Below are 133,274 nucleotides of genomic sequence, written 5' to 3'. Positions count from 1 at the left end.
CAGCAATTTGATTGGTTGCCATGAGTTACTGCCCATGGGCAAATTTGCCCAGTGTTGATAAATGACCCCCAGTGACTGTTAGTGATGGCCGAATAAATTAGACAAGAATGAATTCGCTGTGAGTTTCTGCATTTCACCGCCGGTGAATAAATTAGCAAAACTGCAGCGAAAGTTCACTTGCAAAAAATCTGCCACGTCGGAAAAATGTGGGCGCGCGTCAGAATAGTCACGTGCATGCACGTCAAAATTGACACGCTTCAAAATAATTTTGACACCCATTGACTTCAGTTCGTTTCGCTAATTTTTCAGGGGCAAATCCGACCATCAGTAGTGACGCATCTTACAGCAGCCCCTGTGGCATTTGCCTGTATCTACAGATTGCCAGTCCGGGCCTCCAGTGAGTGCTGAGGGCTAAGTGTTAATGGGGTGCTTAACTTTTAATATATCATATAATAGCTAATTCTAAAGCAACTTTTCAATTGGCCTTCATTTTTCTTTTTTTTTTTATAGTTTTTGAGTTCTTCTGACCTTTTCCGGCTTTCACTTACCCCATCTTAAAAAAAACAAATGCTCTGTAAGGCTACAAATGTATTATTAAAGCTACTTTATATTACTCATCTTTCTATTCAGGCCCTCGCCTAGTCATATTCCAGTCTCTTATTTAAATCAGTCCATGGTTGCTAGGGTCATTTAGACCCTGGCTACCAGATTGTTGAAATTGGAGAGCTGCTGAATAAAAAGTGAAATAACTTACAAAACCACAAATAATAAAAAAAGAAAACCAATTGCAAATGGTCTCAGAATCTCACTCTCTACATCAAACTAAGAGTTATCTGAAAGGTGAACGTCCCCTTTAAGCAGGCTCTGTGTTTCTTAATGAAAACCTGGTTTATTAATGTTTAAATTTTTAAAATGATTTTTCTAACATTTATGCAATTGGTGAGACAGTGATAAAGCATTAGGGGTGCAGTAAGGAAACAGCAGAGAAGGTGGGCTGGGGGGACGCTATTAGATAAGCAGCTGTAAGTAACTAATGCTGAGCCCTGGGCAGTCAGTAACCCCCCTGCTTCTTGCTCAATGGTAGCGTCTGTTTCGCAGCAGCAGCAGATTGACAGAGACAGTAGAAGCCTGTTGTGTGGCCCAAGTGTGAGACGTGTCCGAGCAGCCCCTCGTGACTCTGTAGTGTCCGATCTCTATGTCTCTGTCCCGGTACCGAGTTGTGCGGAAACTCCCTCTGGTGAATAAAGATCGAGCCGCCGCCGGCATCTTCCACGTGGGACCGGCAGGGGGAGCTCGCAGTTTGTGTGTATGGGAAGAGGTGAGAGGCCGCTTGTGAGCGACAGACAAGAGCTGGGGGACATCCCCGCTACTAAACTCCTTCCTCATAGCGACGGCTCGTTTTATCTAAGGGCTCCATTTAGTTGCTGGCGGGATGTGTGAGGAGCCGCTACCATGTGGGTTTGTAGGTGACACGGGAGGGGGACACACACTGAGCGCTAAATGAGCGCAATGCAAAGAAACTTGTGCGCTGCCCAAGTGACAGTTTGGAAGATTTCACCACGTGATGTAACCTGTTCCATGTCAGGCAGCTGGGGCCCCGCTGTGATTGGACGTGATATATGGGGCCTGGGAGTCAGTGCGGTGCAGCGGCAGCTACTACTGATTACTGTCCTCTCTACTACTGTCTCTACTACTGTCTCTCTCTTCTACTGTTCTTACTACTGTCCTTACTACTGTCTCTACTACTGTCCCTACTACTGTCCTTACTACTGTCTCTCTCTTCTACTGTCCTCACTACTGTCTCTACTACTGTCCTTACTACTGTCTCTACTACTGTCCCTACTACTGTCCTTACTACTGTCTCTACTACTGTCCTTACTACTGTCTCTACTACTGTCCCTACAACTGTCCTTACTACTGTCTCTCTCTTCTACTGTCCTTACTACTGTCTCTACTACTGTCCCTACTACTGTCTCTACTACTGTCCTTACTACTGTCTCTACTACTGTCCTTACTACTGTCTCTCTCTTCTACTGTCCTTACTACTGTCTCTACTACTGTCTCTACTACTGTCCCTACTTCTGTCCTTACTACTGTCTCTCTCTTCTACTGTCTTTACTACTGTCCCTACTACTGTCTCTACTACTGTCATTACTACTGTCTCTCTCTTCTACTGTCCTTACTACTGTCTCTACTACTGTCCTTACTACTGTCCCTACTACTGTCCTTACTACTGTCTCTACTACTGTCCTTACTACTGTCTCTACTACTGTCCTTACTACTGTCCCTACTACTGTCCTTACTACTGTCCCTACTACTGTCCCTACTACTGTCTTAAATCTGTCTCTCTCTTCTACTGTTCTTACTACTGTCTCTACTACTGTCCCTACTACTGTCTCTACTACTGTCCTTACTACTGTCTCTCTCTTCTTCTGTCCTTACTACTGTCTCTACTACTGTCCCTACTACTGTCCTTACTACTGTCCGTACTGTCCTTACTACTGTCCGTACTGTCTCTACTACTGTCCTTGCTACTGTCTCTACTACTGTCTCTACTACTGTCCTTACTACTGTCTCTACTGCTGTCCTTACTACTGTCTCTACTACTGTCTCTCTCTTCTACTGTTCTTACTACTGTCCCTACTACTGTCCTTACTACTGTCTCTACTACTGTCCTTACTACTGTCCTTACTACTGTCTCTACTACTGTCCTTACTACTGTCCCTACTACTGTCCTTACTACTGTCTCTCTCTTCTACTGTCCTTACTACTGTCTCTACTACTGTCCCTAATACTGTCTCTACTACTGTCCTTACTACTGTCCTTACTACTGTCTCTCTCTCTTCTACTGTCCTTACTACTGTCTCTACTGCTGTCCCTACTACTGTCATTACTACTGTCTCTCTCTTCTACTGTCCTTACTACTGTCCTTACTACTGTCCCTACTACTGTCCTTGCTACTGTCCTTGCTACTGTCTCTACTACTGTCCTTACTACTGTCTCTACTACTGTCCCTACTACTGTCCTTACTACTGTCCCTACTACTGTCCTTACTACTGTCCCTACTACTGTCCCTACTACTGTCTTAAATCTGTCTCTCTCTTCTACTGTTCTTACTACTGTCTCTACTACTGTCCCTACTACTGTCTCTACTACTGTCTCTCTCTTCTACTGTCCTTACTACTGTCTCTACTACTGTCTCTACTACTGTCCTTACTACTGTCCCTACTACTGTCCCTACTACTGTCCCTACTACTGTCTCTACTACTGTCTCTACTACTGTCCTTGCTACTGTCTCTACTACTGTCCTTACTACTGTCCCTACTACTGTCCCTACTACTGTCTCTACTACTGTCCTTGCTACTGTCTCTACTACTGTCCTTACTACTGTCCCTACTACTGTCCTTACTACTGTCTCTACTACTGTCCCAGCGACTCCCCCTCGTCATTAGTTGCGTCCAGGCTGCGCCGGTGTCCTGTTGTTCTGCTGCTTCAAGGACACAGACAGCTGGCGATTAGGGGGTCACCCTGTGCTGCTGAGCTCTTACATTTACATTGGAAAGGATAGAAATCTGATCTTCTATGTGCTGATTCTCTGCATGTTCTGCTCCTCATCTCAGGACAGGGAATCCCTTCCTCTATATTTACATGGTCTGCCCTACTAACCAATATATCCCTACTAACCAATACCCCTACTAACCAATATATCCCTACTAACCAATACCCCTACTAACCAATATATCCCTACTAACCAATACCCCTACTAACCAATATATCCCTACTAACCAATACCCCTACTAACAATATATCCCTACTAACCAATACCCCTAATAACCAATATATCCCTACTAACCAATACCCTTGCTAACCAATACATCCCTACTAACCAATACCCCTACTAACCAATACATCCCTACTAACCAATACCCCTACTAACCAATATATCCCTACTAACCAAAATATCCCTACTAACCAATACCCCTGCTAACCAATACATCCCTAGTAACCAATACCCCTACTAACCAATACCCCTACTAACCAATATATCCCTACTAACCAATACCCATACTAACCAATATATCCCTACTAACCAATACCCATACTAACCAATATATCCCTACTAACCAATACCCCTACTAACCAATACATCCCTACTAACCAATACCCCTACTAATCCATATATCCCTACTAACCAATACCCCTACTAATCAATACATCCCTACTAACCAATATCCCTACTAATCCATATATCCCTATTAACCAATACCCCTACTAACCAATATCCAGGAGCGATCCACCAATGAGGCGAGTTGGGGCACTCGCCTCAGGCAGCAGCGCCTGCTCCTGGTAACTAGGAGCCAAATTTCCGCTTTTCAACCCAGAAATTCGGCTCTTCTAGTGCAGAGTGTACAATTGCGTTCTCTGCACTAGTGATGTGGACCGCAACCGACCCCCTCCGGCGCTGAAGAGGTGAGTGTCGTGGGGAGGGGTGGAATGACCAGGATTGCCCCTGTCAATATCCCTACTAACCAATACCCCTACTAACCAACACCCCTACTAACCAATACCCCTACTAACCAATATTCCTACTAACCAACACCCCTACTAACCAATATTCCTACTAACCAATACCCCTACTAACCAATATTCCTACTAACCAACACCCCTACTAACCAATATCCCTACTAAACAATACCCCTACTAACCAATACCCCGGTAACAATGTGCTAGAGAGTGTGGTTAGTAGAGAGCGTGGTTAGTAGGTACATGTCTAAGGGAAACGGCACACATCAATCATGCTCCTACTAACCATGCTCACTATTACTAACCTATTACTAATCATGCTCCCTACTAACCATGCTGTCTACCAGCCAACCTCTCTAGATCTAGTTAAAATGCCACATTTGTATCCATCTCTATCTCCATCTCTCTCTCACTATGTGTTAAAGTAACCAAATTACTTGTACTAATAAGGGCAAGTTGTGTTCATGGCAAATCAGTGGCGCCTTTCTGGCAGGATTTTGAGCTGCCACCAGGGCCGGATTTACATAGTGGGCGCCCCTAGGCCCACTGCCGTTTGTTGCCCCTGTCCCCTCCCCTTTCATCATCTGGACTGGAGTAATGGGGATTGGCGCACGGAAAAATTAAAAAATGATTGTATCTCCAGTGCATCCCCAGTGTTTTTGAACCAATGTGGGTGTGGTTTAGCAGCATGCCGCCCCCCCCTAAAATCCTGCCACCCTAGGCCCGGGCCTAGGTGGCCTTTCCACAAATCCAGGCCTGCCTGCCACTGATTTTTCACCTGCTCTGGCGGGTTATACAAGTTACATGACCCTGCCTCTGAACGGGCAAGTGATAGTCTGGAATGAAAACTGTATTGAGCTACACTTTTTTGATACATGAAAGAAAATGAAAATCTAAGCAACTTTCCAATATATATTTTTGGTAGATTTCCTTTGTTTTATAGTTATTTTTTTTTTCAACTGGACCCATAGGTGATTTATCATCTTCTGACTCCTGGAACAATATAGCAAAAACCAGTCCTAACAGACCTCGTACAGAATTGACTTTTTTCCCCCAGTTGTGTTTGGTTAAGACCAGGGGTCCCCACCCTTGTTTTACCCCTGAGCCACTTTCAGATGTGAAAAGAGTTATGGAGCAACACAAGCATGGGAGGTGCCAAATAAGGGCTGTGATTGGCTATTGGTAGCCCCTATGTGGACTGGCAGCCTATAGGAGGTTCTGTTTGGCAGTACATCTGGTTTTTATACAACTAAAACTTTCCTCCAAGCCTGGAATTCAAAAATAAGCTCCTGCTTTGAGGCCACTGGGAGCAACATCCAAGGGTTTGGGGAGCAACATGTTACAGCTACTGGTTGGGGATCACTGGTTTAGTTCTTAGCGAATTGAGGGTGCCGGTAAATTTGTAATACTGGCCCCGGCCTTGGCAGGTGTTTTCCCGGGCAGGTGGCAACCCTATACGTGGCACGGGGGAGCGCAAGGCCAGCGCTGTTACCCATTTCCCAGCATGCTCCGTGTGGCTAGCTATTGCTGCCTGTAACTAAGACTGTAGCCGGTATGTAAATATGAGGCCTTTGTGAGTAATTGGAAAGCGCGGCTGCTGATTAGATGCGAGAGGGGGAGCGCGGGGATGTGTCAGTCAGTGCAAGCGCAGCATTACTGGAGTGTCAGCCAATCGGCTCTAATTCACAGAGGCAATCGGCCAGAAAAAGCCCTCGCCATGAGCCTGATACTGATTCATCAGAGAGGCCGCCAGTGGGGCCGGAGTTTGCCCCTCATCTGCAGCATCAGCCATTAATCCACTATTAACCGGGGACACTCTTCTACTGCCGCAAATGTGAGGGGTGGGAACGTTCACTCTTTAGCTTTTAATTACACTTTCAACTCTGCACTTTAGTGACACACACACTCTTAGTATTGGGGAGCCCTGAGTCTGCTGCTCTGGGGAGCAATGCATTTGCCTTATGTGTCTCTGTATAGAGAATATCTGTATTACAGCTGAGTGCTGAAGAGACAGACAGACGTGTGTGATCTAACTTATCTATTTATCTGTCTGTCTGTCTATATATCTGTCTAACTGTCTGTCTGTCTGACTATATCTGTCTATCTATCTATCTATCATCTATCTATCTATCTATCTATCTATCTATCTATCTATCTATCTATCTATCTATCTATCATCTATCTATCTATCTATCTATCTGTCTATCTATCTATCTATCTATCTATCTATCATCTATCTATCTATCTATCTATCTATCTATCTATCTATCTATCTATCTATCTATCTGTCTGTTTATCTATTTGTATATCTATCTAGCTATCTGTCTGTCTGTCTGTCTATCTATCTATCTATCTATCTATCTATCTATCTATCTATCTATCTATCTGTCTATATATGTGTATATATATATATATATCTATCATCTATCTATCTATTTATCATCTGTCTGTCTGTCTATCTATCTGTATATCTGTATATCTATCTATCTATTTATCTATCTATCATCTGTCTGTCTGTCTATCTATCTATTTGTATATCTATCTAGCTATCTGTCTGTTTATATATGTCTGTCTATCTATCTATCTATCTATCTATCTATCTATCTATCTATCTATCTATCTATCTATCTATCTATCTTATCTTTCTATATATCTATCATCTGTAGGTCTGTCTGTCTATGTCTTTGAAATCCTGTAATAACGTTGTATTCCCTGTAACTAAAAAAAATGTATATAAAAAATATATATATATATATATAAAATAAAATATTAACAATAAATAACACCATCGTTCCTCTTTCCCATACATTGGTGTAATTAATGTGTTTGATCCATAAAAATAAGGCAATAAGAAGACATTTCGGTGCAAGTGATAAATGGAGTGTAATTCACATAGACAGATATTGATAGAGCAGGTGACAGTATATAGGAATAAGTAGAAGGATATTAAGATAGCGATGGCTGCTTTTATTTTCTGGAGAATCTAATGGCAAGTTTTCTTTTTAATTTGACTAAAAATGCAAATGTGTCACCGTTTCATTGTACTGAGAATTAAATTAAAATAATTTGCAAACTCTGGATTTTTTCCTGTGTGTTGTGTGACATATTCAGCCTGTAATTGGTGTTCGGTGTGACTGTTGGGGCACATATTATATACTAGCGAGGCAGATATTCCCGTGCAATTTCTCTGCGTGTTTTTTATTCCAAGCTTTAAAAACAACGGCTCTGATATTGCCGATTTCTGTGGATTTCTCGCAGGATTCAACAAACAAAACCCAGAGGACTGACACTTTGCTGTTTAGCTGGAACGCACGAAAATGGCCCATTGTTATTATATCAATAAAGGACACTAATAATAATAATAATAATATTCCCTGATCAGTGCGAGTAAAACCCACCGGCGGCTCTGGCCCTGCAGCTCTGGAATGACTGGGGGAGATGGAGCACAACCTGGGAGGTTTCCTACAAGGAGACACTGCTGATCCACTACAACCAATAATAGTAATAATAAAGTGTTACTTGTATCTAGAGCCTTACACGAATGACATTGTAGCGAATATCCCTGTAATAATACATTTTATTTCCAACCACAGTGAATCCAACCTTCTAACATCTATGTTATTGTTTGGGGATTTAATACAATTACACACACACCCTGGAATGAAACCAGTTGGTTCTGAAATTGCTCTGGTGCCGGTTCTGCAAATAATTCTGACACCAATGAGAAATCTGCCGGTTCTGGAAATATTCTGGCACCAATGAAAAAACTGCCGGTTCTGGAAATATTTTGGTACTAGTGAGAAACCTGTCAGTTCTGGAAATATTCTGGCATTTTGTGAGAAAACTGCCAGTTCTGGAAATATTCTGGTACCAATGAGAAAACTGCCGGTTCTGGAAATATTCTGGCACAAATGAGAAAACTGCCGGTTCTGGAAATATTTTGGTACTAATGAGAAACCTGTCAGTTCTGGAAATATTCTGGCATTTTGTGAGAAAACTGCCGGTTCTGGAAATATTATATCACCAGCGAGAAAACTGCCGGTTCTGGAAATATTCTATCACCAGCGAGAAAACTGCCGGTTCTGGAGTTTTAGTCGGACACCAGTGAAAAAGCTGATGCTCTGGAGTAACTCTGGAATCTAATAATAATAATATTAATTCGGGTTACAGCCCTATAGAGTTGAACATAAAAAATAGTACCGGTTCTAGTGTTATTCTGGAGTAACGCAAAGTGCACATTGCGCCGGTTGTGGAGTTTAACTAAAGCAACTAGTTTAGGTTACAGTCTGAACCGATAGTGCATCACAGGGGTGTCTGTTGTGATTAAATCATATGAAGATGTGGGGGCGACTTCTATTGTATCTGGCCCTGCAAAAAGAAACTGATGGGAATAGAAGTTGTAGGATGCAGAAGTCTTATATATATATATATATATATATATATATATATATATATATATATATATATATATATATATATATATATATATATATATATATATATATATATATATATATATATATAATATATATATATATGTATTAAATACACAGGCTGAGATGTGCTTTTGTATCCCCCCCCCCTTGCACATTTGGGGAGCGGGGGCTGAAGAGAGAAAGACAGGAGGAAGTTTTGTTGAGTGGGGATTTCTGATTGATCAGTGAGGGTGAGCTAATGTAATTATCGCCATCAATAGAAAGCTGCAGAGAGGATCATTATGTGGGTGACGTTGATAAATGATCTCGGCTGAGCGCTTTTCTCTGGGGGAGCCCAGCACTGACCCTCCCACACACCCAGGGTGACCATAGAAACAAACTGCCCCTAAACAGGGACCTCATTAACCCCTGCGCGCCCGGCGCCGCTACCCCCTCGCTGCCAACTTCCAGGAGCAGCGGAACATTGCCGGCAAGTCTGACCCGCAGCAGCAGCTCGCACAGCTCGCCGGGAATGCACAGGCCATTAGTTCCAAATAGACAAGGATTCCTGGTATGTGCCGTTACCTATAGCTCCAGGAATGGGCTCAAGGTTACAGCTCAGAACATGAGGAAGATGAGGAGGAGGAGGAGGAGGAAGAAGAAGGGATAAATAATAGAAACCGGCGGATTTCCAGTAAGAAGAGTCTCGGCTCAGCCCTTTCCATCCTCTGAATATTTTATTTAAGCAAAATAAGAAATATTGAGAGCAGTAATTGATTCCTAATGATTTAGAAATCGATGCGTGGAGGCCAAAGGGTGTTTGTTTATTTTGCAGTCTTGCTCTGAAGCTGCAGCCCCCAGTGAGCCGGGGGGAGAGGGAGAGAGAGGGGGAGAGAAAGGGGCTGTGGGGCTGGGAAATGAGAAGCGAGCGCGATCATCCATCATTCCTGTCAGGGGATCTGCTGGGGGAGCAGCGCGCACACTCCTTTCTCCTCTACACCCAAACTATTAATATGAAAATCGCCTTTCACAGCCTGGACCGGCGCAGCCCTCTCTCACACTCTTTCTATAGGAGCTCGGCTTTCCCACATCCTCGCCTTTACCCCCAACAGCTTCTCTTCACAAAAACGGTGCATGGGGCACCAAACTACTCCAGTGTGTGTGTGTGTGTGTGTTTGTATATATGTGTGTGTATATATGTGTGTGTGTGAGTGTTTGTGTGTGTGTGTGTATATGTGTGTGTGTGTATATGTGTGTGTGTGTATGTGTGTGTGTGGTGGGGGGGGCTCAAGCAGTCCCCATATCCACAACTGCACTGCCCAGAGTTCCACAGCACATCAACAAATCGCACTGTTTTTAGTTAATGTGCCATCAATTATACAATAACACCAACACTCACACCCATAGTAACATAGTAAATTAGGATGAAAAAAGACACACATTCATCAAGTTCAACTTTTCTGTCTATACATAACCTGCCTAACTGCTAGTTCATCCAGGGGAAGGCAAAAAAAAAAAATCCACCTTAAGCCTCTCTAATTTGCCTCAGAGGAAACATATAGTGAACAAAGTAACCCCTCTTGTAAATGATAAGGATATTATAAGTTGCAATGACCGTGTGTTTATACAGGTCATGGAACTCCGAGGTAACTTCTAATATCCTCATATTTTGCAACTGGGGGTACTTTATTTATTATAATACACAAATCTCAGTGAGTCATGTGACAGAAATGACATCACTACTCACCGTTTATAACTGATGACATCAGAACTCACCGTTTATAAGGATATAATTTACAAGATATTCATGGCTTTTGTGTATTATATATATATATATATATGTTATACGGATATGTTGTGCATATCCTCACAATATACTAAATACAGCAATAAATTGCAGTTAAACTAGTATTTAACAGACACATTTCCATGCTGGTACAAGATCCCTGCGCCCAGTCCCTTCTATATGCCCAACAGCAACCTGCCTCTCATTACTGAATACAGGAACACGGCGCTATACCGGTGACTTGCGACTAAAGCGGAGCGTGCGATTGTTGGCTCCACGGATATCTGCTGCTGCCGGCCACACACTACTGACATGATCCCTGCAGATACGAGGAGGGGAGCAACTGTTCCCCAGTTTATTGTGGCACTTCTTTTCGTTCCGCTGCGCCTTCCCTCAGGCCCTGCTCCAAGCGACTTTCTTCCCGGGCGCATCTCCCGAATGATTTCGTTTGCTGTTAAATAAAACACAACAAGACACACACACACAGAGCGATCTTTATAAAATCCTCCTTGCCATGGCTACAGAATGTGGTGTGTCACTTATAGCCGGACTCAGAGAACTGAAAGGAAACAAACAGAACGCACCATTTGTCACTTGGATTCTACTCCATGTTGTGCCATAAATAAGGCAATTGCGCACTCAGAGCTGTAACTGTACAGGTTTCAGGGCCAGTCCTATAGAAAAAGAGAAATAAAAGGCATGTGCTGTGTGCAGAGGGAGCCAGCAGTGCTCTTATATATTCGCTTTATTTCCAGGGTCATTCAGGGCTTTAGTAGGTGCAACACAAGCTGTAAATATTTGCACTATGGCGCCGTTCTCTCCGCTGGAGCAAACCCGTCCTCCAAATCAGAGAGAACTAACGCACCGCAGCGACAGTCGCAGACACGCAGTTCTGCCCCCCCCCAGTAAATAACGCGCAACCCCTACGAAATCCAAAATGAAATATTTATTACCGAATTTTTAACACTTTTTTTTTTTCTTTTTTTTTCTTTAAACATAAACTCACAGTCCTCATACAAGTATTGAATGTAAATGTGACAAAGCTTAAGGGAACAGCATTTTTTTTTCTCTAATGAGGAACACGTGCTGAGAAAGAAATTATCCATGGACATACAATACCAATCCCACAGCAGGTTGTACTAGGAGAACATTCTCGGTTTTTTTGTTTTTTTTTTTGTTTTTCAATTGAGGTAACACATAGAAATATCTAACATGAAACATTAATAGAACGAACTCTGAACGAATCTTTGTTACAGTATTCTCTGTCGCACTCTGTCGCACTCTGTCGCACTCACACGTGTCAGTCGCTTCCGTTCTCCAATCTTTGAGTTTACAATAAAGTCATTTGGTGCAAAGACCAGATTGCAGGAGAGGCAGTGTCTCTGGTAGAGTCCCAGTGGCATGTCCTGTAGTGCTGGAGACTGGGGGTTACACTCAAGGACCCCATGTTTCAAGCTGGACTCTCCCTGGTTGCACTGGTCACTAGTGGAAATAGTCAGTTCCACTGGGGAAAGGAGGGGGGGTTCGGCTGAGCCAAGACAGTCATTCTTTTGGAAACAACACACATAGTGTGGAAAAAACAAAGATATCTTTTTTTTTTTTCGTTTGTTTCTTCTAAAACTATTTCAATCAACAGAAATGTACAAGTTAACTTAGTTCCTATGATTTATCCTACAGTAGTTATTATATCTCTGAGTCTTTCTGATTTCCACAGGGGGGGAGGGGCTTGTTGGGGGGGGTTGGTGGTCTGGTTTCAAATGGGCTTTAAAGGGGAACCCACAACTTCACATTTTGTGTTCTTGGTCCTTTGTTGAGGATGAAAAAATGACTTTTTGTTTTTTGTTTTAAAAAAAAAAAAATCACAGCTGTCTGGAATTTAATTTTCTTGTAAAACTGGTCAAGGTTCCGAAGTCATAAATAACATTTTTTTTCCCCCCCTCGAGGTTCCTTTTAACAGGGCGGAATCCTTGTCCTGGATATGATGCCAAGGGCTTGGGCCAATAGGATTGGTGCTTGTGCTGACATGGCCATCCTGCTGGAGCAAATCCTCTCTGGGTACAAATGGCTAGTGACAGGGTGACTTGGCATATGGAGGGCACTGGTGGTCCATGTCTTGAGGAGGGGGTTGACGGCAACTGGGGAGATGTGTGTGTACCAATCAGATACCCATAGGACCACCCTGAGAAAGACAGTCCCCTGGCACGCCCCGTAGATCTGAAAAACAAGACACAGCACATGATTAGATTTTCTATCGCCTTGATGGTGCAGGGGAATGCTTGATATGGATACACACAAATAACTATAAATCAAAAACTCTCTGTTTCTTACTTGCTGCCTAGTTGCTAGGGTAAATAAGCCATAGCAACCAGGCAACTGTGTGACAGCTGCCCAACAAAACAATTCAAAATAGTGCAAATCTATCTAAAACATAGTACAGGCATGGGATCCGTTATCTGGAAACCCGATATCCAGAATGCTCTGAATTACCGAAAAGTTGTCTCCCATAGACTCCACTTTTTTATCCAAATTTTTAAAAAAGATAAAAAAAAAATAAAAAAAAAACCAGTAGCTTGTACTTGATCCCAACTAAGATTAATAATTAATCCTTATTGGAGGCAAAACCAGCCTATTGGGTTTATTTAATGTTTACATGATTTGCTAGTTTCTAGTTGTTCACCTTTGAGTTAACTAAGAGAGAGATATTTGGAGTAGGGATGCACTGAATCCAGGATGTGGTTCGGGATTCGGCCAGGATTTCGGCTGAATCCTTCTGCCAGGCCAAACGGAATCCTAATTTGCATATGCAAACTAGGGGCGGGGAAGGAAATTGCGTGACTTTTTGTCACAAAACAAGGAAGTAAAAAATGTTTTTCCCTTCCCACCCCTAATTTGCATATGCAAATTAGGATTCAGATTCGTTCAAGAAGGATTTGGGGATTCGGTCGAATCCAAAATAGTGGATTCGGTGCATCCCTAATTTGGAGTTAATTTGCAATTGATCTTAATTTACTATTATTTGTGGTTTTTGAGTTATTTAACTTTTTATTCAGAAGCTTTCCAGTTTGCAATTGAAGCAGTCTGGTTGCTAGGGTCCGAGTTATCCTAGCAACCATACAATGATGTAAACAAGAGACTGGAATAGGAGAGGCCTGAATACAAATATGAACAATAAAAAGTTGCAATAACAATACATTTGAAGCCTTACAGAACATTTGTTTTAAGATGGGGTCAGTGACCCCCATTTGAAAGATGGAAAGAGTCAGAAGAAGGCAAATACTTCAAATACTAAAAACATTAAATAATGAAGACCAATTGAAATGTTTGCTTATAACTGGGCATTCTATAACATACTAAAAGTTAACTTAAACGTGAACCACCTCTTTAAGGTGTAAAAAAATCAAATTATGGAAAGATCTGTTATTCGGAAGACCCCAAGTTCTGAGCATTCTGGATAACAGGTCCCATACCTGTAATTAAACACTGTGTTTTCGACACCAACTGAGACGGCAATGGCAGGGAGCTGATGTGCTGGTGGGACCAGAGGGCATGTGTGCATTTAATGGTAGTGCTACATAACAATAAAGATGATTATATTTGCTTGAGAAAGCCAAGCATCGGTTGTGCAATTTTTCATGACAATTTGGCCATTTAGTCAGTTGCTCAGTGGAGTGTATGAATGATGCTTTATTGGAGCTAGAACAGTGAGCATTAGGGCCGCTAAACTGGTGAATGTATAAACAAGGCTCTCTCTGCAGCATTGCTTGCCTCTATATATTCTTTAGCACATTAAGAGGAACACTGAAGGAAATGAATTTCCCTTTAAAGAGAAAACGGCCCTAAATGTAGTCATCAAAGCAGAGTTAGAGTAATATTTGCCCCCTCGCTCACTATTCACACTCCTCCAGTGCTTCCATGGGCCAAGCGGGCAGATACCGTATGACTAGTCATGCACGTGAATGGACATGTATTAACATATCTTGGTATGTATGTAACCGTGGGGATCACTGTCAGATCACATTTGATTTCATGTCATGGCATAGCGTTGTCCATGATGAACGTATAGTAGCCTATACAGCTAAATGGTCTGGCTTTCCCTACACCGACTCTACTTTTCTCTCAACCCTATTTAATTTATGTCATGATTTTTATGATGTCGTTTTTATTTCTATATTAAACCGTTTACAATATAAAATTTAATTCCTGAACCAACTAGTGTATTTTTTTTAGGGATGCACCGAATCCAGGATTCGGTTCAGGATTCGGCCTTTTTCAGCAGGATTCGGATTCGGCCGAATCCTTCTGCCTGGCTGAACCAAATCCGAATTTGCATATGTAAATTAGGGGTGGGGAGAGAAATCACGTGACTTTTTGTCACAAAACAAGGAAGTAAAAAATGTTTTCCCACCCCTAATTTGCATATGCAAATTAGGGTTTGGATTCGGTTCGGTATTCGGCTGAATCTTTCGCAAAGGGTTCGGGGGTTTGGCCGAATCCAAAAAATTGGATTCGATGCATCCCTAATTTTTTTTACTTGTAATTATAGTGTGTAGGCGCCATCTCAGGTCATTTTGCCTGGTCATGTGCTTTTAAAAAAGAGCCAGCACTTTAGGATGGAACTGCTTTCTGTCAGGCTGTTTTTTTTCCTACTCAATGTAACTGAATGTGGCGCAGTGGGACCTGGTTTAAAAACCGGAAATTCGGCTTTACTAATGCGAGAGAGCGCAATTGCGCTCTCCGCATTAGAGTTCCTGCCTCCCCTCCTGGTAAACCGGGGAGGGGGGCGGCATTGCAGGAGCCGCCTCAGGCGGCGTTTTCTCCTGAATCGGCGCTGCAGGCAGCTGTTATCTTGTGTTAGGGAACTTCTCTCTGGTTACCTTCCCATTGTTAGGCTGCTGGGGGGAAAGGGAGGGGGTGATATCACTCCAACTTGCAGTACAGCAGTAAAGAGTGACAGAAGTTTATCAGCACACAAATCACATGACTGGGGGCAGCTGGGAAACTGACAATATTTCTAGCCCCGAGTCAGATTTCAAAATTAAATAAAAAAAAAAATCTGTTTTAAGAAACTGATTTCAGTGCAGAATTCTGCTGGAGAAGCCCTATTAAAGGATCAGTAGCATCAATTTTTTTTATTAAAAAATTTGTTGGTGAAGAACGGAAAAAAACCAACAAAGACATATTAAACTTTTAAATTGCTAAGTCTTTATTAAGAAACAACTTACCAAAACTCCGCTTGCGCTCCTCTTCAAAAAAGGCAACATGGCGACGATCCATCATGCGGCGCTCGATTTCTCCTCCCTGGCTATCTCCTATAAGGAAAGCAGGGGGGAGAAATCGAGCGCCACACAATGGATAGCCGGATCACCTTTTCTGAAGAGGAGCGCAAGCAGAGTTTCAGTAAGTTATTTTCTTAATAAAGACTTAGCAATTTAAAAGTTTCATTTGTGTTTGTTTTCGTTCTACGCTAATAAAAAAAATTGATGTTACTGGTCCTTAAACTGATGCATTTTGAAAAAAACATATTTTTTCCGATGATGTATCCCTTTTAGAAAAGTTCTGCATGTACCTAGACTTTCCCATAATGTAGGAGAATGCACAATGTAGCATGAGTCGCTGGCTACATTCCACAGTGACAGGCAACGCTATTATAGAGGTGCATTGCTGTTATGGTTATGTACACACAGGTGCTTGCAGACTCCTAATGTCACTCAAAAGAAGGCATTGAAAACACATGTAAAAATAGTTTGGTTAATGCGCTCGGAATACATTCAGTATTATATTTAGAAATGCCCAGTATTGAGCATGTAAATGCTTTTAGATGTCATGGACAATTCAATTGCAGTCACACTTATTTCCCACGCACCCCAACGAGGCTGATGGAAAAGGCTACTGTGCAAGTGGCAATACCATACACTATGGGGCCCATTTACTTAGTTTGAGTGAAGGAATAGAGGAAAAAAAGTTCGAATGGTCGAATATGGCTACTTCGACCATCGAATGGGCTACTTCGACCTTCGACTTAGAATCGAACGATTCAAACTAAAAATCGTTTGAGTATTCGATAGTCGAAGTACTGTCTCTTTAAAAAATTCTTTGACCCCCTAGTTCGCCACCTAAAACTTACCGAGGCCAATGGTAGCCTATGGGGGAGGTCCCCATAGGCTTCCTAACAATTTTCTGATCGAAGGAATATCCTTCGATCGATGAATTAAAATCCTTGGAACCATTAGATTGAAGGATTTAATCGTTCGATCGAACGATTATTCCTTCGATCGTTCGATCGTAGGAATAGCGCAAAATCCTTCGACTTCGATATTCGAAGTCGAAGGATTTTACTTCGACGGTCGAATATCGAGGGTTAATTAACCCTCGATATTCGACCCTAGGTAAATGTGCCCCATTATATGTGCTGCAATAAAGAGCAATATGTAGAGAGCAAAAGCCCAACAACTACAAAAGAAAATTCAATGCTACATTATGTTCCATGGGGTTCAACAACAATGAAGGAGCTACATTTGTTTTTAAAATTCACTCATTGGCCCAACTGGGGGGGGGGGGTATAATAAGGGTAAGACAGGTTGCCTAATGTGTAATTGTAGGCCACAGTGTCCCTGGTGAAAGGGTTAAAGGAAAACTTTACCTCCAAAATGAATATTTAAACAACAGATGGTTTATATCATATTAAGTGGCATATTAAAGAATTTTACCAAACTGGAATATATATTTAAGTAAATATTGTCCTTCTACATCTCTTGCCTTGAACCACCATTTTGTGATGGTCTGACCTAACATGTATGGTTTGTTTGTGTGCACTGTGAATCCTACGATCCCAGGGGGCAGCCCTTATTTTTTTTTAAATGGCAGTTTTCTATTTATGATCACCCAATGGCACATACTCCTAAAAAAGTATACTATTATGAAAATGGTTTATTTACATGAAGCAGGTTTTTACACACGAGCTGTTAAATGCAATATATTTTTTTAAAAGGCTTACATTGTTCGGGGGGTATAGCTGTCCTTTAATAAGCTGAGCTTACCATAAACAACACTTTCTGAACAGGGGCTTATTGTTTATGTGGTTACGTTAGTAAATGCTACATGCATTGCAAATTAGAATTCCATGCAGATGCAGGCTGGAGACTGTTTTGGAGCCCATAGGATGCACTGAGATTGAGTGATTACAGATTGGTCGTGCAGAATCTTCCGGTTTGAATGGATGACCTGGGAACTATATCCTTCCAAAACCAAATAGCTTCTTTTTTCAGAACTGCACAACTGCATAGAGCCCAGTGTAGTCTTCAGAATGTTCTAAAAACAAGTGATCAGCCCAGCCCCATGGAGGCTTAATAGGTGTTCCCATCATCATTGTTATGCTTCCCACCTCTGAGCTGGTACAAGAAGCCCTGTGCGTCACATACATTATTTCTAGACTAATCTCCTTTGTGGGGCTTTACTTTTAATTTAAAACTCTTTCTTAAAATACAATATGAGAGGAACCAAGGGTTGATAAAAGATAAGGTTGGTGGAGCAAGGGCAATATATGTGCAAAGCAATACATCTCTATATAGCTAGATCAGTTATCCACAACCAATGGCTCATGAGTAACATGTTACTCACCAACCCCTTTTATGTTGCTCTCAGTGGTCTCGAAGCAGGTGCTTATTTTTGAATTCCAGTTTTAGTTGCATAAAAACCAGGTTTACTGCCAAACAGAGCCTTCAGTAGGCTGCCATAGGCTGCCAGTCTGAATAGGGGCTACCAACAGGTGCGCTCCGCCAATGAGGCGAGCTGAGGAGCTCGCCTCAGACGGCAGCGCCAGATAAGTTTCCAGGGGCGGCAAAAAGCCGCTCCTGTCACTTTAAAGAGCCGAATTTCCGGTTTTGAAACCGGAAATTCGGCTTTACTAGTGCGAGAGAGCGCAGTTGCGCTCTCCGCACTAGTGTTTCTGCGAGGCGAGGGGCGGCATTTAAGGAGCCGCCTCAGGTGGCGTCTTCATTAGAATCGGCGCTGGCTACCAAATAACCAATCACAGCCCTTATTTGGCACCCCCATGACTTCTTTCATGCTGGTGTTACTTCTCAACTCCTTTTACATTTGAATGTGACTCACAGGTAAAAAGGGTTAGGGACTCCTCATCTAGAAAGTATCAACTTCCAAGATGGACCTTTTGTTCCAACCAAAGTTATAGCAAAATAACATGGGGTAGCAAAAGTCTCCCATGACATGATGTATGTAGTAATGGCAGATAAAGCTGTAGCTTTGCAGAAAAAGGACGTTAATGAATGTGGCAAAAATGGCCGGCCTACAGTGATTACTCAAGAGATGGCGTCAGAGAACACCATCTATTAGAGTGGAGCAATGTTGCTCTAAATTTATGACACAAAAAGTAGCACACGGCTTCTAAAAATAAGCATGCTGCAGGAAAATACTAGCAATTGGGACATCTGCCTCTCAGACATGCTAATGAGCTATGGGGGAGTGAAACGTGGGTGTGTATCTCTTCCATGCATACAATGGCGCAGAGAAGGGAATAAATGGAGGGCAAGTTGTGCAAGTGCAAAACGTCAGTGCAAGGATATTTAGACTTTGATAAAAATAAAATGAGGGAAGTCAGAAGCAGATGGGTCATTGGAGAAGAATAAGATGCTATGCTGGGATAGTAACTACTCCACCAGTGATCTTCTAATGGGAGTGGGAGTATTATTATACCACATGAATTTAACTCACAACCTTCACACCATTCTACCTCCCTCTTATCTGCAGTTGAAATAATTGTTTCATATAAGCATATCCGCCTGCTGCCCTGGAGCCCTCTATAAGTCTTCATCCTGCAAGGCATGGCCGGCCCTTTCTGTTTGTTCTCTCCCGCCAGTCGACTCAAGGATGACGATAATTAAGTACCAAATATACCATATTGTGTGGCTGCATAATCAAATCAAGAGAGGATAATATTCTTCTGTATTAAGCTATTAATGTAATTGGTCATGAAGCATAAAATATGTTATGTAATTAAATAGCCTAGAAATTATATGGCCTATATTAAGAATTATCCAAGCTGAGAAAATGTTTTCTCTATGGCCGTTATAGGGAACATTGCTTCCCGTATCCTAACTGCATTTGTAAAAAAAAAAAAGGAAGAAATAGGAAAATTGGCTGAATGACACCGACAGCCCCATGAGATTAGCTCTGAAATGCTGGCCTCTATTTACATACAAGGAATGATTTAATCAAGGTACGCCTTCCTATATTCGGCCCCATTAAACAAAGAAGTTTCAATGTGATATGCAATTCTGTCTGCTCCGGTGCCTCCAGCCAAGGGAATGAAACTGGCAGCTAGCACTTTTTTTTTCTTTTTTTTATAAAAAAAAAAATAATACATCAAAAGTATTCCAAGCTCTAAAATTAAATGGTTTTCTTAATCCAAGCGCAGTCATGCAACACCCCAGTGAAATGCATATGGCTTCATATTGTCTTGATCCTAAATGTCTGTCTCTTTAAATTTATTAACTGTCCTTCTTTCCACTATTGTCTGCCGCAAACATGTAAAAGAAAGGGAGAGCGGAAACAATGTAAACACAGCCGTGCCATTACCCTGGGCTGATGTCATATGCTCTCGATGTAATGGAGAAACTCTGAATGCAAATACATACAAGCTGATCGGTCAGTTAAAGTAAGTGAACTGTGTCTAAGATAAATTTTTCTTCCAAGGCATTCGATTGCAAGCAACAGGTTATGAAATAGGCTCCATCTAAAAACGTACAGAAACCCATGTCATGGATAGGGAATTATTTCTGATGTCAAACGCTAGCCGGACGTGCACGTTAAAGGGAAAAATGTAGCCAGAGCTGGTTTTGCTGTTAGAGAGAGAAACAACCCTCTTTGGTGTATATATTAATTTATTGTTCAGTACAAATGTAAAAAATAAAGCATCTAATTCAATAACCAATAGGCCCTCCATTCTTCTTGCTAGGAGGACTGGTGGTACCATGGTTTACTGAGCAGAGCAGCAGTGTATTGGAATGTGTATACCTACTGAATTCCCATTGGTTGCAGCCTGCTCAGTAAACTTTGACAGTAATTGACACCATTAAATTCATTAGAACAATCTGAATTTACTTACTTCCCCGTGATTGCGCAGCAAAACAAGTGTTACATATAGTGCCACTGCCCGTCCATGCCCATGTTCATGCCCATTCCACTCATAGGGCCTGGAAGGAAGAGAAAGCCCAGTCAGTGAAACAGGATAAATTACACTAAATCATAAAACATTAATACGCTTAATGCAAAAGACAATGCTCCTTAAACTGCAGCTGTTCATGGCTGGGAATGATTCTGCTCCTCTACACCACCCTGCACTTAAAGAACAACTAAACCCTAAAAATGGATATGGCTAAAATTTGCCATATTTTATATACTGAACTTATTGCACCAGCCTAAAGTTTCCGCTTGTCAATAGCAGCAATGATCCAAACGTGTCACAGGGGGTCACCATCTTGGAAAGTGTCTGCGACACTCACATGCTCAGTGGGCTCTGAGCAGCTGTTGAGAAGCTAAGCTTAGGGGTCGTCACAAATTATCAAGCAGAAAATGAGGTTGGCCCATAATATAAGCTTATGCAACTGGGCTGTTTATTAAATTCTTATGCTCGTTGCACTGGTTTGTGTGCTGCCATGTAGTAATTATCTGTAATAATTACTAATGAGCCTTGTATTGTGACATTTCTATTTTATGTGTACTGTATATTGTGAGTTGGTCCCTAAGCTCAGTAAATGACAGCAGCACAGAGCATGTGCAGTGAATCAGCAGAAAAGAAGATGGGGAGCTACTGGGGCATCTTTGGAGACACAGATCTTCCCTGCTGAAGGGCTGTGGTTGCCTTGGGCTGGTACAAAAGCCCGAAGCAATAAGTACAACATTTCTAGCTACTTCTTTAGTTAAGCTTTATTTCTCCTTTTACTTTGTTGCGCTTGTACAGGGGTGAGGAAGGGACATATCATTATTGTACTCATGTGCAGTTCTACTTTCTGCACTAGACGAGTTGATTTTCTGGTTTAAAAAAACAAGAGCTTGGGTTCTTTTTATCAGGAATGTTTTTTTTTTTTTGTTGCTGCCCCTGGTTCCCTGAGGACCTCTGCTGTCTGAGACAAGGTTCTCATTTTGCCTTATGGCAGGATCACCCCTGTTCAGGGTCCTATTATGTCTTATGCCCTGGGCGCTGACCCATGGCCAGGTTCCATGACAATAAGGTGAGCACAAAAAAGTATTTCCTCATATCATTCTAGATTTTTGCAGGCGGTACATTATCCAGTGTAGTTTGTTGTTAAATATTAACAGGGAAGTATTACTTTCTTATTGCAAAACACATACACAGTCGGTAGCTCTTCCTCTGCTGATTAAAAGAAGGGACTTGCCTGGGTAATTCTACATTTGGATTTCAGTCTGAATACCAGAATGTATTTCAACTCACCTGCTGGCCTGATTCCCATGTGTTGCTGCCCGTCCAAAACAAAGCTTCCCATTGGCTGGCCCTCTGGACTATATGCTGCTCCTTGGCTCACTGAAGGATCAAGAAGAAAACCTGATTGTGGTCAAACGTGGACACAGAGAAGGAAAAAAGAAGAAGAGACATACCAGAAAATCAGCAAAGGTTCCAGTTTCAGGACTGAAACACATATTTTCAGCCCCTAAAAATATACCTCGCAGACATGTAGTGATGTTTAACCAAATCGGATCTGCAGGAAATTTAAAGGGGCAGATACACACTAATTGAGTTGAATAATGCAGTGACCGGTTATAAAGTACAGAAGTGAATGCTTCATTAAGGAAGCAAACATTCACATTGTAGACTCAGAGGGCAGTGTTGAGCTTTAGACTTGGAGGATGGCGTGTGGAGGTTTTCATCCCTTCAAAAAAATCTCCTGAAACATTAATACAGGTATGGGATCTATTATTTTGAAATCCATTATCCAGAAAGCTCCCATGCCATTTCCCATAGTGTCCATCTGAAGCAAATAATTTTATTTTATTTGTATGATTTCCCCGTTTTTCTGTAATAATAAGTACCTTGTGCTTAATGGTAACTAAACTGCATGGAACCATATTAGTGGCAAAATAATTCAAAAGTTTTTTTTTTTTTTTAAGTAGTCCTCATCCAAAACATATTTATTAGGGCTTTAATGCATATATATATATATATATATCAGAACAAGCAGCGATCATGTATAGCAGGCTCTGATTTAAGCATAATTAGAGACAGGCAGAATTAGAATGTGTACACTGATGGTAATTATAGTGCAGTGAATCATTTGCTCTATCAGATTTAAAGCAACCTATTTTCTTTTCTATTAAACCCCTGTCCATGTGATAGGAAACATTTTTTTGGAAAGGGGTAATGGCAAATGAGCAGGTTATGCTCTTGCTGAAGTGGGTGAGTTTTCCAGCACTAAAACAGAAATACCGCAGCTAGTATTTTAATGGTAGTTTGGATGTATTACGCATTGGCAAGACAAAAAGAAAAATAATCCTCATGATAATCTTCATTAGAGCTGAAGTCATTAAATACGATTTTTAATGGGAAGTTTCTTCTAAAGAACTTTAGAATCTTTCTCCCCCGCCCTCTGTTTTCCCCACACACATTCTCACCATACACCTAAAAAAGCCTGCATTATAATGCAAGCCTAGCCAGCTTCGTGTGAATAGGCAATTAAAGAATACATACAATGGACCACATATGAGAACAGCCTCCTTACACTGCCGGGAGCTGCTGTGTGGGATTGGGGAAGCAATGAGAAGTTTAACCCATCCCGGTAAAAGCGCCCAAAGCACCCATTCTGGCATGATGAGGGTTAATATGCTTCCTTGTGGCCTAGTACTTTGCGCCAATTAGTGGTTTGTGAAGAGGAGAGGTTGCAGTTGTACCAAGAGCATTCTGGAAATCTCCAATTAGCACCAATTAGCTGCTCCCTATGGTGGGATGCTGGGATTTAAGGGGGTGAGATTGCCCCCTCTTCTTGTCCCTACTGTCTCCCAGAATGTCTTGCTGAGGCATTTTATTTACTGCCTATTGAGTGCCTCTCTGTTTCTTAAACCTTTGGCTTATTGAAAGTAATGGCAGAAACCCCAACATTTAACCCATTAAAAGGAAAGTCAGGTTCTCACCTGCTCGATTTGACTGGTCGATCATAGGTTGTACTATTCGCCTTCTGGCATTGATAAACCTGCAACACAAAAACAAAACACATGATGTAGGGAACAACAGTGCCAATGTGACACACAAAATGCTGCAACAGTGATACAAATAAAATGCCTTTTTTGTTGCAATAAGATACCAAGTTGAATACTTTACACCTGTTATCCAAAAAAAAAGTCTGAAAACATTACAATGCACTTTCTCCATATTGTTTTTGGCTTTCATTGTCCTTTAAACAAACCGTTTAGCATTTTTGACTGACAATTAAGCCAGCATAATGGCAAACGATTATTATTGTTTGTTTATATTGAAATGCGATTTAGATATTATTACGGATGGTGTTCCGTATTGCATAAAGAACCCTGGGTCCCAATCACGTTGCTGCTGTAGCAAAGTCCTCTTAAGAAACTCAATATTTCCAACAAGGGTGAAATGCCTTTTCAAACTAATACTAATAATCATTTTCTTAAGTAGCGTTAGAGGTGAAGCATTGTAATGGTGGCTCTGTACACTATTACTGTTATATTAAAGGTGTTCAGTTAACTTTTAGCATTATCTAGAGGGTGATATTCTATGACAATTTGCTGTTGGTTTTTGAGTTATTTAGCTTTTTATTCAGCAGCTCTCCAATTTGCAATTTCAGCAATCTGGTTGCTATTGTCAAAATTACCCTAGCAATCATTCATTATTTTGAACAAGAGACTGGAATATAAATAGGATAGGCCTGAATTAAAACAAAGTAGCAATAACAATAAATATGTAGGCTTATAAAGCATTTATTTTTTAGATGGGGGTAAGTGACCCCCATTTGAAAGCTGGAAAGAGTCAGAAGAAGAAGGCAAATAGTTGGAAATAAAAACCTATAAAAAATAAACAATGAAGACCATTTGCAAAGTTGCTTAGCATTGGCAGTTCTATAACATATTAAAAGTTAACTTAAAGATGAACAATCCCTTTAACATTGTATAGACTACTACTATGCATCAGGGGCGTAACTACAGAGGAAGCAGACCCTGTGGCTGCAGGGGGGGGGGGGCAGAAGTTATAGGGAAGCCCAAAATAATGGTCGATTCCAACAGATATTGGTAAAACAGGACAATCTCTGGATATGTTAGGGGTCCCAAAATTAGTTTGCTGTGGGGCCCAGTAACATCTAGTTACTCCACTGCTGAGCATCCAAGATTTATGAAGGCCAGCCCTGCTATTTGTCCTTCAGACGTCCCTCCCAGACACCACTTAAATCCATATTGTCTTTAAGCATCCTATTGGTTTAATTTGTAACCCTTGTTTGTTACTTTATTGTTAGACCCGTTTGCTATAAAATTGAGCTACACACAAACAATATATATATATATATATATATATATATATATATATATATATATATATATATATATATATATATATATATATATATATATATATATAGTATATTTTAATAAAGATGACAAAAAAGGAAAAAACACACGCTCTATCCTTCATCATGCTGTCTCCAAGGAATAAAGCTGCCCTTGTATGTACTGTGAAATGTGTGTCAAGTCCATGTTTATTTTGACATTGCAAGGATGAGGTCATGGAAGAAGCTTATACAGCCAGACTACTTGTGACATCATAAGCACTAAGCTTACCCTGTAGGGCAAAGACCTCTGGGAGTTAGCAGAAATGAAAATTGTTGGCCGTGAAGACTAAAAAATACACCACCACGTTGAACGTAAATAACTAGGGCTTGTCATACGCCACTACACAAACACAACTTAATGTTGGAACCTATTAATTATAACATGAGTTACTAAATGTTTCCCTTCCGTTGTTTGCATTCACATACCAATAATATACTATCTATGTGACTGCTTTCTAGAGTTTAGTTTTTCTCCCTCTGATCTTTCGGCATAGCTGCACTCCCCATTCAGACCTAAATGAAGTCCAGGCTTTTGTTTTCACATGGCTTCCCTGGGTCAGCAGAGACATCCATTAAACTGTCTCAAGTTTTATTGCCAGCCTTACAGAGACTATAGAGTCGACTTCAGGACTGGGGCCCCCACTCTTCCCATCTAATCCACGCCACCTCCTGCTGACCCAAACTTTAAAACTAGGGGTCACCGAGAGGTCGGTGCCAACTAGGGTTGACCTCCGGTGCCAAATGTGAGCCCCCAGAAATTGCCGTTATTGTGACCTTGCCACAACTTTCCATCACTGATGCATAATAATAATAATAATAATAATAATAAAAAGCATGGCACAAAAAAAAGTCCTTGAAAGGAAGCTAGAAAGTAAGGCTTCATTTGGGCCTAAAGTATGGTGCTTCTCTTGATCACTGAGGAATGTGTGGGCACCAGCTGCTGACAGCAGGAAAATCCATCAGAGGGTCATGGGTGACTATGCAGTCATGTTAAGGGAATCATTCTGCAGTTACCTATACTTTCTACAGCTGTTGCACAGATAAATGCACATTATCTATGGAGAGAATGGTTATCATTAATGCTTAATGAATACTGCACTTAATAGATGTGGATTAAATAAAACAAATAATCAATGAATCCCTGCCAGTGGCCGTGGGTGCACCTGCCTAATGTTCACAATGCTGATATATTGCAGTTTATAATGTGACTGCTGCAGAGATCAAAAAAAATCTCTTTCTATCCACTAAAAGGTTCAAATGCAAAAATAAATGCTTGGAATAGTGAACAAGGCAGCCTGAATCAAAGAAGATTCATGAATAGGAAGAGACCAACTAGTAGTAAAGCAGTAGACTTTCTAAGGCTTCTGTATGTCCTAATAAAGTCTTTTTAACTTTATAAATCCTTGGTCTACTGCTTTACTAGTAGGTGGTCTTTTACTATTCTTGAATTTTCCGCATACTGCAAAAAAACGATTGGGTTTCCCTGGTAAGAGACCACTTTATAACTTATAACCTTCTTTTTCTCTCTTTTCTTTATTTTTGATTTATGATTTTTTGCTCAAAGAACAGAGCCACACACCATATATGTTACTACTATACTACTATATGTTTATTTGTAGCCTGAACCAAGGTCTACACCAAAATGCAACCCCGGCTGCTAAATACAACATTCATCATTTGCCACTGAAGGTGCGGCTACACTCCTAAATCTAATGGCTGTTCAATGATGGCCTGAGCCTAAATTACAAGTCTAGGAGGGTACAAGAGTCACACAAAGACGTGTATAAGGAATGTGGGAATTGGGGTGGGAATGACAGATTTATCAGCTGTTAGACAGTGAAGGGTTAAAGGCGCCCACAGCACTGCATTAACCTGAACCCAAGGGAACTGGCATGCACCATTTCTATTTACCAGTAGGGGTGTGAAGGGAACAGGGTGTGCATACTTTACACACACATGTGTTTGGCATTAGCCACAGAGGGAACTTTCCCTCCACCCCCCTCCCTAAAAGCAGGTAGTAATGGTCCCCTATTTGACAAGGACATGCAGAGCCATAAGTCACTGGGCCGTTAAGGCTGGATTTAATTTAGATGGTAATCCCAGAATGAGTGCCTGCAATTTTTCATGTTACCTTAACTGGTAATTGTTGCCATTAATCCTCCATGTTTCGAGTTAAACAAATAAAAGGTACCAGTATAAAGCAGACCCCCATAGACCTACACCTCCTGTGGATTAAACATGACTATTGCTGCAAGTACACATAGTAAATGCTACTGAAACTATGAATCTATGCCTACCTCCGTGATAACAAATATAGAAACCCGTATTTTCACCCATATGGGCCAGAAGATCTGTTGACATGCGGCACTTACAACTTTTCAATATAAAACCATGCAACAAACAACCCTTAGTCTTCGCGTGTTTTAGTCAGTGCATACAGTTTTTAAATAATTCAGTGTAATGCACCGCTATAGTGACATTTATGATTGGTAGCATAGCCCACCAGTAGAACAGAAGTAGGTTCAAATCCCCAAGTCTAATTTGGGTTATGACTCAATGTTGCTTTAAATCACATGTAATACTTAAAAATATTGATTTTTATTGGCTTAAAATTCACAATACCCATTATATAGCATCCAGAATCAATACTAAGATATCCTTCCTGGACCAGGACCACTGTATACGAGGATACGCAGCAAGCTACTCCCCCAACAAAGACCCTCTGAGGCCTGGAAACCATTAGCAATCCCCCACCCCCAACACACCTCCAACCCAGGACTCCAGGCTGTCTTCAAACAAGTCATTAAATGGAGGGTTGAAGGTTCAAACAAGGGTCATTTCTTTGGATACTACACAGAAATGTTTAGTAAACTGGGAGCCCTCTGTTGATTGCTCTCCATCACCAGAGCGCTCTTGCCTCTAAGCTGGGGTTACAGCAAATGATCATGTATCATATATAATAAATATATAGTGAATAAAGTACCCCCTCTTGTACATGATAAGGCTATTATAAATCACTGAGGAGTTTCATGACCGTTTTTATACAGGTCATGGAACTCCGAGGTAACTTCTAATATCCTCATATTTTGCAACTGTGGTACTCTATTCATTATAATACACAAGTTTCAGTGAGTCATGTGACAGAAATGACATCAAAACTCACCGTTTATAACTGATGACATCAGAACTCACCGTTTATAAGGATATAATTTACAAGATATTCATAGCTTTTGTGTATTATATATATATATATATATACACACACACAGTATATATAACTCTAAGAAACTTCCAATACACATTAATTAAAAAAAAAAGTTTAATAGTTGTATTAATAAACACTGTTGCAATTGAAAGCAGCATTTGTTAATCCCTTTCTAGTTTCAGGTTCTGACTCTTGAACAATGTAGCAGGTCCGCTCTCCTACATAATTTGTGCAGCTTTCAATTTCTTTGGATTTCTACATCCTCCCAAGCCGCTTTCAACAGCACAGTTCCACTGAGTATATCATCAAATGCTTTATCAGTTTCGATTTCACTCTATGCCCAACAAAGCGACTCCTTGAAGAACATTTTTGACTGCTTATTAAGAAGGCTTAGATAAAATCGACATAGTTTCCACCTCTTTAATATAGAGGCTCCAGTATCTTTAGGTTGCATGAAAACTGTTGCTTGAGAGGCGCAGGTAGGATACACATTGTAGGTATTCATGCAGCAGCGCTTATTGATGAATCTGTAGCAGAGGTGGGATTTTTATATTGACCAATCCACTGCAAGGTATCCAGGTATCACTTGTTTTAGGATCTATCAAGGAGCAGGTGGATCTGTTGGTGCCGGTCATACTTTTTAGACTTTTGTGGGCACCTACAAATATCTGCAGCATGGAACCCTAGATATTTATTTTGTTAACTTTTGACCATAATACCCTAAAAATGGTTCATTTCATTTGTGCTCTTGAGTGTCACTGGGATTCACCATAACAACATGTACATAGTATTGTATTGTACTGGAATAGCACATTACATGTGTGTCAGGAAAATGAATATGTTTCTTCAGTTCCTCTTCTCAATTCCATGTGGCAGTTTCATCAAACTGAATATGGTTCAGTATATATGCTAGGGATGTACCAAATGCAACATTTCTGAACTCAGCTGAATAGCAAACCTTGTATAAAAAATTCAGACATGCATCAACAGGTCCTAATTTTCATTCCAATTTAAACATTATCTACCCCCTAAAATTCAATGGGGAATATTTATCATTGAGTAAAGTTAGAGATCACCACAGTCCACTAGTGTGAAATTCCGCCACTCTCCATTCATTTCTATGAGATTTTTAAAAGAGTATTTATTAATGGGTGAAAGTATGCCTTTGAAAATAATATCTATTTTTTTTTCTAATGTGACTAAGATTTAAAGAAAGCTTTGAATAGGGCAAGTTCTAAAAAGTATGTCTACTGCAACTGTAATGACAGGTAATAGTATCACTTTAAAAAAACTGCCAGAAAATAACTAAATGTGGTTGTGTCATTCGCTCAGGTACTTCCTTAATTACCACAAATCCCAAGAACAAATTGCTGTATGCAGTGTTACAATCAGCAGCAGCAGCTTACATGGGTGGAAGGCTTTAAGAACAGAGGCACACCTGGAGCATGATAACTAGGCAGAATGGTACAAGTTAGTTTACATAATGATGAATGATGATGATGATGGGTGACCATTGCCCAGGTGAAAGCAGGGAGGCAGATGGCAGTTTCCTGTATTTGATGTGGATTTTGCATATGTTGTGTGCCCACTGGGAAGGAGAGATAGCAAGTTTGGGCCCCCACAAGCATGAGCACTTTGCATATCAGTCTGATTTGCATACAACTGTCCCTCGTGATGGAACCTTCCCTTTGCTAAATGGGGCTGAGCTGCAAAGCAGGATGAGTTGTTTAATACAGTATTAATGAATGGTTTGCAGATTATATCACTAGAACTAAAACTCCCAGAAACATCTTAGAGCCAAAGTATGCAGTATGAACACTTGGAAGCCATGGGTTGGCTGTTTCAACAATGTAAGCACCCTTGATTGTGAATGTAGCTCAATAGTTTGAATGGTGTGATGATAAAAGCAGAATTTCAGCAACAAAAAGGTATTTTTCATAGAATTTGGCCATACTGCATTCCATTCTCTCACATACGTCAGTACAATCATTTCCAAAATGTAGACCATTTCAGACACATAATGACATGGGAGTCCTCACATGTACTAGTGGGAAATGAGCCCACACTTTCCACGAGGCAGCTATGAGCCAGCTTCTTTAAATGGACACAAAACAAAAACAAAAAGAGTGCCCCTGGAAATGGAGCAATTACAGAGAGGGAGCTTTGAAGAGATGAAGGTGTGAGTGTGTAGGTCCTCAGCCTTTCTACCCCTGATTAGCTCTGAGGAAGATATTTTCTAGGTCTCAGGGAGAGATCCCTGGTCCAGATGTTACCTGTCCATCAAGCAGCTGAAGTGGACAAGTAGGCTGGAAGGGAGCATGTCAGCGCTTTGATCTGGGATAGAGGAACGGCTGATTTATGGAGTGGAACTCTGTTCATCCGTTCTGTTTTACTTTCTGTCCTAAGGCAGAACCACATATTGCAGAGAGAAGGGAAGAGAGGCAGGGAAAATGCACCGTTCTTTACAACATCAACAAGCTCTGACAACTGAAACAGGGTTTTTCTTGGCCTTAACAAAGCTCGCAGGCATTTGCTTTGATGCTCCTGTTTTCCCCCTTGTGCTTGCTCTCTCTCGCTCTCTCTTCAACATATTACTTGCTGTTTAATTCAGCTGCGGTAAATGGAATGGACTGTGGCCAGGATGCCTGGGGCACAAACACACCTGTGTATGCAGGATGGCACTACAGATGGGAGTGTGCTCAGTGCAGGCACATAGTTCTACCTTGACCGACTGGCTGGATCATGATCTTTTTCAGCCTGCCTAGCTATACAGTAAACCTGAAAAAAACACAGTAATCGCCCCCTTTAGCCTTTGGGTGCTTTCATATGAATTCAATTTCATTGCAGCGGCTTTTTTCTCAAGTGTCTTCACTACCTCATGTTTTGTATTTCTATTTTTCTTTAGTTTGATTTCAAAAACTGTCTGAAAACAACTGGTTAGCCACAGTCGTTTGCTATTAACCCTTTATGTGCCACTGATAATTGAATCTATGGCATTGGCACTGAAACGTGTCAACTTTGCAGGCCGAGAATAATGAAGATTTAGGTCAGCTTAGCCTTCACAAAAAAAGCAATCATTTACAATATATTCATATGCAGGTATGGGGTCTGTTATCCGGAAATCTGCTATCCAGAAAGCAACAAACTACAGAAAGGCCATCTCCCATAAATAGAAGTAATACCACCCTATTGGGCTTATTTAATGTGTAAATGATTTTCCAGTAGATTAAAGCTGGCCATACATATGGAGAGCCACTTATTTGGCGAGGTCACTCCCGAAGGGCGATGCGATGGGCGATATTGGGCTCATCTGTTCGCGGGCCCTAGGGCCCAACGATTGAATCATAACGAGGAGTAAACGAGAAGTCGGACCAAGGACCACATCAATGAACCGATGAGGTCCTTGATCCAATGGGATTTTTAAGCCCGGACAATTGACAAAATTGGCCAGATATCTATCGGGGAAGCCCGTCTGAGGGCCCCATACACTGAGCAATAAGATGTGACTTAATCTGTGGCCATCTTATATCTGGCCGTATATGGCCTTTAAGGTATGAAATAAATTACGCAAAGATCCGTTATCCCAAGTCCCGAGCATTCTAGATAACAGGTCCATACCTGTATATGTTCTCCAGTGGTCTTCTCTTGGTATCCCTTCCCTACAAAAACATTCAGCCTTATCCCCTGGATTCTATGATTGTTGATGATGTTGTCAAGCACTTATGGGGGAAACTGCAGATTAAATTTATACAAAAGGAATACATTGAACCTCATATAACCAAATTTGCTGGGGCTCTATTTTTTTCTGGCAGGTAAAGGCTGGGTTAGGGTATCAAACATCTCTAAAACTTTGCAGAGCAAAGAGTAATTTTTCCTCTTTGTCTTTCTAAACAAAGATAGCAGAGGTGTGTTTCTATCTTGTGAAGCCCATTCTAAGAAGGTTCGTCCAGGTTCTTCACTATACGGTGAGTTTCGCATCTCCCTGCAGTCTTGTGATATTTTGACTTGTAGATTATGGAAATGTATTGCAATACAAAGGCTATAAAGCAGCGAACTGTGAATCAAGTGCCACAACTGAAAAAATGAGGCTAAAGGCAACAGCTAAGTGATTCCTGAAAATGCAGTGTGCTCTGAATGATTCACTGCAGAACTGTCTTCAGAAGAATGTATCCTGGAGCATTGTAACAATGAAGAATAATAAATAATGATGAAAGTATTCAAATGAATCGATCTGTCTTGCTCTTTACCAGCTGTAGAGTGATGCCAGGCCCTTAGGGATGTGCTTCTACTACTGCCTTACCCTCTCTAACAGAGGGAAGTGTTTGTTGCACAGGGATCAAGTCTGTTGTACTTTTATAAACTGTAAGAAAACACTGGCATTTTGATTATGCTGATCAGTGCAGTGCTGGCAATTCAACTGTTTTTTTGGCAAGGGGGATATAAATACACCTTTTATGGCATATCACTTTTCACACCGTATTTTGTCATAAATCATAATACTCACCTTTATAAATAAGTCTTTTAGGATTTGCCCAGGACTGTGTGTAATAATACACGCCTCCATGGCTTGACCTGATTGCAAAAGCTATACTGCACTTATGGCTAAAATAAACCTTGCAAGAATCGCTTCGGTGTTAATCATTTTTAAAGGAAACTGTGCTAACGATATAATCTAATTAAGGTTATGTTAACCCTGCAGTGCATAACAGAGTCCCTCCGGTAATGAAGGGGTTATATTTTTCTCCACACATAACTAGGTTGGGTAATCCTGAGCTGTACTTTAATTTGGTTTTAATTTTATGGGCTTCGTTTTTAACTGCTTGCCTTACAGACCTTTATTCCTTACAGGAACAGTTACCTCATAAACACAAGATCTGCCGCTTCCTATGCACGTCGCCTTCCACCTCAAACTGCATTTCCCCCCATGCGCTTACTCTCTTTTTCTCTCTCTCCTCCTTTTATTACTATGGCCTTTTCCATTTTTTTTGCTCCAAGCCTGGGACACAAATCTCGCTGCTATTGCAGTGTGTGACATCTCCGCTCGTTTGCCGCTGCTCATTAACAAACAATACTGCTGTGAAATTGGTTTAATGACAAAGTAATAAAATTGCTATTCTGCTCACAGAGAGCCCCAGGCATTCTGAGGCAGGCTCTGGGTGCCAAGATGCATTAAGCTGCTTATTCGTAAAAAGAGAATCATCTGGTTCTAAACTCCCCTCCCTCTATACATTGTGCCTTTCATCTCCTGATAAAAAAGATGTATTTTCATAGGTACCTCTTCAAGCTTGAGTATTAGATTGTTTTGAAGCAGAATGGTATTTGCTAGATCAGCTTCGCACCCCTCAAACACCGTCAGGGTGCTCCTAATGCTCATTTCAATGCACTGTCGAAGAATGCTCTCTTGAAATCTTTCTAGAGCCCTTTAGCTATCCAAGTTGCTGATTCCTTATCTTGAATGATTTCCCTTGAAATAAGACCCCCCACAAGATACTATTTTCATTGTATTTACCCTTTTATTTAACCATAAAAATCATCAGTTATCTTAAAAGTTTAAAAGTCAAAATTAAAAATATCAACCTACCAATGTTCATAAATTTCAGCTACTCCCATATGCATATACCGTCACTGGCTCCCAATTCCTTCTAGAATCAACTTCTCACACTTACATTCAAGGCCCTTTAACAGCGAAGCCCTCCCTAATTATCACTGATCTCCAAATACTCTCCTTCATGCAACCTTCGCTCTGCTTCTGACCTTCGCTTCGCTTCTCCTCACATCACCTCATCTACAATACTTCTCTCGGGCCTCTGCTTTTCTCTGGAACTCTCTGCCTCGAGCTGTCAGACTTTCTCCTTCTTTCCGAACTTTCAAACGTTCTTTAAAGACCCACCTGTGAAGCTTATTCAATGTACCTTAATTATTCAGTCATTGCTGTATTATAAATCACAAAATTGTTTCTATAATCCTAATATATCAATTGTACCCTAACCTTTAGTTTGAAAACTCTCACATTTAGACCCCTCTAATTATATTGTACTCTGTAAACCCTTGTTTGTTATTTACCATTTATTCCCCATTTGTTATACAGTAACGCAAAGTGCGTAACTTGCCGGTGCTATAAATATAAATGATGATGTGCCTCCTTTACATTATTACAACCATGTCTACAATATGCTTTTCTGGCTTTGATAACTTTTATTACATATTATAGTTTTAGAGTCTTTCCAGTTTTCAAATGGGGGGTCACTGACCCCATCTAAAAATCAAATGCTCTGTAAGGCTACATATTCATTTTTATTGCTAATTTTTATTACTCATCTTTCTATTCAGACCCTCTCCTATACATATTCAAGTCTCTTATTCAACTCAGATTGTTGACATTGCAGACTGGAGATTTGCTGAATAAAAAGCTAAATAACCACAAACAATAAAAAATTAACACCAACTGCAAATTGTCTCAGAATATCACTCTACATCATACTAATAGTTAATGCAAAGGTGAACAAAGACATTCTGTTGTCATTGTTTCTGGAGATTACATGGCTCTCAAATGCAACATGGAAGACATTTCAGATGTAGATACTCTATATATGTGTGTTAATTCACAACTATATAAAAGAACTTGTCAAGTGCAAAAAATGAATAGTTACTATATCCACATGTACCTGTGAGTCATTTCTGCCAATTACGTGGAACACAAACAGTTCCCTTTTTGTTTTCTTTTAAATCCAAAGACTCAGCAAGAGTTGCAGATAGTGAAAGTCTTTGATTTCACATGTAATCCTTGTTGTCAGAAGACCAAGAACGTGTTGCAAGGCACAAGCAATCTTGCTGAAAAGCTAATTATTTTAATGCAAAAAAAGTGTTTGTGAGTGTTGAAAGATCCCCTAAAGAAAACAAGAAATAGCTTGTATGTCCTCGCCAGTAGGCGTGTGGCACCAGCCAGCACAGAAATGGTTAAAGCAAGATTGTATGTGTGTTCCATGCAGAATTCAAGTGCAAATGTGGACTTAAGTACAGTGCACAGTTGCATCACTCGGTGCTTACTTGTGTATTTCCATTTCACTGTTAATTGCAAAGCAAATTGTATTACCTACAGCAAAAGAGTAATGTTTAAAGGTAAACAAGGGCGTTCCCTTTTTACCCTTAAGATGCAATAGAGATAAAAAGAAACTCTTATGAAACAGAATGAATTTAGCCATATGCTAAAGATTCCACATATATGAACATTCAGCCCAGTTGTTATTTTTGCATGCAATTATACAGGCCGGCTAGAACTGGGCCTGTGCTTGGTGCACTGGTTTAACTAACCCGTCAATAGGTAAATATATCAACTAAGGTAAGTAGTGTCTTGCCCCTGCTGCTTTATATTGTAACAGCAGATTATAGCCCGAATGAGCAAAAAGGGAGCAGTGCAAAGGAAACACACCCACAGAATGTAAATTCCAAGAGAAGGAGGCCTCCAGCTAACATACCAAATAGAACCCAACAAAAATCGCTACTCTTCTCAGACTGGACCTACGTTTTGCAGTGGGACTCTTCTTCTCTATCAGGCATAAAGGAAAATCAGTGGAACTGTGAAACATGCAATTGGCCCTTTGGCCTCATGTGTTTCATAGAGACGTTGCATTCATTGACTTCTAATAAAGTCATAGGCGGTTATTTCTCAAAGTCCAAATGCCCAAAAACTCGAACAATTTGAGTTTTTTTAACTATAAAATCCAAATTTTTAGTGGAAAAAAACCTCAAATTTTTCAGGATTTATTAAACCCCAAGGCTGTAAAAAGTCTGAATCCGAAAATCCAGCATCTCAGACCTGCCGAGGTTGTATATAAGTCAATGGGATAGGCCCCTATACTATTTGGAAGTTTCTGTGGACTGCGCTGGAAGTAGCCTGAAAATCCAACTATTTTGGGCAAAAATCAAAAAGACTTTGCTTTTCAGGAAAAATGTAACGATTTGGAAAAAAACTTCAAAAGATTTGGATTTTTCTGGAAAAAAAATATGGTCCTTCCTATATATTTATCTTTTTTCCTACTAATAACATTGGGATCAACCATCATTTTTAGCGGCCAGGCCGGTAAACTACCAATCACTTGCAAAATACAAAGTTTCATGAAGCCTGTTCTTGGGAAACATATGAGTGAGTTGACTAGAATATCTGTGTGCCATTCTTTCAGTGTCAGTGACATTTAACAGACATGTCTGTAAATGTAAACATCTTCTGTGTCCCCTCTTGAATGAAAAAAAAGAATATCCTGCTGTTCTCTAACTGTTGTAGAACAACAACACCCATGATTCCCAGCAAGTACATCTGGAAAGCATCACACTGTTCCATGAGATATAGTGAGTTTGGGTGAATGCATATTTCATTTTCAGAAGGGAGCATGCAGGTGATTTATAGGTATAGACTTTATCTAAGTCTACCTGTAACCCTTTTACACTCTTTTCCGGCGTCTAATCACCTGTAATCACCGAGTGATGATTACCTGCCAATCTATTGCACAGGTTCACTTCCTGAGACTGCCACCTTTAACCAGATTGAAACCTTAGTTTGCTCCCTTGCTAATGAGACTGATAGCTTATCACCTCAATTTAGGGAGAGTTTCAAATCTCCTGTTTACCCTCAAAGGTTAAGGAGTGAATAAGACAAACAGACTTTTCCACTGCTTTAGCACACTAAGCACACACATGCGCACGCAGGCATACACGTAAACAAACAGCCGTTTTATGGCAGGCCTGCAAGTGCTAATGACTTGGCTAGGAGATACGGAGAACTATACCTTGGCTTGCAAATAATTTATTAATAGAATATAAAAAAAAATCACACTACCCTTTCCTGTACAACTGTAAAGCAGCTAAAAAGCATTCAAAAGGCCAAGACTTACAGACACAAATACTGATACAGTAGAATCCCATGTCCTTTCTGCTTTCTGTATCATACCAAAAACCTTTGAAAACACAAAGCGTCTTTGCTTATGGGAGTAAATGTTTTCTGCTCCAGTGATTCAGAGCACCAAATAAGATGGGAAACAAGTAAAAATCTTGACTGGCTTCTTTGAGTTACTGTCCAAAATGCAAATGTAAGCATAAATACATCTACTTCTTATAGAAAACTCACCAAAGTAGAGCAGTGGCCTATGTGCTCCGTACAGATAATCCGTACAGAAAGAAATGGAAGGTTTAAGGCACTCTGGAAACCACAAGCAGATCAGACCAAAAATGATTTGTTAAAAAGTAGAAAAAAATCTTTATTTAAGCAATCATCTCAAGCCTTATGCATTTTGTGTCTGTCTGACACTTAGAGGCACATTTATCAAGCGTCGAATTGATGTTTTTTCAAAACTCTCATACATTTAACCATCAAAATGTATTAATAAAATCAAATTTTTTCAACCCGGACAAATTGAAGCGACCCAAAAAACTCCAATCAAATTTGATTCATATTATAAAAACTGGATTAGATTTTAAAATTTTTTAGTTTTTGTCTCCAAATCACCAAATTGATCCCTGGACCTCTCGCATTGAATTATACAGCAATTGGCAGGTTTTAGGTGGCGGATAGTCAAATTTGAGTTCTTACAGGGCCAGAGTGTGATAAATCTCGAAATTCAAATTCGAATTAAAACTCAAATCGAGTTTGGATAATTCAGAGTTTTGACCAAGAAAAAAATACGAATTAGAATTTTCAATTCGACCCTCAATAAATCTGCCCCTTAATCATAGGTACTTTGAGTTACTGAACTCCACTGAGACTAAATAAACATGACCTTCAGGGAGTTTGAACTGATATCATACTAGGGGCCATGCATTGTATTGCCTCTTTTATATTGTTTTGATTCTTTGGCCCAACAGCGCAAACTATCTTAACAGCATTTCCTCACCTGCCATGCAACATGCATTGGTCGTCACTGTACAGCATATGACACTTTCAAACCAGCCCAATCGATTAACCATCTGATATCTGTTGTACATAACAGTCAGGACTGATGAATGTCTAAGAAAATCATATGGAATGTGTATGCTGCAAAAGTCATATGGAGCACAAGGGAACCAAACAGGCCAGAGTCCAGTATATTAATAGTTTAGCACCATTCCATTCTTTGTTCCTAAGCCTCTGGAAACTGGGAAACAGATCTGCAGAGCTTCTAGAGCTAACATACAGAGATAAAAACAAAGCTGAATAGAAGAAGAGGCCAATCTGTTTAGTGAATGGATCAGCTTCCCCTTGTACTGTGCACCAGTCTCATCTCTTTCCCAGGTTAGCAGTTTATTTGTGCATTAATCAAAGTGACAGAAGCAAGGCAACTCAATTTTCTGCCTCCCTAGCTGGGCGCATCACTTTCTGTACTACACTCAGCATGGAAATGGCTGCATGTAAGCTGTGGTTACTGGTTTAATTGAAATGCTATTCACACTATAGGGTGCATTAAACTCTGATAACGGCAGTTCCTGTGGCCAACTTGAGTAGCTTGGGAAAAGAGCAAAGAAAAAAAAAAATTGGCCAACTGATAAGTCAGACAAACTGGCTAATTCTCAGAGCGTGTCTCTCATTGTGATCCGTAAAAAATGGGGGGGAAAAATGAATCAAGGAACCACAAAAATCAATTGACCCGCGGGTGGCTCATCAGGAGCTCAGGCTGATAAAGCTAACAGCTTTGTTGGTGTCTGCCTGCCTGCACGCTACAGATAGAGCACTTTGTAAATGAACCTGCTTTGATAAATATATTAAGGGAAGCTGTGAATAAAAGGCAAAGGCTTCTCATTTGTAAATACAGAGCTGGCTACATGGAATTAGAATGATAAAATAGAGTCCCATGTAATTAAGTTTGTATTAGCCCTGAAATCCGTGCAAATACGCTGGCCGGAATTTTGAAAGAGAACTGTCGTTTCAATTAATCTGAACATCACCCCAGAATGTACGGAACAAAATTAAGCCTGTGATAAAAACCGGGCCCTGTATTTTGATAAGTAAATCCAATATAATTTCTTCCTGGCTCTGATCTTTGTCTACAAATCCTGCTGCTTCTCTTCCCCCCTCCCATCTTTTTTCTCCATGTGCCTCTCTCTCTTATACAGTCAGGGCTAATCCAGACAGAGAGGTATCATTTTAGGACTGGCTGTGAAATATCAAAGCAGGTCCTGTGTTGTCAAGATGGGTCACAGAATCACAGAAGAGACTGCTGCTACTCTCGCTCTCTAACACTCTTACACTCACACCCTTTGTAGATAAATACATAGGCATAATGTCTTTTATTCCTCTCTTATGTCTCAAAGTACTGTTGAAGTTAACCCTAATCTCTCCTCTTCCATGCATTTTCTGCAATACACAGGATAAAGAGATATTTAAGGTATTCTGTCATGATTTTTATCATGCAGTTTTTATTTCTAATTACACTGTTTAAACTGCAAATAATTCAATCTACAATATAAAATTTCATTCCTGAACAAGCAAGTGTATTTTTTTTTGTTGTCATATTGGTGTGTAGGCAGCCATCTCTTTTCATTTTGCCTGGTCATGTGCTTTCAGAAAGAGTCAGCACTTTAAGATGGAACTGCTTTCTGGCAGGCGGTTGTTCTTCCTACTCAATGTAATGAATGTGTTGCAGTGGGACCTGGATTGTACTATTGAGTGCTGTTCTTAGATCTACCAGGCAGCTGTTATTTTGTGTTATTGAGCTGCTATCTGGTTACATTCCCATTGTTCTGTTGTCAGGCTACTGAGGGGGGTATCATTACAGCTTGCAGTAAGGCAGTAAAGAGTGACTGAAGTTTATCAGAACACAAGTCACATGACTGGGGGCAGCAGGTAACTGACAATATGTCTGGCCCCATGTCAGATTTCAAAATTAAATATAAAAAAAATCTGTTTGCTCTTTTGAGAAACAAATTTCAATGTAGAATTCTGCATGAGCAGCACTAATAACTGATGTGTTTTGAATTTTTTTCCATGACAATATTCTTTTAAGATTGTACTTATTCTCGTCTGTTCATGCCCCACTGGAGCTTACAATCTAAGGTCATTCACACATTTACAAGGAGCCAATTAAACTGCCTGCATGTTCTAAGAGCAGGGAAGAAAATCCCCACCAACATGAGGAGAAGATATAAATTTATTGCAAACAGTGCCCTGGTAAGATTTGAACTAAGAACTTCATCACTGCAAGGCAGTAATATTAACCACTGGGCCATGGTTCTGCCATCTAAACACATGTGCTCTGTTCAAATATGACCACAAAAAAACTCAGCACTTTCAGGCTATATTTATACAGGATGCACATAAATTTGAAGTGTGGCAAAGGGGATTCGGGTCATAGATTTGGGAACAGATGGTGCACCCACCATGCAGGATAACAGTGAGACATTTAGACAGAAAGTGAAGAATACTATGCAGTAAATAGCATATATGCCTGTGCCAAATAGCATATTTAGGGCTGCCATTCACAAGAGGTCTCTAGCATGGTTACATTACATAGCTGATAGCACATCTCTGATATATTATTAAATAGGAATAGTGTGAGGACATTTCTCAGCATGTATTTATTTATATACTACTCTTAAAGTTTCCAGGGGCTGCTTTTTTATGGCCCCTGGTAAAGTGCATCATGGCAGAAGTTCCCCTGGTAAATGGGGAATCAGTGCAATCTGAAACAGCCGATCAAAACATATTTGCTGTTTCTTTTTAGCAGTCAGATGCATTTCTCAGATTCCATATTACAGTCTACTTACTGTGTGTAAGGTACATAGTTGTATGTACACACATTAAGTAGACTGTAAAATGGAATCTGAGAAATGCATCTGACTGCTAAAAAGAAACAGCAAATACGTTTTGATTGGCTGTTTCAGACCGTACTGATTTTCCCTTCATTGAGGGTAGAACTCCACGAGCGTTTTTCGTCGGCTCGACGGCCGCCAACAAAATGCACGCGACAAGTCGGATGGAGTCGCACGCATCAAGATATAATTGAACTATTATAAATTGGAGATAACAACTACACTATCCGACTGTCGGATGAAGACACTGTTATCTGCATCCACATCCAACAGTCGTGTCGCGCCCAATGTTTTTACCTTCGACGTTTCATTCAGTCCAATTAGAATCTTGAAACCTGCGTCTCCATCCAACATGTCGCATGGGTCGATCCCAAGAAAAAACGCTTGTGGAGTTCTACCCTAACACTCTCCCATCACCCACACTAATCTGTATACACCTGCTGCAATGTATCAGTGTAGGTGTTTGTGATTTTAAAATCACCTCTCTCCTTATGTGTTCTTACAAAACCAAAAATTGTTATAAGCTGTAAATGTTATATCAGTAACTATTCAAAATATATTGAAAAAAGGAAATCAGCTATTTACAGCAACAGTAATTACAGTCATACAGTCACATGGATGAAATCAGATTCTGAGACCCCCCCTAACAACAAGGATGCTACAGCAATTTGACTAATTCAAACTACTGCTTTGGTGTGACTGACTCTGTCTCTGTTTGCAAAAAAAGTGGAACAGATCAAAAACTAAGGTTTGCAGGCACCTATTGCATATAAATGGCATTCACACTAACTAATATTTCTAGAATAAAATTCCAAGCAGACTTTTATACTGCTGCTTGATCTAAGAATGACATATTGTACCCTTTAAAGTATATTAAAAGCATGCACCCACATATAAGAGGTATCTTTTTGCCAAGCAAATGCAAAGTATTCTATCGATCAAAAAGGTTTTACTTCCAGGGTTTCCTTTGTGTGTTGCTCTTACACATTTAACAGATGTAACTTAATTTTTCTTGAAGAATCAAGGACAATGTGACCTTTTTGATGCCGTGCAATGCTGAACAGTAACAAGATGTACCTGCACAGTCAGCTAGATAACTTCATCCATTACATATTTCTAACTAAAAAAAAACATGTTTTGCTAAACATTTAAACAAGCAAACACTGAAAAGATCCATGCTTTCTTACCAGTTGTTAACTTGCAAAATAGTCAGCCCTGTGTCCTGTGCTAACTGCTTCTTCTGTTCTTCTGAGGGGTATGGATGCTGCAACATATAAAAATGCAATGATCTTAGAATAAAATTTCAACATATTTATACGCTTTCTGCAAGCAGCCGTCATTTTTATCGCTCGACGGGTCCTAAACATAACATCCCACAAAAATGGTTAAGCAATTCAAAGGAAATCAAAGGAGTATTTGGAGCACAATAAAATAAAATGCTTTGAATGACGTGCACCTGAATTCCCTGTGCCTTATTCTCCACACCTTTGTTTAAAGGGGAACTATTGTGAAAAACGAAAATTTAATATAAGCTTCCTCATACTGAAATAATAAGTTTTATAGATACAATCAATTAAAAATTCTGTACTATTTCTGAAATTATCAAGTTTATCTTCACTATTCCTAACTCAGCATCTGTTTCTCTTTATTCTGTCTTCATGCAGGAGTTGGGTGTCAGATAATTATTGACAGATAGATCCAATATATCTTATAGGGGGGCTTCCTTTCCTAGCAGATGTATTAGCGCTCACTCAAATACAAACAAAATAACTGCCTTTTGCACAAATCTTGCATGTAGAGAGACAGGATTTCTGGTGAGTGAGTGCTAATACATCTTCTAGGCAAAAGGAGCCCCCCTATAAGATATATTGGATCTACCGGTCAATGAATATCTGACACCCAACTCCTGCATGAAGACAGAAACAGATGCTGAGAAAGGGATAGTGAAGATAAACTTGATTATTTTAGAAATTGTACAAAATTTTAAATTGATTATATTATTCAGTATGCCAAAGCTTATATTAAATTTTCCCTTTTAAAGAAAAAAAAGAATACTGCATGGGAGAATCTACTGTACTTTAAAATACTTTAAAATAGTAGTGCCAACAAATTGCAAAGCATCTAAGAAACACTCTGCTCCCAGAGTAGAAGAGTATTACTATATCAGAATTGATGATATTAAAGTATTTTTACTATAGTTTGCTCTGTAAAGAGAATACGAGATACAGTATGTGTAAAGAAACACATCTAGTACAAAGACATGAAACAAATATTATCTACTATTGGGCCTTTCATATGGTTTTGTGAAAGAGCACAAGAGTCCCAACCCCTGTGTTTAAACTGCTCTGTTTACAAAGGGTAGAATGCTCCATCGCCAACACGTTTGCCCAAGTTGAAGAACAAATATTATCCATTCAGCGCCAAGTAAACTTTTCCACTTCTATGAAGGAATTAGCAAGGACGGGCCTAGAGAGCAGTGAGCAATGGTTAATGCACTGTTTCCCCCCCCCCTCCCACGGTAACCCAGCCAGAGAGAAACTAAACCAACAGCTCATTGTTTGTGAGCCAAATGCACATATATTGGGGCTTCAAGAAAAGATACTAAGATGCAATTTAGGATGCAGAGAAGAGAGTGTAATAATATGTAATTGGACTAATGATACAGTAGGGTCCTGGATTGCAGGATTTGGAGGCTTCCACTAAGGCATATCATGGTGGCATCACAGGGTTAATTCTGTTTGTATTGATACTCAAGGCTTTTAATATTGGACAAATGTTAACACAGAAAGATGATAATGCCGAGTTAATATGGGTTAAGGCTAAAATGAAAATACATTTTTTCTGATTGCCGGGTGCTGACAAATTTTTGGCTTCCTCAGCAGCCGTGCTATTGAATCCATGTAATTACACCCAGGCTTTTTCCTTGTCTGCCCCCCTTTCTGCTCCTCCTCCCTACTTGCCCACGCTGCTAATGACCTGCTTTCTGTTATCAAAACCACTAATAGTTCTTAGCCCAAGCCTTGGAAGAGATCATCATATATAAGGAGGGACAGGGTGATTTGCATTGGGTGAGCAGAATGCACTCACACCCTACCCTGTCCCACTATTGCTTGACTGTTGTGAACAGCCTGCATGATAAATGCTACCCCTAATAAATGCTACCCCTAACCCACAGACTGTTCTCAACAATACCACTGCCACCTATTCTTCTGGACGTAATGGAGATAATGAATGAGCTCTGACGAGAAATCCTGCTCATCACCATCCCAGGGTGGCTGGGAACAGAGAGCCGCCAACTGCAGGGAGAAAAGGAACTTTAATTGGCTGAAAACATCATTTACAGAAGGGAGGGTATGGTAATTTTACCCACACAGTGCAAAGCTGTTAACTGGTTCTGTGTGCACCGATATGGGCCTCTTGTTGCCTCTTTGTTCAAATGGCAATGAAGGGTAAAGTGTAATCCTTTTATGGCTCCACAGAAACATAAGGCACATATGTGCTCTAATCATTGTTCCCAGCACCTTTTGCAAAGTGATACAATGACCGGCAACTTTCTCTACTTCGAACTGGTTGCACCATTCCCACATTAGCTGCCACAGGGTCAAGATCCGCACAAACTTTGCTCTTATTGGTGCAAATTTGTGTCCTATTACCAGGAAAAACATACTATACATTAAGGGGCAGGTTTATTAAATGTCAAATTAAAAATTCTAATTTAAAAAAAAAAATTTTGGTCAAAACTCACAAATTCAGATTGTGAATTACCCAAACTCGATTAGAGTCTTAATTCAAGGTCGAATCATACTCTTGAATTCAACAGTTTTTCTTTTTGTTCAGCAGGAGATGTCTGTAGCAAGTGCACATAAAATATATACATGTATGGGACCCATTATCAAGAATGCTCGGGACCTGGGGTTTTCAGGATAATGGATTTTTCTGTAATCTGTAATCTAAGGCTGGTTATGCTTCCAATAAGGGTTAATTATATCTTAGTTGGGATCAGGTACAAGGTACTGTTTTATTATTACAGAGTAAAAGGAAATCATTTTAAAAAATAAGGTTTATTAGGATAAAATGTAGTCTATAGGAGACTGCTTTCTGGGTGACAGATCCAATACCTGTTCAATCCTATTCTCATACTCCTTCTTAAGACCTATTTCAGAGCTAACGTTTGTAAGTGATGTGGGGTTGTGAAGCACCAGTGATATGATCCAGAACCAGACCAGAACCTGAACACAAATACAAACAATGAACACAACAGTTTTTCTAATTTCTGGCCTTCGTCTTCGTGACTTTTTCATAACATTAGATGGCAACTAAAGCCCTGATTAAATGTGCCCTGTTTTTAATAGTCTAATGGCACAGTAATCTTTCTCCAGGCCTCATAGTGCATGTGCTCTGATTGATGTGTATGTTCACTAACACAAAATGTGCAGTGTCACATTGAACTGCTAGTTGTGGGTACAGCAGCCCTCTGCCCTTAGATTATTAAAACAGTCAATATTTAATCAGGACTTTATCAGCTTGTAGCATGCAATAAAACGGTTAGCCTGCATAACTACTAAATGTAGAAACAAGTTCAGAGCTGTACTGACCAATAAAATCAACAGTTCTCAGTCAACATTTAAAGGGGAAGTTGAATTGGTCATGATTTATGGTTTTCCTATTCCGATTCATTGTAGCCTGCAACTGAAAATGCTTTCTAGTTGTCAGTCACTAACCTTGGATACTAAAAAAAATAAAATAGGCTTCATATTCACTGTTATTAATATTCTTTATCACTTATCCTTCTATCCAGGCCCGCTACTACTAATCTTCCATTGTGACTTCCAAAGTACTGCCTGGATGCCAGATTACCAAAGTACTGCCTGGATGCCAGAGTAATTAATCCAGATAGCAGTTTCAATTCTAAGTCTGACAGCCGCATAACAGAAATATAAGTAATTCTAAAAATTATTTAGAAATATATATATATAATATATATTTTATAGAAAAATAAAAAAAATAAAGTCAATTGCAAAGTATTTTAGAATAATACAGTGTACATCATACTAAAAATTACTTTTAAGGTTTTACCATAAACATCTTCTTTAGGGAAACCTAGAGTGCAACACCTGCACCAAGGCCTCAAAAATCAATATTCAATACTGTCAAATATGGCAAAGAGGGGCCAAACTGTCATAAGTGTATGAGAACAATTGGGATTTGTTCCTCTTTGCCATATTTAGGCAGGCCTTTCCATTTACTTGAGCCTACAGATAAAAGGGAGACGTAGAAAGAAAGAGAAGGAAAACAGACCCTTGGAATTGCTTTTGGGCATAGAGGCAACAAAATACCTCCATGCAGCTGGACATTTTTTTTTCCAAAAACAGGAACAATCTATTTTATTATGGGATAATGATATTCATCAACTAGTTAACATCAATTCTATGAACATGTTACATAGAGATCAGTTTACAATGCAATGCATATTACAGTGCATAACTATTGTTCTCCAATGGATTAGAATAGCTTCTCTTCTATAGACAACCCTAACTTTACTGCCTCTTATAAAACATACAGTATATACGTTTACATGGTTGACCTGAGCTAAGCAATGAAAAGTTATCTGACCTTGCACTAAATGAAAAGAAACTTTGATTCTAGACTCCTGCAAAGCAGAATTCCCTAAATGTAAAGGAGCACACTCTATACAATTGCTACAGCTTGAATGCAGTGACGGGTAAGTATATGTAAACTGTACTGTGTGCATTATGCAAATGGTTAGAAAGTGGTGAAACTACTCTATCAGAACAATTTCTAATATTTCATGATAAGCCATTGAATATAATGGTAGCTGTAGCTCAATAATATCTAGGGCCCAGTGCTCTTCCCTAGGGATACATCAGGCAGTGATAAACACCACAAATAAGAAAAGAGGAAAGTTTAATCAAAAGTCGCACGTAGATGCTTGGGACAGTTAAACCATCTGGTGTTGAAATGGTTAATCTCTAGTGTACACAGGTGAACACAGAATGTTCTTGCACAAACTAGAAAGGAGGTGGAGTAAGAATGTAGAGATAGCTGGTGTGGGAGGCCCCAGCTCACATTAGAGATTATAATACAAAATATGGGAACACACGATCAGCGTGGGTGTAATTAAATTAATTAGCAATATAAAGCACTCTGATGGAAGTGTCTCCACACACAGAGGTATAAGGATAAAACAGGTTTTAAATATTTAACAGAAAGCCATCTGTCGAATGATGGTTGGTGCTCAAGAAATATAAATAAATAGACGTGCACACACAAACCCTTGTCCAGGTCTCTAGCCTTTGCTTCTATTAAAAAGTCGTAGTCTCAGGCGAAAGAAATGACATCATAAGCTGTGTAGTACAAGGGCTATTGGAAAATAGTTGGGCACATTCTTCCGCATGATCTTGAGAAGCAGTTTGCTATGTTATTTTTGGCCAGGAATATTAAGGCTTTACAAAGTGGAACTCAGTATCCAGAGACATCGAAATATCTAGGACAGCGGCCCCCAACTAGTAGAATGTGAGCAACATGTTGCTCACCAATGGTTGCTTCCAGTCGCCTCAAAGCAGGTGCTTATTTCTGAATTCCTGGCTTGGAGGCAAGTTTTGGTTGCATAAAAACCAGGTGTAGTGCCAAACAGAGTCTCCTGTAGACTGCCAGTCCACATACAGCTATCCAATAGCCAATCGTATGCTTTATTAGGCATTTTTTTCATACTTATGTTGCTCCCCAACTCATTTTACATTTGAATGTGGCTCACAGCTAAAAAGGGTTGGGGAACCCATATCTAGGATAACAAATTCCCAGAAAAAGTGCTTGGTAGAAACTCACCAAAGTAAATGTGGGGGTCAAGTGCACCAGCCTCAACAATCAGAATAGGGAATGGAATTGCCATAACACAAGACCTATGGCCTTTAGGGTTTTTATTTGCTGGTACATATCTGCACTTATAATGTGCATGCATTGACAGGAATAAATGTGGGTTGAGGGATGAATCTTCCTTTTCTCAGATGTTGAAAACGCTATGTGTGCCATACAAGAAACGTTAGGTCCTTAGCAGCAATGGCCACATGAGCCTACTCATAACAACAAAAAGGTTCTTTAATCAAGAATGTGATACCCATAAACAAATCTTGTCTTATGTATGGATAAAAGATGAATACACTAGTTTAATCAGCACAAATAAAAAAAAAAAGGTCAAATAAAGTAGAATCCACATTTAACGTTTTTCAGGGGACCAAGAAAAAATTATGTAAAATCCGGGAAAATGTAAAATCAGGGAAAGTAACTTTTTCTTCAAGTAATGAAAGGATATAAGCACAGGAGTTCATTTCACTTTGAGATACAATATTTATTGTGTTAACACATTGCAGCGTTAATGTTACACTATGGGGGGTGTGCAAGGCCTCTCTGTCAGTCACATACACAACCTAAAGCAATAAGTGATTGGTGCAGGACTGTCTAAGGGGCAGACTAATTGAAATTGACTATTTACAGGCAGAACCATGTAAATATACATCTGGTTAGTATTTTAAACCTCTTTATTTCACAAATAGTAACATTCAGGAAAAAATCAGGGAAAAAAAGAAGTTTTTGGGTAAATCAGGACAAAATTTTGATGCAAAATCTGGGAAAACATTATTTAAAATCAGAGAAATGCACCCACTGAAATGCATTATAAATTGATGGGACCACAAATAAAAAATGTAAATGCGGGAAAACTTAAATTCAGGTAACTTAAAATCGAGGTTTCCCTGTATAAGGATATAGCAACACTCAATATAATCAAGTAACATAAATACAAAGAGAAATAAATATATGAAATATATAAATAATAATGTGAGTTGAGTGCTTCTTAAAAGACCACTGAACAATGTAATGCACTTCCTATAGCCAAAGCTCCGCACTGCACATTATTGTCTAAACATGGTAACAATGTTATGGTAATTGGTACTGAAACCCATTTAAAGAACTAGGTAGTTTCCAATGGATTCATAAATTTACACTTGTTTATATTTGTTAATGAAATAAGAACAGGTTGTATTGACACAATGACACTTGATCTTTGAACTGGGCTCTGATGTAACTTGGTTTGGGAGTTCATTAGTCTCAGTAAAATGGATAAGGGGAAGTGTTAGCAGGAAGCTAGAGAGTCCCTGAGGAGGATTCATTTTAAAATAAGAAACTGAACAGTTATATAGTGCTCTGGGAGTCAAAGCGTGCAAAAAAAAAAAAAAAGACTGTTCAGCACAAACCAGTCAACACAAACATTCTATAGGACACTTTAAGTTTGAATACCTTACAATCGGAGTACTGGTACACGGTGTGAATAAAATATCTTGAGTTACTCTAATTTTACATTTTGTTGGGGCATAAAAGCATCACTAACATGGAACTCAGGGTAAAGCCTCCCCCCAAGCTGTTATTCATGTTCATACTGATAGGATCGAGCACCCAGGCATGCAAAAATATCTTTACTTTGTTTTTCTTATAAGAGCACACTCAGCACATGGACTTCATGTATTCACAAAGGTACAATTTACAGTCATAAAAAATATGAAGATTTTTTTAAGAATGTATTCCAGCTTTTAAGAATTTTAACTCCAAACCAGGATCCCAGGATATTCCATTCAGCATTTCTGCATCTGTGCACGCTACTGCACACACAGTTTATCATAATACAATAAATGGGTATGCATTGGCATCGATGTTTGGTCAAATTTGCATTCAAATTATTCCTTTACAGTTGCACTTGAAACAACAATGAGCACTAAAGAATAGGGTAATGAATTCCATGCAAACCTATGCACTCTAGTGTGTCAGAGATGCATTAACCTTGCTAGTTTTACTATATCGTTGTAATGAGAACAACAATTGTCTCAGCATAATAAATGGAAGTAAGCAAGCTAGTTGTGGTTTTCATTTATATTTAATGTTTACACAGTTAAAAGAAAAGAAAACTTCTTATTATATTGACTTTGTTTGATGTCACTGGCCTATAGAGGATTTATGGCTGCATGTCAAACTAGACACATGCAATGCAAGCACCCAAGAAAGTTTAAATACTTTTAAATTAAATCTCCTGTGTTCATAAGCAAGACAGTGTTTTGTGGAAAATTACCAGTGATATCATCCTATAATATATAATTATTACATCATTAAACAGTAAAGTCCTGTAAAAAAATACATATATATGGTTTCTGTACCACTTTCACACAGGCCATTACCAAAAACCATCGGGCAAAAATAAAGTCAATGTAAGATTGGCTCAAGCTAATGCAGTCCCTGTGTTTTGGTTTTAAAAACACACTAATGACATGGTAAGACCATATGGATCTTTAAAGAACCTAATCTTGAACACCTAAGGGTTTTGGCCTTTAGCTTTTCATAAAGGAAATACAAAAAATCTATAGGGGATACATGAAGAACAAAAGACCGTTAAAGGAACAGACACCAAAGGCAGTGTATTATATCAAATAAAACATTGCTTGTTTAAATTCATATGCAATTTCTGTACATAAAATACACAGCAGACACCCGAACACTAGATTTTGTCACTGGCACTGTAGAAAGAGAAAGTTTCCTGATCTATTAGATGTTGCTTGTGTCTGATCTGTAAGAGAAAACCAAGAGCCCCTAACAAACACATTTCTGTTTCATAAGGTTTTTCCATTTAGTGATGAAACACTAACAAGTTCCCTTGATATAATTTCTGCAGCTGCGGTTAAAGAACAGGGTTCATGATTCATCAAAGGTAGGGTTTTAGGTGTTTGAGAGGTTTTTTCTACCTCGAATGGAAACTTGAATAGGAAGAACTCGAATCAGTGAGTTTGGGGCGAACAACCCAAAACCTCAAATTAATTGAGTTTTAGCTGAAGAAACCCTTTGAATCGCTGAATTAATCTCATTTTCAAGCGAAACCCACCGAAAAAACCCAAACATCATGAAGGTAAAAAACATCTTCAGATGGTTAAAGGGACCTCTGCCATTTTCATCTACATGACTTTGACAGGTTTTAGCTGGAGTATTTTCGGATTTGAGGGTTTTTTTTAAAAAAAATGAAAGATTCTAGTTGACTGAAAAATACCCTCATAAACTCTAATTTTTCAGGTTAAATACAACTCGACCTTTGATAAATCTGCCCCTTAGTGTCATACTACCTTACTTGCATTCTGATCAAACTATGACCAGAAGTTCAGAGAAGGGGGTCATGGTATTATAATGCCATCAATAATGAAAAGGGAACAAAGGAGAAGAAGTCTTTAGAACAGGTACCTCCAGACACACACCAGGGACACAAGACAGTACTAAATGCACAAAGTTAAATAAACTTAGAATGGAATCAGATTAATTATAAGAAGGTATCATCAACCACAATTAGGTTTTTTTCCTTCAGCGTGTCATTCTGTTTTGTCCTGCATGCATCCCTTTTCCATTAAAATCCAGTCTCTGGTCCCAGCATGCTAAGGCAAAGGTTAGAAATGCAGCCAGTGCTTGGGGTGTTTTTAAAAGAAAACACACCCTTCATTTTATTTTTAATTAGCCAAAGAGGGTGGCTGGGATCCAGCTCTAGTTAATCTCAGCCAAGCCATACTCAGGCTTGGGCATGGAGAGTGCAAGGTGACCTCTGATCTTTGTGTGCTGCTCTCTTATTGGACACCTGCTGAAGGTCACACTGGGGTCAAAAATCAGCCTGGAGGAACAGGGCAGTTCTGGCAGCAGTGCAGAAACAAGTAGATCTTTGGCAGCAGTGCAGAAACAAAATGTACATTTTACTCTTCAGACTAATGCATAGAAAGGGTAAGAACAGAACGTAAATGCAACAGGCAGGTTGGTAGCTCTCCAATCATCCTTATGTGCATATGGAGGCACGGTGTCTAACCATAGAGTAGACTGAAAACAGTTCATATTTCCTAAAACACAGAATTCTGAAAAAGCTCCTGTTATAAGCAGTAACTATAGCGGAAGCAGACCCTGCGGCTGCAGGAAGGCCCAGGATACATAGGGGCCCCATGAGATCCTAATTCATATACAATTTCAATAAATACTGCTAAAACAGGTCAACCTCTAGACATTTTGGGGGCCTGAAAAATAATTTGCTATGGGGCCTAGCAATATCTAGTTACGCCACTGGTTATAAGAATAAGATTTCAGTAACTGCACGATGACACTTACAGATACATTACATTTCACCAAACTCCTAAAAGAAGAAATCAAAGCTTCTGTTGTAAGCAAAGTCCCTTTGGCTGTATTAACCCCACCTCACCAAAGGGTTAAGCTAAAAACAGATTTTTGCTTTCTTTTAAAGAAGACATAAAAGGTTAATCTGCTTAGGGCAAGAAGCTAAATCTTCTAAGCACAATGCGCAAAGCAACATATGTTCCAAAGGGGTGGAGGAGAAAAACTGAAAAAGCTTCTCCAGGATGCAGGGCCAGCAGACAGCAGGGTGCGGGTCTAATAGCTCAAACACACAAACAAGTTTGCCATCTTGTGCGTCTGATTACAGATTTAGATCTGCAATGTGCGGCCGGCTGAAATGCTATGCCCTTGCACCTGTTATCATATAGGGATCTTATATTGTTTATCAGGTAACCTACACAAGGAGAGATCCCTCATAGAGCAATTAGATACGTGCCTATCTGCAGATCAAAAGGCATTTGTCTGTATTAAGTTTGTGTTTCGCTGTAGATATGAATAGCAGATTGCCAGAATGCGCACTGAGCAATACACAAACAGAACGTTAATGTCAAATGGATATAATTTCCTGTTATATAGATATTTACACTAAAGCATTTCTGCAACATGAACTGGATTTCAGCCACCGATATACACCCACTTGTCTGGACAATGTTATTGAGACTGATACAAACTTTCTCTGTGTTATATAAACATTGCTTTTTGCTTTTTTAAAACACATCTATACACGAAAGTGTCCACATTTTCAGTATAGTAGCTGACTATCTAATGTACTGTATGTCTGCAACAAGACTACAATAAATGCTAAAGAGACCTTGGACAGGTTAGCAGCCACGAATATCCCTTAAAGAGCCACGGCTAACTGACTTCTTTTAAAATAATTTAACTTGTAGTTCAGTGTCTTTGTAGGTTGACTTTAATTTGATATCTGATTACTAGAGTTAAGCTGGCCATACACGCGCGACAGAGTCGGCATCTTATCAGCCCGTGTGGGGCCCGCCGACAGGCTTTCCCGATCGATAGCTGGCCGAAAGATGGCCAAATGTAGATCGGGCAGCATAAAAACCTCGTTGTATCGCGGCCGCATCTATTCATTGATTCGGTCCCGCGATCCCACTGCCTGTGTTGGCTACATTATGATTTGATCATTGGGCCCTAGGGCCCACGATCGGATCAGCCTGATATCGCCAACCAAATATATATATTGAAATAGCTCATTAATTAGGGCCTCATGGGACACCCTGTACCTCCTTGGCCCCCTGCAGCTGCAGGGTCTGCTTCCTCTGTAGCTACACCCCTGCATAGGGGGTTATTTATTTATTAAAAATTGCAAAAACTTGAAAAATTTGAGTTTTTTTTAATATGAACCCGAACTTTTAGTGGGAAAAAAAATAGAATTTTTCGTGATTTATTATACCCCAAGGCTGCTAAAAAAAATACTCCATCTCCAAGCTTTTGGGGTCCTGTAGAAGTCAATGGCAAAGGTCCCATTTCGAATTTGAAGTTATCATGGTCTGCACTGAGTTTCGGCCACAAATCCAAGAAAATCAGGGGTATCAAGTGATTTCACCAAAAAATTCAGCGTTTCGCCATAAAACACGAAAACTGTGTTTTTGTTTTTTTTACCAATTTTATCTAGTTTTTTCAATGATAAATAACGTCCAATCATGGATTCTAGTTTGGTCGGACTTTTGTTTTACTTAAAAAAATCAATTTAAGTAAATAACCCACATAGTAGAAAGTATAAACAGATAGTCAAATAATACATTGTATAAAGTACCCCTTACTGCAAATTTATTAAGATGCTAGAACTCCTGAGGTGGATAGAAGACCATATAAAACTTTGAGGCCACAGGCTGTAAAAAAAGAGCCAGTGCAGAGTGAGAGTACCATTTATAACAATATAATCTACAGATTATAAATAAAATATTTTTATTTCCCTCTTTCTGCTGGGCAAGCCATACTTTGGAAGTAATGCTTTCCCCACTTTATGTATAACACAGTATGTATGAAAAATAATTATATACATTTCTGTGCTTGTTAAAACTTCATCATACCCAGTAGCATTATTGTTCTGTTCCTTTAATCCATAGGCGGAAGGGGAGCTGTGGGACCATGCAAAGATAGGAAAAGGAACCTTTTTTTTCAGAAGCACTGAACTTTAAAGAATTCCTGCCTATACAATGCAAAGTGACACACTGGAAGAGATAAACCTGCCTGTTGTCTTTTGTCCCCGTCTGTTGGATTCTTCCGTTGACCCTCTGGCCATTAGCCAAGGTAACATGATATTACAAGGATCTTTTCATGACCTATCCTGTCACCACCTTTAGCAACCATTAGCCGCCATCTCTCGGTCCATCAGAAAGCCACAAAATACATGGGAAGAAAAGACAAAAAATGGAGTGTCTTCTTTTATCTCTAAATCTAACCCCACCTCAAATTTTACTTAGATCCCCCCACCACATTCCTCTTGTGTCTCGCTTGAATTAAACAAGTCCCAGACTAAAATTCTGTATGTCATTCATAATGCTCCTTCCTAATTAAAGGGGAACTCCAGCTACCAAACCAAAATTTGATAAAGAGGCCCATATAACACAGAAACCCATAATATACCCATCGCTGGTTTCTTCAAAAAGTATGAATAAATGCCATTTTCTTCTCTTTCTGCAACATTTCAAATCCTAGTAGGGAAGGAGGGACTAAAACACTGATGTTAGAAATTGTAACAACTTCTCTACACAATGCATTGCACTTTAATGTTGTGTTCCTTATTTAAATCACGTGTGCATGGAATTGTGGGGTTTGGAGGAAGCAGGCTAAGGACAGCTGGCTGCTGATACAAAGTAACAGTAGTCAGCCAGCTCAGCAAAGTAGTCAGAGAGATCAGAAGGAGAGCAGGGGCTAGACTTAGGGAACTGTTGCAAACCATTACAAATCATGAAAAGGCTGCATATTTTTTTAATTGCTGTATATTGCAAAGTTGCTTGAAATTGTGTTTACATTTCAAAAAGCTTAAGTTATGTTTTTGTGGAGTTCCCCCTTTAAACAAGTCCCAGACTAAAATTCTGTATTTCATTCATAATGCTTCTTCCTAATTAAAGGTTTCTAGAAACCACAAATGTTTTATTTTGAGACTTGGTTAAAAACAGATGAAGTGTGATGTTCACTAAACATTTTAAATGATCACTATGGCCTATTAACAATAAAACGATAATAAAAGTTTGATGAATGAATTTGCGTCCAAAATACCATCAGAAATGGAAGCAATTCCATGAAATACAGTTATTTATAGCTAAGGAATTCCTAATCTCTGATTCATTTCAGTCACAATGGAATGGCATTATAAAGTATCATCCAAATGGTTTTCCAAACAGATTTGGTTGAATTCCCTGAAATGTAAATATAAAACAAAATGTAACATAGAATTGTTTGTCTAATGATTCCAGGCCTGATGAAACACTACAGAGAAATTGATTAAATAAGGCAACCTTATTGTCTGACTCACTCACCCAGTGCCTTTTTAGAATATGAACTTTTTGCTCTTCAATCGAGAAATTGTTCATGAGACGCATCATAAATCAGCAGTCACTGATCTGATCTGATACATTCATTTTTAAAAGTTCACCTAATTCCCCTGCAGAATAATACTTCACACATAGATTCATATATCTACTTATGGCTGACTTCCGCAGATAGCTCAACTCAAAGGCTGCTCCTTTTGGCATCTATACAATTAACTTTCCTTCGCTGCACATCACCTGCATGCTAAATTTTTCCTAACAACCTCAATGGATTCCCATAATCTCATCACATTATATGAAGCATATCCAACAGAAGAACACTGGCAGTCACTTTAGCCCAGGGGCCACACCATTAAAAAGAATCTACAACCTATGTGTCAATGTATTCCTTAGTAGAAATCTTTCCAAGTAGTATACTTTGGGGTTAATAAAACTATTATCAGTTACATGAAAAAACATCAACTTACTCTGCTGGGATGGAAGGTGGCATTAAGCCCAACACAGTAAACCTATACAGTCTATAACTGTGTAATATTCCTAATATGCTTTCCCTTTTATTAAATAATCTATAAAGACAATTTGCCAATGTTTGCATTCCACCAATGGGTGTGGCAAAAGAGTGCATAGCAAGCTGCTGGTGAGGGCTCAAAAACATTGAGAAGCCCATTTATCAAAGGTTGGATTTTGAATTCATGTGAATTTAAATTTGAATATACTCACAATTCGACTGGGAGTTTATTTAAGAAAAAATTTGAATGGCTAATATTCCATCAAATGGGAATCACATTCAATTTGTACGAACCTAATTGTTCTCCCGAAAAAAACCTTGAATTTCAGGAAGGCTATTAACATCTCCAAATGGCTCAGCGGACCTCTCTGACATTGACTTGTACATGAACTCAGCATGTTTTAGGTGGCGAATTTTCGAATTAGGACTGTTTCCATGGTGAAGGTGCGATAAATCTCACATTCCAATTTACATTCGAATAGGGCAACTATAATTCTAATGTGTGAATTTTTAAACTCGAAAATTCGAGTTCAAATTGACTATTCAATAAATTTGCCCCTGAAAATACATTGGAGATTGGAGATATGACCATTCACTAGATGCATGCATTACACACCATCTTTGCTATGGTTTTTGGAACAGGGTCCCTAAAAGGATATTGCCATGGAGCCCCATAAGATCAAGTAATGTTACTGAGCCAACATTATTGAAAGTTCAGACTCCAAAAATGTATTTTTTTCTCTATGTGCATTTGAAATTATTAATATAGGTTTTCTGCTGCTTATCACTTACATTTTCTGCCTTTATTGGTGGATTATATCATCCCAAATCGATAAGCATATCGTCACCCAGTCAGAACAAAAGGCTGTGACACACAACTACAAGTTGAAAAAAGGCTGACAATGCCACTGCCTTCTCCAATTAACTTAAATGGGCAAGGCATTATATAGTACTGGCACTTTTCAGCCTGAAAATGCTAACTGGGGCAGCTACTTCCCTCTAGTTCAAAACAGATTTCGAATCCCACTGTTAGTGAGAGCAGTATTCAGAGTGGGGTCTCAATTGGTAACATTGAATGCATATTCAATTGTTGTTCTGGCAAAGATGCTGTAAAACAGAGCTGCTGGGGCCATAGTCTGACATCAGTGCTATAAACGACTACATTTTTAAAAATGTCCTTTTTCTATAAATGTATTTGCAGTTGTATTGCTAAATTGTTTTAGCAATATTATTGTATTTATTGCTAGTCTGTTGCTTATTAATATCACATAACTTAGCATTCAATTTGTGTGTAAAAGGTTTCTATGGTATAAGAAAAATGAAAGTAACTAAAGATCATGAATTGGTTAGGCTAGAATAGGTTTTGGGCTTACTGTACCAGCCAAGGGTATATCTCTCCACCCCACTTCCCTCCCCCTTGACTTCATGTTGAGTTGTTAGTTGTTAGCTATGTGAGCAAGGTAATTATATGAAATGACCTTGCAAAGATAACCAGGCAAAGACATACCATGGCCGGACACACAGACAGGAATTCTAACTGTAATGTTTTATGCAGAACCAATTTAACAGGCACCAAAAAATGAATATCTGCTGGCTACAAACATCCCTTACAATCATGCAACCATTACACTAGAAATTGAAAATGCCATTTTTAAAGGTGTGCCTATCTACAATTTCTACTCTATCAATGTCACAGGGTAGTTACAAAAATGACATGGATTCCATTGTTATTATTTTATTGCAGAATTTTTTTTTTTAACAAAACAAGATACAAAATATTTGAAATAAGCACTGTATGCAAGTATATTTCAATACATAACTTTGTATATGTTTTTGTGTGTGTTGCCCAGGGAGGTTAAAACATAGATTTCTAGCCTAGAAGCTTAAAATAACTAGAGAGCCTGGGAGCTGGATTCCCCCCACGCAAGTAATCTGAGTAACTGCATTTCTGAAATGGTTCTCATATTTTGGGCCCTTTGTAAATATAGGTATGATACTCATAGGGGAAGCCTTGGTTCCAAAGTCTTGGTTCCAAAGTCCTATAGCTGTATGATCTTTCTAATCTATACAGTGTGGCATTCTATGTGCTGCTCATTTATTGCAGTTACATAAAATTGGCTTGTAATGTTTTTCTGTATCAGTTTGCCAAGCAGTGCCCAATGCTGTGGGTACTGTAATGGTTTTCAGTAGGTTGGATTCATTATACTACATTTTTTGTGGCTGTTACTAAAGTGTTGATTAATTAAATTCATTCATTCATTGTGATAAGTTGCATGCAGCAGTGCTGTAAAAATGACAACAGTGAAGAGCTTCAAAAATAATACAGTTATGGGATCCATTATCCGGAAACCAGAAAGCTCCAATTAATAATACAAAATATAATGCTATTCGTTGATTTTATATTTTCACAGCTTTACACCATTTTTTTGGCCCCTTGAACAACATGAAAGGTGCATAAAAATTCAACTACAGAAGTATATCGGTGTTCCATGGTACAGGTATGGGACTTCTGTTATCCAGAATTCTTGGGACCAGTGGTTTCCTGATAAGGGATCTTTTTGTAATTTGGATCACCATACCTTATAAGTCTACTAAAAAATGATTTAAACCAAAATAACAGGCTGGTTTTGTCTTCAGTAAGAATTAATTATATCTTAGTTGGGATCAAGTTCAAAGTACTGTTTTATTACAGAGAAAAAGGAATTCATTTTTAAAAATTTAAATTATTTGGATAAAATGGAGTATATGAGAGGCAGACTTTCTGTAATTCAGAGCTTTCTGGATAATGGGTTACTGGATAACGGATCCAATACCTGTATAAACACTCATCCCTCTTAACATGTTTCAATAGTGGAGGAAGGCCAATGGCATAAAACTCCATTAGTCACCACTGAGCACCAAGATACCGCTATTGTTTTTATGTTATGAATTTTTGTCTGTTTTATGCACGTAAACAATGTATTTTAAGTGTAATACTGCAGATTGTGTTATTGTTACAAGAGTTTCAAACAGAAGCAATGCCCAACAGTAATGTTTATTCCAACGTATGAGACGTTTTTAACCACATGTTAACAATAGCAAAGAGTAGCATGGCCAAGCGCTCTTAATAATTCTGAAACATTATTATATTATTTGGTGAAGCTGGTTATGAGATGTGGTATCATAAACTAGAAAAACCCCATCACTCTGAGTTCATTCACTCAAGGCACTTGACTCAACCCCCACACCTCTAAATTCCAGTATGCTCGCTGTTTAACCCTGTAACCATTCTGAGAACACACCCTGCATCTCTTTGAATTCAAAGATGAATTACCCAAAAGGATAACTAATCCTTCAGGTGTGGCGGTGAAATGCTTTCTTTAGGAGGTGAAGTGTGGCTTATTCTGCCTTTATCTGAATTTAAAAGTGTGAACAGAGAGCTTCCAAACCACAGTGAATAAACATCGATGTTTAAGTGCCATGAGAGAGACGTTTGTTTAAGCAACCACTGATGTAACTGTTAAGATCCAGCATCAATGTAAACAATTGCAATACTGCTTAGTAGAACTGGTCCACTGTCTGATGCCCCATATTAGTATGAATGTAAACAGATGTAATGTATAAACTGTCAGATGAAAGCATGGTTTCATGCATTGAGCATTGTCTGCACCCACAGATTTCCTTGCATTCAGGCATGCAACATTGCACAACTTAAAAGTTTTGAATCAGCATGCCCTTCATTCAAAGATCAATTTATGGATACATAAAGCATCAGACTGGGCCTCCTAGAACCCACCAGAAAACCTGACATCCAGGGTCCATTCTCAATCTCATTTGTTGAAGTGTCAAATGGTATAAATGCTAAATAGGCTTAAAGGAATGGTTCAGTATAAAAATAAAAACTGGGTAAATAGATTGGCTGTGTAAAATAAAAAATGTTTTCAATATAGTTAATAAAGGCTGGTGTGACTGGATGTGTAACATAATAGCCAGAACACTACTTCCTGCTTTGCAGCTCTCTTGGTTTCCACTGATTACCAGACAGTAACCAATCAGTAACTTGAGGGGGAGCCACATGGGTCATAACTGTTGCTTTTGAATCTGAGCTGCATGCTGAGGATCAATTGCAAACTCACTGAACAATTATGTCCCATGTTGCCCCCCCCCTTAAAGTCGCTGTCTAACTCAGAGTTAGAGAGCTGAAAAGCAGGAAGTTGAGTTCTGTTCTGTTAGACATCCAGTCACTCCAGCCTTTATTCATTACATTTTTGACTAACTAACTATATATGAAAAACATTATTTATTTTGCACAGCCTATCTATTTACCCAGTTTTTTTTTTTTACACTGAACTGTTCCTTTACTGTAGAAATAAGAAAGGTCATATGGGACCCACCCCACCCCCCAGACTGGAGATCCTCTGGTACTCTAGGAGGTCAGTTTGATCTTGGATACATACATGTGAAGTAGAACAGACTCCCAAGGTCTCAAATCCATTTGACCAATTAGAAAAAAGCAAACAAGCATCTCATAGGATCCATGATCCCAATATACTACATTCACCTAGAGGCACATTTATCAAAGGTCGAATTTCGAATTCATGTGAGCTTTTTTTAACTCTAATAAATTTAAATATATTCGTAATTTGATTGGGGGGGGTTATTTAATAATTAAATCGAATATCTAAATCTCGAACGAATACTACCGACTTGAAAACTTGAATCTAATTTGAATCGAATGCGACTAAACTCGAATCGATTATTTTCTCCTAAAAAAAACTTGATTGTCAGAAAAGGCTAGTAGCTTAAAACTGGTCCCTGGACCTCTCCCATTGACTTATACATGAACTCGCCAAGTTTTAGGTGGCAAATAGTCGAGTTAGAATTTTTAAAGGGGCAAGGTTTGAACTTTGGACTATTCAGAATCCAATTTGAGAGTTCTGACCATAAACAAAATTCGGAAATTCGAATTTTCAATTCAATTCTGCCCCTTAATCTTCATCCTACAGTAAAAAAGTATAGTATATCCAATGCTTTCAAGCAATCCATCTGCACAAAGGTTACAGCCATAAACAGCAGCAATACCATATGACTTCCATCTACCCTAAAAACATCAATTGCACAAAAGGCTGTAAGTATAAAATGTAATAGGTTCCATCTAAACTGTATCATTCGATAAAGTATGGACTGTTACTGTACTATCTTACAGGGGAAAGTGTTCTGAGACAAAAGTAGGTTATGGTTGTGATTTAGCTAAATAACTAAAAAAAACACAAATAATAAATAATAATTATTAATAATAATAAATAAAAAACAATTGTAAATTGTCTCAGAATATCACTCTCTACATCATACAAAAAGTTATCTCAAAGGTTAACAACCCCGTTAATATAAATCACCTAAAGTGAGCAGGTCCTGCATTTGAATCCCTAAATAGAAACAGCAGCTGGTAATGAACATTTTTGAGGGTTAAAAGACATTGGCTGATTGGTGCTACCTGCAAATAGCCTATGAGAAGTCTCCTGACGACTGATGCTGCTGCAAGTGCCATCATACAATGAAAGCCCCATTCGGTTACCAGGAACGTGGACAGGGATGATTAATTATAGCAGTGGCTTCCACCAGCCAAAACACAGGCAGAGGGCTTCATTTTGTTTTGTGTTTCTACACCATCCTTGCCCTTGACATAAAGGTCACTTACCAACAAGGGACATTTTGGTATTCTTCTGGCAGGCTCATAACCCATTACTTCAACAGAGACACAGAGGACATACACATTTCGGTCCTTTGATTCTGTACTCACTTTATAGAAATTATACATGTGTAGAAATTAAAAGTATAGCAGTCTTCTTTAAGGCAGGACATTTTTTTTTCATGTAGTCCTCTCTTCTCAACTGCCACTATTCACCCTACATTATCAAATGAGTGGTTACGTAGAAATTGAGCAACCACTGCTACCCTGGCAGCCAGACACAGGTCACTTATAATGCCTAATATATTTTAAAAAGATCACAAACACAATCTGTAGACCCCTGCAAAGTTTTGGACCCCTGGGTGTTACCCAAGTGCCCTCACGAATAACAGTTTGTTTGCTGAGACAGCATAAAACAAGATGTATGTTTGCATAGGTGCTGAGAATAAAAAAAAAAGCTAGAAAAGATCTTACTTTTATCTGTAATCATCATTCCTTGGGAACATACACAACCTGATGGAGCTACAGTATATACCAGAAGTAGAATATGGATCCTTCAGTGGAATGCTTCATGCAGGAGAGACACATGATACGAAATGGGGAAAAGGAGGATATTTTCCTCTATGGATACTAGGGTTTAATAAAAACCATAATTGCTATTTCCTTAAATACTCAATATATTTCAGGCTGGAATCAGTGCTACTCAGGGCTTCATACAAAGTACCAAATGAGGTTTCTATGGGGCCCGAGAATTGTGCGTAAACAGTCCTGCCCCAAAATGGGAAGCTTTGTATAACACACCAGAGGTGTATTTCATTCTGTCCAGCTGGATCTCACACAACATATTGCTCTGCAGCTTGCACTACTATGTTAAATACATTCACAGCTATGCATTGGCGGCATTTCAGTTAAAGCAACTGCTTCAGTTCTAAACCCTCTGTAAGCAATGGAACATAAATATCTGTAAAAACAAATATTTCTGAAAGTTATTAAAATAAATGACACATCGTTACTAAGCCAAATGCCTCAGATTATACAATATCTATGTATATATAAACAAAAAAAATGCTGTTGAATTCTAAAGAGAGGCGGCTTCTTTAAATATGGAACCATTAAAAGCTTGACAGATGGCACAGACATGGGAATGGTGGAGGGTGATCTGCTCTCCCAACAGAGGCAAAAACATGCGAGAAAAAGTTAACAAGAGTGATGGAGAGACAGAAAGAAAAAAAAAGGGAGAGAAGGAAAGGAAAACGAAGACAGATATAATTATATGAAAGTTCCACAAAACATAAGAATCTGGAGCAAAGCATTCAATGAGGTACATGCTGTTTCTTAAAGTATGGGAGCCTAGAGATAGCAAGAGGAGACCTGACAATTTAGAATTAAACTTACTGTTGCCATTTTGGCAATTGGTTTTTATCATTAAAAGGGTGGTTCACCTTTAAGTTAAGTATGTTATAATGTCTTATTCTAAACAACTTTCAATTGATCTTCATTACTTAACTTGTATAGTTTTTTTTAATTATTTGCCTTTGTCTTCTGACTCTTTCCAGTTTTCAAATGGGGATCAATGGCCTCATCTAGAAACGATTAGTACGATTTCACTTCGACTTCTAAAAACTTAGCCAAATGTTGGCTATATGTTCTAGGAGGTCTCCATAGGCTAACATAGCAATTCGCCAGGTTTAAAGTGGCGAACTGTCAAAGTCGAAGTTTTTTAAAGAGACAGTACTTTGATTATCGAATGGTTGAATAGTCAAAGCATTTTCACTTCGAATCAAAGTCGACTTTGGCCTATTCGATGGTCGAAGTACCCAAAAATTACTTTGAGATTCAAAGTTTTTCAATTCGAATATTCACTTGGAATTCACTTAGACCCTTAGTAAATGTGCCCCTAGGAAACTCTGGAGCTACTACCACTTTGGAGGTGGTGTATCCTCCATTATGGGTAAAAAAAATGCTGCATTGTGGGTAAGAAACATAGCAACATGTCAGCAATTGTGACGTTATGCTTTTTGTTGCAAATGTGCAGTAGGACATTTGATGCAATCAGAACATATTATCATCAATACTTGCCAAAAGCCCAAGAAACGTTTCATTCTGTTCAGTATTAATGAGGTATTGAAATCATGCAATGTTGTCTACTACCCTTACCCTGAACTAGATAAAAGGAATGTGCTTTTTCATGCTTTTTGAACAAACATACAAAGGATTCTGGGTAGAGTAATAAGACAAATAAAACTCAGTTGGAACTGTAGACATAGCCAATCCATTTCAGGTTTATGCTTTGCACAGGAGGACAATAGCAGGTTTACTCATCTTAAACCCCTAAAGTAAAACTTCTATTAGAGATATACCTGTACAACAAACTTCATGATCTTCAGAAAAAAACTATTGGCCTCAAAATGTTTGCTCTCTAGATCAGTGAGATCCCTTTGCCACTACAAATTACTAGTGCAACAGTTACAAGGGGACAAGAGGGAAAGGTTATGAAACGTACCTAAAATAGTCTGAAATTGATATAAACAGCTCTTGTGGAGATCACTTGAGAACATTATGTACAATGCTTTGCCTGATGAAAGAACATTTTGCTTAAATCCTAAGTAAGTGCTGTCTTTGTGAATGAGCACTTCCTACTTCTGCCCGCAATTAAATATGTTTTCAGTCTGGAAAAAGAAGAGCACTTGACAGGAGAAAAGTGGAGATGCGAAAGGACCTAATTGAATGCATGAAGGGCTTGCTGGCATAAGGTAGTGGACCCCTTTACATAGCACTTTGCATAATACAAGTGGAGATCTGTGTTTTGTGTGTTTTAAATACCTGTTCTGCTCTGAAGTGTAATACTGGAGAACTGGAGTAGCAAATCTTAAGACTTTCAGCTATTGCTATGATGGATCTCCCAGCAATACAGCAACTTGGTGAGGAAAGTACTAGATAACAGTACTAATACACAGATATTGCTTCTTATCATATGCCATGCTATTGTTTTATATAGTGAAAGAAGTTTCATAGTAATGGAATCACTGCCTGTAGTAGTTACATCATCACGAGTAGTGTAAAAGTGACAATATAATAGATGCAAGGCAATCAACTCCACCAATATGGTTACATTTTGTATCAGTGTAACATACCATGGTAGATAACATGAGATTATCAAAATATGTTTTGCCTGAACAAGGCAGATATTTACATGGTTATTTAGAGTAATTGTCTGCTCTGCTTGAGCTATTGTTTTTAGCCTCCTTTATTAGTTGCTGTCTGTAAGCAGGGCAGCATTCTTATTGGGGGTCCCAAAATGAATAATACAAGTCTTTTACTATTTGAACTGCATTTCCCCTAAGGAAAAACAAATATACAATGGTTTGAACATGCCTTTAAAATTGTATAACATGTTCTTAACCATTTTGTCTTGCAACCTGACACTTTAATTTTAGCCTTAAATCTATCTCGTTTCCAGCTGCTAATAGTGTTACTCCAACAGTTGCAAACCCAATGTTTTTTTTTTAGGGCTGCCTAATAATTTAAGTAACGGACATTAAAGATTTAATGTGTATGGGTCTTTCCAAGCAATATATATATATTGGTGTTCTGTGGGTCTATTTGTAATTGGGGTAAGCTGCACCTTTTTCTTTCTTTTTTTTTTTTTTTGTAAAGGTATTTTTAAGGGGTGACAATAAGTTCACATTTGGTTTGGGCTCCTGTGGCTCATTGGAAAAGTTAAATAAAAGCAATGTGAATTTTAAGTCTTTTCAGTATTTATCTAACCAATAAATAAGTAAAGAAAAAATATAGATTAAGCTAAGTTGCACCGAGATGACAAAAGCCAACCAAAGCCAATTCTTTACATTTGTGATCCTGTCTCTGAAAACAGAGTCTGGAAAAGCCTTAGTGGATACACACGGACTCCTTTTCCAGAAGCTGGCAAGCACACACAAATTATGGTTGAGGCAGATCCTTGTGCAGGAATTCCATACAATTACACAGTTGGGGTCTGCTGCTTAGAAAGCCTAGTCAGGGCCACTGGCTTTAAAAACCCACCAGGGAACATAGAGCCCATAAGAAAACAATTTTCAACATATGGGCACAACCCATTCCAAAACAATACTATAGCAGCACATATACACATTTACAATGGCTTTTAGGGGGTTATACCTCAGGTAGCTAAATTAATTTCAGTTTCATTCCTCTAATCTGATATTTAAAACTGCATAAGACTTCATACAAAATGAAACTTTGTAGAACACTTACTAAGATACAGTGCAAGACTGGCTTAAATTGACCTATTTTCCTATGCTCAAATGTAATCTACATCAGACTTTCTTTCATATATCTTGAACATCTGTCTTGACTGAAGCACCTGGTATTTAGCAGTTAGCCTGAATTACACAGTGCATGACATTATTATTGCTAAAAGGGCTTACTAACAAAGCCTTACTCGTGGACAAGGTTTGAACATGGCCCACACTGAATATTTTTTGGGTTCAGGCTTATATGGGCTTCTTTGCATTAACCACTTTGATGACACATACTGAGAAAAAAAATATTCAGACTCAGCTCAGTGAATCACTCACTGCCCCTTGATTTTATTTCTATTGCTTTTCATTTATCTGTATTATAAAGATCTACAGTACAGTAAAAGGTTTGGCACATTAAAAGTAATCATGAAAATTAGATTATGTAACACAAGTTCATATATTTTCCATTGTCTCAGACATTAGAGATGCTTCTGACAATATTATGTTACAGCTAAAACATCACTTAATTATTGTATGAAATATACTCAAGTAAAACACACGTACGTTACCATGTTAATGGATTACATTTTCAAGCATCAAGTTCTGATATCACAAGTATACCAGGGCATTATGTATTCCTCAACAAAATTTTCAGGAATGTAAGGAGGGGGTATCCAACTTGCAGTCTTTTGTTGGTAGCTAATTTATGTGAACAAACCCAAACATCTTCTGACAAATGAGATGGAAGCTGTAATTCAGAGAAAGGGCTGCTTGCTGCATGTCCCTAATATGTCGCATTAGAATCCCATGTCCTATATGAACAAATGAGTTAGGGACACTACAATTTACTTGACCTGAAACTCAGACTCAAAATATTCTAATTATCTTCTCCAAATGTACTAAAAATGTACAACACCACTGCATTGTCTATTAGGGAATGGACACATTATTAGTAACTGTATTATGGGGTGTGCATAATAAAGTAGAAGGGGTTAAAACACTGTATGGGTCGGTAAAGCCCCCAGCTGAAGTGATGTAGCAAAGAACAGCTGTGAAGTAATTCTACTAATGATCAGGATAATAAGCACATGGCAAGGTTCAGGGCTGGCTGCTGAAGCTTCACTGCTCCTGAATAGATAGAAGTCATTAAATACCCTTGATTATCTCTGACCAATATGTAATGGGTTTACAGCCCTTTCAATTAGTCAGTATTTGCCTAGGATTCATTATTTTGCCTTTCCTTAAGTAAAAAGTCCAGCGGTTCAGTGTTCAGAGGAATTTCTGTTCAGCTAAGTTGGCAGAGGGCAGTGACCTTTGAAACGGAAGCAGCTTAGAAGCCAAATGAAAGTGCTGGTCATTCTCTTTTCAGAAAAGGCAATGAGTGTTTTTTTTCTCTTCTACTCTACTTTTTATTTAACCATGCACTCAGTTGAGTATTTCATGTACCCCAGAAATCAAATCAGATGTTGATTTCCTAGCACTCCAAAAATAATCTTTGCTACACCTACAGACAAGCAGCTCCTCTCTAAATGGAACCCTTGGAGTTTATTGCTTTCATTTTGTTCTACCAGCTCATGGCATTCTGGAAATCCTTCAGGGCTGTCCAGTTTAGTCTCAAGTCACTCAAATAATTCATAAGATTTATAACTGGATGTAGGCAGGCATGGTCCAAAAACTAGGGATCGGTTTGGAATTCGGCCAGGATTCAGTTTTTTTTTCAGCAGGATTCAGATTCAGCTGAATCCTTGTGCCTGGCCGTACCAAATCTGAATTTACATAAGTAAATTAAGGGCTGGAAGGGAAATCACGTGACTTTTCATCACAAAACAAGGAAGTAAAAACATTTTTTCCACTTTTTCCTTTCCCACCCCTAATTTGCACATGCAAATTAGGATTCGGAATTGGTTCAGAACCAAGACTCCAACAGTTCTGGATTATTGTTCAAGAGAAATGAAGTTTAAAAGTGGTTCCCAGACATTGACAAGCTCTGTTTATTCACTAATTACTTGCCATTGGCATTGTATTGCAAGGAATGTATCTGCTTGATGTTCAAATAAATTCAACAAAAGCCACACTGTCTTTGCAGGAGGAACATGGCAGATTAGCAATTTAGGTGTCTAACCAGCAGAGATTCAGAATTGAAAGATTCAGAATTTTGATAATGTTAATGTTAACATCTTGGATTTACAAATAGGCATGCAAATATAATCTCGGTGGTGCTAATTTAAGGCAATTCTTGATGGAAAAGGACCTAGGGAGTACTTGTATTTGTTAAACAAAGATGAAGCTAATACTGTTGTTTGTGAGCACCTTTATTGCCTATGACTGGTTCCACTTTCACCTGGACAAAAGATGGAGCAGCTTGAACTTCTGTTTCCTATAGCATGTTGCCATTAGCAATATTTGGCATAAACTAAAGTAAGTACAAACCAAAAGGCACTGACTACAATATTCATTACATTATGAATATGAATGTAAATATAAGAATCTCTACATGAATCTAATAATGTATTTTTCCTTGCCAGGTTAATCACAATGAGACAGTGAGCAAAAACCTAGATTCTGTTTTCCTGACTTAGATGTGGCTTATTTGCTATGTATTATTGTATATATACATACAAGTGTGTGCTATTTCTTGGTTAAGATAGCACTTTTTTCTAGTGGGACTCTTGTTTTGTGTATCTCCATAACAATGTGTTTGAAGAAAAAAATGGTTTTTAAGTAATTACAAAGGCAAATGTTGCCCAGTTCCTGTATCCAATAGCATCCCTGACTGAATCAGACACATTAACCCAAACTGCTGGTTGGTTTCTACAGGTTACAGGACTGAGAAAACTGTTGCCCATGTTATCACAAAACTCCATTATTATGTTGAACAATCCTACAATATGATCTCACTTGAGGAGTTTTCATGATGATATTTCAGCCATAAAAATAACATAAACTACAGAGTGCTGCAAGTTGATACTGTGATGTACATCAAGACTCAGTATACAGGTATGGGACCTGTTATCCAGAATGCTCGGGATAACAGATCTTTCCGTAATTTGGATCTTCATAGATTAAGTCTACTAGAAAATCATGAAAACATTAAATAAACCCAACAATCTGGTTTTGCTTCCAATAAAGATGAATTATATCTTGGTTTGAATCAAGTACAAGGTACTATTTTATTACTACAGAGAAAAAGCAAATAATTTTTTTAAAAAAATTGGATTATTTGATTATAATGGAGTCTATAGGCCATTCAGTAATGGGTTTTCTGAATAACTGATCCCATACCTGTATTTATATACATTGTATATATCATGCATGCCCTTTGAAAGGACACCTGGTGAACATCTAAAGACTCACCGTGAGATGCTGGAAAAGCCACGCCCTCATAATGTTTGTAGCTACTTTTGGGAAAATGCCCCGTTTCTTTTGCCGCTTTTTGTCCTTGTCTGGGTCATCATCATCCCCTGTGCCAGGAGAAGCAACACTGTTATCCAACACATCACCTGTATTGTAAGAAAAAGACTTTATAAGATAAAGGTTTCTGTATTTAACTAATGAATTATGTTCAGAATCATCTTGGGTGACATTTACAAAAACAAGATGAACAATGAATACTGTTCTCTTTTAATCCTACATTTTAAATAATTCTCATCACTTTCACCTGTCTGCCACTCCTTTTATATGCGTTTTATTTATATTTTCACTATATTTTCAACCTATTCAATTCCAGGTAAGAAATGGTCAGCTGTCTGGGAAGAGACAGGAAACTGGCTGGTACAATGGAACAAATTACAGATAAATCTATATCTAAACACACTGACAGACTGATGATTAAATTGTTCTCAACCAGATAAGGCCGAACAATTCCAACAATATTTCTAGTTTTTCAGGATTATGGGAAACCTAAGAACATCACTTTATATAGTCTACACCTTTTCCAAATATGTTGAGTGGTACACATCATTATTAATCCATTTTCCAGCATAAGCTTTACTGCATGTTTGTAGACCTGAGACCAACAAACTGTTCTCAAAGAAAGAATGAAAAATATAAAGACTTGTTTACTGGTGGAGAACTGTACCCATTCAAATGCTATATATCTATATATATATATCAATATCTATCTATATCTATCTATATCTATCTATCTATCTATCTATATATATATATATATATATATATATATATTATATATATAATATATATATATTTTATATATATATATATATATATATATAAATGTGTGTGTGTGTTTGCTTATATGTATATAAGTGAATATAAGATTGCTTATATGTCAATGAACAAGGTGCAGGGTGATGCCCATTATTTGCAAGTTCTTATTACATATTCAGATTGCAGATTTTGTAGGACCGGGATTTTTCTCCAATTTATGAACTGCTTTCTAAAATTTGCATGGGTTTCTGAAAATTATTATTCACACACAATTCATGCTTAATGCTCAGCTGTATCAGCAACGAGGTAACTGGAGGGACTTTTTTTTTTTAGAAATGGGTGGTAATTTCAGTACCTCCTCTGAAAAGGAGAAAAGCCAGAAGCAGATCTGGTTTGCAGCTATGGAGCATCATGGGATTCTGACAATAGTGTGTACATGCATATACTCTATCTTCCCAAGCAAACATGTAAATGGCAATGCATACAGTATTTATATGTTATGAAATGGTTAAAAATAAAAAGAATGGAAAAAACAGAGAGAAACGCTCGTCAAAGCCAACGTGCCAACTTAATCAGAAGTTTCCATCACCCTATCCTGCTCTTTTGTGCTTTTCCCTGGCATTAATTGTGCATTAGCAAAAATCATTCACTTTTAAGAGCCTTGCTTATTTTTTTTGCCCTGCGGCTTCGATGCCTTGAAAGCAATGCCTTCAGGGCGTGTGAATTATGTATCTGAAAAACCCTGCTGCTGGGGCAATATTTGCTCCCTCCTTCCGAAAATTCATACAGCCATGTCTCCCCCTTTTTGGGAAAGCATCAATCAACGGAGGCTGAATATATCATTCACATGCATTAATATTTGAACTAATAACTTTAGGGGGAAAAAAACAGGGCAGCTAGGGTTAGTCAGGGATGTAAGGTACTTCTGGGATAATCAAATGCAAAATAAATGAAGATTACGAGGACACTCTTCACTAGATGGCTGATGCTTTCTCCCTCTTTTTTTAAAATCTTACACATCATTAGCCCAGAGCCACACGAAAGAGAAAAACAGAGAGGGGGAGTGAATGCTCCCTGCTGGCCTCTGACAAGCTGCAAGTCCAAGAGGGGGACATGTGTGAAGCCACTGAGATCCCAGCTTGTTGTAATACTAGAACAGGCATTAATTAGCCCCAAAAATCCATAAATCCCAGGCTAAGTCAGAAGCTTGTCCCAGGAAAGCCTAAAACAATAAACCAAGAGCTGAACTTAGTCTTTATTGTATTCAGAGCTGACACTGACACATTTCTTTCAAGTGGACACATAGGTGTGCTGCTACCACTACTTTGAGATATATATATCTATAAAAAAAAAATGATCATTATTTATTACTATTCTTTTCTAATATACAGGTAAGGGATCTGTTATCTGGAAACCTGTTATCAAGAAAGCTCCAAATTATGGAAAGTCTGTCTCCCTTAGACTCCATTTTATCCAAATAATCCAAATTTCTAAAAATGTAATATTAAAATAGAACCTTGTACTTGATCCCAACTAAGATATAATTAATCCTTATTGGAAGCAAAACCAGCCTATTGGGTTTATTTATTGTTTACGTTATTTTCTAGTAGACGTAAGGTATGAAGATCCAAATTTCAGAAAGATCCCTTATCTGGAAACTCCCAGGTCCCAAGAATTCTGGATAATGGGTCCCATTCCTGTATAGGTAATCTAATTTGATACATTTTGGAACTGACTGTACTGTGCCCTCCACATTTTTGATGAAGATAGATTTAAAAAATACTACACCAAATCTGTACATTCATTTGCATATTCACATCTAAGCAACTAAAACTAAATGAACTGCATCATCATTGCTGGGAACAACTCCGGAACCAAATCCTGAATGAGATGCATGCATAGAGAGAAAAGTCTTCAAGCACTTGTATAAGCAATGCCTGTAAAACTCACATGGCCTTGCTACCCACAGAGGCAAAGTGCAAAAAAGTGGTAATGTTTTTTGATGATTTCCAGTGTATTTGAAAAAAAATTTGTACTTTACTTGGTTTGCCAGTGACAAAATGGCTGTGGTGTGGGTAGAGTTGCCACCAGGCCGGTATATCAAAATTATGGTTGATCCCAATGTTATTAATAGGGAAAAGATAAATATATAGGAAGGCCTGTATTTTTTTCAAGAAAAGGTGGCAACCCTAGGTGTGGGTGGAACTAGGATGTATGTTAATGGAAGGTGAAAAGCTATGTATTTTATGCCTGGAATGTTTCGCTTATACAATTTGTTATGATTAGAAGCAAACTACACTTTTCTCTGGGTACCTAGCTAATAAAGGGCAATTATACATGTGGCTATCTAGGGAACTTTAAGCTTTGGTGCCAGATGCAGGAAGCCCCCCATATACTTTATTATAAATTGTCTCATAAGTGTTTGTACCAGCGCTTGTCTTTTTACAGCCCTAAAAGGCATCCATGTGCGTTTCAAGTCTACTATTGCCTGACAAGTGCTGACATGAGTGCTTGTCAGACTACTTACATTAAACTCTATGGTAGCCTGCTTCAGGAGTTTTAATGCAGGGTGTTCTGGCTACATATAGCACCTGAAGTAGCCCTGTGTGCCATTGACCTCAAATAAACCAGTGCTTTATTTAAGGGTACTGACACATAGGGTTACTTTGGGTGCTTTTAGTAGGACATTTTTATCAGCCCCAAAACAAGGTGAAATAGCCCAACACTTGACCAGTAAAAGTAAAAGTAAAAGCAGGAATTTGGTGTTCCATCCATAGTGTAGAAATAAATGTCAATGAGTAATAAAAGCTAATACGGTGTAACAAAGTCAGGTAAGAAGAACATCCTTCTTTTCTTTTGTCTTGTTGAGATTTTAGGATCACTCCTATATGGTCACGAACTACTTATCATGGTACTTTGATCTGAACTACTATAATTTAAAAACATTTTTTTATAAAGTACAGGGCAACTTTGGTGCCCTAGTGCTGCCAAAAATGTAATATTAAAATAAGAAGGTTTGGAATATTTGGAAATGTCCAGAAGACCTGTCTTTAAGGAGAACTATCCTAAAGAAATCTTAATGACTGGTTAAGATTTGGAACATAGTACATAGTAAACTGTTGGCTCTCAATTTTCTCATGGAAATAATAAAAGAGTTAAGTAAAATAATGGAATAATCATTATACCAGCTACAAAAGCTACACTTTACATTGCCTGCAAGAATTAATCAAATTAAAATTTCCCAAAGTCTGAAAACAGGATTCAAAAACAAGTACTAAAATATATGGCTTGACAGTGCTTCCACCTACATTGAACCTGGAATGAGTTAACACTGCACATTCCTTTTCAGCAGCTGAACACTTTAATTTCTATACACTCACACAGACCAGGAAAGATGGGAATTGTGGGCAGGTTCCCTTTGCATATAAGCTTCTTTGTAAATGTGTATGTGCACACCCACATACGCATTATATATTCGTTGGCTTTCTTAATGCACAAGCTTTTCCTTATCTCCTCCACTATGCCAAGGAACTGCCATAGGGCAATTTCTCCCAAACAGTAATGACTTTTGACTACTCCCTGGCAACTAAGGGCTGCTTTAACCTGGGTGGATGTGACTGTTTGCGGCCCAGGATCTGGCTGCTGCTTCATCAGCTGTTTGTGTGACACAGATGGAGAGTGGCTATTACAGAGCCAGGCTAGGAGGCCTCAGGGATCTGGGGTGTATAGCCACAGCCTGGGGCAATTTTGAAGAACAGCAATTGGACACCCAAAGCTTGTTGAGTACCTGTATCTGTAAGAGTGTAGGTGCCAACAAGTGTTACTAAGGAAATAACAGCAAAACATTACTAACATAAAAGGGATGACCAACCAAAAATGGTTTTTTCTTTGCATAATGAAAGAAATTGGAACTCTAAGCAACTTTACAAAAAAAGTAATCAATTTAAATTTTTAGTGATTTTAAAATTATTTATAAATGAAATTGCAATTGAAAGCTGTGTCTTCTCAGTTTGTCCAACCGCAAAAACAATGTATCAGAACTCAGTTCTTCTCAAAGACTACAGTTCCCACAATTCCTTGCATGATTCTGTTTTCTCCTTCTCCTTGGGCCTGCTAATCACAGAACATGCCAGGCATTGTGGAAATTGACTAAATCAGAGCTGCATTTATTTTCTTTTTTTATTGCAAAACAGATTTTTGGGCACAGTAACCTGTAAATCTACAGGCCGTGCAGCCAGCCATCCCCCTCTAGGCACAATTTTTGCTGCAAGTCCCAAGGGGGATCATGCAGGCCTGGGTGCAATCTCACCTCCCACACCCCTGGTAGTTCTGCCATTGTTTGTCCCCTTTAATATTAGACATCAGTTAAGATGGTTATGCAAGTAACAAGCTGGCTTACTTGTAGCCTTCAGTTGAAATATATAATATTTGCGATCCTTGTTAAAGGGATACTGTCATCGGAAAACATGTTTTTTTCAAAACGCACCAGTTAATAGTGCTACTCCAGCAGAATTCTGCACTGAAATCCATTTCTCAAAAGAGCAAACAGATTTTTTTATATTCAATTCTGAAATCTGACATGGGGCTAGACATTTTGTCAGTTTCCCAGCTGCCCTGGTCATGTGACTTGTGCCTGCACTTTAGGAGAGAAATGCTTTCTGGCAGGCTGCTGTTTTTCCTTCTCAATGTAACTGAAGGAGTCTCAGTGGGACATGGGTTTTTGCTATTTAGTGCTGTTCTTAGATCTGCCAGGCAGCTGTTTTCTTGTGTTAGGGAGCTGCTATCTGGTTACCTTCCCATTGTTCTTTTGTTTGGCTGCTGGGGGGGGAAAGGGAGGAGGGTGATATCACTCCAAATTGCAGTACAGCAGTAAAGAGTGATTGAAGTTTATCAGAGCACAAGTCACATGACTTGGGGCAGCTGGGAAATTGACAAAATGTCTAGCCCCATGTCAGATTTCAAAATTGAATATAAAAAAATCTGTTTGCTCATTTTAGAAATGGATTTCAGTGCAGAATTCTGCTGGAGCAGCACTATTAACTGATTCATTTTGAAAACATTTTTTTTTCCCATGACAGTATCCCTTTAACCATACATGTACATAGGTATTAGACCTGTTATCCAAAATGCTTGGGACCTGGGGGTTTCCAAATAATGGATCTCTCCTCAATTTAGATTCATACCTTAAGTCTACTAGAAAATCATTTCAACATTAAATAGACCAATAGGTTGGATTAATTATATCTTAGTTTGGATCAAGTACAAGGTAATATTTTATTTAATATCCAAAAATTGGATTATTTGGATACAATGGAGTCTATGTGAGACAGCCTTCTCATAATTTGGAGCTGGATAATGGGTTTTCTAGGTAACAGATCCCATACCTGTAATATAATTATATCACAGTTGGCAGCTCTTGACTGTTTTTGTTGGCTAGTGATCCCCATTAGTGTGAGTGAGGATTGGAGGTAGCAGTTGCTCAGCCTTCATCTGAATACCCGCACAAACCCAATCTTTCCTTCTTCAGACTAAATGATTGCAAGAGTAACTTTGGATAGCCAGTGCAATGTGTGTTGGTTGAGCAAGTTGCACACCCTCTTTCTGTCTATGGCAGGGACCATGTAAACGGGTCTCACATAAATCGATTCTTCTGCCCAGTCTTATACCAAACCCAAAGACAGCCAGTAGTTCCTAGTTTAAACACACATTTAAACATGTTGAATTCATGATTCATGATAGTGTTATGATTCTTCATTTGAAGCCTGCAAGCCTTCTGCTGCAATTATTCCAACAATCTAAATATACAGGTTACATGAGTTAATACCTCTTTTCCAAATAAATGTTACAGGATATTTAACGTCACAGCTATACAGTGTGAACACATCTTAATGGAATTTACTCATCTATAAAATAGGATTAACCTCCCAATCCATTATCATTTAGCTTTAGGTTATACAGCCTTTTCTCTACCCTTTGTATCTATGAAAATCTGTATGCATTCTTTGTAACCCCTCTACTATTAGCTGAAAAATACGAGGGAGTATATTATAAATATTTAACTATGATCACTAATTATAATGATAACAATAAAGGACAATTTAATCATGTTTTTTGCATTTCTTTAACGCCCATATACAGTCCCCTCTAAATTGTATAACCCTATATATTTTTTGTGCAAGCAGTAATCTATAGAAAAACAATCAAATCACAAAACCACATTTAGCTTACGAGGAAGCCTTTAACAGACTTGCAAATGCACTACTTAGCAATGTACTGTATTTTTTAAAAAATTTTTAGAACACAAAGATATAAATACATATCTTTTGGTCAGTACGATGAATATAAACTCCCTTTTTAAAGTATCCTATGATGTACATCTTTCAGATCATGCTAAATGTATTTTGTGTTTATCCTAAATCATACATGTCAATTTATAGGAACTCATTTGTCACAGTATAAAAGGGAAAGAATTAGAAAAAAAATATATATTTGAAAGGATGAGGATGAGGGAGCGTAACAACAACCAACTAACCAACATTATATTTATGCACCCCTTATGTGGACCCTGCTGTGCTAAATAGCTGCAACATGTTAGAGTGAAATTTGCCTGCAATTTGCAGTGACCAGTAGTCCAGAGAACAGATGACCTAGCAAAGTTTACATGCAACATTTACTAACTGTGTGGGTTTTTTTGACACTGAAAACGAGGGTGACCATTGTACCTTGTTCACACTCAAAAGAGCACTTTTTTTTGGGAAAAAAGCATCTCTTCCGAAGCTTACACTAACTTCAAATACCCAACCCCCCCAGGGGGACAAACCGAAAGATAGGACTGAGGAGAGAGAACAGAGGAGAAAGGGGTTTTATGCTGCTTTTTGTCCCAGGCTTTTCAGGCGGCATAAGAAGCATTTAGCACATTCATTCCCCAAATGGGTCGGGAGCTGGGAGCTGCAGGAGGTTGCTCCTTTGTTAACTTCCAGCTATTTACACAGGCTCTCCACTGAAGGGACCTCATGCTTTGCTCTAAAAGGGGTTTCCATTCACAATACATAAGAGATCAGCACTGAAATTAGCCTGGCCTCACACTGCTCCCAAATTATTAAGACCTTACAATGATAAAACATTTTTGCAGACTAATATCATCCCAACATTTTATAGGACCTAATACTAATCCAATATAACGAGATTATTAAACAGACCCTAAAAGTAATTATAAACGACTTACCCACAAATCCAGACCACTAAAGGCACTCAAGGTCTTCACACCACTTCAGCATTATTAAGACAACATTTTAACCTAACATTACATGTCTACTAAAGAGTCTCTTAACAAACCAAATAACACTTTCTTCAAATCGATTCAATTTTATCATAAGCCTCAGGCTGACCAAACCCGAGCGTAATCTCACACCATAATTTGTACAGTATGTTATAATTAAGAGGCATTACAAGAGCTATATATTTTCCCAGAATAACTCTTATTCCTGCTGCCCTGTGTAGATGAGTTTTAAATTTCAGATTCTTGGTACAGATTCGGAAAGGTGTCTGTGATCGAATGTTGTAACCCCTTTTATTGACAGTTCAGCAGTGATCATCACTCTGGCAGTAAAAGGGTTAGATATATCATAAAAACACTGGTACTCGTTTATTTGGAACATAAAATAATGTGAGCACTACATAGCTCCTAAGTAAATTTGGGTCGCAAATGCTGTACAGTATAAATCCAAAGGGACAAATCACTGATCAAAAATATAGTACATTCAGAAGACAGATGGTAAGAATGTAGTAACTGACTTTTTAAAAATTGGCAAAGTTCTTGCACACAAGACAAGACTGGCTATATAAATAAAACAAAGAATGCACAAGAAAGAATGCAAAGAGAAAGAAAGTCACTACAGTAATAATTTAAATATATTGTTTACACACATGTACACACATAAGCATACGGACACTGTCAATACTGGTGACTTAAAATTGTTCTTTTATTTTTGAGGTTCACTTGGACAAAAATATCCCTCAGCAAAACCGGAGATATTCGCAAGTACCTCGTGTACATGAATGACCAGAACAGATTAGAATAGTCCTTCTTTGATTTAATAAGATGCCATCTGTTGCTATGCAGAGCAATAACCAAGATCTAAATTCCAGAAATTAAAAAAAATATATTCTGGGTTTCTGGCTTTGCTATATGTTGTACGTTGGACTGACTCTACCTGTGTATAATCTACCATATAATGAAATATCCTGGGCGAGAGCTACTATTGGATATCGTATGTTCCACAGTTCTGGAAAACTGACTGACATTTTATTCTTTAAAACTTCAAGAGATTACAATAACAAATACTGACAGTCCTACTACTCTAGAGCAGGCATTGACTGGCAGTGCAGCAACAAATGGTGAGGGAGTGAGTAGATTTCTACATTAGGCTGAATGACAAATGAACACCACTTGTTATCTGTAGGGGGCATGTATTTTAATTCAAACAAATACTTCAGCCAAATCCTTCTAAAGTGTTATCCTACCTTTCTGACTCAAGAGTGTAAAAAGATATAGCAGCTTCCGAGGGTTAGCTAAAGGGTCCTGAAAATTATTATTAGATTTTAATTTTATACCAACTCATTTGACATTACTGTACAGTGGACTGGAGGAAAGTGCAAACTAAAACAAATCAGTTCCAAACTATAAAACAAGGGAGAGTCCTGCAAAACCTGCATGTATAACTTACTTACCTTGGCAATGTATGTAGGGGTATGTAGGGTCTCTAAAATAATTTTACCGTGGGAGTCAGTAACTGCTAGATAAGTCACTTGAAACTGTCTATATCCCAGAACTATAATATTATTTTTCTATTTCAATATCACGTTTTGGTTGATGTTAATGAAATACCTATAATATGTCGATTTGTTATGGCAATATTTGTTTGGCTGTAATCCATAAACTGAACTGCATTCAAAGTTGACCATGGTAACTTGATCTTGTTAGGCCATTGTTGGAGTTAAAGTGACAGGATAGGATGTTTGGAAATCATTCCAACATTAGCAGAATGTGAAGTTACATTTATCATAGTAGCTGATAGCATTGGGATGCATAGAATTATGGTATGTTAATGGGACTAAATGAATTACTAATCAGATTTTTATATTGTGGGATAGTACATTAGTGGAAAATATAAGATGTAGCATATCAATTTAAATTGTTTATTAAACCTTGGTACTCTAAAGGAACCTTGGGGTTTCCATTAGACTAAAGGTCAACCCAAGAAAGACCTGTTTAGTCAACAGGTTATATATGCTGAAAACAATGGTATTCTAGGAGAGAAATATATGGTAACCAGAACAAAATAATTTTTTTTGAGGGATTTTACTTAAAGACTAGTGGATTTGGGTTCAAAAAGAGACAATGTCTTCTCTTGGGAGTAGATGGATTTTTGCAGTCTGTTCCTTCAACCTATCTTCTCTGCAGCTCTCTGCAATAAAAACCCTTTAATGGGACTCTAATTTTTCATTTTAGTGACCTCTCAGTGCTCAATTATGCATAGTTATCACTCAGATTCTATTAAGAAGATACTAATGTCCATCCTGGTCTCAGCTCTCAGATTCAACTGTGCTTGCTCTGCACAATGCACAATCCCAAGCTTCCGATAATGTCCTGCTCTGGTCCCATGCGAGGCATTGCTGCTAACGCCGTTCAAAACCATTCAACTCACATACAGACTAGCAGTCTTAAAGGACTCATACATTACAGCCATACCTCTTTGTACACATTTCTACAAGGGGAATAAATAACTGCTTTTTTTTTCATAGAATACAGTATATGAACCTACCTACACAAACCTACTGCAAAATAACGTTGTACAATTTAGAACACAACTGTTATATATAAATCTGTCAGCAGGTTTTAATATTTATGTTTTACCCCATCATTGCCGATAGGCCTAAAGTCTCTAGTAGCAGTAAGGTTAGTAAAAGAAACCAAGAGAATATCAAAGACTTTGCAAAACACTAGGGTCAGCAAACTTCAGAGAGATATGGTAGTTAAACTGAATTCTTAACATCATCTATATCAGTGTCTATCCTACAGACATTGTTCCATGTGACTTCAATGGAAAAATTTAGATAGCCAGCCACCAGAACAGTTAGACGCAAGCGAGCAGGCAGTTCTATAAGCTGGTTGTCATTTTTGTGTAAGAAACACATTTAACGCAAATGTATCATCATAAATTTCAAAGTAAACAAACGCCTTTTATAACGTCATTTCAAATTACCAGCTAATCTCTTAAACCCCAGTGAAGTCCTTGGTGCAGATGCAAAGTTCCTGGTCTTACTGCATGCTGTCACTGCTTCAGGCAACTTGATTCCTACATTCCTTCATTTCTTTAGAGGATTAGGAAGATCTGAATGGATTCTGTCAATAATGGGAGCCAGGGAGCAACAGCTTCACTGCCTGGACCACAATTTGTCCCACAAAAGACACCAGGGCACACCAGACAATTATGTTATATAAGCATGAACCTCTAAAAACTATTATTTCCTTGTGGTGACCTCAGCTGTCACTGTGGTTTAACTTTGAGAGTCCAAGTACTGAAATCATGACTTTGTATTGTAGTGATGTCACTGTTGTATTATTTGGTATGATGCTTTATTTAAATATGTAGCATTTTATAGGGATTATGTGGGCTTCTACCCTGATACACTGATTTTACACGATTGAAACGAACCCATGGTTTAACTTGTTTGTCCCACAATCCTTGCTATCCCCATTCAAAGCTCTCTTTTCAGTTAAACAAATAGAGCAGCTGGGGTGCACACTCTAGGAACTTCAGGTTAGACACTGTAAAATTTGGGCAGGGTAACCTGCTGTGACTGGTGGGCATGGACATTTGTAAATTGTTAGATTAAAATGAGAAATAAGAAATGGTCGGGCATAATTACCTACATTTTCTTTAGTATGCAAAGAGAAAAACAGGCCATAAAACAAAGCTTTCCCATGTACCATGCAGAGTTAAAAATAAAATTTAGTGAGAACTTTTGTGTCAAACTCCTTTAAAGCGACCTTGTCTACAGTATATGCTAATTTTTAGTGTTGGTGTCAGTAGCTGCAAGTCTTCCAAAGACCACTGACCACTTTACCATTCTACTAAAATTATAAATTAAAATTCTATAAACTCACAGACTGCTCACAGCACAGAAATCTGTGTCCATCATCAGGCCCAAACAAGCAATAGCCTGGAACACATATTTTAGGCATCAGTAATTTCTGTGCAAATATATAAGGATCACATGATAGAATCTGTCTGAAACCTTAGTGCAAATATCTTTGTATAAATATTTGCACTTGGAAGTAGTTTAATGGGTACTGCGCTGCTGCCATATTGGAAAAGGGTCGCAGTCTATAACCATAAGAGCAGAAATATATTTTGCTTTAAGTTGTGTCATTCTAAGATTTGGCCTGGATATGTGACAAATTATTTGGTTCTGACATGACAATTGTAATGTAAATAATTATTTGAATTATATTGCACTGCATCAGTATGTTTACAAATCCTAAATACAAATGTCCCTCTAATGCCCTCCTATTGTTAGGTGTGCTATGGTCTCACTTGACCTAGAGACATGACGTGGCAGATAGATACATTTACCACAGAGTGTTTCACTCACCATGCCCTCCCCAGCCCAGTTTTCAACTCACAGTTCACCTTTTATTCTCCAGGACAAAAATGAAATGACGGAGGGGGCAGACGACAACAAAAAGGTGGAGATCTGGAGTAAATGCTTCTATGTGATACACATCAATGCTTTCTCTTTATGTGATAAGGTTCAGAGCTCTCAGAAGGCTTCACAGTTTGTGACTCTTTATCAGATACTCCCAGTTCATTATGGTAGAATAAATGAACAATCCAAGAATCCACACCAGAAAAATAACACTAATTGGTCCCAAAGGTGGGTTTGGTTCCGTCAGTGAAATCAAATATAGGACAGTGTCCCGCTGCTTGCTTCCTACATCATACCACGCACACGGGAGACCTCTAAATTACATACTATAATTGACATCAGATATCAAACCGTACCAGTGAATATCTTTATTAGCATCAAATTCGCTCGCAAACAGGGCTTCCTCTGTGTTATTAAACAGAACTTGTCCTAGGTGTTGCCTGGCTAATTAGGATGAGCCTGAGGAAGGAATCTGGGTTGTGTTAAATTAATTGGAATGAGCATGAAAATTAGCAGAGCAAACTGCACCAATTTGCTATAGACCGCCTCCCTTTCACGCAGAGAGCAAAAATGGATATCTCCAAGAATTAGCTAAAACCCTTTCAAGTGCTTGCCAACCTAGAGTTACTGCAAGCTCACCAATATCACCCTCGGATTTCTGAATGGTAATGAGCTTTTTAAAGTCTGAGACTGTAAGTGTACAGTGGCAAAGAGGGCGTACCTTGTGGGGCAAGGTGCCAAGACATGCAGATTTTCATTTATTTCTAAGTATTCGCTGATATTCCTGGAATAGAAGAGTGGAACTCATTAGTAATATATTAGTACCCAAGTGTCCCAGTTGGTAAAACGCCCATCGTTAAAGATGTTATATGTGCTTGATTCTTTGTAATACTATATAATAAGGATGCATTAAAAAGAGCATGCGTTTTAATGAGTTATTTGTTGTCTGTAATGCAGAAATGTGCCATAAACCTGCACTTACTATTACAGTTACGATGTAACTTTGCCAGTGGGAACAGGAATTTGACATTTCATATGAATTTGATAGACATGAACTTCTAGGTAGACTATTAATTTTATAGATAGACAATGAATTTCATAGACATTATACATAACAATTGGACAATCGTTATATTTGTACACCCTAGAGTATTATGCAGCACCCAAATATACCCCAGATCCCAGAATTAAATGCGTTTATGCATAGTAACAAAGACAGTCTATGTGCAATCATGCCGAATTCTCATGTCTTTTTCTGCCAGTCTTTCCCCAATACCATCGTAAAATTTGTTCTTGTGTTTGCACAATCATTTTCTATATTTAAAACAAGATGTAAAACTTCGCCTGGAAAGCCTATCATTGCACAATCATTTTCTATATTTAATACAAGATGTAAAAATTTCCCTGGAAGGCCTATCATCTTCTGGAAAAAGAATATTGTGACAATTAATAATAAGTATATTACCAGTGATAAAAGAAAGACGCAGCAAAATGAGACTGATAAAGTCCATTGCTCCCTACATAAACACCAGCACTTTTCTCTGACATTCTTGTATGTTAACGCCCTGCTTTCTCCCCCGCCCCATTTAGCATGTTGAAATAAGTTGTACTCCTGACAAAACAGCAGGGAGAGAATAAACTTAATACATAATCCTAAGAGAACTGATAGGGAAATTCTCAGAGCTCCTCATTATAAGAGCCAAAATGAACCTTGCTGTGGCTTCTGTAACTGAAAGATTAGAGGAGTGATGGATCCTTCGTTTAAAATGCAGCTGTTTTATTCTGCTTTAGTAATTAATTCTTTTTCCAATAGTGTATTGATTAAGCGTAGACCCTGATATAGTTCAAACTGAAAATGATCTCTCGTGGCTGCAGTGATGCTGGAGGAGTCAATGAAAACTTCCTAGATCTGCAGCAGCCTCCCAGCTTTGGTTTGCCCAGGGAAGAGCAGTTTTTTGCTCATAAATTAGTCAGGCCATGTGTTGCTGTGCTGCTGTGTTAGCCGATCCTTGCTTTTGTCCTGACGCTTGCTGACTCGCTTTTCAGCTTGCTCTCTTTTGTACTGTCACATACAAAGTTAGCATTGCAGCTGCTGCTGCTCTGAACTCAAACTAAAGGTATACAACCATTCCTACAAACTACATTCCTTTCTTTTCTTTTTTTTTCCCCTAGATTTACAGCTGCAACTTCCAGAGAAGCAGAAATCTGTGGGATGGCCCCAGGGACCCAACTAACAGACAAATCAGTGCTTGGGTGTGCAGGCATTTTGTGCTAAGACTACAAAAAAGAAATGTGGGGGGGGGAGCATGAGGAATCCTTAAAGACTTCTCTACTCAGATGCCCTTGTGGGACACAACACAGTGCCCTACATTTGTAGCACAAAGCCATAAATATTACTCTGGAAGTAAAAATAAAAGCTCCAGATGATAAAATCTGTGCGAGGGGCATGGGGATGATTTTTTAACTTGTAACTGTGAACACAGATATGCATTCAAAGCTGACAGAAGCCTACAATCCACAGGACAGGAAACCTGAAAATTGGAACGACTGGGACAAAATATTTGGTAGACAGTCATTTCTGTTTGAGAGTATTCAAAGGGAGTTCTGACCATTTTCTACATATTCTGTGTCTGGAAACCTGGAGTTTGCACAATGTCATGTAGATGATTCAGACGGGGAATGGAAAGCAGTCCTCAGGAGACCTTCCCCAAGCTTCCTGTCTCCTAAACATGTCTGACATGTTTCTGCGTCCCCTGCAGACTTAACCTGTGACCTCACCTTTGTCCCTAATCTTTTCATACTGTTTAGAAAGAATGGAGACTGGCAGGAAAACTCAGTTCTATCTAGCGCAAATATGCTTGATATGTGCTTCTGAAAAGCCCATACTTGAGGGTATACATGGGTCATCTCAGGCCAAACACAAAGTCCAAGTTTGAGACCAGATATCAAAATGTTTTTATGAAAGACGCAGACCTCAGATGAGGGTGAGTCAACATCACCCATGTTATAACACCTGACATTTAGTTATTGCATATTGACTGTGCAATAATTCTTTTGGTGAGTACCATGTTAAGTTATTCACGGCCGGTCATTTTGGAGATGAAGGAATGCCCTTTATAGCAAGTACAGGTATGGGACCTGTTATCCAGAATGCCTGGGACCTGAGGTTTTCCGGATAATGGATCTTTCTGTTATTTGGAACTTATACCTTAAGTCTATTAGAAAATCGTAAATCATTAAATAATCCCAATAAACTGGATCCAACTATAATTTAGTTTGGATCAAGTACAGGGTACTGTTTTATTATTACAGAGAAAAAGGAGATCTTTTTTTTAAAATTTGAATTATTTGATTATAATGGAGTCTATGGGAAGTGGCCTTTCCGTAATTCTGAGCTTTCTGGATGAGGGGTTTCTGGATAATGAATCCCATACCACTACATTTTTTTTCCATTTTGTAACTGTCACCTATTAGTATTATTAAACCTGCTTTCAATTTACTGACCCCGGGGTGCATAGCCATTTTATCACCCATGTAAAAGAGACCTCATATCTAGGGCAGAACAAACTTTTATTTATCTGGTACATCTCGCTCTCCCATGCCTTGGAAACTTACATCCCCTTTCTGATGAACTGGCTGACACAAGAATTTAAATGCAAAAAAGGTGTTCATTTTCCATTTACTTTTTACCAAGTCAGATCTGCAAAATAAACTCTTAAGTCTACTTCTTAATGCTCAGCAGATATAAATGCTGCCAGTTACATAAAAAAACACATTAACTCCTACCTGCAATCAGCTGCCTCCTCTCTGTGATATCAGGAACACAGTGTCTAATGTACACTTCGGGGCCCTATTCTGACAGTCTGACAGTTACAGCTCAATTTCCATCACAAGTCAACATCTAAAATAAACATGTAGGTTATAAATCCTCAGCCTCCTCCTGCCACTTTCACTAAACTGAATTGTTTCAGGTCTTAAATGCAAATAAGGTCATGCCTGAAAATGCTGGCAAGTTGCCTGGAACACGAACCCGGGTGGGCTGATTGTATAGTGGGACGGTAACCCTAGAGTGGGGATATTACTCACAAGGCCCTGCAGCTGTTGCAAACTACTGTACACTATGGGGTGTAGTTATTATGCTGTGTAAAAAACAGTGGGATAATACACCACACATCGCCATGTAAAAAATGTCAAATTTGTATGCGTTTTTTCCAAGTGACTTCCGACCAGAAGCAATGTAAAATAATGGCGGCAAATCTTGCGTTTGCATGGCATATAATTCCACACACCATGCGATATTTTACACAGCTATTCACACTGTATTTTCGGCAAATGTAGTTTTGCACAGCATAATAAATATGCCCCTACAACTGGTAACCATGCAGAAAGCTGTAGTTCACACAAGAAGGGATTTATGTGTCATCAGTTAACATGTAATGTAGTGTAACTGGCAAACACTGCAATGGGTGCATATGACTTTAGCTAATTAAAGCTGAGAGAAAAGGAAAATATATGTATGAAGCCCAATACTACTAGAGAAAGCTGCATGGATGTGTTATTTTGCCATTGTCATTTCACTGCATTAATGATAACAGTAGAAAAATGAATGTCGAAAAGGCAAAAAGTTGGAAATAGACTTATGAGGCAATTCTAGGAGGCATAATTTACCTTTCATTCATTCTCCCCCCCCAACAAAAAAAAGCACATAGGCAGTCATGCTGCCCTCCTGCAGGCCATGCAAGTGACAGCATGCTCAAATCCATTCATTCATTTATCAAACTTTTTATAGCAGTGTTTTGCCAAAGGCTCGACCCACCTACTGCATGTTCTTTTAAAACTAGAAAATGTCAGCTTACACATTTTTCTGTTTGAATGTGTCACATGATATAATGAGCGAAAGTCAAGATAACACTTCACACATAGCACTGCCTACCACCATATTTAATGCAGACACTAAACTTGAAGCAAGCATGATCAAGAGGATTTAGAATTATACAAATGCTAATCTATATTCTTGAAGCATGATGATCAAGCTAGGCCAACCAGAAAATGTGTTTTTGCATTATTTAGCTTTTTATTCAGCGGCTCTCCAGTTTGCAGTTTCAGCAATCTCATTTCTGTGGTACAAATTACCCTAGCAACCATGCATTGATTTGAGTAAAGGGTCTGAAACTAAAGATGAGTAATGAAAAGTAGCAATTACAATAAATTTGTAGCCTTACATAGTTTTTGTCATCTAGATGCGGTCAGTGACCCCATTTGAAAGCCGGAAAGGGTCATAAGGAAAATCTTTTAAAAACTATATAACAGAAAAAATGAAGGCCAATTGAAAAGTTGCTTAACTTAAAGGTGAACAAAGAAGGTGTACAATGAAGGTTCAGGGGATGCAAGGGGTTTGGTAGTCCACAGGTGAAAAGTACAGGGGTTCCTTGTGAATGTCTGTGCTTTGCTTTTTTCCAACTGAAGAGTGCAGCACCAAAGTAGACTAGCAGGGATAAAAGTTGGAAGATATGGACTCTAATGAACACTACTCTGAATTCCTTTAGACCGCCAAAACTTGTGCCCCTACCTACTGCAAATGAGTCTCTGGCAGTTAGTTCTACATTGTTGTTCACAATGTGGTAGAATAATAAAACAATGACTCTTCTAGTTAGGGTTACCAACACATGAGATCACATAGAAAGAATATCTGCATGGGTTTCCAAGCATGAAACATGTACAGTGCAAACCTTATTACAGGGGATGTATTCCTGTTTTTGGTGTTCCTATTTACAAAATAAGCATTGCTAATTCAGACAAAATGCTTATTTTGGTAATTGAGAGTTTGACACTTTACATCATGGTGAATATCTCCTTTACAGGTGGTTGTTGGTAATGCTAACTCTGTTTAACTTTGAAGCATAATCATTTACAATGCATGGTTATATTTGTAGTTATATGGAGCTTGTGTCATTACAGTAAGCAATTACAAGTTAAGTAAATCACGTACAGGAGGCTACAATCTTTTCTTATGCTTTTTCCAGCTCATAAATCATACAGTTACGGATTTAAATGGCAAATTTGGTACTAGGAGGCTGCAGAAAGATTTACCTAGGTCATGACTCTCACTCTTAACATTTTTATCCCATAAGTGCCTTTTCCCAGTGATAGGGATGCCTATAAAGCTTAAACGGTACATGTAAGAATGGATCTATGTGGCTTTTCTTGGAAGGCTACCAGCAGTGGTCAGACGGTTAGTCGTTGAGAGGAGAACACACTTAAGATCTAGGTAATTGATTGTAACACAATCTACATGCATTAGAGAGATCTCAGTGGGGCAGTGATTTAGCGGTTAGAGAGATGCTTTGAACATTAGCAGCAACTGTAGGACCATGTCATTTCTGAAGTGACTGCAAAGATTGTCTCTGTAGTGCTGTAATTTTCATTGGATTTCTGAAAGGCACAGGATACATGGCATCGTTGGGCAGGTGGTGAAGAGACCCTATTAATTAATATTTAATTAAGCATGATCTTATATGAACAGGGTCAGTGTAAAAACCATGACTCTTGATTTTGTTGCTACAAGAACAGGTAATATTAAGCGAGGTCTTTCACACAAGCTTATTTATCCCTATTTCCCATATCCCTGAAACTAACCATAAAGCAGAATTTAATGTTTCATTAATGGTATATCTAGTAGAAGTGGATATTCATCCAGGTCATTCATACATGACTTGGATGCATGAAAACCTTTATAGACATGTTTTATCAATGGTGTTTATTTCAATTATTTATCTGCCTTTTGCAGTGGCAAAAAAAGGTTGTGACATGTCCAGTTAAATATTGCTCTATCTGTACTTATCAGCAGGGCTGATCGGTAGCTTTAATCAATGGAGAAAAATTGTGGTGATAAATTACGTCCAAATATTTTGCACTTAACATGGCTTAGGAAACCCGTGGTTCTGCAGTCTCATGCTTTCATACAGTTAACGGGATTCTGTGGTGGTTCCTTATAACTGGTAGATTGAGTCAGTACAATTCTTAGTCTAAATAAGCCTCAATTCCCAGCAGCTAAGTGAAAGATAGTCTGCAAAATACTTGTGCCATAGGCCTTTGGCTCTATGAGAAACACAGTTTAACAGCACATGGGGCTGATAAGATATTCTTATGTCTTATGCACCTTCCTGGGATACTTTACAGCTTTTAATATTTGACTGTTGTTACTAGTGATTAGGTTGTTATAAAATTCTGTAATTCTGTAGTTTATCTCACCTGGAGAACTGCAGGATAGGCATGTAGAGTATTGTTACCGTCGGTATTTTAATTAAAATATTTGGCTGATAATAAGCAACAATATTATTTCATTGTAAAACAAGGAGAAATGATAGAAACACATATTTTTAAGGATATAGGATTCAAAACAATAGCCAAGGAATCACTGGCCCTGTACCGTCTGATAGTAGATGTAGAGGCTGGTATAGGACAAAGTCTTAAATAAAAGGCATGAATTCAGTAAAGATTTGCTGAGCTGAGTTTGGTGAAAAGGAAGGTGCCTGAAGGTTTGTGGGCAGTGGTGAGGTGAAAGGTTAAGTCAGCAGGGACTTTGGAAAACAAGACAGACAAGTTAGTGTAGAGTTTGAAAGGAGACAGGAAGCCGAGGTAATCTCCTGAGAACAAGTTTTCATTTCTGCCCCTGAGATAGAATACAGAAATTTCAGAGGGAATGTTGGCAGTGCAAAGAAATCATAAACAGGACAAGCTGAATTTCCATGAGAAAGGGTCTGTCAATAAATGCTCGTGTTGAACGCACAGTTAGAATGAATTCATTTCCTTGACAATAATAATTTCATTATTCAATAATGTTTAGGAAGAGTAGTACAGCCCTGGCAGCCATAGTGATATGTCACAGTAATTTGGTCTATATCACCATTCCAGGAATACTATCCCTTTCAATACCAAAGAGTGAGTGGATACAGTTCCAAGCATCCAAGGTATAACAATGACTAGCATATTGATAGCACAGTCAATATTTAATCAGAAATATATTAAGGACATTTCAGACCATTTCAGAGACAATGCAGGCTCATTTACTAGTGGTGCACAAGTGCAGAAAACCACAGATCTGATTTTATCTAACCTGCCTTTTACCAATCAAACTTAATTTCTGGCTGTTCTCTATGAGTTACTAAGCTTTTGCCCCTACAATAGTAGAAAAACCAAAATGTGTGTTAAATAATAAGCTGAGAAGCTAATGACCAAACGTGGGGCCTAAAATTGATGACAAGAATCAGCATGGCCAGCCGCTCCTTATAAAGCAATAAAATAAATGCTATGTTTGTAAACATTGGATTATCAGTGAGCAGTTTACATACCATGTACTTTCGAGCACTTGATTAGCACATATTTATTGTACTACAGTTTATTATAATGGCCATATTTTGTGCACTATTATTGTTATTATAATATTAGCCAGTAGTGTTATTGCATTGTTGTGGTCTTATTATTTTGGGATGTAAGTACCAAAAAAGACTAATAACGTCAGGCACTGTATCGGGTGACAGGAAGGGAACTGGTTGCCACATGAATGGTGCCTGCAAGGAAAGGGGTGATGACAACTAAGCACAATAGTGCTATTCCTGAAATCCCAAGCAAATAACCCTTTCCTGTCTGTGTGAAAAATACTTTTTGAATTCACTTTTGCTCTCAAAAAATTCAGCATATGAGAGGTTATAAAACATTATAGAACAGCCAATACTTTAGTGTAATATAGTCTATGAAACAATATAAAAAACTACAGTATATTATAGTATATTATCAAGGTAAGGCTTTGTATAGATGCATATGCATTTTACTGCACAATAAATAAAATCTTGGACATTTCAAATGCAGACACAATACTACACATGCATATGCAGTATGCATATGGGTTTCATGCAGGAGCCATATGTATATGGTTGTCATGCTTTCAAGGTGTGCTTTAACATATATATGTTGAAGGCATTTAAAAACACAAATAAATGTCTGCATTTACATAGCCTGAAGGTGATAGGATTTATTTAGCTGTATATTTTGTTTGCACAGACCAACTTTAATCTGATGGGATTGTGGGCAGTGTGTTGAATATGACTTCCATAGGCCACCTAACTAACTTTTGGAACTCTAAACAGCCCTAACATGAAAATAAAATCCTTTGTCAGCAGCAGTAGCCCTACTTCCTACCCTAAGATCATGCGGACGTGTTCCTAAACTGCAGACCTTCTTTGAGTTAGCTGTTATCCTTCATACACTGGAAGTGATAAGCATGGCGTCTGGGCCATTCCCTCTTCCTATTTACTTCTTGTTTCCTAATTTTCCATTGAGACTGTGTCATCTGATTTCAAGAATGTGCAGTGACTAACGTCTGCCACCCACATCCTTCCTATCTTAAACACAAGAGCCATAACATAGCCACAGCTGGTCTCCCAATATAAAGCACCTGAATTTAAATAGTTTTTCTGATCGATAGCCCATCCTAGAATGCTTGAGTCTAGGACAGGTACAAACTAAGTTAATTAAGAAAGAAGTGGCTGGCAACCTCCATCATATACGACTCATGACTTTCCTGTAAGCATACCAAACAGTGGTAAATCTGCAGTTTGGTAGTACCATTAAGTAGGGGGACCCTTACAGCTGTATTGACATTGGAGCATGCTGCAATCACATTGGAGCCTAGGACCAATGTGAACCATCTCACATGAAACATCAGAGGCACCCCCAAAATGCCCTATGAATTTAAGTCTCAATTCATTTTACATTGACTAGTTTTATTATCATTTTCTTTAATTCTGATATGTATCCATATGCATAAAAATATATATCGGAAATAGCATAGGCTTGGTAGCCTGGGCCCCATTATCAAGTACTGATCACTTTATCACCATCTGGGTCCTGGCCAGACATGTCTGTTTAGGAGCATTCCTGTAAATCTGGGAACAAGGATCTTGAGTAGAGAGGGATATATCTGAAAATGCTGTGCATTAACTGTACTCCCACCCCCACCCCCTGAACTCTCATGCTGCATGAATAATTTACCCACTCTTATGCTAATGGGATCATGAAAGTCTCCCTCCTCCTTTAATGCATCTATTCTCAGCTTTTAGTAACAAACCCCACCTGGGGAAACCAATGCGTCCACTCTACATGATAGAGCATACAGCAATAAGGGAATATCCATGGCTATGTACTGGACTGTGTGTGTGAATAAAGACATCTCTAATGAATAGTAATGGAGGTATTGTACAGTAGCTGAGCAAAGACAACAAAAAGGGCAGTTGGAATGAGCCCCAACTGATTTCTAAGGCAAAAACACTGAATTAAAATAAATGTTTAAGTTATAGTTATCAGAAAACCTGAACATTTTAGTCACTCTTGAATAAATTAATAATAATTTAATAATAATATTTAATTATACATTAAATAAATAAATGAATAATAGTTTATAATAAATTAAATAAATAATAATTTATAAATAATATTTAATAATAAATGAAATAAATAATCATTTCATTACAATATAATTTTGTTTCGTCTCACAAGCCTTTTTTTGGTTATACAACATATATATTCAGAAATATATGCACAATGTGATAATACCTTACTATCCTATAGTCATTCTATGGTTGTGTATACTGATCTTTTTGTGTAGCATTTTCTTTATAACAGTAGTATATTTCACCCAGTTAAAAAGGACTAGAATGTATTTGACATTTTGATGACCAGTTTACTAAAGACACAGGAGCTGGCAGCCCAGGGTCCGGCAGTTTTTCTGCCCTATCCAGCCATTAATGCAGTTGCAGGCTCTGCATAACCTGCCATACTCCACTTTCTTTATATGACAGATAACTGCAATCTAATTTAATCTGCAATCATGTGCACCTAGACCTCAGGAGAATGCTGTTACCTCAAAAAGAACAGGACTTTCAAACATGACAAACTTCCCACTTCACTTGCAGTTTAATGCTAAGTAGAGATTTTCAAGTAATGAGATCACACTTAAAAAGTTGATTGATTGGGGTGACTAGGAAAGGGTGGGCAAGCTGCTGGGGGCCCTTCATTTTAATACAACTCAGAGCCCAAGAAAGTTGAATACTCTACAGTTTTTATAATATTTTCTTTTCAAGCACCTAAATTGAACCATTGTAGCGCATTGTTGCTTTTAATGTATAAACATTATAAAAAATAAATAATATAAATAATTCTTGCCTGTTGGAAGATGTGGCAAGTTGTAGCTAAGAGACATGTAAAGAGACACTGATAAGATAACTCTTGATGACAACTTATAAAGTAGACTGATTTAATGGAAGAAAAAAGTTCACCAATAACATACCACTAAGAACCCTACTATATAAAGCAGTGTTTTCAGTACATTCCATATAGTACAGTAATTCAGGAATAGCCTTAATTACAAACAGGATAAAGGACCTGACACTAGCACTGAACCAAATAACCAGACAGGATTTAATTCCAGGATGGAAATAGGTAGACAAGAAAGGCAAATAATTCAAAACACACAATTAAATATCAGTTGTAAATATGCCTAGATAATGTCTACAAAGTTAATTTTAAATTGAACTTCCCCTTTAAGGATAATGTCTTACTATACTGTCTAGGTGCTGAAGTTTTCACTGAAAACTAGTTGAGACAATCTACTGGGGCTTGTCACTTCTAACTGTGGATAACTGGAATCAACACACACTATGCAACTGACACATATACAATTGCTACATTTTCAGGCGACAGTTGTACTTATGTGTCATAGTTTGGAAATTCCAGTTGCTCACAATGGGCAGCTCTTGCAATAAATATCTCAACTACTTTAGCACAAACTTATAGTGACATTTGAGTAATAAAACAATAAAGTTTGTGCATACAGTAACCACAGTCAGGGCTTATACTTAAAGGGGAACTATTGCGACAATTAAAATGTATTATTAGCTTCAGCATACTGAAATAAGAAACTTTCTAAATACAATCAATTACAAATTCTGTACCGTTTCTGAAATAATCACGTGTATCTTCACTATTCCTCTCTCAGAATCTGCTTCTCCTCATTCTGTCTTCATTCAGGAGTTGGGTGTAAGATGAATGATCCAATATATCTTATAGGTTCTAATTGCCTAGAAGATGTATTAGAGCTCACTTTATTAAAATCACCAGAAATCATGTCTCTCTACATGCAGAATTTGTGCAAAAGGCAGTTGTTTTGTTAGATTTAGTTTGTATTGGAATAAGTTATGTGCGTGAGCTCTAATGCATCTGCTAGGAAAAGGAGCCCCCCTATAAGATATATTGGATCATTCATCCGACACCCAACTGCTGCATGAAGACAGAATGAAGAGAAACAGATGCTGAGAGAGGAATAGTGAATATAAAGTTGATTATTTCAGAAACAATGCAGAATTTTTAATTGATTGTATTTAGAAAGTGTCTTACTTCAGTATGAGAAAGCTTGTATTAAATTTTCATGATAGCTCTCTATAAAACTACATTTGTTTAATGGGCAAAATCAGTTGAAAAAACAGGCAGCTAAACCCATGCTATTCCTCTTGCAATAGAAATCATTCAGCTTCACTAACGAACATCATCCAGAGGATATCCCAACCCTGAGCCAGAGAAGAAATTAACACCACCATCCAGTCTTTCTTCCATCACTACCAACTGGTCATTTTCAGGGTCACTGAACACATTCTATTTCATTCCATAGGTTCTTTCCCCACTCACAACTTCATCAAACAAAAGAAAAAAAGATTGCCCATCTCACAAGAAATGTAATGTTAAAATCTCGTGTTATCCTGATAGCAATCCCCTGCTAGGCCACATCTTTTGCATTCAATGGAATTTAATAATCTCGAGTGATGAAAACCGATTGTGAAAGTGTTGTGTGTGTGCAGGAACGCAGCTCTGCTGGACTGTATCCATGGAGTTCAAAACTAAGCAGAGCACACAGCAAAAAGCACTAGGCCAAAAACAGCTGGCTTATACAGCTATGAAGCAGCAGGGAATGTGCATGCTGTATTGTTTATCTTTTGTTTATGATGCTACATTCAAGTTTAATTATACCTTTAAATTAAGGTCTAACAGGCGTCAAGAGAATTCTTCCTCCACAAAGAGAAAAAAAAGAAAGAGAAAAGGATCTGCAGTTTCACAACACTTTGGTTACCAAGTAACTTAACATATAGAACGCGAGAATGTCTCGCTGTATAGATACTGTATTTATTTTTATATCCACATAAAAAAATGAATGGAAGTAAACACAATTAAAACCCATCAGTTATGCAATAATAAGAAACATTTATGACATTTGGTGGCAAAAGGACATACGGTTTAAGCAAATTTGATGAAACCTCACAGCAGAAAACAATTTGGTCCTAGGTGGACTCCAGTCTTGCTCTAGGTTAAACAGACTGGAGTTCATGCCATTCCCTTGTATCTATCTTCCCCGTTAAGATTTTTTTTATTATTTCTTTGCTGTAAAAACACCACGGTCATCAAGCATTCTGCTATCTTAACATTTTCAAATGATCTTAAATCAAGTGTATATTCAACAGCAACCAGCCTAGCCGCAGAAATGTGTGATTAGGAACTTTTGCAATATTAGATATAACATTATCAATGTCTGGATCTGTCCCTGAAAAGGACAGAAAATCAGAGCTGGGCAAATTGTGGCCTTCCTGATGTTGCTGAGCTACCAAACTGGACCTCCAATCATGGCTGTGTAAACAAGTTTTCATTCAAACTATTTCAAAGCGATAGTATTGCAAATATTATGCTAGTTGAAAGGGGATGCTGCTTTTTCTGCAGGGAGTGCTTAGCAATCCTCTAAAATCTTTTCAGCAGCATGTTTCTGAGTGAAAAACATTTTAACATCAGTTACAAGCACCCCATGTAATTTAAAATACTTTTATGTTCTGAAGTGGCTCAGAGAATAAGGTACCAGGCATTGTCTGTAAAGAGCTGCAGATAATTAGGATACTGTATAGCCTATTAAACTGAGTATAACTATTTATAAGTGAACGATAATTACAAAATAACATACAGTAAACAGTTTCCAGCATGGACCAAACAACTGATAGTGGCAGTAAATCTAGATTTCAGCATTGACGACTATTTACAGAAGGGTAGCTGCTTGAACACAGGTAGTGGTGCTTGGCACAGCAATGAAAGGGTGTTAGTAGCTGTGATTCCTGCTTGTCAGAGAGGGCTCTGCAGTTGTTGTCCCAGCCTGTCCAGGAATTCCGTCTATGCCCAAATGGGGGCTTTTCCTGCTTTATTGAGATGTTTAACCATTTCATCATCCCTTTCTAAAACTGTGTCAAATATACCGTCCTCCCAAGGGAACCACCAAAAAAAACAGAATCGAATTCCTCCTCACTGCAATGGTAAAAAAAAAAAAATCCTATACAATCTTTTGCTATTACCTTCTGGACCTTTATACATTTCCTGCCACAAAGCAGTACACATTTAAATCAGTCCCACCAGTAAACATGTGTTTCTCAGGCAGCGATGTTAAATTACAATGGTCAAATCTAGTTCTGAGCATGTAACCCTGTGCAGTATGATTAAAAGCTTTGCTTCACAACACAATTATTTAAAAACTTTCAAATGGAACTTCCCACTAGCACTAATGCTAACTTAGCAGGGTTTTATTGCTTCATTATAGTTGACTTTGAACAGATCTTATCACAGAGCTCTTCCATGCACAGTACAGCTCTTACACTAGAACCTCAAGTAATACAGTTTCTTAATAATCTCTTACTTGCCTGTTACTCCACTGTCGGGTTTCACACAACCTCCCAGCCAGATCCTTGCCACAGGCACTCCACAGCAATGTGTCGATTCTATCCAGGTCAGGTTCTTTCCAGTGGAATCACCACTTGCATATTTCATTCTAATTGGTGTCCATCTTTCTTTATCCAGTTCTCACTGATTTAAAGAAATCCACACAAGTCCAACACCCACTCACCCACTTTGACAGGGATGGGGGTATAATACCCCCGCCCCCCACAACTTTCACAAGAGATAAGAACAAAAAAAGTGATATTTCTTATTTATTCTTTATTTGTATAGTTCCAACACATCACATTCACACTACATACACACCATATTTTTCAGATTTATCAGGTACAAGTTAACCTGCATATACATGAGGAGAACACTGAATTTACAACAGGGAAGGCAAAATGTCCAAAGTGCAAAAAACTGGTGTAATCTGCTACTTCGCCCCCCCAGTTTTGGAGAACAAAGACCTGCTCCCGCCCCCATGAATACAGTGCTGTCTACATTTGTAAGGGCTGTATTCATGATGGCCTGTTAGCATATAGGAGCTCCTGCACCCTAACTTGCATGCCATTCAGATGGGCAAGTTAGAAAGTAGAAGCTGACACGAGCCAAAATGGGCTCCTGTACTTACCACCTGCCCTGAGCCAAAGTACGGAAAGATTCCTTAACTGGAAAACCCCAGGTTCCATGCATTCCAGATAATAGATCCTATACCTGTCTAAGCAAGTAACTGCTTGCTGAACGAGTGGTGTGCAGTTTATCACTCTTTTAATCACTCTTACAGTATCTTCTCTAACTTAAGTGATCCAGACAGCCATGATTACAATTTAGTATTGACTGAAATACAGCCTCATGCGTTTTACAGGGATTTCATCTGCAATTGTTGTCTTAGGCCACTGTTCCAAATGTTGACTTCTCGAAAAAATAAAACCATATCAATATGTGGCTGGCAGAAGTATGAGTAGTTAATAAAAAAATGCTTTCCTTTAAATATATATTTGTGATGTCTAGGGTTTCTCAGACTAAGTGTGGCTTTTGACAGGAGTTACAGCGAACAGTTAACAGAATAATAACTACAGAAATAAAGAGCCTTCAGCAGTAGCGTGTGAATAATGTGCTGGAATCTTGTGTGTGTAATCTGTGTGTGAACCCTCTGGGCAGTTTTGCAGAACCTGCTCTAAGGGTAAAGAATTTTCAAGCTTTTTTACTCCCCCTCCACCCATCCAATGCCCTTCTCGTACAATGTTGTGGATAGTGCTCAGAGTGCAAACATTGCAAAGTTGGACATAGGAATGATAGGTAAGATCTGTGATAGAATTTCCCAGCTTGAACACAGGTGGGTCATCTAAGTTAAACCCTGTGATGCTTTAGTTTTTTAGTTACATCATCTCTATTAAAGATGTGACATTCTTATTAACAGACTTTTAGACCAAGAAATGATTTACTAACACAGGTGCTAAATCATGCACAAATGTTGTTGCCAATAGCAACCAATACGCTGCTGGTTTTGATCAGTCTTTTGCATCTTAGAAAATGATAGCGAAAATCAGATTGATTGCTATAGGTAACTGCAATGCTGCAGTTTAACTCGGGGATGCCCATTTATCAAAGTCCGAATTTATCTCAGTATTTTTTGTAAAATACGCCGACCAAATCAATACATTTTCCCGAAAATTTTATGTGCGGGAAAAAAACCTTAAAAAATCGTGAAAAAAAACTAATAGTTTGAATTTTTTGGATTTTCCATCCCAAAACTCTAATTTTTCAGATTTGTACCCGAAAAGCAAGAAATCTTCAGATTATTGCATGAAATCCAACGCAGATCAAGATATCTTTGGGACTTCTCCCATTGACTTATATGAAAACTCGGCAGGTCTGAGATGCCTGCTTTTCGGATTCAGACTTTTTCCATCCTCGGGGCATTATAAATCCTGAAAAATTTGTGTTGTTTTTTTTCCACTAAGAATTCGGATGTAATACCAAAAAACACAAATTTTTCAGGTTTTTCGGAGTTTAATAAATAACCCCCTTATTGTATCAAATTAAGCCCCAGGATTGTAAAACGTCAGCCCACTAACTGCTGCTAAACTGCAAACAGTCGAAATTAAAAAAAAAAAAAAAATATTTCCAAGTAAATAATTGTTGAACTTACACTATACTACACACATGCAAAGGATATCAGATTTTAAGTGAAATAACATGGCTAGATCAAAGCAAAAGGACAAGATAGGAGCCTACTCACACATGATTTATTATATGTATTATATATTGTGCCTATATAGGTTAAAATGAGTTATGGTCACAACATGGAACCCCCCATGTTATTGCTGCACAGACCTCACCACCCCCACATACATTCATCAGAAAGTCTCATGTTAGCTTTTCCAGTCCTATTAAGTATAAATCATATGGTACACAGTGCTCAAAGCAGTAGGTTCCCCTCAATCCTCTGTTTTTGTTACCTATTAATCACCAATTTGCCATTAGCTTTACTCACTACTGTCTAAAAGAGCGATTTTGTCTCCATAAAAGCATAATTTGCTATACCTCAATTACTTCTGAAAGCATTATGGCTAAACTGAAGGTTAGGTTGATTTTGTGGAGAATGTCTCTTAGCTTTCCTGTATAATAATGGAGGCCCATCCCAAAGGTAATCTAGGGTGAAGTTTGGGTTGCTCTATATATTATTTGAACTATGGCTAAATGGTAAATAACATCAGTGTTTTGAAATATCTGTAGTTTTTTTCTTAACCAAAGGAATCACAAATGTATGACGTTAAAGGGAGTGCTTGAAACAAAAAATTCTGAAAACTCTGGTCTAGAATAAGGCAAAAAAAGTGGGATTCAGAACAGGTTCCCCTACTTTAATGAGTATAACCTCATGAAGCTTTTAGTAATAATACAGCAGCTTTAAACTATTTGCCCGCAAACAAAAGCAAGTAAAAACACAGGACTGAATGCATTCCTTTATGAGAAAAGTGGACAGACCACAGAGTGAGATGTGCTAGGTCGGATGACCTTCCAAATCTGCTCATTCAGGTTCTAAAATCTCACAGTTTGCTTACATATTCAAACACAATCCTATGAGCATTCAATAAAGGTCCAACAGCACACACTGCTTATTAACAGTTACCAAAATTCATACAAAAGGCATGCAGCATAATAGTGGGAGGTAATTAGAAATGCCACATGTTTGGATTATTAAAAATACACATCAACTAAATGCTCAATACCTACCTCTCCTGTTGACTCACAAATATCAAATTTAGTTGGCTTCATATTTTGTAAAAACAGTTTCCCCTCAATAACAGCCCCAGAGAAGGGATCTTATCTATAGTCTTAAAAGCCCACAAGAGACATTGCTATTTATAACCTCCCACTAAACCTTCTCTAAAGACAGTCAGGATAGTGTACACTTGTATATGCTTCACTAAAAGCTTGAACAAAATTTAGTGGAGGTGGCCAGAAACATGACTCAGATTCATGAAAGTTTAAAAAATATTGAAATGCGGTAGATAATTTACAGTCAATAATTCTATATCATTATCAATCAACTACAGTCAATATAAAACTGAAATCTCCATAAGGAACAAACATCCCAAAGAAAGATGTGGAAATATTCCTTATGCAGAGCAGCTTAGATTTCAGTACAGTGCATTTTTTTTAATTATATTCCTGCTTTAAAAGGGAAATGTTTGCATATACTAAGGGGGTTATTTAATAATGTTTCTAATATTTTTATTAAACCAAGCTTGATCAAACTCCCATCCATGATATCTTATTTATCAATAAAATAACTCAAAAAGGTTGGGTCAAAAAATAAATCGAAAACCTGAATTGTATGAATTTTTCCTATTAGATGCCTTATTTTTATAAAAAAAAGTCCATCCAAACTATAATCTACAAACCAATTGCACCCTATTTATTATTTAAAAAAACACAATTTAATCGGATTGGAAACAAACACAAAAAAATCTATCGAAAATCCAAATGATTTTTTAGGAGTTTTTTCACGACTCGCTTGTTTTTTTCAAATTTTTGCCCAAAAAGTCTGAAATAGTTGGATTTTCGACTATTTCCAGCGCCGACCGCAGAAACTTCCAAATAGGATAGGGACCTCTCCCATTGACTTATATATAACCTCGGTAGGTTTGAAATGCAGGATTTTCGGATTCAGACTTTTTCCATCCTCAGGGTATAATAAATCTTAAAAAACGTCACGTTTTTTTCCCACTAAAAATTTGGATTTTATAGTGAAAAAAAACTAGAATTTTTTTGAGCTTTTGGCATTCAGACTTTAATAAATAACCCTCTAAGTGTTTTCAGACAATATATACATTTAATTAAATCTGAAACTTTACGAACTACTAAAATGTCCTATATATATGTAAAAAATAAATTATCCTTTTTTACTTCCTTCTACTATGCCAAACATTACTAGCTGATTTCAGGGAAACACCAGTAATAAAAGGGTATCTTACCTTGTTCACTGCTGTTGTCTCCACTTTGGGAAGCATGACCACCACTTGAGGGACCTGGGGTACCTGCAGAATGCGTGGAAACCGCATCATCATGATCTCGCCACGAGGCAGGATTCTGACAAGCCCATCAAAGGAAATTCAACAGCAGCATATTAATTGTTCATGGGAAGAAAATAATTGAGAAGAAAAGTGTTAGTAAGGGAGCATAAAACAATAAAATTAAATAAAGTGAAGGTTTGGTTACATGCTCAACACAGCCTGTACTGAGACTTTATACTCTCCCTGAAGCTACTGACTGAAAGGCAGGAACAAAAGTCAATAGGTGTTTGGCGTCTTTATGTTTATGAAAATGGTTTCAAAGTTATTCAACAATGTATTTGCTATTGAAATCAATACCTTCTGACTGATCATATTCTAGGCACTACTTGATCTGACTCCTGAACAATGTAGCATAAACCAGATGATTAAATCCAGGAGAAGAACTAATTGCAACATTGTTACAGAACCGGGGGTAACAGATTATATTCACAAATAATACTACTGAACATTTTTACTTAATGTATATTAAAACGTATCTTAGACGAAAGCAAAGAGCAATTTGCAGAGAGCCTTTATCAGTAAAAATATGCTTTATTCAAGAAATGTTAATGGTTACTTGCCAGACAAAATCTGTGAAGCATGCAGGCCACTTTTTTATTGTCATGGAATTCTTATGCAAGTCATTATAAACTGCAATGGGGTATAGTATTCCCTATACAGAGAAATATCACATATTTTGTGATTAACAGTATCATATGTGCTACATCATTCACTGAAATGTATGTATTATAGTTGAATGTAGGATTTTTTAAGGACATTGGAAAGAACCTCAGGGCTCCTTGTATATAGGCACTAAATTTGCAGTATGCAGCATATAGTATTTTGGCGATATATATATATACTTGCTTGTCCTCTCTTGTCTATTTTTATCATTGATATTCCCTTCTATAAGTCAAAGACATGTCTTATTCTAAGTGTATTGCCTTTTCTACAAGTATTTCCATAGACAAGGGCAACATGACCAAAAATCAGGCCTTGTAGAGAAGGTTATATTTCTTCATAACTTATATAAGGAAGAAGAGTGTTGTCCTGTTTGCCTGCTCCCAGAAAGCCATATGGCTATCAAGGGACAAGTTGCCAGTTACTCACTAGACCTTGTACTGCTTCTAAGTGGTCATTTAAAGGAGGGATTACCAGATGGTTGCCAGACTCCTGCTGTGTAACATGTTATGAAACTGAGATGTAAATAGCATACCAGATGCTATGTGTATACTGGCAGGAAGAATGTCACCTCTGGGTGAGAGATGCACACATGCTGCACATCATCCTGTAATATAAATATATATATAAATATATATATATATATGTGTGTGTGTGTGTGTGTGTTTGTTATTCAGTGGTTAGAACTACAACCTTTCAGCACAGAACATACACTATGCACGATCTCCACATATCTGTGTGAATTTCTTCTAGGTACTCTGTTTCCCACCACAATCCTAAACGTAAAAGCAGGTTTACTGACTCCTTATAAAACACAGCGCAGAGTGTTTAAGAGTCATAATTTAAGTTTGTAAAGTCACTGGGGCAGTGACTCGTGTGAATGATGAACAAAGGTGGTGGAAACAAACACAAGGATATAACAGAATATATAAATATGTTTGTGTATATAGATAGGCATATATCAGATAGATAGAATGAGAGAGAGAGAGAGAGAGAGAGAGAGAGAGAGAGAGAGAGAGAGAGAGAGAGAGAGAGAGAGAGAGAGAGAGAAAAAGAGAGAGATAGATAGATAGATAGATAGATAGATAGATAGATAGATAGATAGATAGATAGATAGATAGATAGATAGATATTATTACCATGCTTATAAGGCAGGTTGTGGGAAAAAATATCAAATACAAGAACAAAGTTATACACACTGATTTTTTTTTTTTTGCATCAACATATTGTATCTGCTCAATGGTTTAGAGAACACTAGTGCACCAAGACTATTTAAAGCTTCAAAATGGGTCCAAACCCCATTGAGTTACAGATCCCAAAACACACCCTATACCCTTAAACAAAGTGAACATGAAAAAAAAACCATACAAAATTCACCAAAGGAGAGAGAAAGTGAAATAATGTAGAAACGTATCTAGGAAATAATCCACATGAAATATAACAGTTCACATCCTGGAACGTCTGTGTGCATTCTACCAGAGTATCTATTTGACAGCACAGATGTTGGTGCTGAATTTTGTATTTAGTTTGGCTTGTGCTCCCATCCCTAGTGCAGCTGCACTAGTCTTGGGGTTGTTTTAGCCCTAATTGGAAGGAACACAGGACTTTGTGCCTCTACACTATGCTTGCCCTTGCATTTGCTTCTATATTTTAGTAGGAGAAACACTGTGCTGTATGCAGGCTAAACCTCCAATAATTTAGACCCCAACTGGAGTTGTAAACCAGAAAATAAAATGCAGCCATGCAACCTCAACGCAACTTCTAAGCAACTATATATATATATATATATATATATATATATATATATATATATATATATATATATATATATATATATATATTAATGCTGAATTTGTTCCGACTTAGTACACTATTAGATTTTCAGAAAACAGTGTTGGTGTTTTGTAAAAAAAATAATAATTACAATATTGACTATGAAAGAAGCGTAACGCCAATCTCTGCAGCAATATGGAAGGATTGCACAAACATAAGAAAGGCCTGCTTTACTTGTCACTTGTATGTGAAAATAACAAGACTAATAAATATACGTTAACACTTTTATTAACCATTCCACCCAAAGTACACTTACTCTTGTACAGTGGTTGAAACTTTCTGAAGCAGAACTTATTTACATAAGCCAAACTTCTTTCAGTGGAAGCTTTACTGCATTACTGACAAAAAAGTGCCCTTGTAATAACCGAAGCTAGATATAAGCAGAATAAATGGGAGGCTGCACATGTCCCATTACCTTTAAAGAGCACCACGTTGATTCACCCTAAACAACAAACATTCACATGCTGATGCTGATGGGTTTTTTTTTTTGTCTTAATGGTTAACAAGTCTTTGAACAAAGGAAATGGGATAATTGTAAATGTCTTAAATACAAAGAAACATTGGGGCAGATTTATCAATATTCAAACCCCATTTATCAAATATGTATATGTAACAGAAGTATAACCCCATTCTCTTCAACGAATGTGCCCTTTAGCATGCTTATTGTGGTCCAAATAGCCACTGCCTGATGCAAAGGGGAGAAGGGTTTCAGACATCGGGTGTCGACGTTGGAATTAAATGAAGTAAGAAATGCACAACATTTTTACATAAAAAAACTGCTAACATTCCTTCCCTACAAATAAAGCGAAATTCTCATTCGATTATCTCAAGTTTTGTCAAGCTAAATGTTATACATGTATACGCTGACTATAAAATATGCACTTTCATGGAAAATAAACATATATTTTACTATCGGTATTCTGTTAATATCAAGGGACCAGCCTGTTTGTCAATACTCAGAAGCCTGTTTACATTTTCACTGTTTGCTATGTAATTTTGAAGCCATCTAGTGTTCTGAAGTACACAAGTTTAAAACATGCAATAAAAGTATGATTTTCTTAGGGAATTAAATTAGAGTTCAGTCAAGAATGTTAAATATAACACGACCCTCTTTACATTAGACACTCAAAATGGATTGTTACAGTCATTCAGATAGCTACAACTCAAAAAAAGTTCTATTTTAACAAATGCAATCAACATTAATGCCAATTTTAACAAATATTTTGCAATTCAACAAACAGCTTAAAAAGGAATTTTGACATATCCCCCTTATTTATTTTTTTTATAGTTGTTTGAAAATGTTACATACTTGTAACTCTTTAAGCTTTAAGTCAGTGGACAAAGAAAGTATATTTATGCAATTTGTGACTAACTGGTGGCTGTTAACGATGGAAACTGATAGATAAACAACAGTTTATCGCCATGTTTTTAAGAAAATTAACTTTTAACATAGTATACCTGACTCTAAAGTTACGTTATCTTTCCTTCCAACTTAATACTAAGGAATCTTAAACATATTTTACCACCACCAGATATCAATACATGAAATATGACCCATCAGTTTTTTGGATATTTATCCAATCAAATTTTTAGTTTAATCCAGGATTGTGACAGAAGGTGATAACACACATGCACATTTTCACACATCGAAAGAAACTCTTTCTGCACAAGAAGCAATGCAGTCATTGTTTGAACATACATATATATATCTATATATATATAATCCAGAAAACTTCCACATTTCTTTTGTTTATTGATACAGTAATATCACTAATTATAAGAAAGTAAAAGGTATAACTAGATTTTCAGAATCGTGCTGAAAAAAGACATTTGTTGCAAAACATGCATGCCATGAACCTTATATTATCATGACATCAAGGGTGACAGGAATAAGTTACAATTTATGCTGAAATACACAGCAGTGTAGAACTAGTTATTAATTTATAAACCACATAAATATAATCTACTAAACACAAATATTTAGGACTACACAAGGGTTGGAGCGCACATGCTTTAATTTTTGTATCAGTTAATGTTGGTATCATTGGTTGCTGGTTTTGTCCTAGTGTACATCACTGCAGAGTATGCTGGAGCTTTACAAATACTTTGTTAATTATAAATAACCCTACCTTATAACAATAATGTTATGTGAATTATAGTATAATGTATGATTATTATTAACACACATTTATAGAGCAATAACATGTTCTGCAGCACTGTACAATGAATGGGTGAATACATTGAACAAACAGGTTACACACAAAAAAAACAAAACAACTGATAACCAATACAAGAGGTAAAGAGGGGCCAAGCTAACAATCTAAAAACAAAGCTTACAATCTAAACAGTAAATAGACAAAAATTTTAGGAGATTTTTAAGTTTCATGGCCTGTGGCTTTAATTAGTTCTATGGAGCTCCTTGGGAGACAGAGAAACTATAAATGTACATGCAGAGTTAAAAAACAAAAAAAACGGAATAATTAACACATTTTTATAAGGCACCAGCATATTCTGCAGCACTTTACATTTGAAGGGTGTATAATCAAACATACAAATTGATACAAATACTGATCGATACAAAAGGTAGAGAAAATAAAACCTAAACAAAGCCTAAATCATGTCTGTCTTTTTTAATAGTTACGGAATAGAAAGATAGTAGAAATGGATTTATATGAATACATAATACACACACATATATGTGTATATATATATATATATATATATATATATATATATATATATATATATATATATATATATATATATATATAAGTCTGTATGTATACAAGCATAAAAAGCGCTATTCATTCAGTGACTACATCCAGCACTTGATTACATTATTATATTAAACAGCTAACAGTTTACGTTTCCGCAGACAGGCATGCAGGAGAATTTTTAATAATTTAAGATACAAATGTATGTTACCTCTATCTAATTGTGTTAAAGAGAGCAGTTTCCAGGTGAAAAGCTGCGAATATTGAGCAGCCTGATACAAAGCGGATGAAAAAGACATCCAAGAAGCAAGATCCCTTGGGAAGGCATTTTCTATTTGCTGGGCTGGAGCCCCGCAGCTGATAATGCAAGTTGTAATTAATATAAAAGCAGGAGACAATATGGGAAGAGCATGTACTTGCACTGCCACAAGAGATCTCTGTGCCTAGAATGTGTTTCTCATTTACACACCAGCCTGGCTCACAGTACTGTTTCTTCAATAGGAAGGTTAAAAATTGATTTTGCAACATCATTGGATTTTGCTAAACATACAAAAGATGGTGGTGTCCTTATTTTCAGGGGAATCCCTTGTTATAAAAAAAAACTGTTTTAAAAAAATAATAATTTAATACACATGGATGGATAGATAGATGACAAATAGATAGAGTCGGTTAGCCAAAAAGAAAAAATAAATCTGAACTAACGCCTGAAAAGCGATGTAAAGATGCATGAGCTGCAACTATTTTATTCTAAATGACTTCTCAAGGCTCTGCATTAGCAAGATGTTGAAATTCGATCACTTACTCAGTGTTATTCCATCTGATAGACAGTGTAATTCCATCAGATCAGAGGAACATTGCCATACCTCCTTCAGCTACAGATTGTAAGCTCTGGGGACCAGTTCACATTTCTCTACAGGTATAATGTACTATTCATTTGTCATTTTTAATTGTATTTTGGAGTTGTAGAATAGTAACACCCAAGTAACAATGTCAAAGATTGTCCACATCCTACAAATTCCATCAGGAACATTGCCATATCTCCTTCAGTCTACAGATTGTAAGCTCTGGGGACCAGCTGACATTTCTCTACAGGTATAATGTACTATAATTTGTCATTTTTTAATGTATTTTGGAGCTGTAGAATAGTAACATCCCAATAACAACGTCAAAGATTGCCCACACCCCAAGATTCTTAACTGAATATATCTGATGAGAATATTTACACGTCATACTTTACTAGATACAGAGAGTGTAGCACTTGTCACAAATAATTTCCAATTCCTTTAGTTATGAAAAGTGCAGTCCCTTTCAGAATAATGCCATTTGAGTGTAATAGCATTCCTGACAGAGATAGACAATGGAATTTCTTGTCTGATACAGTTCAAAATTTGTCAGTGATATTCCCATCAGATAAAAATCATTTGTATCATATACACATAAGAACATTTCTGCATGGCATACACTTGTCCCACCAGCAACATGGTGTAATATCATATACAGTATGGTTATTTTTCTGATGCATACAGCCCCACACCTCATTTTATATGCATACAGTATGCACTTAATTTCTACACTGTACCACATCAACCAGTGTGCTTTTAATATCTTAGTACCCACTGGCACTAAGCCTAAGTAGCTAATCTAACTATTGAATGGGTTACACACAAAAGCCATATGTCAGCTCTATTGAGACCAACTACTCTGGTTTTTCTTTCTTCATTTGTTCTTCACAATGCAGGCTATAGCTAACATTATAATGATCAACTACATAAAGACTCCAGACAAAGTATACTTGCTGTAAAGTTTCAAACAGTATCCCACTGAAAGTAATGTTTCCATCCTATCAGAAGATATGAACAGACAAGATATATGGCCTATGCTACATTGCCATTGGAGTAGGAAAACTAGACCACGTGCACAAATTGGGTGGGTGGCAGGTACAGAATTCAGAAACATTCATTCGTTCGCAAACAGATCCATTGATTTTGAGGATCACATGACTTCTGTGTGACTGACCATAAGACAGTCCCTTTTATCTCTATAGAATTCCATTGTCTTATGTCTTTTATGATGCAATTAGCCATGAGCCATATTAAAACAATATATTTGTGTTGTATCTAAGAACATTTCATTTAACTGTTGTGTACCTGAGAGCTAAGGACAAATTTATCTCGATTTTATGTAATCTTTTAAAAGTTAGAATAACAAAGCTGGAAAAATATGAATGCCTTACTGTTTTTGCATGGAGATTTGCATACCACCTCGCCATATGAATCAGGAAGGGATCTTTTCATGGCAACAGACGGACAAAGATATTGTGACCACCGCTGTTCTACACCACACAGCATTGACAGTCAAGACGGCCTTGTGTCCCAACCGATTCATTCTATAGAATTTGCTTGTAATGTGGAATGCACAAATAACATATGGTAGTAGACAGTTGTTGGTTATATATGCCTGCCCTAGTGTTATTATATTTTAATTACTATTTTTTTTTTTTTAAAGGATGTCCTGCCATCCAAGCTGGACATGCAGATCCTCTTCCTTTGATATTTTCATTGGTAACTTTGCTAATTAAGTCAGTGTGAAGGAGTCGGGATAAGCAATATGCTCCAGTAATACTATGTTACTATGGTGCAAACATCATGATATTTCTCTTATACATTATTTTATCACTAACTCTTATGTTTTTTACTCTTTACTCATTTGTTACTAAAATGCAAGCCATAAATTACAAATTTGTAATTACAGATTACAGATTTGTATATCATTTGTATGTTTGCTGTATATACAGCATTCCTTTGCATAGTGCAAGGAATATGTTTGTGTATTAAAATTAAGTAATAATAATCTCGGATTTACAGTGGCACAGATTTATTTTGGGTGCTTTTCAACAGACAATCACTTTAAATAGCTTGTACAAGGGATTGGCAAAGCAAGCAATGAGGCAATTTTTCACTACCATTGCATCTAATCCCCTGCCAAGTATAGTATAATACTATATAATTTGCCTACATTTAAAAACATGCTTATGTTAGTCAATCTTACAGCAGTAAGTATATATAAATGAAATCAATGCTCCTGAAGCCAGTGCTAGTATGAAGTATACTGTCTCAAACACAGGGGATACAAGCTCCAAATCCTACCGAATGTCCCAATAAACGTTCAACAGTACAATTTTATCCCTCCCTATGTACAGCAAGATAAAGCTAAATGCAAACTACACAAACATGTTCCATCAAATAAAAACTGCCAGTCTTATGGTTACTGAAATAAGACCCCTAGGATGCACTGATACCCTTTGGCTATGAGAGGCACAGGCAGAAGACCACCATTACTACACTACCGAGCACCTGAACACCCTTTGTTATATCTTGAAGCAGACAAAGCCTGATTATGGCGAACAAGTTTTACATTATGAATTATCTAGCAGGCAGATGGCAATCATGAATACCAGAAAATGCCATTAAGCTAATTTACTGTGCTTAGGCTGTTTTTAACTTAAGCAAGATCAATTACACCAGTAAAACCAAATAAATATATGTCCTCTCTAAATCTGTTTGAATAATGCTGCAGTAAAATTTCCTTTTAAATGATTCAGTGTTTCAACATGTAGATGAATTGCTGTACATTTAAGTGCATAGGTGGCATTTGGTTACAGAACTACGACTGCGAGCGTGCCCTATAAACTCAGTTATAGGGGATACAAGGAGTTACTTCACAGCAGCTGGAGCATTCACTGCCCTTGCTTTATAAAAAGGTTTGAAAACTTTCTTCCTTGGAAAAAAGTTTTTTAGCTTAAAAAATATAGGCCATGAAAGGTAAAAAATGGAGAGTTATTGTCATAACAATACATATGCCAGAGTTCATCTATTTTCACAATATAAATTCATTTCCTAAAATTCTATTTACATAATTGACACTGAAATATGTTCTCTTTATTCCTAAAATAAAATCTTTTAAGCTGTTCTGTTAGCAATAGGTCCCTTGATGTGGCTAGTATACAATTTCTAGTACTCTTCCCATATAATCAAGGTGTGAAGGATGCTGGGAGTTGTAGTTCAACATAAAATGGGGACTTGCGGTTAAGTAAGAGATATTTAAACATCATCTAGTCCAAATCCTATTCATTTTTAAATATCATATCATAACCATTGTGATAAAGAATAATATGAATTGCTGCTGCAAATAATGCTGTATCTATGACAACATCAAGCTTATTTACTTTCTTTCTGCTCTTAACCATGTTGTTAAATCATTTTCAAAACAAGTCACATAGATCTTAAAAAATATATAAAGTCATCTCTCAGCACAAATACTTAAATGATCTTACTGTTCAGATTTCACTTTATGTGTAATCAGCATCCAAGCAATGGAGTAAAAACAAAATCAAGTTTTTTTAAAAAAAAAATAAAGACATAAAAAGTAATTAAATAGGACAACAGGATTCAGTTACATTGTATTGCAGTTATAAACAGGATCATCTTAGAGTGGTCTGGGGATAATCTCTTGGGGTTTGTTTTTCAAATATAAAGTATGGATATTTTTCTTATTCTCCAGTGTTTAGGAAGCTGTAATTGTGCTATTCAGGTTCAGAAAAGTTATTGCAGCTGAAATCACTAAATTGCATTTTACTCTTCTGAGCCTTCCAAACCCGTGACCCCATTAACGAGAATTGGTATTGAATTTTAGTTATTCATATCCTGGGCTGAACATTTTGACCGTCCACTCATGTGGGACAAGTTATATACAGAAACTGTAGGTCATTTTTGTCTGATGTTCAGCACATGATTTCTAGTATTGCTATATAATATGCTATTTATTTTAAGGTAGATTAGTGGAGAGTTTGTTAAGTATGTATGGCTAAAATGCGAGTCTTTGTTATCAGCTAATCTAGAATTATATATTGAAAAACAAAGATTTTAAAAACAGACTATTGAATTAACACAGAGAAAACATTTACTGGAACAGAAGTTTTCTTCACCAAAGCAAATATACATTTATGCTCTCTGATTACTTAATTAATGGGTGTATATGAGCATTACAATACTCTCTTGCATAAGTGTGACATGTCTAGCATGGAACATTACTACTTAGTACTGCTGTTAAGTATTATTTGTTCTGAGTTGTGCCATGGCCCTTTCAATGCCCTGTGTAACCTGTTGATACCTCCTGGATTGTAATAATTATATGAACAACAAATGAGCTGTATTGTTGATTTCATATTAAGTCATTAGGATCCCATATTGAAATCAATTAAGGAATCCCTTGGATAAAAAACCATCATATCCCTCATACTATAAATGGGTCTCTTTAAAACTCACATAACTTCAAACTTGGGAGAAATTAATATTATTAAGATGATTTAAAATCACCACGACCTGCAATTTTAAATCAAATAATAAGATACAAAAAAATCTGTCTGGAAAAAAAAAGGATATGTACATGGAAAACTTTGAAAAAGTTTTAGTTGATTTATTCAATTTAGAAACTACTTAATTCAAAGTAATGTAATTTATCTGATCGATAAAAATATAGTGTGTGTGCGTGTATGTGTGGAATTTGTTTGTAAATGTATATGCCTACCACAGAGTGCAACTGGTGTGGTGATGAGGGGAGGAGGAGATATCATTATAATTTATCGATAAATCCCTCACGGCAAAAGCCAAAAGGATGTGCCATTTGTTGTTGACAACATACAGAAGTAATATGACCTAATCAAGGCTGTTCATCTGGGACCTTCAAGATATATATATATATATATATATATATATATATATATATATATATATATATATATATATATATATATATGACCCCCCGATGTGCCTATGCGCTCCAAAGACTGCAATGTATGATATCATTTTGATATATTTCTGACCAAGAACATGTATATGTTAACTACATGGTCCACTGTGAGTAAAAGGTTGGACTGACCTAACCTAATGTGACATAGAGTAGTTTCATAGTTTTAGACTTTTACACAGAACCTTACTTTGCTGTCATTACATCGTTTATATAAACAGTTCTGCTGTCTACACACCCGACCTATAGTTCCCCATTATCCTGCCATATGTCTTCATGTACCCCAAGACCAGGTTAACTTAAGTGACAAATAATTGATTCAGCTAATGCTATAAATTTTCATACTACTTTCTACGGCAGAAGATATATTTATATATATAGTTGTAGAAGATTAAACAAACTTGACATTTTCTACTATTATCTACTGCCTAAATACAGGAATCTCTCCTAACAGTTTGCATATCTTTATCAAGTTTTCTTTCCATGTACTAATAAATGCCTCAATGAGTTTATTTGGCCCACTGGCTAAAAAATGTATTTCACACTGCAGTCTCTCGTAACAGTAACGCGTGTCTCACAAGTTCCCAAACACTGGCATTGGATTTATAGAGCAATGTAAAGCACAACATAATATTGTCATGATTTATAAGACAATGAGCAAGAGATATAAAGGAAAATAGTGTCAAGTCGATGTAAGTGTGTGGCTAGCAAATTCTGAATTAGTGGCAAGTAGTCTGGGGAGAAATAACAAACAATGGCTCTAAAGAGTGCAGTTTAATATGCAAGAAAGTGAACTGAATAGTGACAGAATATCTTTGTAAATTACTTAATGTGTGAGAGATTTACTAAAATGGTAGGAGATTCAACGCATGAGACAGTGATTAAATGTGAGAAGAATCTAAAAATTTGTGTGAAACAAAATGATCAGCATTCCCAGCTGGTATAATTTCAACAGCCTATTTCCATAATATACAGGACTGCACAGCAAATTGACACTGTGTCGGGCACTGATAACACTGAAACACCATTTGCCTGACTCTATTAACTCCTTCCAGGACTAAGCCCCCCTGATTTGCATTAAAAATGACAGGGGGGGAACAAAATACTTAAGTAAATGAGTATAAAGTATAATAAAGACCAATACAAAAATCTGGAGACAGAAAAACACATATGCCATGTATGGGGAGGTTACACTGCTTTCCATACGCTCTAGGCGCCCAATTACACACATACGCTACTATTTAGATCTTGCAAATAAGGCAATGAAATGGTTAACCACAAAGGACATGCTGTGTACTCTCCTGCTCTCCAGGGGTCAATAGTTCACATATTCAGGCCCTATTCAGCTCCATTGCAGTCATAGGCAAACATTTAAACTCTTCCACTGACGCTTTTTCTCCGTATAAATAAAATGTCAATCGTGGTCCTTCAAAATTTCCCCAGAAGTTTGCAAAGGACAAATATATATTTATAGATAGATATGGAACATTTATATATGGCATCTACAAAGGGTTATCTGTTCCTCATAAAGATGTACACAAATGAAGCCATTGCAACAAAGAAGATATATATATATATACCTTTGAGTAACTATCTCGCAGGGTTACCATGTCAAAGTGTTGCGTATACTCTTGTATTTCAGAGCACACAGGGAAGACCAAATGGAAAGCTGAATCTGCGGCCTAAAGCACAGCTAGCCCATTTTGTACATGCCTAGGGTTAACCGAGCACTGACAATCTCTGAAGAGGGTACATATTAAATGCACATTTGGTAGGACTAAATAAACATCAGTTTCTAAGTAATCTCTTTATTTATCCCTGTCCAATTAAAAAAAAAAACACAAAATTATTTGCAACCAGGATGTATTTACTCAGTGCAGGACCACAGGCCCCAGCAACCTTCAACTGAATTGCAACTCCCAACATCAACCTGACATCAGGAGTTGTACATGTATGATGTATACAAATTATTTTTGAACTTTTGAACAATTTAATATACTCCAAGAATTATTTTCAAAATGCCAATCCAACAAGGCTGGCACAGGCGGAAATGATCAGTATCTACTTCCGGTGTTGTCGTGCGCATTATCTGTGTCGTATCTGCTCACTTTTGGCGGGAAAGTATCTTCACACGCAAAACGCTGTTTGAGCAAGTGCCAGACTGGGATCTGGGCGCACAGCTTTTTTATTTTTAATTGCCTGCGCTAATTACTTTGCTTTCTATTTATAATAAAGTAACAGTCGTATGACATTAAAATATAAACGGAAGGCAGCTTTATAAGGAGATACTATTACAAACGGATTAGTGAGCGTTTCGTAGTAAACAAGAGTTTGGGCGGGGACCGAATGAGTTATAAGGCACATTTCCTCCACTGCTAACAATTTACCACCGCCCAAATCTTTTACATTGGGGGGCCCAAAGTTCATCGCCATTATAACACGGCTTACATCAGGTAGCGCCCAAAAGCATGAATGCCGTTATATGAAACGATTCGTTTTAACTAGGGAACATTGGTTTTGGCTGTTACCATCTGTCAAATCCGTAGAATGGGAAAGGAAGCCTAAGTGAGCGGGGGCAGGGATGGCCAGGCTGCACGGACAGCTTATCTATTACTATTGTTCAACCCTTAACCCAGGCACCCCCCTCAGAGAGCGGAACTTCCATTTACCCTGTTTATATAGTGTCAGGGAGATACCATCTCAAGTCATCGCAAGGTGGGACTCATCAACATATCCATCTCTCATTCCCCCACCCCTCCTTGTCGTGGATTTGGATCCCTCTCTATTAAAGTTGCCTAAAGTAAATCACAATAAGTAAATAAGTACTGATCACGTATCATAGAGCCCATATCTGATCGCACTGCAGTTACAACACTGGACGTGGAAGGCGAGTTTGATTTGCTGATTTGATACACGTGTTATTAGAAAAGGTTATTGGTACACACAATTTATTCGTTTATTTTATTCTTGCTAATCGCTTCAAGATATTCTCCAGACTATGGAGATTAAAAAAATATATTATTATTATTATTATAAGCGCCAGTATAGATGTTTTTGAAACAATAATCCAATTGATAAACCACCACTACATACCAACAATGTACGAGGACATCTGGAAGGCCACGGGCTAACACACAAGATCAACAACAAGCCCACCATCGGTAGGGATGGAGGAACAGCAACTGTTATCAATACAGCACTGGGCACAAGCCCTTTCCTAAAACCCTTATTTTATTTTTCAAGTGAATAAAGGGGATGTCCACCAAAAACTGTATCTGTTTTGTATAATGCAAAAAAAAAAAAATTGTCAATATACATGTATTCAAATATTTGTTTTTAAAGTTACAGCAGTAATTGCTATTAAAATCAGTATCTGCTTGGCTGGTTCTAGTCTCTGTAGTCCTGGCTCTTACAATGTAGCAGAAGTCAGCTGGAAAGAGAACTGACTTTTAAACCACACTGTATCAAGAGTCAGAACCAGACAACAGAAAGCCATGTACAAACATTGCTTTGTTTTTAGTTGCAGTTTACATTCACCAATAACTTTAAAAACCATAAAACATTTGCAATTCATCGATGCTCTAACGTTGCTAAGAATTACATTTTTTTTTTTGTATTATCCAAGCAAACAGTATTTGGGTGGATAACCCATTTATAGTGTTGGCAATCAATGACTAATAATAATTCACGCAGCCTTCCATAATAGAATAGTCGATTGTTGTGGTAGCACACATGGCTACTGGGGTAAATTAGTCGCCAAAAATCGCCTCTTCTTCGGGCGACTTATCTCCCATAATGCTTTTATTTTGAAGGGCTCAAGCTCCTAATAAAAGAAATACTATTATGTATATGTGTATATATATATATATATATATATATATATATATATATATATATATATATATATATATTTCTTTTATTAGGAGCTTGATATATATATATATATATATATATATATATATATATATATATATATATATATATATATATATATATATATATATATACACAAACACAATAGGGAATGAAAGCACTCACGGCAGCTAAGTTAAAGCAAGTTTTTACTATAAATCAGCAAGTTCGGACATATATATCTATCTATATATAGATATATATATATCTATATATATGCACTGCATTGGTCACATAGAGAAGGCTGCCTTCAGTATACCAAGGGTTTAACCATTGAAGTTGCAAGAAGAAGGAGCCAGTCAACCAAATAAACACCGACTGTGAGCAAAAGTACCTACCTATCTATAGCAAGACTATAATTCATATAGGAACTGAACTTGCATATAACAGAATTAACCAGTAGGACAAAATATTAGAAATTAGTTCTGCTTGTTTTGCATCTTTACAAAACTCACTTTCTTCCCTGTATAAAATGGATCTATATAGATATAGATATAGATATAGATATAGATATAGATATAGATATAGATATAGATATATATATATATATATATATATATAGATATAATGAAGCAAGCACAAGGTGTGTGTAGTGGGCAAGACAGAGCCTGTAAAGGGCTCATGTGACAAGCCAATCCATGTAGAAGACTGATATAACATGGTCCTATGCAGTTGCACGATGAGACATGGTATTAATGGCATCTAACATACATGATAAGATGATTGGCGTGGGACTCACATGGTCAGCAAGGTTTGTGGAGGACCCCGAGAGTTCTTCGTGGTCAGATTTGGAGCTTCCGTCCCTTTCATCAATCACTAGATCTATGGGCATTTTTCCTTTCAAACAGCTGATGTATCGATGGCAGAAATTATCACACAGTTCATGGACCTGAGGGAAGAGAGGGGGGTGTGGGATAAAAGCAATCATTTGGTGCGGCTGCTCCTTTCCATGAGTAACAATTATAAAAGACTGTAATAGTTACAAGCAAGGAAACAATAAAGAAATGCTAGCTGCGGATATTATTCTCCAGAGAGCTGCCAGCAACAAGTAGAGAGGAGAGAGGTGGAGAGGAAACGGGGTAAAAGAAGAGCATGGGAGGAATGGACACAGCAGGGAATCACAGGGGGGCACAGGGCACTCACCTCCCATTTCTGGCAGTTCAGCCCTAGGTAATGTCTAATTGGCACCAACACAATATGATTTTAGGGAGATCACATTTTCAGAGGCGCAAATGACACCCAAGTGCTGGCTATAATCCTATGGGGGAATCTCTTGGGCAAAATAACATAAATAAGCTTTGGTCGTTGGTGGAACCTGGGAGCTGCAGTTAAACAACAGCTGGTGGCATGACTTAATGGACTGTATACAGTGCTTCTATGAAGACAACTCATACAGCAACCAACCCCTCCCCACCAGGGCCACAGTGCCCAGCCAAATGTGCCTTTTCCTCGAATAAAGAAATAGAAACAATGTAACAATATCTTAGCAGATGTTACTGCATCCGCCAGTAGATACATATTTCTGTAAGTGATTTCCTTATAGATAGCAATAAAGATGCACACACACACACCAGACAATTATTAGGGCTTTGGGGCACTTTGGAGCAATTAGGCTAGAAGAATGAATCGCACACAAACAGAATGGCACAATGTATACCCATGATCCATATAGATCAAGAGCAAAGCAGGCCATGCAATAATCAGACACTTATCTTACCTTTTCTAATTCCAAGAGGTGAAACCGCAAGACCTGGATCGCCTGAATCATCTGTAATGAAGAGAGCTGGATTTATGTTGGGACAGGTGCTGGGCTAGCTGGGAATTCTCCTTATTCTGGGCCAGGCTCGGGGATCCCCCCTCTGTGTGCCCCTGTCAGGGGGAATACTAATTATCCCACATTTAGCCCATTCCGCCGTCACGCCTGGCTACTTCTGATCAAGTGTAATCCTGCCCTGATTCCTGCACATTTCTCATTCACCTCCTGCCTGCTAATTCAGTGCCATTAATAATCTGAGGGACAGGCAGGGCCACAGGTGGTAGCCCCACTGTACAGGGACCCCGAAAGTATGGCACATTACTAGTGCTTAGTTTCGCCTCCGTGTGCCCTGCTATCCATGTACACAAAATTAAGCGTAAAAACAATTTCAAATATCTCTTGTTAAATATTACAAGGTTTTATCCACCCACAATAAAATACTGACTTAACACTATCCAAGGGGAAGTAAAATATCTCACCAAATTATCCAACTCCGGGTTTGAAGAAAATAGTGGTTTCTCCGCTCGGACCTGCGGGAATACAAAACAAATCAGATACTGCAATTTGCCCTAAATGTAGGGATTACCCAAGCAAGGATAAATTATCATATATGTATATATATTAGCAAGGGTAACATCATATACGTATATATCCATATTGACAAGGGTAATTTATCATACGTATATATATATATATATATATATATAATATATATATATATATATATATATATATATATTAGCAAGGGTAAAAGATCATCCATTTATATATAATACATTTATATTTAACGGTTTTGCGCAAAGGACAATTATTTACTGATTTTAAGAACATAATGTGTAAAAGGGATTTTCTATCTAAATAACATTGGATGAAGAGAAGTTTAAAATAGCAGTGGCAATATGAAAGCCAAATATAGATAACAGTAGCAACTGAATTCGTTAATTCGTGCGATCTTTAGTATAAACTGTAGACTGTACAGTGTAAATGGCAGCATTATTACCAGGATGTCTAACACATGCGTTTTAGTTGTGGGGTGCAGAAGTCGCAGCACCTGACCTGTTTGGCGAACACAGCGATATCTTCATTAAAGGAGTCCGACGAACACACATCCCCTCCCGCGACTCCCGGCTCCCGCGGGGTACACGTCGCCAGTTCACATTTCTCAAAAACCAGAGCTAGCAGGGGGAAAAGAGGGTGTCTGTGGGTCACCCAAACAGGAGAACAAAGAAGAGAAAGTGTTTTAGCAATGAACTGGACAACAGGGAAAGCACAAAGGCGACAATAAGCACAAACAGCTCGCTATTACTAATATCGATTTGTGTCGCTGGCACAGTCGCACACAAGGCAGACCTGTTTGTTTTTATAGTGCAAGGAAGATAAATGTCATCGCACATAGAGTGCAACGTCTTCCCGAATAATCCCCAGTCCGCTGGGCTGACTTTGCACATTGCAGGCTCTTTAGGGTAACATGACAGTTTGTATCAGAGAAATAAGGGATTATCAGTTTTTCTCTTTGCATAACAACAAGGCCATTTTAATCCCCTCTTTAGTTGTTCCTTTAATCCTTAATTGGCCGGAATTAGAATCCCTGTGACTTCCCCTAATGAAGCCTGAGTTAGTGGCTTTTACGCACGGGCCTGGAGCAGCAACTTTCCTTCCCAAACCGCAGAGCGCACAGCAGCCCCTTTCCCTTTCTCTTCTCGGCTTTGCTCTTAACCTGAAATTCCTGCTTTTGATGCCGAGTGTGGCTGGGAGTTTTTCCTGTAAATCCACCCTGATATTCCCATGTGCCAGATGCTTATCTCCTCACTCACTGCTGCTGCTGAATTTTTACACAGCAGCCCAAGAAGCCATCCCGCTGCAAGTATGAACTCTCCCCTTCTGGCCCCCGCAATTGACTGTAAGCCTGTGTGCCTAGCTGGGTGCCAGTACCTACCCGTAAATGGCATCTTTGTCCCGCTTTAGGGCATCATTCACAGCAGATCCCATGCTTGTGGGCATAACATTTGGGTGGGGGGCATGTGTTCCATAGTGCTGGCTGGCATGGAGGGGGGGTCCGTGGTTTAAATGGTGTACCGGTGGGATAGGGCGAGGGGCATGGGGGTCGCCGTACATTGACGTTGGCACCCCCACTCCGTCCATGCCATAGTGCGGTAACTCATCGTACTGCCAGAAAAAGAAAAGATGAATTTAGGGGAAATACAGAACATTTGCCAAGGATACAGTAACAGAAAAGGAGGAAGAGTTATTGCTAGGAGAGACAAGGCCCGAGGAGACAGGCGAAATAGAGGGATTAAATAAACAGTAAAATAAGTGCCAGCAAAAATATCAGCTGGATGGAAAATAAAATATAATATTAAGTCATCTAAATGTGCAAATTAAAAAAAAATCCAAAGATGTAAAAATATGTAGAGAAAGGGAGAAAGAGACAGAAAGGAAAATGGAAAATAAATAAAACTGTAGTTCCATGGGGTAAGGAAGTTACCAGGAACATTGAGGCGTGTGTAAGGTCTTTACAGCTCATCCAAAAAAAATCACTCTTCCCGAGAAAATAGTTGTAATAATAATAATAATATCAATAATAAGTTATTAGGATCTACAATTCTCCGATAAAATGTAGAAAAAATAAAAAAATTTATATTTGGAAGAAAATGTGTTAGAAGAGAAGAGTGTAGGAAGCGAAGCAAGAGCAAGAGACTGGGCTGAATGCTGGGGAAGGGGAGAATGAGAGAGTGTGTGTGAGTGAGAGAGAGAAAGAGAGAGAGAGAGAGAAGCAGAGAGAGAGAGAGAGAGAGAGAGAGAAGTGGTGAGAGAGAGAGAGAGGAGATACCTAAACACTAATCACTCATATTCACTCTTTATTAAACACACAGTGATCCCTAAATCTCCCTTGCACCCCCTTCCCACCCCCAGGTCATACAGCAGCCCCAGAGCACAAGGATATAGCTGGGGGCAATTAAACCTACCCTTTGCGCCATCAATAAACAGCTGTCCGGCAGCCCTAGGGTATCTCCTCGGCCCCTGCTCCCAGAATAAAGCCTCGCCAGTCCCAGCAATGGGGGGCTAGGGGGTGTAAGAACCAAAATATTTCTTGTTCCTGCTGCAATCCAACAAAGATTCTTTAGCCGGCTCCGAGAAGATAAAAAAAAATGCTATCAAATAATCATGTTAATTCAGAAGCCAATGCGCGGGGGTGGGGTAAAGGCTCCTGGTTGTCCTTGTTTGTGTTTAGTTTTTTCTTCCTTTTTTTTTGTTTTTGTTTTTTTTTTTTAATCAAATGATCAGTAGGAAATAAAGTGTCCAAAAATTCCAAGTTGGGGGGTCAGTGGCGGCCCTGGAGGAGAGAGCCACACGTACCCAGAGTGAGGACTGTCATGGCTCTCCGCCACTTCAGATGTCAATCAGAGGCAGAGCATGTCAGCGCGTTGAATGAGGGATGGTGGCAGGAGAGGAGGAGGAAGATGATGGTGATATTGATGAAGATACGATTGAGCAGCAAATCTTCCAACCCCTCTCTCTCTCTCTCTTTCCTTACGCGTCTCCCCTGCTGCTCCTATCTCCTGTAAACTCCTCTTGACAGCTCCCTACAGATCTCTGTCTCTTTTATTTTTATTTTTTCCCCCAGTGACACGCGGAAAAAAAAAATTCTAGATCCAAATGATGAAGAGAAACCAATTTAGTAAAAAAAAAAAAAAAAAAAAGCACAAATAAATATATAAAAAAAAACTGGTTACAAAAGGCAATGAGAGCAAAAGAGCAAAAGTGCTTCCGCGTGCAGAGAATGTGGAGCTGAGTTGGGAGGATGAGGTGGGGAATTTCAGCCTGTCTCTGGCAGATGACTGACTGCTGGCAGGTTGGCTGCTGCTGCCTTATACAAGAGACTCAGTTTGTTGAGCTGATCGGCGGGAGAATGAAAATGACGGGACCCGGAAGTAGAGGGAGCCAGTCGTACGGCACAGACACATGGAGGGAGGCAGAGACTAAAGAGGCAATGCGAGGGGCGGCGTGCAATCAGCAAAGCTCCTGCTAGACGGGCAGGGCCAGGAGGCAGGCAATGGGAGGCTACATCCACAGCATTCTCTCTCACAACTCATCCTCTCCCTCTCCATCCCACACAACCACAAAGTAACACACACACACCACCTTCCCATCAGCTCGCCAGCGATTTCTTCACGATTTTAGCTTATTCTCTGGAACCAGGGGGACACGGGGGACAGTCACAGCAGGTTATTGAGCTCTGTCATGTGACGTGGAGAAAATTCAACTCACAGCCATGGCCCTGGGATCAGAGAGGGGCAATTAGATAAAAACACAATATTTCACTTGACGTGTCATCATTTATGCAAAGAAGAACTGGGGAATGTAGTACAAGAGCAGGGTTGAAGCTCTGATTTATATTAAACCTCTTCCCCCAATACACAATTACTCAGACATTTCTCCAACTTGCTGAGATCATAAGTATAGAATTGATAAATGTGCCCTACCTGTTGCCCTCCAGCTGGCCCTTAAACTACTGGCTAATTATTAAAAACAATTCTGAACTACAACTTCTAGCATTATTATTATATATATGAGCAAGTAGCATAGAGCAAGTAGCATAGAGCAAGTAGTATAGAGCAAGTAGTATAGAGCAAGTAGTATAGGGCAAGTAGTATAGGGCAAGTAGTATAGGGCAAGTAGTATAGAGCAAGTAGTATAGGGCAAGTAGTATAGAGCAAGTGGTATAGAGCAAGTAGTATAGGGCAAGTAGTATAGAGCAAGTAGTATAGAGCAAGTAGTATAGGGCAAGTAGTATAGAGCAAGTGGTATAGGGCAAGTAGTAAAGAGCAAGTAGTATAGAGTAAGTAGCATAGAGCAAGTAGTATAGGGCAAGTAGTATAGGGCAAGTAGTATAGAGCAAGTAGCATAGAGCAAGTAGCATAGAGCAAGTAAACTACCCTTAACTGGCTAATTATTAAAAACAATTCTGAACTACAACTCCCAGCATTGTTATTATTCTACTCTGTAGTACTAAGAGTTTTAAACTTTGATGTGAACAATAGCTGCCGATAATTACGCCTATTACTGGTGTGATTTCTGCTTTGCCAATAGATATTTTGTTTCCAGTGCATCCCTGAAAGCCACAGGCCAATGCCCTCTACAGTCGCCCCCAAAGCAGGGTAAAATAATGCCCCCTGAAATAATCCCCGTTTTAAGGATGAAACGAAACGAGAATTGTTGTGTTGCCAGAGAGGACTCAGTAAGCAGGCAATGAGTTGCAGAGATCTGATGGTTCTTGGGCATTCGGATGGCAGTTGCAGTTGGCAGTTGCTCAGTGGAGATCCTAGCATATAACTGGTTTTGAATAGAGCAATCAGATTGGTACGTGCATGTGGTTCTGGAGACCATTGCAGCAAGTGGAAAAGCTTTGTGTTTGGCATAAATAGCAGGTTAATCGCTCACTACATATTTCCAGGGTTTTTGTATTCACGAAGATGGTGAAGGGTCTAATATTAATGTTTGGGATATACAGTACTATGAATATACATATGTATATAATAGGCTTACTATACAAGTAACCAGGAAGAAGTGGTGCTCCCTGCTGCAGCCCAGATTAGGAGATAGTGTGGCCCTTTGCTTGGAGTCAGCAGCAGTCAGTGTTGTGTGTAGCATGTGTCTGTACGACTGTGTAGCATGTGTCTGTACGACTATTTGTGTGTGGCATGTGTCTGTACGACTATTTGTGTGTGGCATGTGCACACAGGTATTAGTGCTATAATGTCCCCTAATAGCAACGCTAATTACACCCAGGCTATTTACTAAAGCAAGTAAAACGCTGCACCCCCGAGCACCAAATGAACTTTTCCAGAAGAAGAAAAAGAAAAAAAAAAAAAGACTGGGGCAGCCCAAGACTTTGTGTGGGTGAGGGGAACTGCCTCTCTCTCTCTCTTTTTTTTTTGTCTTTCTGTCCAATCCCATTTGCTGGCACTGCAACCTGCTTTAGACCTCAGAACAGTCAATTATAGCAAGTCCTGGAGCCCATCAATCATAGTTGGGCCCTGAAGTTTAAAGGGGCGGAGTCCTGAGCCTGCCCTGAGCTTTGTCGGATAAGGGCCCCTTTAATGCCCCATCTCCATCTCCCAGCAATTGTAAATAGAATGGAATCAGAAATCCGAGTTAAAGTGTTAGTGGGTATCAGAGGGTCACTGAGATGCCTCACTGGCCCCAAGGACGTCTGAAGTCCCTGTAATAGGACAGTAGGTTTCAGGGGTCAGTACCCTCCTTTCCAGAAGATTAGGAACAAGTCATCAGTTCAGGACAATTAACCGTTGCTGTTCTGGAAGAGGGCGGTTCTTCCAGGCGTTTCTGCTGCCCCTCAGGCACTGAAGGGGTTAAATTGTGGCAGCTCCCTAACATAGATGTCTGTGGGAACAATGGTGCCAGAGAGCTAAGCAGATAGTACAGATAGTGTAAGGGGTGTCAGGAGGGACTCATTGGCCATTGCCTATTGTTCAGAGCGCAACTTTGACGCTGGACTCTTAGGTTCGGGACTTGGGCTGCAAAGGAGAGATGTCGGGGAAGGAAACTCTGCTGCGAGCTCCTGCCAAAGGAGAAGTCTCTGTTCTCAGATCCAGCAGCAGCAGCAGCAGAAGAGGCAGTTGTGTGAAGGAGAGAGGGATGGGGCGCTGCTCACCGCGGGCAGATATGGGCCAGTCTGCTTATTGGGAAGGTACCAGGCATCAGCCAGACTTTGGAACTCCCTGCGGAGTCTCAGCTGAGTGGGACTTTGCCTCGGGGCATTAGGTAAGAGGATTCCCAGACAGGCTCTGTTACAGCAGCAGGCACTGGGGTAAAACATCCCAGGCGGGATGGCACTGGAAGGCATCGAGTCTATGGGAAAAGGAGCTGTCGGGTAAGCAAGTGAGCTAGCACTCTGCAACAGACTGCACGGGAGCTGGGACATGATGGAACTCAGCTGTAACCAGGGGAGGTGAGACACGGCTGCAAATTAGCTGCATTAACATAGATCTCTAACTTGGGACACGACCTTTCCCCTGAGTAAAAAGCTATGGGCAGGTGGGAACACTGTGCCAGGGAACTTGGGAAGGAAAAGACTTTCTCTGGAAGGGAAATGAAGCGCATGGATCTGTACAGTAAGGAGCTGAGACAGGGGAGCAAGTAAGCTGCTGTATATTGGCAGGACAGGAGGGAACGTGGGCAGATAGTGGTGAGCAGGAGATAACACTGCTGTAAGGAGGGGACACTAGTGATCTCGGGCAGGACAGAACATTGGTGTAAGGTAGCAGGAGGAAATAATGGTGTAATTGAGCTGGGGTAGGAAAAAACACACTGGGGCAAGGGACCAGTTGCAGGAGAAAGCACTGCTAAAGTGATTTGGGACAGAATATATTACTGGTGGCAGGAGGAAGCACTGGTATAGGGGATCTGCCGCTAGAAAGAAAACTGATGTAAGGGAGAAGATAATGGTGTAAGGGTGAAGACAGGGTTTAGGACTAGGAGAGATCACTGGTGTAAGGGAGAAGTCAGGGGTAGGAGAGATCACTAGTGTAAGGGATCTGGGGTAAAGATGAACCCTGGGGTATGGGAGGAGAGGCACTGCAGGATGCCTCCTTTCTGTTAGGGAGCTGGGGCAAGATTAAATAGCAGAGAACTGATGAGATACAGGAGGGACAGGTATAAGGAATTATGTACAAGAGGGGACACTGTGTAGGGGCACTGGGACAAAGTGGATCCTCCATATCAGGGAATTTGGAAAAGAAGCAGCGCTTTTGTAAGAGAAGGTAAGATAGTTCTGCGAGAACTGGAGCATGAGAGAGTCAGCTTCGGGGAAGCAGGAGACAATGCTGCAGTAATGGGGTATAAGAGAATAAGGGTGCCAGGGCAGGAGGCAGGATTGCTTTGATTACAGCCCAGGAAGGTACAGAAAGCAAATAGAGACAATAACACTTTTCCTGATGGATTCAGTGTTGAAACCCTATGAAAGGCAAGGTGAGTTGGGACTTCAGCTGACATATTCCTTGCATTCATTCCTCGGCTCTATACTTCTTGCTCTATACTAATTGCTCTATACTTCTTGCTCAATACTACTTGCTCTATGCTAATTGCTCTATGCTATTGCTCTATACTATTGCTCTATGCTACTTGCTCTATACTGCTTGCTCTATGCTAATTGCTCTATACTATTTCTCTATACTACTTTCTAAATACCACTTGCTACAGGTGTAAAGATGACTTATCCAGCAACAGTCCTCCCCACATTTCTCTAGATAATACACCCTGATCACTTGTATAGAAATTTCTGTTTCTCTTTCTTTCATGTGTTTCTCTTTTTTGCTTTTGACTCGAGGTTCGCTTAAAATGTACCTTCATCCTTTCGTAATTATCCCCTATATATATATATATATATATATATATATATATATATATATATATATATATATATATATATATATATATAGAACAATAAATACACACAGAGAAAGAAAAGACAGATAAACACAATATATATCTCATGAAATTCTGTGCTCAAGGCAAGCAATATAATCCCCATGCTCCTTTTATATAAATACACACATAAAAATATATACTAGATGGACCGGATGCTTTGCTGTATTTTAAATCTATTTATACATCTATTTCCATCTATATAGGTGTGTGTGTGTGTTAAATCCACCTGAAAGACTTACAATTATTTGCCAGTCTTTACTAGTTCCCCCTTTAGCTTTGCATTTCGTGACTATAAAATTAAAAACGCGAAACTGCGACTCGTGAAAATTGGGAAATGAACAATTCTCATATTTGATGCCTACAAATAAAACCGCTGTGGAAATGGAATAAAAGACAAGTCCTATTATTGTCCGTGTGTCCCTTCCCATAGGATCTTACCTAATAGCCTTGTGTTTGGGGAATGGCGGTACGGGAGCTCTAACACACGGACACTGCTCGTTAGAGAGTAATATGTACAATATACTGAGTGGCCTTGCAGTTTCATACAGGTTTTACTTTTATTCCTTTGCTTCGTCTTCATCTTTTCTTTTATCTGTCTTTATCATTTTGCTTCTCTCTCCCCCCCCCTCTCTATATATAATTAGAAATAGCTTACGAATATAAAAACACATAATTATATCTATATATCCGTTTATGCTTGTGTTTTTGAATGTGTTTTTATATATATCTGTGTATGTAAATATAAATTAAAAAAAATAGGCACAGCCACACATATTTCTACATGTTTTTCTCGCAAATGCGTATTTTGTGCGGCAATTCCCTAAGAACAGAAAGCAAGCGAAAATGGCACGTAATTGTTAGTTTGTTAATTTCATCGGACGCGGCTGATTGTAGAAAAGACTCGGTTGTAACAAAATATTACTTTGCAACATGATAACGATTGTTAGGAAATCCCAGGCGAATCCGAGGTGCAGTTGTTTTTCTATATAAAGCAGAATATTCCGAGAGCGCGCGCAGCAGCCCCTGTGCTGGGAAGACGAGGCGCAGTTACTACGGGTAACAGGACCGTCCCGTAGTTTAAATTGAATACAAATTGTTTTGATTTCGTACCTAGAAACTATTTCTTCTATTCTCCTCTTGCCATTGACTCTCGTTTTATTTGTATTTAGGGCATATATGATGGTGTAGCCGTGGCAGCAAAAGGCTATAGCAGAGGATAAGGAAGGCGGGTCACTTTTGGGGTGAGAGCTCGAGCTCCCGGGTGAGAGTTCCAGCTGTGCGGGGGATTCATTAAAGACGAGCTGCTAAAACAATAAAAGAACGTCCTGACAGCTCCGACCCTGCTGGGACAATCGCTACAGGACGCTTGCAGCTGCCCCGACCCCCAGCCGCCTGCAACAGCCGCACATCATTAGGTCTCTAACACAAAGGTAAATAAGAAAAAAACCGGAATATTCTCTAGTAAACACCCATAGGAGCGTGCTGCTGCTGCTTCTCCCTAATCCCCCGGGATGGGGATTTTTTTAACCCATTCCCAAAACATTTATCCGATTTTCCTTATACTCCAGTATGGACAGGGGCACTGTTATAATTACTGGCTAATAACACTAATAATTAGCTTAATACCAAACAAACCCAAGGGCACAGCAGCAATTTCTTTGGTTATTTTATTTTAAAGGTTTGTTTCCCCAATCGCAGTCGCTGATCGCACGCCCGTGTCGCCAGAATCATTAGCGAGCGTTTATTACGTGCCTGTCCTTCTCGGAGAGACACCCGGATTATAATAATAACAAGAACCTGCTGCTGCTGCTGTACGTGAATGGACCGGGTGCTGCTGTTGTATGAATGGGATGCAGGAGGGCTGCCCAACACGGTGGCTGCTTCTATAGAACGAGAAAGGATGGGGAGTCCCCGGCAGGGCGCAGAGTGATCGCCCCTCGTGTCCGTGTGTTGCATCCGCGTGACCTCTCGGTGACCTGTGATAGTTCGGGCGGTTCAGCAGGCGGGCTGCGACCTCTTGCTCTCGGGATGGCTCGGACTTATACACAAGCCAGGACTTTGCTTTCCAAACGCGGCCCTCTCGCGCCCTCTGCCGGCACATTTAGCCACACATACGCTCCTGCTGCGCAGTTTGTTACCGAGGAATATTATTAGGGTCCCTTGTTTCAAAGTCGTTGCGCACCCAGTTTTCTAATGACAGCTTCAAGATGGCTATGGGCCACCCAGTGTTGGACTGGGATGCCAGGAACCCACCAGAGAACCTTAGACCGTGGGGCCACTTTCCAAACTCTTATTCCTCCTTTGCTCACTCAACCTCTTTATTCTTCTAGTCTTTTATATGTCCTTACTATCCTCTTACATTATTAAACATTTTTTTTCCCATAAAGAAACAGGGAATGACCATGAATAGGCTAAATGGTTGGAAGCAAGAGGTCCGACTGACACCTGGGCCCACTGGGAGTTTTCCTGGTATCCTGGTGGGCCAGTCCGACCCTGGGGTCACCCCTCTTCTTATCCACTGCTGGGCAGGAGTTAAAGAAACAGGGCCACTAACCATCTGCCCTGGTGTTTCCTATCCCTGCCTGCCTTCAGCCATCTCCCTCCTGTTCATACACCTCACGTCGCTAGGGAGATTTACATTCCTAAACCAACGCAAACGAGCGCCATGTCTGTGTCATTAACCCTGGAACTCCCTCCTGAAAGCCAAGCGCTGCTCCTTAATAAAACATCCGACCCCCTGCTGCTGCCAACTGCTTTTTATTTACTCCAATCTAAGAACACTAACCAGTCACTCCTCTTTCTAATTATTATTTCTCTTCCTTTTATTACCTTTTGTTTTCTCTTTCTTGCCATTAACCAAAACATTTTTCTACTTTAAATTAATCTACTCCCAATGAGCCCTTTGCTTGTGGGAATATACCTAAATCTCAGCTCAGCTTGTGAGCCTGCCTATAAATTATATATATATATATATATATATATATATATATATATATATATATATATATATATATATATATATACGAGATCCAAAGGTGCACTCCGTTAACTGCGTCAACATATATATACACACACACACATCCTGACGGCTCCAGGTGAGCCGAAACGCGTTGATACACCATGCACCAATAAATGATTTGTTGATACACACTGGATTGTGATCGCTGTGAGTGCCTTCATGGACTGAGATATATATATATATATATATATATATATATATATATATATATATAAATATATATATATATTTATATATATATATATATATATATATATATTGTGTGTGTAGGAAGGGAAATGTTTGCTCAGATTATCATGTGATCAAAATGTTGGAATATGTGTTAATTTATGAATAAATGTCCTTTTAGTTAAAGAGCACCTCTTTCTTATTACTATTTTTTTATTAGCAATGGGGTATTTTTGGTTTATTGGAATATAGTGGCGTTATATAAGTAATAATAATAAATGAAAATGATAATAATAATAATAAAGGCAGCAGAATGTAAGGGTGAGAAGGCACTCAACCCAAGCTTATTCCTCTGCAATGCTAATTCCCAGCAACTCATACCCCTATTGTAATTTTGTACAGAACCAGCAGATTATTGTTTCACTACAAGCCAATGAGAGAAGCCAGACACTCTGCCTATCACTAAATGGGAGGTTATTGCTCTTATTCCTTTTCCCAGAATCAATATATTCTGCCTCTATGTGTTAAAAAAACATGTATTTATTAAAATATAAAAAAAAACATGTGTGATATAAGGAACAGCTGCATTACAACACCAAAGTGTGCATTCTTTATACATACTTGTAATACACACAGTAACTAAATGTACCCTATTATCAATCAATGGATACAGATATATATAGATATATAAATATAATTACACATCAAATGCATTTAATGCAGCCTTGCTGGTATTTATATAAATGGCTTCAGGTAAGTATGGTTACCCTAGCATGACATTTATTAGCACCACCTATTGTTTGCTTATTTGAATTGCTAACCTAAGCAAAATTTTTATTTTTTAACTGTTCTATAATATGGAGATAGATAGAAAAATTATAAATAAATAGAGATGGATGAGATAACTGGATAATAGATGACTACAGTGAAAGATAATGGCCACACACACACATATATATTCAGAGAAGCACAAGGTTACTCCAAAAAACAAGGCAACTTTGGGGAAAAAAGCTTTCCAACCTCACTCAGCCTCTGTCATTTTTATAGAAAGTGTGACAGCATGCTGAATCACATATCATCAATCAGATATATAGTAGGGGTTGGGTGATTCTGTACCCCACAGTAAATACTACTCACACAACTGGATATAGTTCTGGCAGTCTAGTACTAAATAAAATAATTTGCTTCCAATAGCCAATACGTATTTTGTCTAACACTACCTGACATTGGCCTGTGTGGGTTCAAAGTGACCCAACAAATGTGTTTGGGATAATTAGACACTTGAAGAAAAGAAAGCACTGGAATACTTAAATACCAGGGTAGCATTAAGACAGGTCTAAAACCTTTGGTAATTCATTATTAAAGATATGGAATCTGTTATCTGGAAACCCATTATCCAGAAAGCTCAGAGTTATGGCAAGGCCGTCTCCCATAGACTCCATTTTATCCAAATAATCCAAATTTGCAAAAACTATTTCCTTTTCTCTGTAAAAATAAAACAGCACATTGTATTTGATCCAATCTAAGATATAATCAATTCATTCAACCTTAGAATGTGCAAATGAAATGTGCAAATGATTTTCTAAAATACTTTAAGTATGAAGATCCAAACTAAGGAAAGATCTATTATAATGGAAACGTTCTGGATATCAGGTCCCATACCTGTCTTATGACTTAACATCTGGTAGCCACCTCTAGACATATTTTATTATCATGTATTGACATGACACTGTGTGAGCCCAGAATTAAATTTTTGCCCAATCCCAGATCAGTCAACCCCAGGGCTCCCAGAGCTGGGAGGCAGGCAGGCAGCAATGCTAACCACAGTACCACCATGCTTAAAATGAAATACAATGTATAATTCCCATCTGAATGTCAGAATCCAGCATTCATTTTCCTTTAAATTAAAGGAAAACTATACCCCCAAAATGAATACTTAAGCAACAGATAGTTCATATCATATTAAGTGGCATATTAAAGAATCTTACCAAACTGGAATATATATTTAAGTAAATATTGCCCTTTTACATCACTTGCCTTGAGCCACCATTTCGTGATGGTCTGTGTGCTGCCTCAGAGATCACCTGACCAGAAATACTTCAACTCTAACTGTAACAGGAAGAAGTGTGGAAGCAAAAGACACAACTCTGTCTGTTAATTGGCTCATGTGACCTTACATGTATGGTTTGTTGGTATGTTTGTGAGTACAGTGAATCCTACGATCCCAGGAGGCGGCCCTTATTTTTTAAAATGGCAATTTCCTATTTATGATTACCCAATGGCACATACTGCTAGAAAAGTATATTATTATGAAAATGGTTTATTTACATGAAGCAGGATTTTACATATGAGCTGTTTTATGCAATATCTTTTTATAGAGACCTACATTGTTTGGGGGGTATAGTTTTCCTTTAATTTTTAGTACGTTATATAATATCTAATTCTAGGCAATGTTTCAGTTGGCCTTTATTTTTTATTTCTTTTAATTTTTGAATTATTTGCCTTCTTCTTTTGACTCTTTCCAGTTTTCAAATGGGGTCACTGACCCAATCTAAAATAAATGCTCTGTAAGGGCTACAAATGTATTGTTATTGCTATGTTTTATTACTCATCTTTCTATTCAGGCCCTCTACTATTCATATTCCAGTCTCTTATTCAAATCAATGCATGGTTGCTAGGGTCATTTGGACCCTAGCAACCCGATTGCTAAAATTGCAAACTGGAAAGCTGCTGAATATAAAGCTTAATAACTCAAAAATCACAAATAATAAAAAATGAAAACCAATTGAAAATTGTCTGAGAATATCACTCTCTACTTCATACTGAAAGTTCATTTAAAGGTGAACACATCCTTTAAAACCTCATGCACTGAGTTAGTAAAATTAGAGTAGTCGCCCATAACAATGCCCAAACAGTGTAAGGAAGGTCAAACCATTCCATGCAGGTGGGAATAAGTGTCCAATAAACCACGATGTGAGTGCTTGCAGGGCTGATGGCAGGTCTGGACTGGGAGTCAAAATAGGCCCTGGCATTACAAGTACAGAGAGGCCTAATCAGCTCCCCACCAGCCCATAAAATATTGACTTTCTATGGCATCTTATGGCAGCCCCTCTGGCATTTGCCAGAACCCACAGATGGCATATCTTTATTTAATTTAGGGCCGAGGTTCAATTCATTTTCAGTCCAAAATAGTTACAGCTGGATCGGACACTTTTGCATTTGAAAGTGAAATTGACCTGTTGAATTAAAATTCAAAGCTTTCT

At 38.4% G+C, this 133,274-nt stretch overlaps 1 protein-coding gene across 6 annotated transcripts; it reads right to left on the bottom strand.

Moving 5' to 3' along the window:
- Positions 1 to 11,656: 11,656 nt before the first annotated feature.
- Positions 11,657 to 122,359, bottom strand: LOC108699226 (homeobox protein Meis2). 6 transcript variants are annotated; one of them, XM_018231174.2, is made up of 13 exons: positions 121,343 to 122,359; positions 120,313 to 120,542; positions 119,433 to 119,574; positions 118,856 to 118,906; positions 118,338 to 118,388; positions 117,360 to 117,509; positions 101,598 to 101,712; positions 69,793 to 69,938; positions 42,480 to 42,556; positions 23,884 to 23,942; positions 22,193 to 22,303; positions 20,846 to 20,933; positions 11,657 to 12,939 (listed from the first exon to the last, which is right to left on the bottom strand). In XM_018231174.2, exons 1-12 carry the CDS (start codon positions 121,352 to 121,354, stop codon positions 20,875 to 20,877), a joined length of 1,203 nt encoding a protein of 400 aa, XP_018086663.1. In that variant the 5' UTR covers positions 121,355 to 122,359; the 3' UTR covers positions 11,657 to 12,939; positions 20,846 to 20,874. The 6 variants fall into 6 exon arrangements, with proteins under 6 accessions (XP_018086663.1, XP_018086665.1, XP_018086660.1 ...); XM_018231176.2 differs by having other exon boundaries at positions 22,193 to 22,282; XM_018231171.2 differs by lacking the exon at positions 121,343 to 122,359 and adding an exon at positions 120,862 to 121,111.
- Between the last annotated feature and the right edge of the window lie 10,915 nt (positions 122,360 to 133,274).

Source organism: Xenopus laevis, chromosome 8L (assembly GCF_017654675.1).
Source record: "Xenopus laevis strain J_2021 chromosome 8L, Xenopus_laevis_v10.1, whole genome shotgun sequence".
In the NCBI taxonomy this organism is placed as follows: domain Eukaryota; kingdom Metazoa; phylum Chordata; class Amphibia; order Anura; family Pipidae; genus Xenopus; species Xenopus laevis.
The sequence above is the reverse complement of the archived record's forward strand: the minus strand, read 5'-3'. Positions and strand labels throughout refer to the sequence as shown.

Excerpts from the sequence above, each read along its gene's own strand:
- LOC108699226 (XM_018231171.2), bottom strand. The coding sequence starts at position 120,900 with ATGAGCTGTAAAGACCTTACACACGCCTCAATGTTCCTG. Across the intron at positions 119,575-120,312 it reads GACAAAGATGCCATTTACGG|ACACCCTCTTTTCCCCCTGC; the intron begins GTAGGTACTGGC and ends GGTGACCCACAG. Across the intron at positions 118,389-118,855 it reads ACCCGGAGTTGGATAATTTG|ATGATTCAGGCGATCCAGGT; the intron begins GTGAGATATTTT and ends TCTTCATTACAG.